General features: G+C 46.6%; 1 protein-coding gene across 2 annotated transcripts; it reads left to right on the top strand.

The window, feature by feature from the left end:
* The first annotated feature begins 25,498 nt into the window (after positions 1–25,498).
* On the top strand, positions 25,499–143,275 carry CAPSL (calcyphosine like). Of its 2 annotated transcripts, XM_069220931.1 has the most exons (6): positions 25,503–25,570; positions 67,963–68,099; positions 122,652–122,829; positions 128,642–128,851; positions 135,525–135,628; positions 137,606–143,275. In XM_069220931.1, exons 2-5 carry the CDS (start codon positions 67,963–67,965, stop codon positions 135,624–135,626), a joined length of 627 nt encoding a protein of 208 aa, XP_069077032.1. In that variant the 5' UTR covers positions 25,503–25,570; the 3' UTR covers positions 135,627–135,628; positions 137,606–143,275. The 2 variants fall into 2 exon arrangements, with proteins under 2 accessions (XP_069077041.1, XP_069077032.1); XM_069220940.1 differs by lacking the exon at positions 135,525–135,628 and having other exon boundaries at positions 25,499–25,570; positions 137,606–143,266.
* Positions 143,276–144,179: the final 904 nt, after the last annotated feature.

Raw genomic sequence — 144,179 nt, 5'->3', positions numbered from 1 at the left:
GAGGATGGTCCAGATGGCGGTGTTGTGGCAGCTGTGGAGCCTGTGGACAGTGATGAGGAGGAAGCTGAGGAAGAAGACATCGACAACAGGGAGTCAGTCATACAGCAATATTTCCAGTGACACACAGGTGAGAACATATTCATTTTAACCATTACATTAACTTTCACACGTCTACCTCTATCCTGTCTGTCATTTAATAGCTGTATTTGGTCTCTGAGTTGTACCTATCTATTACAGTTTCACAGGTGTGGTTACCAACGTGTGTCATCTGCTTGCATCCTTCAAGGACTTGTGATGTGTGACATTGGTATGTTGGTTTTACAATTGGAAACGCACTATGACACGGTCATTGATATTACATATTTTCAAAATCACAGACTGACTCCAGAATTTTTTGGTGGTTCAAGGGTGTTTATTGAAGGGCTCAAAAATGGAGGGGGGTTGTAATATGGTGATGGGGGAAGGTGGAGGAATGTCTATGGCAGAGTCCAGTCCATTGGTCACACAGGTGCACTGCCCATATGGGCATAGGAAGTGGAGCTGGGGCAGTTTAAGTATGGACAGGGTAACAAAGTGGGACAGTGGGAGGACAATCAGGGTGGTCTCATTTCCTGGCGGGGGCCTTGCCATCTTGCTCTGTCCTGTTCCTGAATCTCAGGGACCGCTTGCGGGGTGGTTGTCCGTCTGCAGGGGGTGGGGTGCTGGTGTGGTGGTCCTGTGGCGGGGCGTCCTCTCCACTAGCGCCGGTGGAGGTGGTGGGCAGTTCATCGTCCATGCTAGTGTCAGGGGCCCCTTGGAGTGCCACGGTGTCCCTCATGGTATGCTGTATGTCCTTCAGCACCCCTACGATGGTGCCCAGGGCGGAGCTGATGGTCCTGAGTTCCTCCCTGAACCCCAAATACTGCTCCTCCTGCAGGCGCTGGGTCTCCTGAAACTTGGCCAGGACCGTCACCATCGTCTCCTGGGAGTGGTGGTATGCTCCCATGATGGAGGATAGGGCCTAGTGGAGAGTGGGTTCCCTTGGCCTGTCCGCCCCCTGTTGCACAGCAGCCCTCCCAGTTCCCCTGTGTTTCTGTGCCTCCGTCCCCTGGACCGTGTGCCCACTACCAATGCCCCCAGGTCCCTGATTTTCTTGGGGTGGTGGGTTATCCTGGGTTCCCTGTAGTGGTGGACACACCGCTGATTGACGTGTCCTGGGTACGGCGGTATGGGCCAGCTGGGTGGGTGCTGTGCTGGTGTTACCAGAGGGTGGAAGGTCAGTGTTGGGCTGTGCCTGTGCAAGGGGAACCGACTGTCCCGAGGCCCACGATGGTCCGGGCTGGTCATCAGGATCCAGTAGGGCAGAGCTGCTATCGTCACTGTGGGCCTCTTCTGTGGGTGGAGTGGAGTTGTCTGGACCATCCGGTGTGGTGACGTTCCTTAGTGGTCCTGCAGGGACATAAGATCATGATTATTGCATGTGTGTGTGTAATGGCGTGCAATGGGTGGGTATGTGTGTACCCCAGTGCAGGCACTCCTGTGTGTGGGTTAGTTTGATGATGGTTGGAGATGTGTGTGTATTTTGAGCACGCGGTGTATACCGCCAATGTAATACCGCGGTTGAAAGACTGCCGCGTGGATTCGTAGGTCGTAATAGCATGGGCGTGTTTCTGTTGGCGTGGAGGTGGAGGTTTTGTTTTCGCCAGTTTTACACTGACCTTTGTTGTGGCGGACTTGTGTGGGTGTCTGAATTTCGGCGGATTCCGAGATGTGTGTCATATTAGCTGTGGCGGAATTCGGCAGCCGCGGCGGTGTATTGGCGGTCTTCTGCACGGCGGTAAGCGGCTTTTACCGCCGATGTTGTAATGACCCCCCATGTCTCTGGCTCGTCCTGCAAGTGGAGATCTGAGTTTGAGCTGATTAAGCAGGTGGATTACAGGCATAGCCAGATGAAAGGGATGGGGTAACTACCAAAAGGCACTGGGAGCCTGGGCAGAAATCCCGCACCCGGGGGGGGGTGATGAGTTGGAGGAGCCTGTGATTGGCTTTTCGGAGGAGCTACCTGCAGCAGTAGAGAGGCCACCCCTGAAATGATTCTGTCTATGAGGGCAGGGAGCAGTATCTCAAATCACAGCCTAACCGCAGAGAAAAGGAGAGAGGAGAGAGAACTTTAGCTGCAATTAGCAAGATTTAATATAGAGGCTGACAGGTAAGCCAAGCGAGCTGAAGCTGAAAGAGCTGAAAGGGAGGGTAAAACATCCTTGATAAAGAGGAAGTTACTTGTGGCTCATTAACTGAGTCTGAGGGAGCTGGAACGCAAGACTGGAACGGAAGGCCTGGCAGGCAGATACCAGCAGTGATAGTGGCAGCATAGCTACAGTACCGATGGAGACCATAAGTTTTGGGTACCCAAGGACTTGGTGCCCAGTTATGTGGTGGGAGATGACAATGAGTGGTTTTCTGCTTATGAAGTTGCACTGAGGGTACATAGGGATCCTGAAGAGGGATCCTGAAGAGCACTGGGGGTGGGCCTGTGGAAACACATGCCAACACTTGGGAGTGGCACACTTCTAACACTAGAGGTTGGGGACCAAACCAAGTACACTCCCATGAAAGCCATTTTGACTGCCAAATTTGGACCGACACCTGAGAAGTATCACCGAAGATTCAGGGACAGTAACAATCTCCCCAACCAGGTGCCAAAGATTCAGGGACAGTAGTAAGCTCCACAATCAATCCTGGGTAGATTTCTTTGATTACTCCAGTAAGGCACGCAATGGTTGGGTGCGGGCAACAAAGTCAGTGATTTTGTTGGGTTGTACAATTCAGTAATGAGAGAACACATGCTCAGTATTAATTTTACAGAGTTGCACCAGCACCTAGTTGTGAGTAAGCTGACTGATCCCAGGAAGCTTGCTGAGGAGGCGGACCTCTGGGCTAGAACCAGAGTGTCCAAACAGGTATCTGGGAGGGACACCCACAAAGGTGGTCAGGGTTCCGAATAGAAGAAAGGGGGGAAGAAAACTTAAAAAATAAGGAGCTCTCTAAAGATCCCCAAAATAATTCTCAGTGGAGTAGTAGTAACCAGTCCCAGTCTGATCCTAAAAAGAAAGGGTTTTATTATCGCCAAGACAGGGAGGTTAGTACCGCAATGTGCAGAGTGCTCCAAGTATGATCGCTAAGGTTGACTCCAAATGTTCCAAGAGGGCACAGCCCCCACTGGTGGGCGGACAAGTGGGTTGGCTAGTGATCAGGGAGGAGATAGTCCCAGATAGTTTTGGGGACCAGACAGAGGTAACCCTAGTGTCCCTAGGGGAAGCAGATATGGTACCAAAAGCCAACGTTCATGTCAATACTTCTAAGTAGAGGCAGTGGTTCAACATTAATGGGCTATGGGTGGAGGCTCTGCATGACACAGGAGTCAGCATGACAACTTACAAGTTTCAGATGGTGTCAGCAGAGCAGATTCTACCAAACACATTCCATTAAGTCATAGTCGCCAACAATTGTGAGAACCATTTACCAGTGGCTCTGTTTCCTTTTTAGTGGGGGCCTCGAGTACTCAGAAAGTAGCAGTGAATCCTGACATGCCTGTAGAATGTCTGTTAGGCAATGACCTGGAGCACACTATCTGGAGGGAGGTAGAGCTCATGTCTCACTTTGAGATGATGGGTTTGCCTGAGTGGGGCTGTATGACTACTCAATTCATGTCTACCCGGGAAGGGAGTCAAGGGCATCTGGAGCCCAGAACAATGTCCCAAGCAGCCCCTGGAAACTGGTCCCTGAAGTTCCTGCGGTAGAGGTTGATGGGTCCCTGAGGAGGAGGCCCCTGAGCCAACTGGAGAGAACATTGCCATCCTAGATGACCTAACTGAGCTTGCTGACTGGCAAATTGAGAGTGGGCCCACAAGGGAGGAATTCTGCAGAGCACAGAAAGAGTGTCCCACTCTTGAGGGCTTGAGGCAACAGGCCTCAGCCCGTGCAGCAGTTGAAGCCTCTGGGGATCACCTAACCTATTGGGAGAATGATAGCCTATAGAGCGAGCCCAAGGCTCAGGGTACTGGGGCTGCAAGTGTGCTGGTGGTCCCCCAGTGTTACTGGGCCTTCCTACTAGGTCTGGCTGATGCCATACCACTGGCAGGACATTTAGGGCAAGACAAGATATTTGCCAGTGCCAGGCTTGCCGCCCACTTCTATTGGCCACAAATTTAGACACCCTCCGATACATCCTGCAGGTCCCGTCCCACCTGCAAGGCTAGTGGGAAATCAGGGAAAAGCTGAAAGTTCTCCTGAGTGACCTCTGACCCGCTTTTAGGGCCTAGAGTTCGCTCCCCACACGCGCAGCTCCACCAAGCTGTGCCGTGTCCCACACCCCGCACACGCTACTGTTGCGTGTTCGAGGTCCTCCACCACCCGCAGGCACCCGCCTGCGCCTCATCCCTGTTGTCTAGTGGGCTGCTCTGGTAAACGTTTTTAGACTTGTGCTTATTTCTGTGTTTTTCTTTTTCATTTGTATTGTGACTTATTTTCCACTGTTTTTGACTTGTTCTGTGCCTTATTTTTGCCCCTTGTGTGGTCCGATGCCGACTCGCCTTGAGACGGTTCTGCCTTCTGTCTATCCGCCGCTGCGTCCCTGCGGCCCCCTCACGCCCCCATTCTCTCTTCCCTCCCACCTCCCAGCTGCTCCTCCCTCCCACCTCCCCTTCATAATGGAGGCCGCTGCACGGCCGTGACGGAGGTGCGCCAGAAGCAAGTCTGTCTGTGCCCGTCCGCGCCTGGACCGCGCCTAGCGCCAGTCCCCCTGGCCCACGGGGTCCCCGCACCACCAGACGCCGCTACACAGCCAGTGACCTTCAGGCCCTCGACCCAGGACGCTCCTCCGCCTGCTTCCAGTCCACGCCGAAGCACACCAAAGGACCCTTCTCCTGCAAAGATTGCAACTTCACCGGCACCCTAACCACCAAGCACCGACACAGACCAGCAGACAACTACCTCAGCTGCATCCTGCTCAACACCCACTCCGTCCACAAACACGCAATAGAACTCTGGGACCTACTGACCTCATCATCACCTGACGTCGCATTCCTCTCCGAAACCTGGATGAACACGGCCTCGGAACCAGACATAGCCATAGCCATACCTGAAGGCTACAAGATCACTAGAAGAGACTGCACCAACAAACCAGGAGGAGGTATCGCCATAATCCACAAAAGCACCATCAGAGTCTCCACCAGCTCCCACGACACCCTCAACTCCGCCGAGCACCTCCATTTCAAAATCCACATCAATGACAACACCACCCTCAGAGGAACACTGGCCTACAGACCCCCGGGCCCCCGACCTCACTTCTGCAACGCCATCGCCGACATCATCAGCGCCCAAGCCCTCGCCTCAACCAACTACATCCTCCTAGGCGACCTGAACTTCCATCTAGAAAACGAACAACGACATCAACATCACCAACCTACTCGCCAACCTCGCCCTTAAGCAACTCGTCACGTCGCCCACCCACACCGCAGGACACACACTCGATCCCATCTTCTCATCCAGCAACCATGTCTCCTTCAGCCACAACACCGAACTCCACTGGACCGACCACCGATGCATCCATTTCTCCTTCCAGAAGCCGGTCGCTCACCACCTCACCACTCAACTCCCCCGACGCTACTGGAACAGAATCTCAACAGAACAGCTGATCTCCACTCTCGCCCAGGCACCTCCTCCTAGGATCCGGGACCCCAAGGCAGCCACCACCAAACTACATCAATGGATAGACAACTGCGCCAACACCCTCGCGCCACTCAAACAACCCTCGGACTTCCACCACAGATCCAAGGCCATCTGGTTCCCCGACCTACAGGTCTCCAAACAGGAATGCCGAAGAATGGAGAAGACCTAGCGCCGTGAACCTACTGAATCCAACCCCACCGCCCTCAAGACTGCCACCCTGCAAACATGACCAGCTGATCCGTACCACCAAAAGAACCTACTACAAAAGCCACATAGACACCAACGCTCACAACAATAGAGAGCTCTTCGGCATCATTAAAGAACTTTCCAACCCCAGGCCCTGCTCCAACGAACCCACACCATCACATCACCAGGAACTCTGCAACTCCCTCGCCACCCATTTCCTGCGAAAGATCGAAGACATCCACAACAGCTTCAAACCCCAGACTCACCAGCCAACCATAGACAACCACGAACCTAACACACCAAGCAACACCAACATCCTATGCGCCTGGACCCACGTCAACAACAAAGACACCATCAACACCATGGCCTCCATCGACTCTGGCTCCCCCTCAGACTCCTGCCCGCACCAGATCTTCAACAAAGCCAGCAACATCATCGCCCCCCACCTCCGTGCTATCATCAACAGCTCCTTCAAAACAGCCACCTTCCCGGACAGCTGGAAACACGCCGAGGTCAACGTCCTGTTGAAGAGGCTCAAGCAGACCCAGATGACCCCAAGAACTACCGGCCCATCTCCCTCCTCCCCTTCCCAGCGAAGGTCACTGAGAAAATCGTGAACAGCCAACTATCCCGCTTCCTGGAAGACAGCAAAGCACTCGATACCTCCCAATCCGGATTTCGCAAGAACCGCAGCACTGAGACCATACTCATTGCTGCTACAGATAACATTAGGATCATGCTCGATGAAGGCGAAACCGCTGCACTCATTCACCTGGACCTCTCCGCAGCCTTCGACACCGTTTGTCACCACACCCTTTGAACACGCCTCCACAACACCAGGATCCGTGGCATGGGTCTCGACTGGATCTCCTCATTCCTCTCCGGCAGAACCAAGAGACTCCGCCTACCGCCGTACCTGTCAGAACCCTCCAAGACCATCTGTGGCGTCCCCCAGGGATCCTCCCTCAGCCCAACTCTTTTTAACATCTACATGGCTCCTCTCACCAACGTCGCACGATCCCACCACATCAACATAGTGTCCTATGCAGACGATACCCAGCTGATCATCTCCCTCACAAAAGACCCTACAACTGCAAGAAACAACCTCCACAATGGGCTTCGCGACATCGCCAACTGGATGGAATCAAGCTGCATCAAGTTAAACACAGACAAAACAGAGATCCTCATCTTCAGCAGCAAACCCCTCCGCTTGGAACGACTCCTGGTGGCCTACCTCCCTTGGAGCAGCACCCACACCCACCACTCAAGCACGGAACCTGGGAATCATCTTGGACTCAGCACTCAGCTTGACTCAGCAAGTCAACGCAGTCTCCTCTTCCTGCTACAACACCCTTTGCATGCCCCGCAAGATTTTCAAATGGATCCCTGTCAAAACCAGAAAGACAGTCACCCACGCCCTGGTCAGCAACCGACTGGACCACGTCAACACACTCTATGTAGGAACCACAGCCAAACTACAAACGAAAATGCAACGTATCCAAAACGCCTCCGCCCAACTCATCCTTGACATCCCACGCCACGACCACATCTCTGCCCACCTCACAGAACTACACTGGCTACCCGTATCGAAGAGGATTACCTTCAAACTCCTCACCCGTGCACACAAAGCCCTCCACAACACAGGTCCGAACTACCTCAACGACAGACTCACCTTCACACCCCCACCCGCCAGCTCTGCTCCGCCAGCCTTGACCTCGCCTCTGTCCCCCGCATTCGCCGCACCACCGCCGGAGGAAGATCCTTCTCTCACCTCGCCGCCAAGACCTGGAACTCCCTACCACTCCACCTACGCCAGACCCAGGACCTCCTGACTTTCAGGAAACGCCTCAAGACATGGCTATTCGACCAGTAGCTTCCCCCCAACCCCCCAGTGCCTTGAGACCCTGAAGGGTGAGTAGCGCGCTTTATAAATTACCTTGATTTATTGAATGATTGATTGATTGATCCCACTCCCCGTCTTTGGCACCCCCTTTGAAAGGGTGGGCATCGACGTCATTGGTCCATTGGACCTCAAGGCAGTCCTAGGCAACAGATTCATCCTGGTCTTGGTGGACCATGCCACACGCTACCCAGAAGCAATTCCTTTGAGGATGGTGACCTCACCTGTGGTAACCACAACTTTATTTGGGATCTTTACCCGTGTGGGGTTCCCCAAAGAGATAGTGTCTGACAAAACCACTAACTTCATGTCTGCATACATGAAGTGGATGTGGGATGCGTGTGGTGTAACTTATAAGTTCACCACACCCTATTACCCTCAATCCAATGGTCTAGTTGAAAGATTCAACAAGCCCTTGAAGGGCATGATTGCTAGCCTACCTGAGACAATGAGTTATAAGTAGGACGTTGTTGGACCTGGCCCTTTTTACAGGGTCATCCCCAAACTTTTTTCCTTTTTCCTCCTATTGTTTTTTTTCCCTTTTTGTTGACGTTAGGGCTCTGGGCACTTTACCACTGCTGATCGGTGCTAAAGTGCATGTGGTCTCCTTTCTAAACTTGGTAAGATTGTCTTCCACCTGATTGCCACATTTAATTTACCTGTAAGTCCCTTGTCCAGTGGTATCCCTATACCCAGGGCTTGTAAATTAAATGCTACTAGTATGCCTGCAGCGCAGCTTGCGCCAACCCACAGAAGTAGCCTTCAAACCTGTCTCAGGCCAGCTACCACAGGGCTTGCACTGCCATAGGGACCTGGCATCTAAATTTACTTGCCAGGCCTGGAACTCCGCTTTTACTATTCACCCATAAGGTAGTCTTAGATAGTCCTATGGGCAGGGTGCTATGGATGTAAAAGGTATGACATATGTCTTTATGTGCTATATGTCCTGGTAGTGACAAACAGCCTATCTAGTTTCTCACTACTATGAGTGCTGCCTCTCTCATAGGATTGCATTGGAAATGCCCTATCATATGTCTCAGTGGTATTGTCTGATCTAGAAGGGGTGGAATAGGCATGTTTGGTATAGTTGTATTGGTAGTGAGAAATGCTGCTTACTGGGGTAGGATGATTTTAATTCCCATATAGAAAAGCCACTTTCAGAAGTGAGCATTTCTCTGTGCTTATGACTGTGGTGTTTTTCAACTTGCCTCCAATCCACACCTTGGACAGAGTGACAACTAGGCTTTGTGCATACTTTTCAGGTAGCCTGTACACACGGAGGGTGGAGGTGTCACAAGTGTGCATCTGCATACTGAATGGTCTTCCAGGGCTGGGAGAAGGTGAGGCGGGGCACACCTGCATTTGTAAAAGCTGTGCCCTAGCCTCACACAAAGGGCTTGTTTATCCCCCACTGATGTCTGGAGCCAGTGCTGGAAGAGATAGGGGACATTCCTGGAACCAGTTAGTGCTGGTTGGAAGCCCCACTCCCCCTTTTGTAGAGGCTTGCAAAATGAGTATAAGTACAGAGTGCTGTCCCCCACATTTGGAGAGCACTTTTTGTACTGGGGACCAAACCTCTGACAAAGGAACTGCCTGACCACACAAAGGACTCATCTGGACTGCTTTTCTTTTGTTGGTCTGCTGCATGGTGTTTGCTCAGTAGCCTAAAGGACTCATCTGGATTGCTTTTCTGCATGATGCCCAGCTGCCAGCGTTTCCTCGGACACTGTACCACCAATATCCAGTGGAATTACCAGGAGGAACCACCACCTGAACCTCTTCTTGTGTACTGACCTGTCTGCCCGATTGGATCCCCTCCAGTGGCCCCAGGAGCCCAGCGCATGTGGAATGCTATGACCTGCTCCTGGGCCCTTTATGCGAACTAGCGAATGAAGAGCGCTTTATTTCCTTTTCCTGGCAGCACCTGGTGAGCGCTGCACGCTGGCTATGTTGTGCTTAGTACTTGGTGCCTTTTTGGCTTCCTAAACATAGTTCGGGATGAGCCTTTCCTTGCAACTTACGAGATCTGGCCAGTTTCCTTGCCTGAGCCATTTGAGAGCATAGGGGCCGCAGACCGGACACAGGAGGAACCAGCTGACCCAACTACAACTGCCTTTAACGGGAGGGAGTGGCTAACGCCGCACTCACTCCCCGGTATGATCTTCCCTGAAGACTGGCCTGCAACTGTGAGACTGGGTGCGTGGCTGCAGGAGAGTTCTGGTGCAGCTCGACAACAAGACGCCTTGAAGAAATTCCCCGCGAGGATTAACCCGCTTTCAAGGAAGCCGTCGTACTGTGCCACCTTGGGAGCGTCCGGGGGGGGAATACATTAAGGGCCAGATGTAGCAAGCATTTTGCATGGTGCAAACTGCGAAAATCGCAATTTGCGCCATGCAAAATGCCGATTGCGATGCTCATTCACAATTTGCAAGTCGGTAACGACTCGCAAATTGTGAATGCGACTCGCAAATAGGAGGGGGTGTCCCCTTCCTATTTGCGACTCACATCGATATGGTAAATTGCTTTGTGACCGCGAATGCGGTCGCAAAGCAATTCGCAGTTACCACCAGTGTCACACTGGTGGTAACCCATTCACAAAAGAGAAGGGGTCCCCATGTGAAGACGTTGACACAGGAAACAGTGGTTTAATCCAAGTTGATTAAATCGACAACCTATATAACAATATAACAGAAACTCTTTGACTCTCTCATGTAAGCCATACGCACAGCACCTGTGCTCAATGTAGGAGGCTGGCCTGGCTTATAGTGGGTACCTTGTGGTACTTACACCCTGTGGCAGGTCCAGTTATCCCTTATTAGTAGAATAGAGGTGTTTCTAGCAGCTTAGGCTGATAGAAGGTAGCTATGGCAAAGCAGCTTAGGCTGAACTAGGAGACATGCAAAGCTCCTACTATACCACTTATATCATATAGCACAATATCATAAGAAAACACAATACTCAGAGTTACTAAAAATAAAGGTACTTTATTTTTATGACAATATGCCAAAAAGTATCTCAGTGAGTACCCTCAGTTGGAAGGTAAGTAATATACACAAGTCATATGTACACAAACCCAAAACAGGTAAGTAATAGAAAGAACAGTAATGCAAACAGTGTAGAATTACAATAGGACGCAATAGGTGAACATAGGTCTAGGGGAAACACAAACCATATACTCCAAAAGTGGAATTCGAATCACGAATTGACCCCAGACCTATGGGAGCTTGTAGAGGGTCGCTGGGACTGTAAGAAAACAGTCAGGGTGTCCAAGATACCCCACCCCAAGACACTGAAAAGTAGGAGTAAAGTACTCCTACTACCCCAAAAGGACACAATAGTCGTGATAGGGGGATTCTGCAAGACCCACAAACACCAGCAAAGCACTGAAGATGGATTCCTGGACCTGAGGACCTGCAAGCCAAGGAGACCAAGTCCAAGAGTCGCAATAGTGTCTAGGGGAGGCAGGAGCCCAGGAAACCCCGGATGAAGGTAAAAGAAGGCTGCCTCAGGATGGAAGAAGCCTAGGATTCTGCAACAACGAAGAGGACTAGGAACTTCTCCTTTGGATGGAAGATGTCCCACGTCGTGCTGAAGGTTGCGCAAGTGTTCCCACGCTGAAATACCCCAAACAAGCCTTGCTAGCTGCAAAGGTCACGGTTGAGGTTTTTGAATGCTGCTGGGGACCAGGAAGGACCAGTATATTGCCCCTTAGAGGAGGAGACAGAATGGGCAGTCAGCAACTCAGAGAGCCCCCACAGAAGCAGGCAGCACCCGCAGAAGTACCAGAGCAGGCACATAGAAGATTTGTGAACCAGAGCTGGCTCAGAGTCACAAAGGAGGGTCCCATGACGTTGGAGTCCAACTCAGAGGGTTGAGCACTGTAGAATGGAGTGCTGGGGACCCAGGCTAGGCTGTGCACAAAGGAATCCTTGGAGAAGTGCACAGAAGCCGGAGCAGCTGCAAATCACACAGTACACAGGTTTGCAGTCTAGCGTAGGGAGGCAAGGACTTACCTCCACCAAACTTGGACTGAAGGATCACTGGACTGTGGGAGTCACTTGGATATAGTGCCTGTGCTCCAGGGATCACGCTCGTCAGGATGAGAGGGGACCCAGAGGACCGGTGATGCAGTCTTTTGATGCAGGGGGAAGATTCCATCGACCCACTGGAGATTTCTTCTTGGCTTCCAGTGCAGGGTGAAGGCAGGCAGACCCCAGATCATGCACCACCAGGAAACAGTTGAGAAAGCCGGCAGGATGACACGCTACAATGTTGCTAGTAGTCATCTTGCTACTTTGTTGCAGTTTTGCAGGTGTCCTGGAGCAGTCAGCGGTCGATCCTTGGCAGAAGTCGAAGAGGGAAGTGCAGAGGAAGTCTGGTGAACTCTTGCATTCGTTATCTGAAGAATACCCCAGAGGAGAGACCCTAAATAGCCAGAAAAGGAGGTTTGGCTGCCAAGAAAGGAGGATTGGCTACCAAGAAAGGTAAGAGCCTATCAGAGGGGGTCTCTGACGTCACCTGCTGACACTGGCCACTCAAACCAGTCCAGTGTGCCCCCAACACCTCTGAATCCAAGATGGCAGAGGTCTCGGACACACTGGAGGAGCTCTGGGCACCTCCCCGGGAGGTACTGGTCAGAGGAGTGGTCACTCCCCTTTCCTTTATCCAGTTTCACGCCAGAGCAGGGCTGGGGGATCCCTGAACTGGTATAGACTGGTTTATGCAGAGAAGGGCACCATCTGTGCCCATCAAAGCATTTCCAGAGGCTAGGGGAGGCTACTCCTCCCCAGTCCTTCACACCTATTTCTAAAGGAAGAGGGTGCAACACCCTCTCTCAGAAGAAATCCTTTGTTCTGCCTTCCTGGGCTAGGGCTGCCCAGACCCCAGGAGGGCAGAATCCTGTCTGAGGGGTTGGCAGCAGCAGCAGCAGCTGCACTGGAAACCCCAGAAAGGCAGTTTGGCAGCATCCGGGTCCTGTGCTATAGACCCGGGGGATCATGGCATTGTCCCCCCAATACCAGAATTCCATGATCTTAGACATGTTACATGGCCATGTTCGGAGTTACCATTGTGACGCTATACATAGGTAGTGACCTATGTATAGTGCACACGTGTAAAGATGTCCCCGTACTCACAAAGTTCGGGGAATTTGCCCTGAACGATGTGGGGGCACCTTGGCTAGTGCCAGGGTGCCCACACACTAAGTAACTTGGCACCCAACCTTCACTAAGTGAGAGTTAGACATATATGTGACTTATAAGTTACTTGTGTGAAGTGAAAAATGGCTGTGAAATAACGTGGACGTTATTTCACTCAGGCTGCAGTGGCAGGCCTGTGTAAGAATTGTCTGAGCTCCCTATGGGTGGCAAAAGAAATGCTGCATCCCATAGGGATCTCCTGGAACCCCAATACCCTGGTTACCTCAGTACCATATACAAGGGAATTATATGGGTGTACCAATGTGCCAATGAGAATTGGTCAATTTAGTCACTAGCCTGCAGTTACAAATTTAGAAAGCAGAGAGAGCATAAACACTGAGGTTCTGGTTAGCAGAGCCTCAGTGATGCAGTTAGGCACCACACAGGGAACACATACAGGGCACATACTATGAGCACTGGGGTCCTGCCTGGCAGGATCCCAGTGACACAGGGGCTAAAACAAACATACATACAGTGAAAATGGGGGTAACATGCCAGACGAGATGGTACTTTCCTACACAACCCCCCCCCCCAAACGAAGGACAATAAGACTAGCCTTGTCCTGATGAGTCGTCATTGTCTAAGTGGAAATATCTGGAGAGTCCATCTGCATTGGAGTGGGTACTCCCAGGTCTATATTCCACTGTATAGTCCATTCCCTGTAGAGATATGGACCACCTCAACAATTTAGGGTTTTAACCTTTCATTTGTTTTAGCCAAAGTAGAGGTTTGTGGTCTGTCTGAACAATAAAGTGAGTACCAAACAGGTATGGTCTCAACTTTTTCAGTGCCCAGACCACAGCAAAGGCCTCCCTCTCAATGGCAGACCAACGCTTTTCTCTAGGGGTCAACCTTCTGCTGATAAAAGCAACTGGTTGATCCTGGCCCTCAGAATTCAGTTGTGATAGTACAGCCCCTACCCCTAATTAAAATGCATCAGTTTGAACAATGAATTTCTTGGAGTAACATGGGCTTTTTAGGACAGGTGCAGAGCACATGGCCTGTTTGAGCTACTCAAAAGCTTTCTGACAGCTAGCTGTCCATAACACCTTCTTAGGCATTTTCTTGCTAGTGAGATCATTAAGAGGGGCTGTTATGGAGCCATAATTCTTGATGAATCTCCTATAGTACCCTGTGAGGCCTAAAAAGGCTCTCACCTGGGTCTGTGTTGTAGGGGGCACCCAATCCATGATAGTCTGGATTTTCCCCTGTAGTGGTGCAATCTGTTCTCCACCGACCAGGTGGCCCAGATAAACCACTTTCCCCTTCCCTATCTGGCACTTTGAGGCATTGATAGTGAGGCCTGCTTTTTGCAGGGCCTCCAAAACTTTCCAAAGGTGGACCAGGTGATCATCCCAGGTTGAGCTAAAGACAGCAATATCATCTAGATATGCTGCACTGAAAGCCTCCAACTCTTGCAGGACTGTATTCACCAACCTCTGAAAAGTGGCAGGTGCATTTTTCAAACCAAAGGGTATTAGAGTGAATTGGTAGTATCCTCCAATGGTAGAAAATGCAGTCTTGGGTTTAGCATCTTCTGCCAATCTAATCTGCCACTACCCTGCAGTTAGATCAAAAGTGCTAAGATACTTGGCAGAAGCCAGTATACCAATGAGCTCATCTGCCCTGGGTATAGGGTGAGCATCCGTTTTGGTTAGCTGATTGAGCCCTCTGTAATCTACACAAAACCTCATCTCTCTCTTTCCATCTTTGGTGTGAGGTTTAGGTACAAGCGCCACTGGGCTAGTCCATGGGCTTTCAGAAGGTTCAATCACCCCTAAATCCAACCTTTTCTGCACCCCTTGTTTAATGCAGTCTCTGACATGGTCAGGCTGCCTATAAATTTTACTTTTGACAGGCAGGCTGTCTCCAGTGTCAATTGTGTGTTCACACCAGGATGTTGTACCTGGTACAAGTGAAAAGAGGTCTGAAAATTAGCTTAGGAGATTGATGTAGTTGTCTTTGTGTTCTGCAGTTAGACAATCTGCTAAAACTACTCCCTCCACTAAGGCATCTGCTTCAGTGGTGGAGAAGAGATCAGGAAGAGGGTCACTCTCTTCTTCGTGTCCCTCCTCTGTTGCCATGAGCAGGGTGAGATCAGCCCTGTCATAGTAGGGTTTTAGGCCGTTGACACAAATCACCCTAAGGGGACTCCTGGCAGTGCCCAGGTCTACCAAATAGGTAACCTCACCCTTTTTCTCAACAATTAGATGGGGGTCCACTCCATTTGTCTTGGAGTGCTCTTGGGGCCACAGGCTCCAATACCCACACCTTCTGTCCTGGTTGGTACTGGATCAGGACAGCCTTCTGGTCATGCCATTGCTTTTGCAGCTCCTGGCTGGCCTGAAGGTTTTTACTGGCCTTTTTCATATGCTCAGCCATTCTGGATCTTAGGCCAAGTACATAGTCTACTATGTCCTGTTTAGGAGCTTTTAAAGGTTGTTCCTACCCTTCCTTCACAAGAGTAAGTGGACCTCTTACAGGGTGCCCAAAGAGGAGTTCAAAGGGGCTGAAGCCCACTCCTTTCTGGGGTACCTCCCTGTAAGCAAAAAGGAGGCAAGGTAACAGGACATCCCATCTCCTCCTAAGTTTTTCAGGGAGTCTCATTATCATACCTTTGAGAGTTTTATTAAACCTGTCAACCAGACCATTTGTTTGTGGATGGTAAGGGGTGGTGAACTTGAAGGTAACACCACACTCCTTCCACATTGCTTTTAGGTATGCAGACATGACGTTGCTACCTCTGTCTGACATCACCTCTTTAGTAAAACCCACCCTGGAAAAGATTCCCAGGAGGGCCTTTGCCACTGCAGGAGCTGTAGTGGTCCTTAAAGGTATGGCTTCAGGATATCTTGTGGCATGGTCCACTACCACCAAGATAAATCTATTGCTTGAAGCAGTAGGAGGGTCAAGGGGGCCAACTATGTCAACCCCTACCCTTTCAAAGGGCACCCCAACCACTGGAAGTGGAATTAGAAGGGCCTTTGGAGTGCCACCAGTCTTGCCACTGGCTTGGCAGGTCACACAAGACTTGCAAAAATCTTTGGTGTCCTCTGACATATGAGGCCAGTGAAACAAGGGGACAAGTCTTTCCCAAGTTTTCGTCTGGCCCAAATGCCTAGCCAAAGGAATGTCATGTGCTAGGGTGAGAAGAAACTCTCTGTACTGCAGGGGAATGACCAATCTCCTGGCTGCTCCAGGTTTTGGGTCCCTTGACTCTGTGTACAAGAGGTTATCTTCCCAGTATATCCTATGACTGTCACTGACATCCCCATTTTGCTGCTTGACAGCTTGCTGTCTGAGACCCTCTAATGTGGGACAGGTTTGCTGTGCCACACTCAGCTCTTCCCTGGCAGTCCCCCCTCCACCCAAAAGCTCAGCAGTGTCTGCTGCCAGCTCCTCTGGGGTAGGTTCTTCAAAGGGAGGAAATTCCTCTTCCTCAGAAGGGGAATCATCTGTAGAGGGAGGGATAGTGGGTAGAGATTTACCCTTCTTACCCCTAGCTTTAGGGAGCACTTGGTCCATTGTTCCAGGATCCAAGTTACCCTGTCATTTTTGCTTTTTGGCCTGAGCCCTTGTTAAAGCAAAAATATGCCCAGGAATGATATGCCCAGGAATGCCCAGCATTGCTGCATGGGCCTCCAACTCCACTTCTGCCCAAGCTGATGTCTCCAAATAATTTCCTAGTAGACAGTCTACAGGTAATTCTGTGGCTACCACAACTTTCTTTGGACCAGTAAACCCCTCCCCCCCAGTTGAGATTCACAACAGCCATGGGGTGGCTAAGAGTGTTGTTATGAGCGTCTGTCATTTTGTACTGCTGACCAAGTAGGTGTTGATCAGGGTGGACCAGTTTTTCTATCACCAAGTTACACTGGCTCCTGTGTCCCTGTAGGCCTCAACCTCAACACCATTGATTAGGGGAAGTTGCTTGTACTTACCCATATTAAGGGGACAAGCAACCAAGGTAGCAAAATTAATGCCACCATCAGAGACTAAAACAGCCTCTGTGTTCTACCTAACAAGACCAACCCCAACTACATTGCCAATAGTGAGCCCAGCTACACCCTTGGTTTGGCTATTAGTAGTAGATTTCCCACCACCACTGCTATTACTAAGGGCACTAGAATTCGCAGCAAGGGTTGTGGTGGTGGGAGGTTTGGTGTTTTTCTTTGGACAAGTGGAATCACTTTCCCAATGGCCTTTGACTTTACACAAATAACACCAAGGCTTTTTAGGTTGATTATTAGAAGTGGATTTGGACCCACCACCCCCAGAGCATTTTTGTGGGCCTGATGAAGACTCAGAATGTTTACTTTTGTCCCCGCCCTTCTCAGAAGACTTACCACCCTTCTTCTTGCCATCCTTGTCACCCCCTGTATGAACTTTTCTGTTCACCCTTGTTCTGATCCATTTGTCTGCCTTCTTTCCCAATTCTTGGGGAGAGGTCAGATCAGAGTCCACTAGGTATTGGTGCAACAAGTCAGACACACAATTGTTAAGAATATGCTCTCTCAGAATAAGATTGTATAGGTTTTCATAGTCAGATACCTTACTGCCATGCAACCACCCTTCCAAGGCCTTCACTGAACAGTCCACAAAATCTGTCTAGTCTTGAGAAGACTCTTTTCTGGTGTCTCTGAACTTAATCCTGTATTGTTCAGTGGTTAAGCCAAATCCATCCAAGAGTGCATCTTTCAAAACTTTGTAGTTATTGGCTTCACTTTCTCTAACAGTAAGGAGCCTATCCCTACCCTTTCCAGTGAAAGATAGCCACAAAATAGCAGCCCACTGCCTTTGAGGAACCAACTGTACCATACAGGCCCTCTCAAGTGCAGCAAACCACTTATTAATGTCATCCCCCTCCTTGTAAGGGGGGACTATCTTGTGCAGATTCCTGGAATCTTGCTCTCTAACAGGATTGCTATCAGAAATACTGCTGCTGCCACCATGGGGAACTAACCCCAACCTCTGTCTTTCCCTCTCTATGTCTAGGGATTCCCTATCTAAGGCCAGCTGCTGCTGTTTAAGCTTCAGTCTGGTCTCTTCAACCCTCAACCTTTTGAGTTCCCTTTCTAACATGTTATCCTCAGGGTTGGTGGGTTGGGAATGCTTTGACACAGATGAAATGTGGGAAGTTTCACAGGGGGACCTGCCCCTGACTGTCTGGACCCTAGTAACCTTGCCTCTAGGGATAAAGGATGCCCTACTGTTGTGGGAGCCTCTATCACTACCAGCTTCACTAGGTGTCCTGCTAGGGGGCAAGCCCTTGTAAGAATCCTCCCCAGCTTTCTCAAGGAACTCTCCTGAGTCAGACTGGGAAGCTTCCCCATTTTCTAACCTCTCATGTGATGGTCCAGACTGGTTCTGGTCATCTACAACAAGCATGTTAAAGAGAAACTCTTTTGTAGGATTCTTTCCTATACTCAAACCTCTATCCAGGCAGAGACCCCTTAAACTTTTGTAGTTTAAACTCCTATATGTTGCATTAACATTTTGGGAGTAGGCTCTACAACAGACATGATAGTATAGGTTTAAGGATAGTGAGAAAGAAAAAGTTTTGGAACTTTAGAAAGTACAGAGAAAAAACTTTTTCAAACTTTGGGAAAACTTTTAGAAGTTTTCAAAAACTTTTCAGAACTTTGTTAAACGTTTTAGAATAGAAAAGTAAACTTTTCTGGTTAAGTGCACATATACTGAACTATTTGGTATATGATTCTCTTATGAAAAGTACCAAATGACAAAGTGGTAAAGCAGTTGCAAGTACTTATCCCACCGCTGAACCACCAATGTAGGAGGCTGGCCTGGCTTATAGTAGGTACCTTGTAGTACTTACACCCTGTGCCAGGTCTAGTTATCCCTTATTAGTAGAATAGAGGTGTTTCTAGCAGCTTAGGCTTATAGAAGGTAGCTATAGCAAAGCAGCTTAGGCTGAACTAGGAAACATGCAAAACTCCTACTATACCACTTACACCATATAGCACAATATCATAAGAAAACACAATACTCAGAGTTACTAAAAATAAAGGTACTTTATTTTTATGACAATATGCCAAAAGTATCTCAGTGAGTACCCTCAGTTAGAAGGTAAGTAATATACACAAGTCATATGTGCACAAACCCAAAACAGGTAAGTAATAGTAAGAAAAGTAATGCAAACAGTGTAGAATTACAATAGGATGCAATAAGTGAACATAGGTCTAGGGGCAACACAAACCATATATTCCAGAAGTGGAATGCGAATCACGAATGGACCCCAGACCTATGGGAGCTTGTAGAGGGTCCCTGGGACTGTGAGAAAACAGTCAGAGTGTCCAGGAGACCCCACCCCAAGACCCTGAAAAGTAGGAGTAAAGTACCCCTACTACTCCAAAAGGACAAAATAGTCGTGATAGGGGGATTCTGCAAGAAGACGGATTCCTGGACATGAGGACCTGCAAGGCAAGGGAACCAAGTCCAAGAGTCACGATATGTCCAGGGGGGAAGGAGCCCAGGAAACCCCGGATGAAGGTACAAGAAGGCTGCCTCAGGATGGAAGAAGCCTAGGATTCTGCAACAAAAAAGAGGACTAGGAACTTCTCCTTTGGATGAAAGATGTCCCACGTCGTGCTGAAGGTTGCAGAAGTGTTCCCACACAGAAATACCACAAACAAGCCTTGCTAGCTGCAAGGGTCGCGGTTGAGGTTTTTGGGTGCTGCTGGGGACCAGGAAGGATCAGGATCTCGCCCCTTGGAGGAGGAGACAGAGGGGGCACTCAGCAACTCAGAGAGCCCACACAGAAGCAGGCAGCACTTGCAGAAGTACCAGAGCAGGCACTTAGAAGATTTGTGAACCAGAACTGGCTCAGAGTCACAAAGGAGGGTCCCACGACGTTGGAGTCCAACTCAGAGGGTTGAGCACTGCAAGACGGAGTGCTGGGGACCCAGGCTAGGCTGTGCACAAAGGAATCCTTGGAGAAGTGCACAGAAGCCAGAGCAGCAGCAAATCACGCAGTACACAGGTTTGCAGTCTAGCGTGGGGAGGCAAGGACTTACCTCCACCAAACTTGGACTGAAGGATCACTGGACTGTGGGAGTCACTTGGATATAGCACCTGTGTTCCAGGGACCACGCTCGTCAGGATGAGAGGGGACCCAGAGGACTGGTGATGCAGTCTTTTAGTGCCTGCGTTAGCAGGGGGAAGATTCCGTCGACCCACAGGAGATTTCTTCTTGGCTTCCAGTGCAGGGTGAAGGCAGACAGCCCCCAGAGCATGCACCACCAGGAAACAGTCGAGAAAGCTGGCAGGATGAGGCGCTACAATGTTGCTGGTAGTCGTCTTGCTACTTTGTTGCGTTTTGCAGACATCCTGGAGCAGTCAGCGGTTGGTCCTTGGCAGAAGTCGAACAGGGAAATGCAGAGGAACTCTGGTGAGCTCTTGCATTCGTTATCTGAAGAATACCCCAGAGGAGAGACCCTAAATAGCCAGAAAAGGAGGTTTGGCTACCAAGAAAGGAGCATTGGCTACCAAGAAAGGTAAGAGCCTATCATAAGAGGTCTCTGACGTCACCTGCTGGCACTGGCCACTCAGAGCAGTCCAGTGTGCCCCCAACATCTCTGAATCCAAGATGGCAGAGGTCTGGGACACACTGGAGGAGCTCTGGGCACCTCCCCTGGGAGGTACTGGTCAGGGGAGTGGTCACTCCCCTTTCATTTGTCCAGTTTCACACCAGAGCAGGGCTGGGGGATCCCTGAACCGGTGTAGTCTGGCTTATGCAGAGATGGGCACCATCTGTGCCCATCAAAGCATTTCCAGAGGCTGGGGGAGGCTACTCCTCCCTAGCCCTTCACACCTATTTCCAAAGGGAGAGGGTGTAACACCCTCTCTCAGAGGAAATATTTTGTTCTGCCTTCCTGGGCTGGGGCTGCCCAGACCGCAGGAGGGCAGAATCCTGTCTGAGGGGTTGGCAGCAGCTGCAGTGGAAACCCTGGTAAGGCAGTTTGACAGCACACGGGTTCTGTGCTACAGACCCGGGGGGTCATGGAATTGTCACCCCCAATACCAGTATGGTATTGGGGGTGACAATTCCATGATCTTAGACATGCTACATGGCCATGTTCGGAGTTACCATTGTGACACTATGCGTAGGTAGTGACCTATGTATAGTGCACGTGTGTAACGGTGTCCCCGCACTCACAAAGTTCGGGGAATTTGCCCTGAACGATGTGGGGGCACCTTGGCTAGGGCCAGGGTGCCCACACACTAAGTAACTTGGCACCCAACCTTCACTAAGTGAGGGTTTGACATATAGGTGACTTATAAGTTACTTATGTGCAGTGACAAATGGCTTTGAAATAACGTGGACATTATTTCACTCAGGCTGCAGTGGCAGGCCTGTGTAAGAATTGTCTGAGCTCCCTATGGATGGCAAAAAAAATGCTGCAACCCATAGGGATCTCCTGGAACCCCAATACCCTGGGTAGCTCAGTACCATATAAAAGGGAATTATATGGGTGTACCAGTATGCCAATGAGAATTGGTAAATTTAGTCACTAGCCTGCAGTGACAAATTTAGAAAGCAGAGAGAGCATAAACACTGAGGTTCTGGTTAGCAGAGCCTCAGTGATACAGTAAGGCACCACACAGGGAACACATACAGGGCACATACTATGAGCACTGGGGTCCTGCCTGCCAGGATCCCAGTGACACAGGGACTAAAACAAACAGACATACAGTGAAAATGGGGGGTAACATGCCAGGCAAGATGGTACTTTCCTACACTCAAGGCCCCTGATTACTCCAAGGAATTCATTGAGCAGACGGACGCTTCAGATTATGGCATAGTGGCAGTCAGCACAGCTCAATGAGAAGGACCTAGACTAACCGGAAGCCTTCATTAGCAGGAGGTTACTTCCAATGGACAGAGGTGGAGTGCTATTGGAAGAGAAGCCTTTGCTGTGGTCTGGGCACTGAAGAACCTGAGGCCATACCTGTTTAGGACTCACTTCTGGGTTCAGACAGATCACAGACCCCTTAGATGGCTCATGCAGATGAGGGGTGAAAATCCTAAACTCTTGAGGTGGTTCATCTCCCTACAGGGAATGGACATTTTACGGAGGAGCATTGCCCGGGGACTGACCATGCCATTGCTAATGGTATTTCCAGATTCTTCCACCTTAGTGAAAAGAACGCCAAAGGGGTTGGGTAGCTCTCCCCACATTCAGCTGTGGGGAGCACATGTTAGACCTGACAGCCTTAGGGTGGCATTCCCCCAACTTTTTGCCTGCCTCCCTCCATTTTTCTGACCTCCTTTTTGCTGGTTTTAGGACTCACCCTGAGGTAGGCCTTAGGTAACTCACAGGGCAGTGTGCTATGTAAGTAAAAGGCAGAACATATACTTATCTGTTTTACATGCCCTGGTAGTGAAAAACTCCCAAAGTTACTTTTCAGTACTGTGAAGCCTGCTCTTCTCATAGACATGCATTTGAGATTCCCTTATATGTGTTTACGTGGTTATTTTTGGTCTGAGAGGAATAGACTTGTCACATTTGGTATGGTTGGAATGATAGTAAGAAATCCTACTTACTGGTGAAGTTGGATTCTACATTAATAATTCAGAAATGCCACTTTTAAAAAGTAGGTATTTCTCTGCGCTTACTGCCATCTGTGCCTTACAGCCTGTTTCCAATCCATGCCTTGTCTGTGCTGGCTGACAGCTCCCCTTGTGCATTCTACCCAGACAGCCATAAAAACAGGACACCCAGCTGCATTTGCATTCATCTGCATACAGATGGATTTCCCTGGGCAGTAAGGGTGGAGGGTCTCTCTCTTACATTTAATATGCCAGTGCATGTCCTCACACAAAGGACTGATAAGCCCCTACATGGCTCCTGGAAGACAGGGCTGGTTTGAAAGCTGAACTTGTGCACTTCAAAACGACTCTTTGAAGTTTTCTCCACTTCAAATGCACTTTTGGGTATATATAATGGGTCTGTAATCCCACCAAATCAGACACTTCTGGATCTACAACTGGACTCTGTCAGAGGGACTGCCTACCTGCCCAAAGGACTCATCTGGACTGTTTTGCTTGTTGTCCTGCTGCCTGCTTACCCCTGATTCTGCTAGAAGGACTCTGCTTTCCTCCTCAAGTGTTCTCCAAGGGCTTGGATTGAGCTTGCCTCCTGTTCTGAGGCCTCAGGGCTATCAAAGACTTCATCAAAGAGAAGAAATTCCAGTGTGTCTGAAAATTGACACAATGCCTGAAAAATTAGACTCAACGTCTACAGGATCGATGCAGCGCCTGCCACGTGGCTGAAAAATCACTGTGGCACTTGCTGGATTGATGCAGTGCCTGTTGCTTCTGCTCAACGCATTCTGGGTTTTCCATGCATTGTCCCTGGGTGTCAAAATATCCCCGCATCACAGTGAGGAACCAAGGCTGCACTCCTGGAAACCGGCGCATAGCATTGCAGCGTGGGACGAAACAACACATCGCCTTTGCTACGATGGAAAAATAGACGCATCGTTTTTTTCTTTTTACGCTTCCCCTCACCTGCGCCCCTCTACATCGTTATTTGTGACGCATCCCAGGTACTGTGTGTTAAAAGGCTACAACCACCAATTCTTAAGGACGGAGACTCATTTAAACCTTAAAAAAGTGATATATTGACTTGTGCATATTGGATTTTTGTTATTCTGGTCTTATTTATTCAGATAAATATAAATTTTTTTAAACTGGTGTGGAGTACTTTTTGTGGTGCTTTCACTGTGTTACTGTATGGGTTATTGCACAAATACTTTACACAGTTAAGCCTGCCTGCTCTGTGCCAAGCTACCGGAGGGTGAGCAAAGGATAATTTAGGTTGTGTTGTGACTCCCCCTGACTAGGATTGGGGTCCCTACTTGGACAGGGTGCATACCTCTGCCAACTGGAGACCCAATTTCTAACATATATTATTTATATGATTCTCACTAACATTCTGTTTTTATCTTGTCTTGAATTATGGACTTTTGACTACTTAAATTTTGTAACTGATTGCGTGAATTAGAATTCTTAATAGACTAATGTTATTGCTCTAATTAAATCTTGATAATAAATCCTTTTTTTATTTATTTAAATTCTATTTGTCCTATTCTGTGGTGCCCAATGGTCCCACTGCTTTTAGATAAATATTTAAATGCTAGCACATCCTCTTCTCGTTGACAAACAAAGGTCCATATATTCGACCAGTGGTGGGGGTTGTATGACGATTATGTTTGTAGATTAGGATTCAGGTATCCCCGACCTCACTTGCCCACGTGAGATAGAATGTTTGCTGTAACACCACAAACAGAATGGAATACAACACCTACATTGCTATGTTGGCTAAAGCTTGATTACCATTTATTACAATGCATTTATTTGTTAAAAATAGATTTAGCACTCCTGTCCTCCAGCATTTCGCATCATCCTGTCATTAGCACACCAAGGAAGGCCAATTCGCTAATACTACAAATGCTGTTATTTTAAATGCCTTGCGTATTTGAAGATTACTATACAGTTGATTAGGAAATTCTTATTTGCATTAAAAGTATCAGTTTTAGAGGTTGCACTTTGAATGTAGCCTCACTTTTTAAGCAGTGTTTTATACACATGTATATATATATATATATATATATATATATATATATATATATATATATATACATGTGAATAAAACACTGCTTATATACATATCAAACACTGCTTAATTTGTAAACAAAAAGGTGCCAGTGCCCAAAGCCCTCCTCTTAAACATGGGGCTGCTGCAATTAAATGTGCGACCACGGAATACTGTGGCAGCATAATCCTGAAGCCATCTTGGGCCTCTCAATAGATTTAGAGCCGCTTCCTACCCCTTCAGCTCACTCTTACAGTTTTGTGCTTTCTCTTATTGTGACGCTTTTTCGTTTTTCCCATATGTGTCCTTTGCTCGCAGTAAATGCTTGAGGCAGAAAACTAAGCGCAGGCCCTCAAAAACTAAGTGCAGAGGGTAGCGCAAAGCATTTGTTGCACACACACCATTTACAATACACAAGGACACATTCATTTGTATTATTGTATTATCATTTTTTTTTAGATAATGTATGTTATTTGCTCATAATTAAATGATGTTTATCCCGAATGTATTAACGTTTTTTTGTACTTTTAATTATGCTATTCTTTGCAGAATCGAGACACTCAAAACCCAAACCGAAAGCAGCCGCCCGAATAAGCCCTCGTAAGCTATCATTACTGGTTGAATATTAATAAACGTCGTAAAACGTATGCAGAGGTGCCTTGGCTAGGCAGTCCACAATGTTTGCGCTCACCCTCCGCTACTGGCAACTTGGGCTTCCTTAGCAACGGAGGCTCTACCCTAGAAACGCCTGCACTGTGTTACAAACACACTGTGTGACTGGCAGTCCACTCTACTAATTATCTTCCGAGGTGTAGCCTCCCGGGCATGCTTAGTCCAATCAGAAAAGCGAAATGGCATTTCGAGGGCGGGGTCTCGGGCCCCACGCTAAATGTAGGAGAGTCCCTCGGAGCAGGTGGGAGCAGGTGGGAGCAGCGTGACATAGAGACGAGGCTTTGAAGGTAAAACGAACATTTCTATGGAGTAATTTTACAGAAATTCATGCAAACAGACTTCCTTCTAATGTTATCCGGTTATAATGAGGTTACTTTTTTAAACGCAAAAGCTATAACAAAACGAAGCAGCTTCCAGAAGTTCGTACAAACTAAAAGCCCATTGAGATATACAGTCTGAAGCAACCATGACTTTATAATACAATAACTGTTCCTTTATGCTACTGAGCTACTGTCGTAGATAGATGCGTTTTCTTCCTCAGTTAGGGTTTGTTTTTTATTAAATGAATAATTACTTGCGAACTGGGCAAATGTTTACTTTATTGTCTGAGTTTCATTCAACAGAGAGAAAATACATTTCGATTATTTTGCTTCCACAGCCTACCACAACGTCTGAAATATTTTAGCAGTGAAGTACCGCGGATATCTTCTCTATTTCTCTAGTCGACCAGCTACCATTTTTTGAGGGTTCAGTCGTCGTCAGCATTCAAGGCTGTAATGCAAGCCCATGCAGCCCCTGCGGTTCAGGGAGGGCTGGCAACCATTCATGGGACGCCAGTCCTTCAGGGCCCCCTATTCGGTCCAGAACTAACGACTATATTTAAGATATGTGAGATCCAGGGGCCCCACCTCAAATTTTGCAGGGGGAGCCACTATTTTCCATTACACCACTGTGACAGCATTTTACCCCAGGCCGTGTAGCAAACCCTTGAGGGCAGATTTATCAATCTTTCATTTAGTGCAATGGAGCAAGCCACTTCACTGCGCTTCATGAAAGGGCAGGAAAGCGCTGTATTTAGCATTATACAGTGCATTTCTGTCCTTTGCTAGCTAGCTAGCACACTTTTGGCTGCTCAGTGCCAACAAACGCACCCTTGTCTCGTGTTGCAGCAGTGACTGCGTTGTAGACAGGATTGATTTTTTTGCAGGAAGGGACACTTTACTCTGTGTGCTCTAGAACGCAGTACACGTAGAAAGAGGACAATCCGGGGAGAAATAAAGATATTTATCTTCATTACTCCAGATCTGGAAAGATGTAGCATTATGATGCATCATTCCCAGCCCTACCACTAATGGTAATTCTGTGAATGCGCCAAAATCCATGGGTGGATGTGTGGTAACACACACGCTCCACCCATGGAATGCCGCACACAAATACTCCACACTAGTTTAGAACAATAGATACTATTTATGTGAGTAAAATGACCAAAATTACAAAAATTCAATCAGTAGAAGTCAGGATATTGATTTTTAAAGATTAAGTGTGAAATAAAGCTTAGAATTCATTAGCATTCCAAAGGTTACTTAAGGTTGTGAGGGACCATTTTAAAGCCAAAGTTCAGGCCGACTGCGATGGAGGGTAGGCCGGCTACAGAACTCACGTAGGTTCTGCTGAAACAGTACTTTTGATGGAGCAAAGCATTGACGGGAGGGCATGATGTGGCAGTTCCAATCCTCGCAGTCTGGTCCTGCCCCGGCATCAAACTCCATTGAAGTAAGTATGATGCGTTGTTGTAGGAAGCTGGCTCTTTATATACTATATCAAGAGATATAGGGGGTTATTCCAACTTTGGAGGAAGTGGTAATCCGTCCCAAAAGTGACGGTAAAGTGACGGATATACCACCAGCCGTATTACGAGTCCATTATATCCTATGGAACTCGTAATACGGCTGGTGGTAAATCCGTCACATTTGGGACGGATTACCACCTCCTCCAAAGTTGGAATAACCCCCATAGTGTGCACAGAGTCCGGGGGTGCCCCAAAGGCTTAACAGAGGCTAAAGTAGATAATGCTAATGCTCTCTTCTGTGGTGGTGTGGTTGAGTAGTTAGGCTTATCAGAGGGTAGTGCAAAGCATTTGTTGTACACACACAGACAATAGAAGAAGCACACACTCAATGACTTAACTCCAGACCAATGATTTATATAGCAAAAATATATTTTCTTAATTTATTTTTAGAACCACAAGATTCAGGTTGCAGGTAAGTGCTTCAGTAGATTTGTATTTCACACATGTATCAACAGTACTTTGTTTAAAATTGATAAGTTATACAGTTTTTTCATTTTTGGCAATGTTTTAAAAAAGGACACACTGCAATTTTCAGAAAAGTTGCTTGAGGGAAGAAATGTTAGATCGTTTTACAGGTAAGTACAACACTTACTGTTTCAGTCTCCTGGTTTTTGAAAGTCCCCTGGTTAGGGTTCAAGTTAACCCCAAACACCCAGCACCAGCAACATGGGGCCGGCCGGGTGCAGAGGTCAAATATGAGCGATTTTAATGTGGGCTCCTATGGAGACAGGGGGTACTCTGCATCAGGTCGGCCTGCAGGTAAGTACTTGCAACTCAGAGTGCACACCAGGGGGGATTAGAAGAGCACTGAGGGGTCACAAGAAGGCACCAAACACACCCTCAGCGGCACAGGGGCGGCCAGGTGCAGGTTGCAAACTGGACATTGGGTTTCCAATGCTGATCTCTGAGGAGACCCTGGGTGGTCACTCAGAGGCTGCAGGTAAGGTCCATGGGGGTGTCTTAGGCACAACAATGCTCGGACAGGGAGGAGGGCTGCCTGCTGAACGTAGCTGCATCAGGTGTTGGCTTCTCCAAGGCCTGGGGACTGCGGGTGCAGTGTGTCTTTAGGTGTCGGATATCTGCGTGGGAGTCCTTGGTTGTAGGTTTTTCTTAGACAGGGCCGCTGTCCTCTGGAGTTCTTGGTCCTTTTGGGTGCAGGGCAGTCCTCTGGAGCTTGGCAGAGGTCGCTGGTCCTGCTGGATACATTGCTGTTTTTTTGCAGGTTCTTTGAAGCAGGAGACAGGCCGGTAGGGCTGGGGCTAAAGAAGTTGTCGTCTTCCTTCTTATCTGCTGGGGTTTCAGCTTAGCAGTCCTTCTTCTTCTTGTTAGGTCGCCATGAATCTGGTGAGCTGGTTTCAGGGAAGCCCTTAAATACAAGATTTAGGGGTGTTATAGCGGTCAGAGGGCAGTAGCTAATGGCTACTGTCCCTGAAGGTGGCTACGTCCTCCTTGTGTCCACTCCCTTGGGGAGGTGGGCACAGTCCTATCCCTATTGGTCCCCGCCCTCCAAACCAAGATGGAGAATTCTGCAGGAAGGGGGTCACTTCAGCTCTGGACACCTTAGGGGTGGTCCCAGCTCAAGTGGTCACTCCTCCTTGTTTTTCCACTAGCTGGAGTGCCCTGGGTCTCTGTAATTCGATGATTGAGCCTTTGAGGCTCACGGCCAGGTGTTACAGTTCCTGCAGTGGGGAGATTTGAAGCACCTTTACCCAGAACAGGCTTTGTTTCTGGCCTCAGAAAGCACAAAGGCCCTCACCCCAGGGGGTCAGAAACCAGTCTGCTAGTGGCAGGCCGGCACAGACCAGTCAGTCCTACATTAGAGGATTGGGTAAAATACAGGGGGCATCTCTAAGATGCCCTCTATGTGCATTTTTTTAAATCCCACACTGGCATCAGTGGGGGTTTATTGTGCTGAGAAGTTTGATACCAAACTTCCCAGTATTCAGTGAAGCCATTATGGATCTGTGGAGTTCGTAATGACAAACTCCAAGACTATATACTTAATATGGCCTCACTGTACTTACAGTGTCTAAGAATGGACTTAGACCCTGTAGGGGCATATTGCTCATGCAGCTATGCCCTCACCTGTGGTATAGTGCACCCTGCCATAGGGCTGTAAGGCCTGCTAAATGGGTGACTTACCTATGCCACAAGCTGTGTTTTGTGGGCACGGCACCCAGAGGGGGATGCCATGTCAACTTTGCCTTTTTCTCCCCACCAACACACAGTCTGCAATGGTAGTGTGCATGTGTTTTGTGAGGGGGCCCTGAGGGTGTCACAACATATGCTGCAGCCCTTAGGGACCATCCATGGCCACAGGGCCCTTGGCACCTTTTACAAGGGACTTATCTGTGTGTCAGTTGTGGAAACAATGGTACATTTTTAGGTAAAGAACACTGGTGCAGGGGCCTGGTTAGCAGGATCCCAGCACATTCTCAGTCAAGTCAGCATCAATATCAGGCAAAAAGTGGAGAGGGTGGGGTAACTGCAACAAGTGCCAATTTCCTAAAGTCGTTATCAAGCTGAGCAGGCTGTGGATCCAATTTCATTGAGTAGCCTCTGTTTCATCGTTGAAGGGATATGCAGCAATATTTTACACGTGCTCTGGGCAATGCGTCTGTTTTTGCAGGAATCAGGTGCGGAACTCACTTCTGAGGCCCAGGACTGGAGAGGGGCACCTCTAACAAGGTTTGGACTTGGACTTAGAGATGGCAGGAGCCAGCAGCACTAGGAGGGTTGCAAGCAGTCTTTGATATCCCTGAGACTGCAGAAGAACAGGGTACAAGCTAGCAGTCCCTTGGAGACACTCTGGGTCAGCAAGATGGGTACAGTTCTTGTCCTCAGTAGGCCAGAGAGCTGCAGGGCAGCTCAACAATGCAGAGAAGCAATTCCTCAGAACAGTCAATCCAGGCAGAGTGGCAGTCCTTACAGCACAGCAGTCTACTCCAACTGAGTTCTTCTTAAGTCCAGTAGTGATCCGGTTTTGGGGTATTAGAGCTCCATTACTTATGTCCAAAAATGCCTTGGGGTGAGCGTGACTTCAGAACAGCCCCTTCAAGTGCACAGGTCCCACTTTCATCCCAGCCCTAACTCCAGACTACCAGTAGGGGGAATCATCCCTTTGTGTGGGGACAGATACTTCCCTATTGAAGTTAAAGTGTGAGCTCTCCTTCACCCTTCCATTCCAGGAAGGCCTGCCAGAATGCAGATGAATCATTTGTCTTACCCACCTTTCCTGTGGTTGTGGCTGTCTGGGGGGGATGCGCAAAGTGCAGTTGTCATCTGGCCCAGACGTGTATTAGAGACAGGCTGCAAGGCACACAGAGCAGTAAGAGCAGAGAAATGCCCACTTTCTAAAAGTGGCATTTCTAAAATAGTAATGTTAAATCCGACTTTACCATTATATATGATTTATTATTACTACTCCAAAGTTATGAAACATGATCTAGCTACTCCTTTCTGCTCAAGAATTACAGCTTGAAAGTATGTTAAGGAATTTGCAATGCTGGCCTATGAGAGGAGTAGGCTTTACTGTAATGAAAACGACTTTCGGAGTTTTTTATTACAAGGACACATACAACTTAAAAGTAAATGTGCTGCCTTTTATTTACATAGCACCCTACCCTGTGGGCTACGTAGGGCCTGCCTTAGGGGTGACATATGTAATAAAAGGGGAGTTTAAGGCTTGGCAAGAGGTTTTAAATGCCAGGTCGAAGTGGCAGTGAAGCTGCACACACAGGCTTTGCAGTGGCAGGCCTGAAACATGTTTACAGGGCTACTTGAGTGGGAGGCACAATCAGTGATGCAGGCCCAATGGTAGCATTTAATTTACAGGCCCTGTTTTATAGTATACCACTTTACAAGGGACTTACAGGTAAATTAAATATTCCAATTGTGTATACACAAGTGTTACCATGTTTTAAGAGAGGAGCACATGCACTTTAGCACTGGTCAGCAGTAGTAAAGTGCTGTAAGAGTCCTAAGGCCAACATATAGATACAGCAAAAATGTGAGGCAAACAGGCAAAACAATTGGGGGGAAAACTACTGTAAGGCTGTCGGGTCTAACAGCACTAATTTACACATTGCATGTGAATGTATTTATTTCCATTATACAGTTCTCATATTCATTTTACCTACCAGCAACTCAGAGAACTCTTGCTCCAGAGGAAGCTAAAGACCATAGCCTCACCTAGAGGGCTATTCTTATTGGTGGATAGACCTCTGGATTTAAATACTAAGGGGGTTATTCTAACTTTGGAGGAGTGTTAATCCATCCCAAAAGTGACGGTAAAGTGACGGATATACCACCAGCCGTATTACGAGTTCCATAGGATATAATGGACTCGTAATACGGCTGGTGGTAAATCCGTCACTTTTCCGTCACTTTTGGGACGGATTAACACCTCCTCCAAAGTTAGAATAACCCCCTAAGTGCCTCCTCCAACAATTGGAGGTTTTTCTGCTACCATATTGATATTGACTGTGTATTCTAAGGAATAAAGTGTACCACATACTAAGGATCAAAAATATATGGTAATTGGCTTCTGAATTGCACATTGGCATTCTTTCAATGGAATGTAGAGTAGGTTGTAATTTGCCCTATATAGCTCATGATTTTAAGTGATATGAATAATGCATTGAAATAGACCTGTGTCCGACCAAAACTATAATCAGGCGCCCCAGCAATTTAATTGGTCTGCAGCTTGGAAGCACTGGTCCACCCTGCTTAATTGTGCACCTACTCTCATAATTCATAGTACTTGATAAAATGGTAGCCCCACATGTCCCTCCCTGTTTGCCAGCATCTTTCTGGCCTTAGAAGAAATGTTGAGAGCCCCATCATGCTTGTTACCGGCTCTGAAAGAGGCATTAATGTTCTGGTGCACATTCAGGCCTGGGTCTGTTCAATGGGACACACCTGCCTGCCTGCCTACGAAACCAGGGATTCATCACTGGGTGTAATCTGTGAATAAGCCCTCAAATTGCTCATCTTATAGTTCATGATGTACAATTCAGGTGAAACTGTTCTTGCCGGCATACGTTCTTTAATTTGACACACATGGAGGCATTTTGTCATTTAAGTTGGGGATATCCCTACGCAATTGAGGGTACCCCCTTGTGAAAGGACCAAGAGGATCCCTGGTGGCATATTCTTTGTTTAAAGTTTGATTTTATTAAGAACAAAAAAAACAACAATACAATAATTAGTATACGTTCTATTACCAAGAAATATAACAAGCATTGAGCATAAAATACAGTACATGAAACCAATTTTGCTAAAAATATATATAAGTATAGAAAGAAAGAAATTCTACATTGTAAGAAAATGCATAAGTATATAAGGAATATGAGAGGGAGCAGGGAAAATGGAGCTAAATATCTAACTACATTTTATAAGTGGAAAAATTATATAACATCAAAGAACTGTAGACATTATCAAGAGAAAGAACAAATAAATATCATATATAAGTTCATGAAATACTATACAGCTTCTTATTAGCATAAAAAGACAGAAGGGTGAAGTTCAAGGTGGCTTTCTAACATCACCTGACACTGTTATATTTTTATTATCAGGTGAGGCAGAATGAGATAAATAAGAAGTTGGTGGAAGCCATAAGAGATCCTTCTTTATGGCTAAAGATAGAGGAGAGGCATAGTTGGTGTCTAGTCTGTGATGAAAGCAAATGGCATTCCACCAGAATCCGAAAGTAACATCCTGAGCTTGTTTCCAATTTGAAGTTATTAAATGAAAAGCAGCACCCAGCAATAAATCAGTCAATCTATAATGTGGGGTGACTGAGGCGCCAAGCTACCTAGAATAATATTAGTTTAAGGAAAAGGGAACACCAATTAAAAAAATCGTATTAATTTGAGTCCAGATTACTTTTCAGACCTGATGGATAGAAGGACATTCAAATAATATATGCTTTATATCAGCATCAAATGAGCTTGAAGAAGACCAGCAAGCAGAGGTTGCATTTAGAGAAAAGGATTTTAGGGTCATGGGGGTAAATAACAAACATGAAAGACAAAGTAAATAGTTTATGTACTATTCACGGCTCTCATAGTTTTATGAAGCTTAAACCATAACTTATCCCATAAAGTTGTAGGCCAACATTCATTTAAATTCTTTTCACAAGCTATCTCATTCTTTGTCTATCTGACGTCATTTGTAACACTATATATATAGGAGATGCTGATAGATTATTGCTTATTAGTGGGACAAGTGTAGCAGATATGGAGTGAAGGACATAGATGGCAATGTGGAAATGCAATGATTGAGGGAGGTACGTAAAGGTTCCTATTATGTTTTGGATGTGGATGGCAGAGAGACTTTTGTTTGGAGATCAGAAAAGGATAACAGTTGACCATCAGTAGGAAGTAGCGATATCCAGCACAAACCCTTGGTTCGTCAAGCCTTCCAATATATAGAAACATTCCTAATTCGTAGTGATTTATTATGGTAAATAAATGGGTTGTTGTTGATAGGTAGCAATCAAGGGATATGTTGATGGTAGAAGAGATGATAGGAGTTTGCAGGATTAGGAAATAACTGTAGGGCGTGATTGTGAAATATTTGTTGTGAAGACAAGAATTTCTTTAAAATCGAAAGGTGTGATAAGGGATTTCTCCAACTGTATCCACAAAGGAAGGTGTACTGGGGTATCAGAAGCAAGCCATCGGACAACTTGTTTTGAAGAGGTGTAATGATATTTTTTTGAATCTGGAAACTTAAGCTCTCTGTTGGATTTATCCTTTCTTAACAAGGACAAAGCTATAGGGGGATTTACCTTTCCAAAGAACTAGTCTATTTTCCTAAAATGGTAATCAGGGATGTGAGTGGGAATCATAGCAATAGCATACAATATCAGGGAGTAAGCACCATGTTAATAGTCAGTTCTGCCCCACCAAGAAAGAAAGAGTGAGTACCATCGGGCATTATTATCATTTAGTGTTTTGGAAGTGTAATCAAAATTCAGTTTTAAAGTGTCTTCAGTCATCTGTGAAAACCACAGTCACAAATACTTTATTTTGGAGGGTTGCCAAACAACTCCTGTGTGATCAAAAAGTTGCTTATTACATAAACATTTAAAGGTAATACCTTGCGTTTATCAGTGATAAGATGATAACCTGATAAGTGGGAAAAAGTAGTGACTTGTTGAAGAAAAGGAGGAATGGAAGCTGTAGGGGTGGAACAATATAGAAGGATATCATCAGCATAAACTGACATTTTAATTTGGTGAGATCCATTTGAAAACATGAAATAAGTGCATCTTTTTACCTTTTTGGTTAAAAAGGGTCCGAGTGCAAAACAAAAGCGGTGATAGTGGAAAACCTTCACATACCCCTCTACTAAGGAAAATAGTCTAAGCGCATACTGTTAACAAAAAGTGCAGCTTTAGTGGGAAATAATTCTATTTTAATGCCTGAAGCATAAGATCCCAAATGATCCTATCAAAAAGCTTTTTCTACGTCCAAAGCAGTGGCTGCAATAGGATGATCTAATGTAGAGGCCTGGCTTAGGACATTGAAAAAGACTTGCACATTATTAGAGGCCAATCAACCCTTAACAAAACTGGACTGCTCTGGGCCTGTGAGATCAGGTAAAATTGGATCAATATGCAATTACAGAATTTTTGCAGAAGTTTTGTAATCAGTATTAACTAAAGAAATTGGACAGTAATTCTTGCACTGCACAGAGATCTCTATTATCTTTTGGAATTAAGCAAATCATAGCATCTTGGAAAGAGCCTTGAGAAGCACCTTTAGTGACAAGTGAGTTAAATAAAAATAAAAGGTTGGGAAGGAGAAGTTTTGCTAATTGGCTATAAAATTCAATAGTAAAGCCATCAGGCCCAGGAGCTTTCCCTCTGCATAGTGTAGATATTGCATAAGTGACTTCTCAAAGTGAAATATCTGTCCATAGTGAATCTAAATCATTATGGTGTGAGAGAGGGGAATGAATGGTTTGAAAGTATTTGATTAAGTCGGATTTCAATGGTGTTTTTTCTGTAGAATATAAATGTGCATAAAAGTTAACAAATTCATCCTTCATTTAAGATATCTTATCCTTATAGAGAGTAGTCCCACTACTGTTTTGTAAAGATTGTATTCTGAGTCTATCACTTCTGATTTTAAAATAGTTTGCAAGCAATTTTCCCGTTCTGTTTTGGCCCCCATAATAATGTGCACTGCTCTTCAATCGGTAAGAAGAGGTGGCGTTCATAGTTAACCTATTAAAGATGAGATTGGCATCAATAAGATGCTGTAGGAAAGATTAGTTTTTAAAGTGATAATGGGTATACTCCAATTTTATAACTTTATGGTTGTTTTGTCCTTCCATAGATCTTTTCGGAGACAACATTTATTATAAATCCTCCTGCCACTGCTTTAATGGAATCCCAAATCATTGCCAAAGTAGAGTCAGGAGTAGTGTTAATAACAAAAAATCAGAAACAAAGGCTTCAAATTGTGAAATAAATTTAGTACTTAACGGTAGTGAATTGTTAAAGTGCCATCTCCCTGCTTGTGGTGTAAAGGGTATAAGGGCATGGTCTGGGTATACTGGTGCCTGGTCTGATATAAAAATTGATCCTATAGCAGCCTTAAAAACATGTTGGGCCAATGATTTACTGAGAAAAAGATCAGCCTATGTGGGATTGTGAGTGATGTGGGGCCGAATAAAGGATATATTCCCGGAGATCCAGGTGGCTTAACCTCCAAATATCAACTAATGATTTACCCTGGATGGTGGATTTGAATTGTGAGTGCATTTTTGTGTGGACCACCTTTAGGACAGGATTATGAATTTGATTGCAGTCACCACCTAAAATAATAATATTGATCATCGCACAAAAACAATGTATCAGAAATGTTGGTCCAAAAAGTCTTATCAGCACAAACGGAGCTGTATGTATACTTTAAAAATAGTTAAAAGTATGTTAGCAACAAGAAGCTTAGCAATGATCCATCAACCTTCAGAATCAGACTCTTAGTTAACATCTGTAACATGTAACGTTTTGTGGCAAAAAATCAGTACTCCATTCTTCAAATATTACCTACCAAGCATCTTTTTTAACTTGGCAAACTCTAGTTCAGAAAGGTGCAATTCTTGGATTAATGCAATTTCTGTTTTTACTTTAACTAAACGGGACAACACACTCTGCCGCCTAATAGAGTTATTTATCCCTTTAACATTCCAAGTAGAAACACTAAATAAATGACTGGAACAATAGATCCACAATCAGTATGTCTACAGTAGCAAGATTACTAAAGAAATGCATCAAATATTGGGCAGAATAAGAGATTTGCTTAGTTATAAAAGGGAGGGAGAGAAGGGTGATGGGATGGAGGCAGAAGGAAGAAACAACAGGGTGAAACCATAGGAAGAAATATCAGTAAAAAATATTGAAAAAGAAAATAAAAAGACAGTATAAGGCGTACAAATGACAACTGCCATTGCCACATCACAGCCCACCTGAGAGACCTACACTGGCTCCCGTCAACAAGCGTATCACTTTTAAACTCCTCATCCTTGCTCACAACGCACTACACAACACCGGACCAGAATACCTCAACAGACGAATCTCCTTCTACACCCCAACCCAACAGCTTTTCTCCGCCAACCTTGCCCTCACCACCATCCCCTGCATCCGCAGAACAACCACTGGCGGCAGATCATTCTCCCACCTCGCCGCCAAAATGTGGAACACTCTTGCCACCTACCTGTGTCAGACTAAGGACCTACTTACCTTCAGGAGACATCTCAAGACATGGCTGTTCGAGCAGTAGCAGCCACACCTCCCTTACCCCCGCCTTCAGCTCCTTGAGACCCTCACGGGTAAGTAGTGCGCTTTACAAATTATCTCATTGATTTATTGATTGATTGCCAAGTTCATGGCTTGCTTCTTACATTGTCATGTACTGTTAAAATTAACCTTGATAATGTCTACTCCTTATATTATTTTGAACCATACTGCAGTTTTTATAAATGAAGTGCTGCGCTTCTTAAAAGTGCACACATATTGTGATGTGCACAACTCCCTGTGGTCTGCAAATTTACACACTCCTTAAATTCAATAAAACAGCAATCTACTATTACAATTTCTTTTTACAGAATAGTTAAGCAAATGGGTATGCAAGTAAAATTGAATTGCTGATGCACTGTCAGAATGTGCAGCACCTTTTTTTCCACAGCAGTGTAATCTGTTGTAGGAAATCTAAATGCCACCAGATGTCATGCTTTTTACCTCTCTGTCCCCAGTGTTCTCACTCTGACTCTGCTCTCTGCTGCGCCCGTTGACATAAGTCTGCAGTAGGGGTTCCTTGCAAAAACTGTTTTTACGCCCACTTATTAAGATAACGCTATAGCCTCAACTGATAACAAGCCAGTAGGTCTTGCCTATGCAAGTTCTCTTGGCTTTGTCAGTTTTGTTTTGACCCGTTGTATAGCAGCTTGGCTGAAAGCTTTATCTTAACTTTCAGCCAAGCTGCACAGCAGCAGTGCTGCTGTAGATCATGGCTTAAAAATAATGACAGATCTGGCATAAGCAAGACCTATTGACCTTGTCAATGTTTGTTACTTTGGCACCTGGAAGGGAGTCTGCCTACTCGCTCATGGAAAATCAGTTTAGCCCTTCATAATTGGTGTCCTTCACTTTTCCCTGTATGTGTGTAGAGCGGCTGTGCATATTTTGACTGTCTCTATGTTGAATGAATCATGCCCTCTTCTAGGACACAGGTAGAAAGCTCCTCTTCTCTTTACCTTTTCCCTTGTGGACATGACAATCAGCGTAGTGCAGTCTCTGGGAAAATACTTTTTTTTTTTTTTTTAAGAACCAAATTTTAATTGTTTTCAAAAAGTGAAAAGCAGTGCACTTATAATAGGCTCTAACATCACAATAAAATGAGTACAATACATAGGACGCAGTGTGTAGCTGGACACCCAGCTCTCGGCGGTACATTATAACAAAACACCATGATAGGCCCTCCATTTCCCCCATATTTTGTTGTGTTTTTCTGGACACTCTCGGGCCTCATAAATAGGCTTTTCTTGACGCACGCACCAATCCACCCCTGCTCTACACCCCGCCAATGAAGGAGCCCCAGGAAGCTTCCACCCACGAGCAATATGCCTCTTGGAAACCAGGCACGCAACCCCTATAGATATTCAATCCGCTCGTGGCCCCCCTAGTTCTTCCAAGAGCCCCAGAGCCCCAACAGTGCAACCCTTGAGCCCAAGTCAACAGGACGACCCAGGACATCTGCCAGTTCCTCACTCATGCCCTCTAAAAATGGTCATACTCGGGGACAGTTCCAGGTTACATGGAAAAAATCTTCCCCAGGGAGACCACACGTAGCACAAGCCGCCCCGCCCCACCCAAAAGCTTCGACATTATTGCATAAAGATAGTTGAACTCCACCATTTGCAGCCTAGCCGATATGGCTAACTCCCGGGGGGCCAACAATGCCTCCTACCAGTTGTCCTCATCCCATTCCCCTCCCCGTAGCGTCCATCGTTGGCACAGATGGTCTAACCCATCTGGGGCATTTGTGAGCAGTGATTTATACGTTTAAGACACTGCTTTCTTCCCAGGCTCCCAGCCAACAACTTGGCCTCGAGCGGGTTACAATCGAGGAGCTTGGTGTGTGTTGCAGTATTGGCCCCCAAGGCACAGCGCAACTGCAGGTATCGGAAGAACTGCACCTGGCAGGAGCACACATCACTGTATCCGGTGACTCCAGGTGGCCCTGTCCCGTGGCTCTTGCGCCGATAGGCCCCTGGCCCTTCTCCTCATAGATTTCTGTAAGGCATTTGATACAGTTTCATGGGAATTTATGGAGGTGGTCCTTGCACGCATGGGATTGGGACCCCTGCTTTGTCGGATGATCCATCTCCTGTATCAACACCCCACGGGCCAGGTACGGGTGAATGGGGTACTCTCCCAGACATTTCTGCTTTGTCGGGGGACGGGGCAGGGCTGCCCCCGCTCTCCTCTGCTCTTCGCTTTGGTGATTGAGCCGCTGTCATGTTTGCTGCAGAGTGATCCCCTGATGTAGGGCTAGAGGTCGGGGGAGGGGATGGAGGATAGAGTTGCGCTGTATGCTGACGATTTGCTGGTGTTTCCTAGAGACACAGAGCCAACACATTACCATATATCTTTATATCCGCGTTTATAAGGGAGATGTGCCGATATGATGCACATTGGTCTAGAGCTTGCCCCTCGGGACTACAATCGTGGTGCAGTCAAGTTCAGAGGGAAAGGCCCCACAGCCAGGTCCGCATCGTAAAGTTTCTGGAGATGAGGCACCAACAGTGAGCAGAATTTTTTATAGTATTGAATTGGGTAGCCATCAGGCCCGGCGGTTCTACCCCCATTAAGTGAGGAGATGGCAGCATCCACCTCCTGCACCGTCAGTGGGTGATCTAAGTCTTGAGCATGGGTACAGGGGACAGTTGGTACCGGTAGGTCCCAGACCATAGAATCCCTCTCAACCAAACGCGGGAGAGGATCTTTGGTATACAATTCCTGGTAATAATCTGCAGACCCGAGCAATCGCATCTAATTCCACATGGGTGTTCCCTTCTCCATCTCTTGTGGCAGGCACCACCCTGGCTACCGCCCAATGTGTTGCCAACCAGTAGAGCAGTTTTCCCGCCTTATCGCCCAGCTCATACACCCCCGCTTCCTCAAGAGTCCATTGGCGTAGCTCTGACCGTGCCAGGGCCAACTGACGTTGTATCATTAGCACGTCTGGGTGTCCAGCACGCCCTTCCAGCTCCCTTACCTAAGCCTCAAGTTGTTCACATCACGCCCTCTGGCGTTGCTCCTGTAAGCGAATGTAGCTTTTGATAATACCCCTCATTGTTTGTTTGCATGGCGCCCACACCGTCGCCCGAGAGGTTACAGAGCCCATATTGCGCTGAAAGAAAGCCTCAAGTTCCCCCTCGACGAAACTAGCACACTCCGGGGACTGCAGGTGCCAAGCATTGAGCCTCCAGATTGGCTTCTGTGACCGACACACAGCACCCGACTCAGCAAACAGGGGGGTGTGGTCAGATATATCCAGAGGAAGGATTTGAGTAGACCTCGGATTCAGTATGTCTGTCGTCCACATAGGGTCGATACGGGCCTGGTGTGGTGGCCGGCAGACCGATGGGTGTAGGTACGTTCATGTGGGTGCCACACCCTCCATACATCGCAGAGCCCCCAGGAATCTGTCCAGCTCCTAAGGGACGCGGATCTAGTGCAACGGGCAGAGCTGGGTTCCGCGGAGACATCCCAGCTTGGGTCTGGCACTGCATTAAAGTCACTGCCTACCAGCGTGAATCCGGCCGGCATTGATGCCAAAAGTGATCCAAGCGCCATGTGGGGGAACATAGCAAGACAACAGATTATATTGTTTGGCCTCCATCTGGCCCTCAATACCAATATACCTCCCCAGTGGATCCTTGTGAACCTTAGTAACGACCAGCGGCACCGACCTGTGAAGCAATAGGGCCACCCCCCCTCCCCCGGGACCCTCACATAAACCCCGAGTGGTAGGCCCTACCATATCCAAAACGCCCCAGGAAGGAGCAACGGGTACCCAGCAAGTGCGTCTCCTGCAACAGAACCACCCCCAGGGCGTGCCTTTTGATGTATCTGAGCACCGCGGTCCGTTTGATGTGGTCCAGGAGCCCATTAACGTTCCATGGGATGATTGAGATCATCCATCCCACAAGAATATTAGGTTCCGGCCAATAGGGCATCCCTCCAGACAAAGGACAGCATGTGGGGCGGCAGACCGTGCAATCAAAAGCCATCACTCCACCGCCAGGCCTCCAGCCGCGTCCGAGGCATAATTATGTGGAGGAATTATGGTGCACAAAGCCTGCTTATAAACATAAAAACAACATACAGTATGCAACTCTGTAACTACATAAACAGTGCCCATCCCCCCCAAACTCCCACCACCCCATACTTCCACCCCAGAAGCATCTGTCGCCCACACAAACATCCTAATCTACAATAACTCGTGGAGGTGCTAGGTGATCTACAGCTGGATATCCTCCCGCTTATGTACGGATAATCCGCCTGACAGCTGAAGTGTATTAGTACTAGGTATGTAATGAGAAGCAGTTCCCTGCTCGTGCAGCTTTGCCCCTGAACATAACCACACTCCCATTCCCCTGCCCCCCCATCCTGGATGGGCATGAGGTTATAGTGACTCAGAAAAAACATAGTACAGAACGGATTATAGTGCCATTTACACTTTTAGGTTCAAAGCCATGACCAAGCCGCAATCAAGGAGGACGCCCTGTACAGTCAAGAATGGCCGGAGTGTCAGACAGGGAGGAGTTGTGGGCATCCGCCCGCATCAGATCAGGTCCCGGGGCTGGGTTCGCCGAGGCATCTCCTCCGCCACCATGCCTGGTGCGCCTCTGCCTGGACCTCTGCCACCGCTCGCGGGCCTCCACACCAGGCCTCGGCGACCGTGCAACAGCCCCGTTCGTACACTACGCCATTTCTGGGGTGCAGCTCCCTTTGCTCCTTCGCCCATTCCCATGCTTGCTGCGGCGTTTCGAAGAACAAGGAAGAAGCACCATATATCACCTTCAAATTAGTAGGAAAGAGGAGCATCTAGCGTATGTTTAATGCCTGAAGTTTTTGCTTTACTTCCTTGTAGGAGCGCCTATGATGTTGTTGTACAGCGTGAATATAGTCTGGGAAAAGCAGGATTTTGGCGTTAGAATAGCGCAACTCCCTCTGGGCCCAGGCCTCCCACAGAATGGTGTCCCGGTCTCTGTAGTTCAGGAGTCAGATCACCACCGGCTGGGGAGGTGCCCCAGGCGGAGGTCGCCTGGCCAGTGCTCGATGCGCTCTCTACCACAAAGCAGCTTAATAACTTCCCTTCAGGCACCCATGAACGAAACCAGGTCTCCATAAGACCTTCTATTCTGCCTCCTGCGGTTTCTTCCAGCAATCCCACCAGGCGAAGATTGTTTCTCCACAACCTGCTTTCGGCATCCTCGGCCCTCTCCTCCAGGCCGCACACCTTTGAGGTGAGCTGGGTAATCTGAGCCTGAAGTGCAGACATTTCATCCTCCACTATAGAAATTCTGGTTTCAGTCTGTCAACCTCTCTACCACGTGCTGCAAGTCTTGACGCACCAGGGATAAGTCTACTCGGACCCCATCCACCTTAGATTCGACTGCCTCCCTGGAGTCCTGGATTGCTTTCAGGAGCATTGCCATGTCTGGAGGGGGTGTGGCCAGGGTTATGCCGACCTCCCTTAGTACACCAGACGCCTGGCCGGTAGAAAAGTCCCTGAGTGCGGTGTACTGATCCATTTTAGTTTGTGCTACTTTAGTCCGGGGGGGTTTGTCCCGCCCTATTGCTGTGATCCTTCACTCAACGCCCCCACTCCTGGAGAAGCAGAATTCCACCGGAGAGCAGCATCAGGATCAGGAGACCAGGGCCACAGCAACACACACTTCAGCTCCCCCTTCACATCCGGTCCAGGCGTGTCTCCCACACACTGTGAGGCACCACCCTACCAGAGGGCCCCAAACACAAGAGATGCACTCCAGGACCAGGGAGGATGCCAGTCGCAGCAAAGGAACTCTGGCAGAGGCACAGGTCAGGCGCCACTATCTCCAGTCATGAGAGGCCAAATTCAGGGCCCCTCAGTACTGCCCCATGAAAAGGGATGGCCCGACCCCGCCGACTGGGCCAGACCACCGCCCCAGCACCAGGGCCCCAGCGCTAGCAGACTGTCTGCACTACTTGCCTAGTCCAGCCGCTCCAGGCAGTCGGAGGGGGTCCACAGTCCTGCGGGGGGCGAGGGCTCGCAGGGTGCGAATCACAACATGTCCCTGAGCAGGTAAGTATCAGAGGGGACAGCTCCAACAGGTCCCCTCAGACCCAGCAGCTCCCTGAGGCGGCGTCCAGCCATGCCCTGCAACAGTGATATGCATGACGTTCTGCAGCAGGAGGATGCACACCAAGCAGCGGCCGTGACCTCAAGTGGCCCTCAAGAGGTGCCCTTCGGGCGGCGCGGCCTTCAGGCCTCACATTAGGCTGCAGCGCCGCATCCTCAGATCACGGTCTCTGGAGCCCCTGAACAGAAAGTCCAGACCCGGGCCCCCGTCGCTCGTGGGCCCAACAACCTCTGAGCCTCATCAACCAGCTCCCGGCCCCCTCTGAGTGCCGACTCCCCGGGCCGACCCCCGCTCCAGCCTCCGCAGCCACTCCAGCGGCTGCTGCGGCCCGCCCCGGGACTCGGTGATCCCCTGTCAGGTCTCACGGGTTGCCTCAACCCTCACCTCCGGATAAGGGGAAGCTCGCTGTCAGGCAGGATCTACAGAAGACTCCAGAGGAGCGGGAGCTCTTTTAGTTAGCGGCCGCCATGATGGCTCGCTTAGCCACGCCCCCGGAAAATACTATTTTTATTTTTAGTTCAGTCAGGAGATCCATACTCTCATCTTTCCAGATCGAGATATCTCTCTGGAATTGATTGGGAATGATTCAAATCATTTTGATTTCCGGTGCAGACTTTTTCCCCACACCAGTCTGACAATTTACTAGTCCTCCTTAGGATGTCTGACTTGTCATATATGGACACCCGTAGTTATGACCATTTTCTGTTTTCCCTCCCAGTAGTGTCGTAGTCCTGGGAATTAGCCTGCAAATATGCACGCTCCCTTTTCTGGTTAGCTATGGGTATGACTTTTGAAAGTGGCATACTTTATGGCACACTTCATGATTGCCCATAGTTTCTTGAAAGTTCCTCCATTTTGTGGCCATTTTATAGGGATACAGTCCCCTAAAATCTTGCGTCGTAGAAGTCTGTACAGCAGAGGCGAGGCATTGGTTCAGAGGGTGATGTGTAAAGCAGCAGAGACAATGCACCAGTACTGCAGAAGCCGGAGCCGTTATACTGGTTCTGCAGTAGAAAATACGCTTGTTCTGCTGGATCCAAAGATGAGCTGGTTGAGCCCTTTCAGGCCCAGTTCTAAGGGTCCAGGAATGGGGTGGCCTCCCTTGGCAGGGTACGACTCAGTTTGGTGGAGGCTGCACATTCTGGTTAGCTGAGGCAGGACCCTGCCCAGGCAGAACTCGCCACTCCTGTCAAAGGTGGGTGATAACACTTACGGTATAGCCTGTGCTTATCCTTGGGTAGCTTGGCACAGAGCAGTCAGGCTTGTCACAGAGGCAACGTGTAAAGCAAAGACACAGCACTTCCCCGCCACAACCAGGCTGTGTGGCACAATGGAGACTATCTGTGTATGTATGTATGTATGTATGTATGTATAAAAAGATTGTATTCAACACACACCATGTCAACACAGTACTGTTATAATGTAACTCTGGTACTATGCCCAATTTGCAGTGGAAGCCACTATGAGGCCCAACTGTGTTAAACACTACTACAGTATGTACACATGAGGAAAACAGTACATTTCCTCCTTGCACCCACATAAGGTGCCAAATGTTGTCAGCACAAGACCTAACCTGGAATTCCCCGCAGTCAGTATAACACATAAATTCAGGGTGCATCCCGGTTCCCAACATTAGCAGCAGCAATGTTAGCTGCAGCAAAATGTACAAACAAGGGTTACAACACTTTTGCGTAGCATTGCGTCCTTCGCCTTCCTAGTAAGACGTAATGCCAACTGTAAAGACTCCCTGACAGGATAAACATGACCAGCAGCACCATGGTACTGCCTTTTGCATTCACCCGCTCTCACTGCCGCACATCCAATCTGCCCTGCCGTGCGGTGCCTTGAGTATCAGTCATGTGCACACACTCACTCATAAGCACTCTAATGTGGTGTCCTGGTACCTGGATAGTGGAGGCCAGGGTGTTTGCGAGCACTCTGTGTCCCAAACTACTCCTAACCCATCAACCAGCTTCAACACCCCTCCATGAACCAAAGATTGCATCAATCTTTCCCTGGTTACTAGGCCGCTCACGACTGGTCACTAGTTTTGGAGTTCTGGGGTCAAGGTGGTGGAAAGGTGAAACAACAGCTGGTAAACAATTGAGGAGACGTTCGTGCTCCTCACAGGAGGTTCACTCAGAGGTTTGCAAAACACTTGTGGAGGGTCAGTGGTGCTGCCATTGGACACTGAGGTGCCCAGCCCAGCCAGACAGTCCAGTGTTACCAAATAGTTGCCAATTTCAGCACTTACAGAATGGAGAGAAGTTGTCGGGGCTTGTTGACACAAGTTGCCCTCAACACTTCCAGTTGCACACAAGTTAATAGACCAGCACCTCCTACACCAAGAGATGCTGTGTCTGGGGCAATAAGGCCCCAGTGATCCCAGATGGTTATGATTCCATGTGAAAAGTTCCCAGTCCTGTACCGCCGCAAAAAGGAGGCACAACGTCAGGGATCTGATGATCTGAGTCGCCCTGATCGTACATTCACTCACAAGCCGATTCCCAGTGTGGTACCTTCTCGGGAAGAGGCACTAGTCTGGTGCATGATGACTTGAACCATACAAGAAAATCCCAGACTCTCCCATGAAAGCTGTAAATCCTGCACCCCTCTGGAAGGCACAACGTTTAGCACGCGAAGACTAGAGTCACACTTAGTCCCTCCGGTCACACTCAAAACTAGGTTTCATTACCTCCCTGGAATAAAGCACACTGTCTAGAACTTGGGTACTCAAATATTTTCCCAGGGACCAAAAAATGTTGTCTGTGATGTGGCTGAGGGGCGCATTGGTGCCAGCAGTGTGGCAGTTGGTGTTTTTTTTATTTGGGAGGGTTGACTTTAACGTGGGTTTATCTGAAGCGAAGAATATACATCTAGTGGCTGAATTGCACAATGAGAAACCAGAAAACCTGGAAATAATCCCAGCTTCCCTACTTAACCAAATTGTGTTATCCTAGGCAATTGTTTTATTTCAGTTTCCCTCCTTTTTTTCATGATCACATATAAGAGGACCTCGAAATACATGACATTAGGGGATGTATGCTGCACGCAGACATCTCCTGCATTTGATTTAGTGAACTATAATATGGTTAATGTATTAAAGGAACCCAGGCCACCCAAAGATACCCAAATAGTGGGCATAGCTACTAACTTGCCTCTTGGTTCACTATTAGCATTGTTGTCAGGGTGGCGGGGAAGAATGATTGTTTCTAAAGTCATATTTGAAAACTCACTTTAAAAAAATATACTTCTTGATGCTCTGATGTACTAGGGTGAAACCTTTCTGCGTGTTAATTAAATACACTTTTTGAATATTGAAGAGACTTTATTATATTTTTACACTTTTGGTGTAAAATGTCTTTAAAAATGAAATGTCTAAAGTTAAGCGGTGCAGGACACTCTAGTCACTCCCTTTCTTGAACTCCAATTAACCTTGAAATAAATTCTTGCCTGTTTATTTACCATTTTTTGATGTTAGTACTAAGACAAATAAACAGTAGCCCAGTGCTGCTGTTGACCAGGGGGCCGCATGTAAAGGTCAGGAGGGCCGCATGCAGCCCCCGGGACGTATTTTGAGCATCCCTGCTTTGTGCACCAGACTCCCCGGTTATACACTTCGACGCAAGTTCAGCCATGCCATACAAGGCGAAGTACAGCACAACACATGTTGTACCCCTACCTCCAAGGGTTGCAACCAGTGAACAGGGCACCACACACAATGAGCATGCAGCCGAGGCTCACACAAGAGAAGTGCGACACACTCAACAATAGCGGGCCCTGTAGGGTTTTGCACCGGGTGATCCTGTTCGCACCAACAAGACGTTTCAGCATGCAGTGGTCCCCATGATGAAGGGACACTCACCTCAAGTGCCGGCAATCCTTGGCAAGCTCTGCACCAGGCAATCTCGGTCTCCAGACGCAATACTTAAGCCACGTTAATGCCATTGCTGCCAGGTGAAATCCAGCATATGATGTAGACGCAGCAGAGGGCACCACTCGCCAGGTATTTCCGGTCGTTGATGTAAGTCCCTCTCAGATGTCCCTGAGACCTCCTTCGAGAACAGGGGGCAAGCAAACTTGCCCTTAGAGAGTTACCCTTCGGGATGCTACAGAGCACCAGGCAATCAGCCCCAGACCAGTCTCTAAGCAGGAAGGGTAGTGCAGATCCCCTACTCGGACAGTTATCCTCCTGAGCACAACAGATTCCTCTGGCAATGGGTCCACGAGGTCCAGCAGCACCAGTTCCACGTCTCTGTAAAGGTTACTTTCCCTTGCAGATGTTGAGTACCCCTAGTTATACTAGATGGTTCCTTTACAGTTGGGGGTTGTTTAAAGTGTTCTCCTTTGAACCACAGATGTGTCCCCTAAAATTCCACCCTTTCTGCCCTGAGGTTCTGGAATGTAGATCTTTATCTTTAGTGGGCCCATGACCTGTCTTCGAGAGGCCAGATGTCAAAAACCTCTCTCCCAATCTATCTATCCAGGTCCCAAATGGCAGGGATCTCTCATTTTGGATGCCTAAGTTTTATAGCAGTCACTTGGGGAATGCACTGATGGGCCCTTACCCCGTGTCCTGTGAAATGAAGCCTAATTTACAGGACACCAGAATCATTTCAGAACATAGAAATACCCACCTCCTAGAAGTGGCATTTCTAGGGCATCGATGACAAAACCACTTTCACCATCTGAAGAGGTTTTCATTCTGCATCCAATGATACTAAACATCATGAGGCTGCTCTCCTGCAATTCATTGCAGCCAGACTTAATAAGACTCATTCTACCACGTTACCTTGTGTGCATAGCAGCTCTCAAGGGTAGTGTGAACACACATGGGTATTTGGTTCTTCCTGGGGCACGTATGCCTGCTGGGCATGTGGGACACTTTAGTTAAAGCCACCACAAAGATGCAAGTTCGCTAAGTTGCACACCCAGGCGAAAGTTACTAGTCGCCACTCACACGTAGCAACACCCGCGTGCAAATATACTCACACTGGAAAGTTGTACCAGTCTCCCTTAGGCTTATGTTGCCCTGGTGCAGGTAGGCACTGTAGGAAAGTACCATCTTGCCTGGCATGTTATCCCCATTTTTAGTGTATGTATGTTTGTTTTTGCCTATGTGTCACTGGGATCCTGCTAGTCAGGACCCCAGTGCTCATAATGTATGCCATGTATGTGTTCCTTGTGTGGTGCCTAACTGTATCACTGAGGCTCTGCTAACCAGAACCTCAGTTTTTATGCTTTCTCTGCTTTTAAAACTGTCACTACAGGCTAGTGACTAATTTTACCAATTTTCATTGGCACACTGGAACACCCTTATAATTCCCTTGTATATGGTACCTAGATACCCAGGGTATTGGGGTTCCAGGAGATCCCTATGGGCTGCAGCATTTCTTTTGCCACCCATAGGGAGCTCAGACAATTATTACACAGGACTGCCACTGCAGCCTGATTGAAATAACGTCCACGTTATTTCACAGCCATTTTACACTGCACTTAAGTAACTTATAAGTCACCTATATGTCTAACCCTCACTTGGTGAAGGTTAGGTGCAAAGTTACTTAGTGTGTGGGCACGCTGGCACTATCCAAGGTGCCACCACATTGTTCAGGGCAAATTCCCCGGACTTTGTGAGTGCAGGGACACCATTACATGCGTGCACTACATATAGGTCAATACTTATATGTAGCGTCACCATGGTAACTCCGAACATGACCATGTAACATGTCTAGGTCATGGAATTGTCACCCCAATACCATTCTTGGGGGGCAAATTCCTTGCATCCCGGGTCTCCAGCAGAGAGCCCGGGTACTGCCAAACTTGCTTTCCGAGGTCTCCACTGCAGCTACTGCTGTTGCCAACCCCTCAGACAGGTTTCTGCCCCCCTGGGGCCTGGGCAGCCTGGTCCCAGGAAGGCAGAACAAAGGATTTCCTCTGAGAGAGGGTGTTACACCCTCTCCCTTTGGAAATAGGTGTGACGGGCTGGGGAGGAGTAGCCTCCCCCAGCCTCTGGAAATGCTTTGATGGGCACAGATGGTGCCCTCTCTGCATAAGCCAGTCTACACTGGTTCAGGGATCCCCCAGCCCTGCTCTGGCGCGAAAATGGACAAAGGAAAGAGGAGTGACCACTCCCCTGACCAGTACCTCCCAGGGGAGGTGCCCAGAGCTCCTCCAGTGTGTCCCAGACCTCTGCCATCTTGGATGCAGAGGTGTGAGGGCGCAATGGACAGCTCTGAGGGGCCAGTGCCAGCAGGTGACGTCAGAGACAGAGACCCCTTCTGATAGGAGCTTACCTTTCTCAGTAGCCAATCCTCTTCTCTGGGCTATTTAGGGTCTCTCCTCTGGGCTATTCCTCAGATAACGAATGCAAGAGCTCACCAGAGTTCCTCTGCACTTCGACTTCTGCCAAAGATTGACCGCTGACTGCTCCAGGACACCTGCATAACCGTAACAAAGTAGCAAGAAGACTACCAGCAACATTGTAGCGCCTCATCCTGCCAGCTTTCTCGACTGTTTCCTGGTGGTGCATGCTCTGAGGGCTGTCTGCCTCCACCCTGCACTGGAAGCCAATAAGAAATCTCCCGTGGGTCGACGGAATCTTCCCTCTGTTAACGCAGGCACCAAACTTCTGCATCACCGGTCCTCTGGGTTCCCTCTCATCCTGACGAGCGTGGTCCCTGGAACACAGGAGCTGGGTCCAAGTGTCTCCCACAGTCCAGTGGCCCTACTGTCCAAATTTGGTGGAGGTAAGTCCTTGCCTCCCCACGCCAGACAGTAATCCTGTGTACTGCGGGAACAGCAGCTGCTCGGGCTTCTGTCCACTTTTGTAAGACTTCCTTCGTGCACAGCCTAGCCCAGGTCCCCAGCACTCCGTCCTGCATTGCCCAACTTGCTGAGTTAGACTCCAACATCGTGGGACCCTCCTTTGTGACTCTGAGTCGACCACTGTCGTCAGATCTTCTAAGTGCTTGTTCCGGTACTTCTGCGGGTGCTGCCTGCTTCTGCAGGGGCTCTCTCAGTTGCTGAGCGCCCCCTCTGTCTCCTCCTCCAAGGGGCGACCTCATGGTCCTTCCTGGGCCCCAGCAGCACCCAAAATCCTCAACTGCGACTCTTGCAGCTAGCAAGGCTTGTTTGCGGTCTTTCTGTGTGGAAACAACTCTGCATCCTCCAGCATGCCGTGGGACATCTTCTGACCAAAGGGGAAGTATCTGGCACCTTCCTTCGTTGCTGAATCTTTGGCTTCTTCCACCCGGAGGCAGCCCTTTTGCACCTTCATCCGGGGTTTATTGGGCTTCTTTGGTTTGTGTGCATATAATTTGTGTATGTTACTTACATCCTAAGGGAGTATATCCTCTGAGATACTTTTAGCATATTGTCAGTAAAATAAAGTACCTTTATTTTTAGTAACTCTGAGTATTGTGTTTTTTTATGATATAGTGCTATATGATATAAGTGGTATAGTAGGAGCTTTGCATGTCTCCTAGTTCAGCCTAAGCTGCTCTGCTATAGCTACCTCTATCAGCCTAAGCTTCTAGAACACCTTTATTCTACTAATAAGGGATAACTAGACTTGGCACAAGGTGTAAGTACCACAAGGTACCCACTATAAGCCAGGCCAGCCTCCTACAGGCACCTCAAGGCCAGCTACGCCTTTCTCCCTATACATATGAAATCCCACGTGCACATGGGCACGGAGAGGCCCCCTTGTCCTGGCTCACTCATTGATCCAGCACCCCTTAACAAGGGTGCTTCTATTGGCAAGCTCTGCCAGGCGTGACACATGAAATCCCCCATCCTGCGAGTGTGCACCCACTGGCCTGGTATGCCAGACTCAGTACCTCTGGAGTCCCTATGGCCTCTGCACACACCCTGGGCCCTGCCATGGAGTGACCCACACACATTGGTCAGCGCCACCTCCCCTCTAGGGAAGGACATGCGCATCCATTTCCCTCCTGTCCATACAGGAGGACAGTGCCCCTGGCCAGCGGCCACTGGTAGAGGACCATCCCACCTTATAGATGTGTCCCGCACACATCTGCCCAGCCCTCCACCTGTCAGCAGACCACTGTCGGGGCCCTCCGGGGAAGGCGTGAGGCAGCTCAGAGTTGGCCCCCATATCTGGACTGCCACCCTGAGCGCAGGCACCCTGGCGCCCCTGCAGGCCTCTTCCATAGGCCTAGGACATGGTTGGCGGGATCTTCTAGTGTGTGGCACACCCAGTGCACGTTCCCCTAGTAGCCCAGGCTATACCTGCCCCGGGTATGTGGTATACCTGTTTCACAGGGCCCTCCTGGTTACAGCACCTTAACCATGCTCCTACCCACTCCTTCCTACCATAGGTAGAACGGGCACACCCATTTAATCCACTGCCAGACAGTAGGGAAGTGCCCAGAGTCCTACAGGCACACACTGAGAGTCAGCAAAGACTGGGAGAAAAAGTAAAATGTTTCAGGAAAATTTAATCAGCAGAGCCATGTCCAATACAGTTGAGTCAAGGTGATGGTTGCAAATGACTAGCCCTCTGGTGCTTCTGGGTGCAGGTCCAGTCCTCCTCACCCAGGCAAGAAGGCAGCACAGCTGGGCAGCAGTCCAGAAGAGTGGCAGTCCTTTCAGCAGCATAGCAGTCCTTCTTACTGGCAAAGTCTTCCACTGGCCAAGAAGGGTAATGAAGATTTGGTGTATGAGGTCAAATATTTCTACCTGGTGCCTTCTTTGAAGTGGAAGAAGCTTCTAGAGGATTCCCTTTGAAGTGCTAAGGTTTCGTTCTTCTGTTGCGCTGGCGTCAGACTAAATACAGGTGAGATCCAGTCCTTTGTGTGTAGGGAGGACACAGCCTATTCAGGTGTAAGAGAGGCTGTGCCCAACTCCGCCTTCCCATCCTGCCAGTGAAGGGCTATTGAGGAACATCTAAGCCCTCTATTGTGTGTCGCTGTCTGAGAGGGGAGCGGTGGGGGAGGGCAGGGGGGGTTGTGGGAATACACAAAGGCACACTGCCAAGTACACCTAGCCAGGTAACCCAGAGACAGGCTGCGGGCACTAAATAGCTAAAGGAGGAAAATGCAAATTTTCTGAAAGAAGCATTTTCAAAATTATAATTCAAAATCCAACTTTACCATAAAAGAGAATTCTTCATTACAATTCCAAAGACATCAAACTGGAACTGGTTACCTGTTCCCATCTGGAAGATATCCTTATTAACCCTAATAAGGTAACCCCAATGTTATCCTATGGGAGAGGTCAGCCAAACAGTAGTGAAAAACAAATTTGTGAGCTTTTCACTACCAGGGCATGTAAAGCGTAAACGTACATGTACCACTTTTTAAATATACTGCACAGCTGTGCATGGCCTACCCTAGGGGGATGACCCATATATATTAAAAAGGAAGGGTTGGGCCTGGCAGTGGTTTATTTTGCCAGGTTGAACTGGCAGTTTTAAAACTGCATACACAGACTGCAGTGGCAGGGCTGAGATAAGATTTCAAGGCTACTTAAGTGGGTGGCACACCAAGTGGTGCAGGACCACTAGTAGCATTTAATTTACAGGCCCTGGGTACTGGTATTACCACTTTATTGTGAAATCAAAAGTTTATTAAATATGCCATTTTGGGACAAGCAAATGTTACCTTGTTTTAAGGAGTAATCACACACACTTTAGAACTGGTTAAAAATGGTAAAGTGCACAGAGTCCTAAGGCCAACAAATACAAGATCAGAAAAATATGATGGAGGAGTAAGAGAAAAAGTTTGGGGGAGAACCACCTGAATGCTGACTGGTCTAAAAGCCAGCCTCTGGAAGTACCTGCGCTACCATTTTCATTTCAGTGAAACAACATAAAATTGAAGAAGCATTAAGCTTTGTATCACCCAGTGGAGAGCAAATAAATCTATAAATAACTTAACATCCGGTACATTTTGCATATCCTCTTACTGTGCTTGTAATGACGAAACCTAAAACTGTGCCAAGAAAAATGTTAGCAAAATAGAATAGCTATCATAATAATAACTAAGCTTTTACAAACCACTTTACAATCTGAATCATCACAGGTATTAATATTACTCAAGTTTGAAGGTGTGTAGCTTAATTTCCTCCTAAGGATAAGAGACTGAGTAGATATAACTTGTAACCCATTTCAAAACAGGGGTTTTACAGATCGTCAGCTGAAGACCCTTCTTTTGCTTGCGAACTTCACCACCACTTTGTTGAACCTGGTCGATATCTGCTCTTCATATTTTTGGAAAATAGACTGGGGCAAAGATTTCTTCAGTAGTTTATATATGAAAAGGCAGTTAGTTCTTGCCAGAGCAACTAACTCAAAGTGTCTTTGTCAGGATTGGGTCATGACAGCATGTCAGATCTCTTTGGTAGAGGGCTGCCATGGCTCCCCCTAATTTACCCACATCCATGGCCTTATTTACTTTTAGCTCCAATCTAAGTGTATTGTTGTCTCTTTCAGTACAACACATAACTGAATAAGCAGTTACTACCATATGAAACGTATTGAGTAAAGTATTATGGGGGCTCTGTTCACAAATCAATAGCGGGGCAGTCCACTTTGAGTCTGCCATTCAATGCTGCCATTGCTAGGATAAGAAGAGCAGAGCTGATTAAGTAACGCTTCTGTCCTATAGTAATTTTACAGTGCCAATCCATCTATGTTTTTGGTAGGTGCAAACATGCAACCTTTATGAAGGGACTCTGGGCACACCTATAGCTACCATCACAATCTGTTGCTTCTAAAATACATAGAATGAGCTTTTGAAGACACCCCTTCAATAGTAAGCTGTTTGGGTCAGGCTTCTCAAGCTATTTTTAAGACTATCTAATTCACACCTTGGGTTATAGCACAGGAGTGTACATCTCTGACCTGATGCTGTTGGCCGTTTAGTTGCATTAAGCCCACTGGCTAGCAAGTGGTACCATTACAATACACGGGGGACTATTTTACATCTGAAAAGTACACTGAGTCGTCACAGTTATTCTCACATATTTTTAAATGTCATAAATATATGCGTGGTTTACAAAACACAATCCCTTTGGTTTTTTTTCACTGCAGGACACTTTGGTTAACTTTTCAACAAACCAAATGAGTTTCCAGGCAAACCACATGTTGTTTCCTCTAATGCTTTCAGAGAGAAAAACTATGGTTTAGCATGCCTAGCAGTCACATTCAGGCTGCATGATAAGATTCAGCTTGCCTGGCAGCTGGTCTCTGCTGAAATACAGCTACGCGTTCCTAGCAGCTTTGGCAACGGAATAGTTATGTCGTATTACTGAATACACACATCAGCCCTATTTTCTTTCTATAATCTGATAGATTGACTTTTAAACAGCATCTGTTTCATCTTTTTTACTTAGCTACTGAGGTATATTGGCAATTGAATACCATAAAATAACTTGGGTAACTTCACAATAAATATTGTACTGTGAGGTTCTCTATGTCACTGGCATTATAATTCCATTAGGTGTTTCTGTCACTAATCATGTAAAGTTGATACTTTGGAAGTGTTTAATATATATACATGGTGCACTGGACGCATACAGTTCACCCTTATTATTTCAAAGTAACAAATAATAATTTCCACGACTAATTGCAATACATACTGAACTTTAAAGCTTGGTGGCAATAAAACAGAAACTGTTACATCTGACATCAAAATAAAATAAAGAAATAGGAAATGCATTCAAGCTAACAGGAGAAAGTGATAATAAGAATAACTGGCCACACACCCTTGTAGATCACAGATTATGAGAAACGTTATGGGATTTTAAACTCTGTTAAATGTGCAGAAGGCCTGAGTGTTTTTTCTGGGACATAAACCGGTACACACAGCATACTTGAATAAATGGCGTATTTGAATATAATTAACTTTACATAACAGGGCTTTCTCACCATAGTAGCACCTTAAAATATGTCTCAGACATGCCCCTTCAGTCTGTAGTACAGTTTTAAACTGCTGTTTCTTCCTGGAAAAATAAACCTTTTTGCCAGGCCTAACCCTTCTGTTTTTAATACTTATAAGTCATACCTAACATAGGGGGGGGGTCATTATGACTTTGGCAGTCGTCCATGAATACCTCCAAAGCCACGGGTGCCTGAAGACCGCCAGTGCTGGCAGTCTTCCGCCCACCATATCACGGGTACTGTTGGATTTCCGCCACACTCTGGGTGGAAATCCAGCAGTAGTCGTGCTGGAGGGCGCAGGCACTGGGGCGGTTCCACCACCGGCCCTGCCCCACCAGCAATAATACGGCCTGGCGGTGTCCTGCTGGCGGAATGCTGCCCACGGTGGAAGCACCCCTTCCCATTTCCTGCCGGACGACCTCCTCCCCAGACCAGGTTAGTAGATCGTCCGACAGGGGAGGGTGTGGGAGGGTGGGGGATGTTGTGTGTGAGTGTCTGGTGTCTGCATGTGTGCATGAATGTGTAGATGTGTGGTTGTATACGTGTCTGAATGTAGAAGTGAGTATGAGTGTTGTGGTGAATGCGTGTTTGTTTGCGTGTGAGTTTGCATGTTTGGATGGGTGTGAGTATGCGTAGTTGAATGTGTGTATGAGTGCTGAGGTGAATGTGGTTATGGATGCATGTGAGTGAATGCATGTATGTAAATGTCGGTGAATGAGTGTATGCGTGTTGCGTGTGGGTGTCTGTGCATGTATGCAAGGAGAGGAAGTGGGGGCATTGTGTCTGGAGGGGGATTGTTCAGTGCTTGCTGGGGGGGGTCATCTACCGGTCACAGGGAAGAAATTCCCTGTCACCAGTATCCTTTCCACCAGGGTTTTCGTGGCAGCCTTCACCGCCCGCCAGGGTCATATAGGCCCTAAAAACTAATAGGACAAGGTGCATGGTACATTATGCCATGTTGGTTTAAGTTTTACAAGTCCTGGTAGTGAAAAACCTCTAAAATAAATGTTTCACTAATGTAAGGCCTATCTCTCCAATTGGCTAACCTTGGATTACCTCTTTACATTTCATAAGTGCTAGCTTTGGATTGGGAGCAAACAGATATGTGCTGTCCATACTCCAACTCGTTTCCATTTAAAATCCTCTTTAATGGTAAAGTCAGATAGTAAGTCACAATTCTGAAAATTCCACTTTCAGGAAGTTGGCATTTTTTTGTTCTAATCATCTGTGCCTTCTGCTTGTGTCCTTGGTCACATTATTGTAAATGGCTCTGCTGTTGGGGTTTGTGTTTTTCCTCAGTGACACAAAGGGAATTAGACATTGTGGGCCATTCTGCCTGTGGCTGGGGGCAGTGCATGGCCCCACTTACTCTTCAAAGGGATTGCCCCCCAACAAATGCAAAAGAACTTGAAACCATTCTTTTGTCACCCCAGACAGTTTGGAGCCTTGACAGTTGCAGCGAAGAGCTTTCTCGAACCACATGTGGGGGTAGGACAGGATGTTCCCACACACAAAGGCTGGTACCAAGAGCCACTCTTCAGAACACTCCTGGACCTGTGGAACTTACAGAAGGACTGCCCTGCTGCAAGATGACTGTCCTCTTGCTTGAAGGGATAAGCATTCCTTCTTTCCAGGATAACCAAAATGACTCCAGGGGTCAGTTGGCTGATCTCCTGTGTGAGTTATAGGAATACAACAAGGTTCAGAGGCCTCTCAGCAACTGCCAAGCTGACCTGCTGCACCTGGACCTGCCTAAACCCTGGTGCTGACCTTTGCTGGAGTGAGTACCTTATCCCTTGCACCTAATAGGTGCCTTCCAAGGTCCTGGAGCCTTGGCTGGTATCAGAGAGAACCTCCTTGCCTAGCTAAAAGTTCCATGAAATCTGGTGAAAAGCCTTGCTGCACTACTGAAAGCTTTATTGGAACGACAGCAGGCAACAAACAACCCCTCAAACCTCACACTAAGGACATAAAGTACATCTCCCAGTGGGCCTGTGCCTGGCCTGCACTCTGTAGGAGTCATCCAGAACTTGTAACTTTGTTCCGCTCCATCACAATTGGATACCCCCAGTTAGCACTTTCTGCCTGTAGGTGCTATTTCAATGAATATCTCTGGTTCTATTGATTTTGGTACTTCTGGTATCATTTTAAGTATCTAAATTTTACCCTATTTTTCTAAATTTGTTCGGGAATTTTCTTGTGTTGTGTTTCAGTATATTACTGGTTGTGTGCTGCATAAATACTTTACTCATTGCCTCTAAGTTAAGCGTGACTGCTCTGTGCCGAGCTACCAGGGTTAAGCACAGGTTAATGTAGTGACTTTTTGTGGTTTACCATTAAAAGGATTGCAGTTGTTGCCTGTGTGGGGCTAACCCAATTTCTTACAGACTTCTAAGTGGGCGAAGCAAATTTTGGTTGTCAGAGTTCGTTTAGACAATTGAAGGCTGAATTCAGTTATTATTTACAGATTTGTAACAGTCTAAACGTGCAGGGCGCAATAATTGGGTTTGGGTCATAAACTGTTCTCCCATATAGTTAGGTGAAAGTGGACATAATGCCTCCTGTATTAGACAGATAGGGGGTCATTCCTACCCCGGCGGGCGGCAGGCTCCGCCCGCCAGGCGGTGACCGCCAAAAGACCATACCGCGGTCAAATGACCGCGGCGGTCATTTTGACTTTCCTGCTGGGCTGGCGGGCGACCGCCAAAAGGCCGCCCGTCCGCCCAGCAGGAAAGCCCCAGCAAGGATGAAGCCGGCTACGAATGGAGTCGGCGGAGTTGCTGGTGTGCGACGGGTGCAGTTGCACCCGTCGCGATTTTCAGTGTCTGCTTTGCAGACACTGAAAATCTTAATGGGGCCCTGTTAGGGGGCCCCTGCAGTGCCCATGCCAGTGGCATGGGCACTGCAGGGGCCCCCAGAGGCCCCACGACACCCGTTACCGCCATCCTGTTTCTGGCGGTGAAAACCGCCAGAAACAGGATGGCGGGAAGGGGGTCGGAATCCCCATGGCGGTGCTGCTTGCAGCGCCGCTGTGGAGGATTCCCTGGGGCAGGGGAAAACCGGCGGGAAACCGCCGGTTTCCCTTTTCTGACCGCGGCTTTACCGCCGCGGTCAGAATGGCCCCTGAAGCACCGCCAGCCTGTTGGCGGTGCTTCCTCCGTCCCCTGCCCTGGCGGTCCATGACCGCCAGGGTAGGAATGACCCCCATTATGTTTTAAAAACCTCATAGGCAGTCTAGTCCCATACCCTTTCTAGAGCCTGAGGGAAAATGTCTGTTGAACACCTATCCTCCCCACACACGCGGATTTGGGTGTTGTCTGCATACATGTAGTGCATCAATTTATGTCAGTGTCAGAAATGTTTAGCACTGGTCTATTGGCCATTTTAGTATCATTAGACTTCGTCTCAGCTTGTACTTTTGATGTGTCAATTGTTTTCACTTGAGTGAGTTGCTATTTACTACCCTTTAATAATTCAGCTGGACGCTTAACATATCATAGTGATCAAATAATGGTCTGACAATGGAACTTGTATTTAAGGCATTCATATTTACAGCTTCATGCAGACGACGTGGTTAAGAGCATTAATTTATTTTAATATGAAAATAGCATGTCTGGGCGTTTGACAGCACTTTGCATTGAAACGTTTCAGGAAGAGTAAATGGGTCACATCGAGATGGGATGGGGTACAGCAGTGAAAAATACGTGAATTAAAGCTGTGAACATAAAAGCAGACTTGTACAAGTATTTCTGCGAAAGTGTGGTGCATTTTAAAAGGGACTCTCATTAATTATGTAAGAATGAATCAGGCGCGGACCGTCCTTCAGGGCAGAGGGTTCACACCCCCCCACCTTTTGCCCCTCATGAAGAGTGTCTGTCAGGCTGAACAAAGGTCAGCCTGACAGACACTCTTAATTTTCAGCTCAGACAGCTAGGAGTGAGACATGCGTGATTTGCTCAGACTCCTGGCTGCCTGAACTGAACTTTGCTGGGCTTAGGAGGTCACAGCTCCTTTGGGCGTGACCTCCTTGGCTCAGCAAACGTGCCTCGAGGCCCTCCCAAGGGTGACGAGGAAAGCGTTACCCATTGACTTTGACCTGGGCGCTTCAGGTTTCAGCCCTGAGGCGCCCAGGGCGAGTGTCAATCAGTGACACTTCGTCACAGAGTGGGGTGGGGTCAGCAGTCTCACTGACCCCATATCACTCCTTGACAAGGCTGGGACTGCTGCCTTGAGGGAAGGCAGTAGTCCCAACCCTCCTGGGACCTCGAGGCTGAAGGTAAGTGTGTTTGTGATGTTTTAAAATGAATGTTTGGTGCGTGCGTGCGTGTTTGAATGTTATGAGTGTTGTTAATGGATGTGTGTGTGTGTGTGAAAGAATGAGTGTGTGTGATCTTTTAAAATTATTGTTTGGTGCGTGCATGCATGTTTGAATTTTATGAATGTTAATGGATATGCATGCGCCCGTGTGTGAAAGAATGAGTGTGTGTGTGATGTTTTAAAATGAATTTTTGGTGCATGCGTGCATGTTTGAATGTTATGAGTGTTGTTAATGGATGTGCGTGCATGCGTGTCTGTGTGTGAAAGAATGAGTGTGTGTGTGTGTGTACTTCCCGCCCGCCCCCCTCCCTCCTAAAGCTGCCAGCCGCCTCTGGAATAAATTTGTTATATTTGAGATTAATGAGACAGAGCAGGAGTTTGACTGATGGAGTTAGTATAAATGAAAATCCTTCCAGCTTTATGATGTTCAGGAGTTCAGAAACAAATCTGCTTTCGATGGCAGTTGAGGAGAAGATAAATTCTGTTTTTCTCTGAGTTGAGGAGGAAATTCTGCTGCAAGTTTGTAATTGGGATAGACAGGTTTTTGAGGACAGTAATGGTAGTATAATTGACGTTTTTAGGTACATCTGAGTGTCATCGTGCTTAAATGTTTCATGTAGAAATAACATTATGTGGGCAATGATAAGAGTTATGGTGAAATGCTGCATGTGATGTCACAGTGGAGGAAGTAAAATCTAAATTCTTCACCGATTGAGACCTGCCAGTTAGGAATGGTTTGAACCAACATAATACTTTGTCCCTGAATACTGTGCAGTAATCAAGTAGCGGCAGAAGTTCTCTATGGTCAATTTTATGAACAACTGCTGAGAGCCCAAGAGCTGTCAGACCCTCCTCTAACAATACTGGAATATTTATTTGTTAATGGGCCTTCAATTGCGAAATCGCAGTGCAAGAGACAAGTATGAGTTTTTATGATCTAGTTGAGAAAATTGGACACAATGCGCTGTTTCCCTTAAAATGGGACAGAAAAGTAGCTCACATCAAAAAATGTGCTTTAATTCATGCTTCATTGTAGAGATCTGCCAAAACACAGAGGCCCAGGCGCCACACCAGGGAAACATCGCCGACTGTATCATGACCCATGATACAGCCCGGCGGTGTTCCGCTGGTGGAAGCTGCTGCTGGCAGCAGCACCGCGTCCTGTCTCCTGCCGGAGGACCCCCTGCAAGCAGGTAAGTCGGGTTCTCCAACAGGGGAGGGGGGGGTGTTGTGTGTTTGTGGGGAGGGTGTGTGTCCGTTTTTGTATGCGTGCATGCGGGTGTGAGTAGTGTGGAATGCGTGTATGAATGAATGTGAGTGTACGTGTATGTTGTGTGTTGTGAATGCGTGTATGCTTCAATGTATGTTAGTGTGTTTTGTGGTTTGTGTGTATGTCTGTATGCATGCATGGGTGGGTGGATATGGGTATGCGTGTGTGTCTGAGCGTGTATGTATGTGCATGTAGGTGTGTGTATGTCAGGGGGACAGAAGGGGGAGAGGGTGGGGGAGGACTCTGGGGATGGGGAGGGGGCAGAGAAGACCCCTATCAGTGTTAGGGAAGGAATTCCCTGGCACTGATAGTGCATACCGCCATGGTTTTCGTAGCGGTAAGATGGGCATGAAAACCATGGCTCTTAGGCAGGGTCATAATCCCGGGGTTGGGATTGTGCCGGCCGCCTGGCTGGAGACTGAAGTCTCCAGCCCGGTGGCTATTACCACCCTGGCGGACGGAGTGGTACATTGGCGGTTTAGCTTCAGCCAAACTGCCAATGTCATATTTTGGGGGAAAGGTACCGCCAGCCTGTTGGCAGTACCTTTCCCCAAAATATCGCCGTCCGCCAGGGTCATAATGACCCCCAGAGTGCCACCATGTGCCACATGATATCATCTCTGCTCACATTGTCCCAGGAGAGGAGCTGGTATCACACAGTAGGAGATAGTCAGCTGGAAACCCCTGCAGTGTGGAGTTTGAGTTTGGGTTTAGAGGGTGGGCACAACTGTTTTTAGTTAGAGGTGTTGTCAGCGCTCGGCATACAGGTCCCCGTCCCGTCTCCATGGCCTTCCCCCATTATGCCTCAAAAAAGTAATGTGCTTAAAAGTTTATTCTGTTTAAGTGGAGTAACTCTCATAGCAGTCTGATAGTGTCACCTTTACAAACTTGTACAGTGAGTTATTTTAATCTTTAACTCACTTTTGATTCAAAAGCAGTGATCGTTATAAATAGGTAAAGCATATGATTTTATTTTAAACAGAGCTTAAACTTAAGTAGCACAAAGTGCCACCTATAAGCACAAACAGCAGATTCTGATTCATAGAGGTTGGATCTGTTTATATTTATGCAGTCATGTTTAATTTACAACTTTGTGAAATCTTCAGCTATGGTGGATTCCTGTCTTTTGTCATAGGAGCAGAAGCATGCTGTTCAAGTGGAAAGGCAGGTGGTAGTTCTTTGGAATGGTGGTAACCCCCACAAAATGCTAACTTTGTTGATATTTACTGAATTCTTACCTTTATGCATACCTAGGAGAGCTCCTTAAAAGGTTGGAGTGAGCGTGTGAGTTAGATGTTGTAGCTGAATTTTCAGATATGCATACATAAAAGTTACATGAACGTATGCGCATTCTCACAATATTTGCCCTGAAGAAGTATGTATAAGGGAGTAGGAATTATTTGAAATCTATGATTTGAGTAGATTTGTTGACGTGGATTTTTTGTGTTCCTTCAATGGAGACATATTGTAGTCATAAGTCTATGATTTGTGGATTTCCACTTATTTTCAAGAATCTAGTACAAAATTGTTGACCTATATATAGATCCCTGTTTATATACAATTATCGTAACTAAAGACTGATCAAGCCCAGCTGTTTTGTTGCAGTCCACTATGTATATAATGCCAGAAATGAAAATTTCTATTAGTTTCATATATTCAGTATTTTGCCATAGCTACATTTCACTTCATAGTCTAAGCAGATCAGATACTGAGTTTGAATGTTTTTTTTTTAATAAATTGGGAATATGCTGTCACCGAATGGCCAACAGCCAATCTGATTAATCACTGCCATCAGAATAATGGCACTTGTAGAATGTAAGGGGTTGAGCTTAGGAATTGTGGAATGTGTAGACAACATACTTTGTTGGTTGTTGTGTCACAGTCAATGTGCGCTTGAATGTTAGGCCGCCAAGCTTATAACTTAAAAAACTGAGTCTTCTAATTGAACTGTCCACCAGTGTTCACTGATGTGTCTAAAATGTGAGTAACACGTTGTTGCGTGCTCTGGAGGCCCCCTTTTTTAATACATTGTTCTAATAAAGTTTTTGAAGAAAGTAAAGTAGCGTTTTCAACATTCACTGTCTTGTACAGAAATATTATATCAATGGAAATAATCAAACCCTCTGACAACTCCCTCCCTTCCCTCCACATTTGTCCCTCTGACTCTACCGGCATTGGGGGTCCCATGGTTGTTAATGTGAATGGGTCCTGCAGTGGCCAGTCCAAAATAGGAGTTCTGTATTCTGCATATCTTTTCCCATTTCTTCAGACGCCCCCTAATTTCCTTTGACACTTTTTCAGCTGTCATACACCTGTCCATGTAAAATTTCCAGGAGTCTAGATTTAGCGAGCTCTTGGCTGGCTCCTCAAGCCTTGGTGATGTTCCTTTTTGCCACTGACAGTCCTAGTGCGGTCCAGAATTTGGGGTAATTCAGGGCTGCTTCCTCTCCCCACACATTCAGCACATACCTTTTAGCTGATCCAGTCAGTCCCACCCCCGATCGCATCATGCAGTCCAAGTTTTCCGTCCAGAAGGTCTGTATTGTTGGGAAGGATCATAGGATAGGAAAGAAGTATTCCATCTGCCCACAGAACCTCAAACATAGATTTGAAGTCAACTACCCATTTTAAGTAGGGTTGTCCTGTAATAGTATGAGCAATGTAGAACACAGAGCTGTACCAAGCAGAACCTTGATTTTATATTGACCTCTTTCGAAGCTCCTAGGGCCTCCTCCCATTCCCCATCCTCAACGCCCACCATGTCGTCTTCCCACCGTTCCTTCAGTTCTTGCAGAGCTTCTGAAGTATGGTTTAGGATCTTTTTATGTGTCAATGATGTGCGTTTTATAGGTATTAGGTCGCCCAGCAGTCTTCCAGAGGGGAGGACTGCTCTAGGTCTGTACCCCTCACCATGACTGGCTGTAGGGCATGGCTGACCTGTAGATATTGGAAGGCCTTGGAGACTGTCAGCTGGTAGTCTTTCATTAACTCCGGAAGAGGGACTACATCACCATTCACCCATAAGTCACCTAACAATGCCTAGTAGGTACCATTTGTTGAATCCCTTTGTAGCTCCTAGTTTTGCCAGTGCCTCTCAGTCACAAATGAAGCTTGCTGTGTAGGGTTGTTCCTCCTACCTATGTAGACTGTTAACTTCCTCCATATTTTGATCATCGTACTGAAGGGAATAGGGAGTTCTGCCTGTGGTCACCAGCCATTTTGAGCGACGCAATATACTCGACCCATCACCCATCTGTCCATCCTCAGTGCCGATTCAGTCTGTGCCTTAAGTGCCAGTCTGTACCTTAAGGACCAGTCACTAACCAAAATCAGCTGGGATTACTAGTAGTATTTCTGTATGTCTGCAAGTGCAATCTCCCCCCTCGTAACAGCCTCTCTTGAGTTTAGACAGGGTGATGCTTGATGGTCTGCCATCCGACAGCAATAGTCGTATTCCCGCCCCGCCTCCATCACTCTAAAGTACATCTTTAGGACCTTGTATGGGGTATTCTGAATAGCATAAAGGAAACATGGTAAGGCCATCCTTTTAAACAATGCAGCTCTACCTAATAAGGAGAGCATCAGAGCCCACCAGTGTTGCACATCCTGCCTGAGTCTCTCCAGCAGCGGGGATAGATTTTGGGCCTAGAGGAGGCCAAAGTTGACAATTACATAAATGCTGAGGTATTGAAAGCCATTTATTGCATTCATCACGTCGCAGTCCAGTTAATAATGTATCCCAAGAATTTGCCAAAATTTGTGAGTATTTGCATTATGCTGGACACCACAAGTTCAGAGTCGATAATGTCAAGCAGGATATCTTCCTTGTAGAGGGATATTTTAACCTCCCAGTCACCCCTCCATTCAACTCCTCTCAGCAAGTGGTTTCGGGGCCAGAGCTAAGATCTTGGGCCCGAGGGAGATTCCTTGTTGGTTGCCCTGCTGTAGACTGAGAATCGATGAGAATGTTCCATTGTCCATGACTCTCGCTAATGGGCCACTTTAGAGCAAGCAGATCCATTTCTGAAATTGCGGGCCAAAGCCTAGTCTCTCTAAGACTGCAAATGTGTAGTCCCATTCTAGCTTATCAAATGCCTTTTTACTGTCCAGGGACATCACTAATGCTTTCTTGCACAGTGTCTCTCTCCGCCCCAGTACCCTTTGTAGTTGCCATAGATAAAGCCTTGCCCTTCTGTGAGGCGTAAAGCCGGATTCATCCAGATGAACTACTGATTGAAATACCTTTTTCAGGTGTGTCGCTGAGACCTTGGCCTATACTTTGACTTCTGTGTTCAGTAGCGAAGTAGGCATATAGGAGGTCCAGCTGTCTGGAGTCGTCAGTCTTGTTGGAGGATGCCCTGCACTGTGCCCTTGTGGGACATAATTAATAAGTATGTGCAAGTTTTAAGACCATGGCCTTGTATAGCTCCACTGGGAGCCCATTGGGGCCATTGGCTTAACTGACTGAAACTTTCATATTGAGGCGTCAATTTCTTCTGTTACTATCTTAGTCTCCAAGTAGTCTCTGTCGTCCTGTGTCAATCGTGGGAGGCAAATGTCTTTATGAAAGTCAGCTGTCTCTTCGGCTGCCTTGGTTACCACTGGTGAGTATAGACGGGTGTAGTGAATGGTAAAGGCTACGGCTGTATGTAACTCCCCCAACCAGCTCACCCACCCCATTTTTAACTTCTAATACCCAGTTTCAGCACTGATCCCTTTTATCCAGCCAGGCTAGAGGTTTCCAGTTGTGCTCCCGACATTATACATCCGCTTTGTGCTAGCGCTTTTTGTTGCAAGTGCTGCCCTGTCAGTGAGGTCTCTGTAATCTTGTTGTTTGAAGTTCAGTCTGTGTCTCGTGTCTACATTTGTCTTGTCTGCGAGGAGGTGCTCTAGTGTTAGTATGTCCATCTCCACTTCCTCTAGCTTAACCCACCTCTTTTCTTGATCCCCGAAAAAGATTGTCTGTTCTCTAACCACTGTTTTGTATGCTTTCCGCTGAGCAAGTGCTGAGTCTTCGTTCCCCCGTACTCAATGAAATAGTGGTTTGTACAATTCTTAAGCCCCTCCATGGCCTTCCGGTCTTTAAGTTAACACAGACTGATTCACAATAGTCTTGTGCAAGTATCCGGCTGCGAATGTATGACTGTCCATACTGGCGAGCAGTCTGAAATTCCGTGGCCAGATGTCAGACCTTTGCGTATAGGTGTGTTTGTGTATGTTGAGTCAGAAGGTAATCAGTACGAGAGAAGCTATTATGTGTGCTTGATTATTATGTAAATTGCCTGTCATGAGGTTGTGTGCTCCATAGGTCTACCAGTCCAATTGCAGCAAAGAAGTCCCGGAATGGAGTTGGTTTTTTCACAGTTTTTACACTGTGACCTGTCCCAGCCTTACTTTAATGCCATATAGATGTTCCCTCCAGATATCAATGTGCCCTTTGGTAGTTGGAGGAGCAGGAATCTCACGTCTGGTAATGCTAGTGTATGCAGTTTGGGTGGGATGTATATGCCGCATTTATTGCCAGTCAGGCCTTCCAGGTTACCAGAAAGTGCCAGTTATATCTGTGAAAGTTGGTCTGCCATCCATGAACCTGAGAAAGGCAGAAATGAATTCCAGTTCATCGTGCCTCCTCCCTTCAAAAACTATTTTAAGCCAAAAAGGTGTGCCGTTCCATAACAAGAGCGGGATTCCAGCTTGCACTATGGATCTGGACCCGTCTGGTTGCCAGAGGCAGCTCCTGTTAGGAGTACTAGTCATCCCTCACTTCATCATGTGCTTCTTGTTGGGCCGGCGCTGCAATGCCCAGCAGGCCCCTTGAGGGGTCAGTTTATATCACCTCTAGGCCAGCGATACTAGCCTTAATTAAAAGGGAATCTAAAGGAAATTTACACTATGTGTAGACTGGTAGGGAGCTGGTAAAATTAACTAGAGATCCTCTTCGTGCCAAGTTTATTCCTGGAGTCTCAGGTAAAGAATAAAAACAACAAATGGATCTCAGGAACACCTGTGATTCCTAGATCACTACAACTATGGTTGACAAGTTTCATGCTTAGTATTTCCCAAAGCGGATCAATGGCATTTAATCAGGGCCTGTATTAAGCCTAATCTACCCAAGTAGGAAACAAAATGGTCCGTGAGTGATATTGCCCTACCTAATGAACTCACTTATGTCTCAGAGGATAGTGCATAAGAACTTATACCCTGAATATGGATGTATTTCTTTTGTAGCATGTTGATGACCTGCAAATTAAAAAGACATACACGAACATTCATGAGACACAACAACATATAGCCATTTTGACGAGCCATTGTCGCTGGCAAAGTGAGACTAGGTCTACAAATCTGTTGGTCCTGCACTGTCCAGACCATGCAGAAAAGATGTGTGACCACGTTCACACTATCATTTAAATGATGCCCAAGTGACTGGCAAACTCAGTGACAGTATCAGATAGTCTCGCCCTAATCAGGAAGTTAAAGAGCTCTGTAGGAGCTGCGGGATTTCTGAGTACCTGCGTGCCATCTATAGAAATGCAACCACATCTAACTAGAACAACACATCAAACTGTACTCTACCTCATTTCCCCAAGTCCCTGACAAAGTCAGGAACACCTGCTTTACCTTGACTGGTAGACTGATGGCATAGACTACCAGAAGGTATCTGAGTGTTCTCGAGGATGGTTTCCCTCGCTGGCCTTCTTATATTTTTGTTTTGTGACAAGCAGGTTAGTAGTAAAACATATGTGTGACTATATGACTGCATTTTTGATTGGGGAACTTTAGTGGTAAGTTGTTGGGAACTGCCACATACCCATCTAGTATTTGGCCACATTGAAAGACAGCGGAAGAAGAGAAGTCCTTAATTTGCATTAGAATGAGCATTCAGGAGACAGAGGTTTTGTAGTACTAAGTTCCATTTTTATCTAAAACTGATTATGCAGGTTGTATGAAGTACAATTGTACTTTTGTCCTTAACTTATTCCAGGCCAAACAAATAAGATGGGCAAAACCTCACATTGAAAAAGCACAGACCACATTTATTAAGATGTTTGTTTATAAGTCTTTGCTTTAAGAATTTGATAGCTTTTTATTATTTTATCTTGAAAGATGTTAATGTCTTTGGTATTTAAATGGCAACAGTGCTCGTGTTAAAGGTAATAGAAGCCTTTTTTATGTGAGGTCTGTGCAGAGGATTTAATTTAGACGTGTAATCTACTAATCTACCCTAGCTTGTTTTGAGTGTCACTGAAATGTCTCCAGCATTCGCTACAGAAAGTTGTTAGGTCATCGTTAAACATGCTTCATATAAGATGTTTGCAATATTATATATTTATGTATTATAAAAATTTACATATTATGAAGCATTGAAATGTTTAATCAGTAACAAATTTGGTAACATGAATAATTTTTAACTTAGATGGCAGGAACAGCACGACATGATCGGGAAATGGCAATGGAAGCCAAAAAAAAACTATCAACTTCTACCGATCCCATTGAAAAACTTCGGCTTCAGTGTCTATCAAGGGGATCAGCAGGCATCAAAGGTCTTGGCAGGTAAAACAAGGATGTATCAATCAAATGTTCTTGGTGTAGAGACATTGAGGGTTATTTGTTTTTTAATATTTTATTTGTTTTTAAGATGAAGGCAGAAAAAGAAAAAACAATACAGGAACCTGACGCAGGGTTGGTGCAGAGGTCTAGATATATCTGCAGAGTTCAGAGGCAGTGTGATGCATGATATATAACAAATTAGAGAGTCTGATAACAATAGAAAAAATACAGCAGGCCAGTGGGTGAATGGATTAAATATTTATTTTTTACCACAGAACAAATAGTAGGATTCACGGGAAATGACTGTATGTCATACATACGTAAGTAAAATACAAACATCTGTCTACAGAACAACTTACCATTAACATTAGATACATCAACAGTCCTTCAAAATAAGCACCACTAAGCTGGAGGAAAAAGGATCAATCCTGCGAAGAGAAGAGGGGACAGAGATAGAGGAGAGAAAGAGGAAAAACACTTAAGCACACAACAGCCACATGGAACAAACAGAAGGGGGTTGCCAAATAAGAGTCTAACATTTCCAAATGTTCTGTAATATCATAGGGTTGCCTGTGAGTTGCATCTGAGAGCAGTGTGTATTCCTAAGTTAAGTCACCCAGGCACACCACGTATGGAATGAAACATGGTTGGCAGCTTTCCAATTAATGAGAACAACTTTGAGTTCTATCATCAGTAAACGTTCAAAGAGCGGTAAGTCTGGATCCGATAGAGGAGGTGGACTCTGGGCGGCATGTGAGCCAAGAATGATTGTAGGGAAATCTAGTACAATGTTAACAGGAACAGTTTTACTCAACTGGTTAGCAATCTGGTCCCAGTAAGTGTATAAGCACTTACAGCCAAAAAACATGTGCTTCTGGTCCCTGCATTCCATTGTGCAGGACCAATGGGTGTCTGAGTCAGCAAGTTTCAATTTGAATATATTATCCATCGTCCTATAGAGGAAATTCAATTCGAAAAGGTTTGGTTTGGGCTAACGAAGGAATGAGTTTGTTCTGTAAAGAGTACCTACAGATTTTCTTCAATGTATCAGATGAAAGAGGTTCCCTGTCTGTGTTAATGAAGTATTTAGACCTTTTAGTCTGACTAGGAAGAGTCGAAACGGTAGTAGAGGTACGACGTGAAGTGTATATTTTAGAAGCAGTGGTTCCCTTATGAAGGCACTTGTCAAAGGTCACAAGAGCAGGTTGATGGAGAGGACCTCATTTTGATATATTTCCTTGAAAATACAAAAAAATTATAAAAATCTACATTATACACAGAAATTTGGTCTGAAGAGACACAAAACGCAAGGGTCCCATATCCGAGTAACGGTCAGCAACCACATTACACCTCCAGCAGCTCAGTTAGACTGAATAGTGTTGGGGGCTTCCAAAGGAACATATGATTAGAGTTTTTGAAGTCATTAAAGAGGTGCTTATCCACAAATTTGAGAGTTTTCTTGGTATCCAGACTGATTTGACGAGAGTGAGCAAGATTCAAGTTTGACATGGTTAAGGAGGCAATAACAGAATAAGGGGAATAGAGCCATTGTTCAGTCTGCAACCAATGTGTTTGTTCATCAGTGTCCTGCGAAAACCAGTGAGCACCTCCATTTGACAAGAGAGCAATTTGAAACTCAAGACAGGAAATTTGCAATGACCTGCATTGTAATTTAGGTAGCTTATGTGTTTTTCTTTAGTTTATTTGCACTTTTTTGAGCTGCATTGTAACAAGGAAGGGCTAGATTGCATTTATCACTGTTGCGCATTCATGAGAACCTGCGGTCTGCCATGGCTTGCTGATTGTTGGGGAGGGAGTCTCTGTACTTGACCCATTTCCTGCTTGCCATTCCTCAGTGCCATTTTGAGCCAGGCAGCTGGCTAGGCTTTCTTTTATCAACCTAGAAGTAGCCTATTTAATCAGCATGAGTGTGCGAACACTAGGGGGCACACCAAAAGTGTGCCAAAGGCACGCCAGTCAGAGCCCTGAATGCGCCATGCGCCAGAACCCCTGAATGTTCTATCCCAACAATGGCTCCAAAAGTATGTTACTCATGAGAACAGCTCCAGAGGTCAAATAACTCTGGTAGATATCATTATTCCATTCACTCCTTCAGGTTTATTGATCTATATTACAACAAAGGCAGCATTTGTATGTCAGATGGGTGTAGGATTGGTAAACCTGCCCCTCCTCTATAATATCTTTTAAAATTCACAGTACACTAAAGAAAGGTTACCTAAAGAAGATAGTATCCCTGCAAGAACCGGAATACAGAAGGTTCCTTATTAATACCAGACACCCTAATCAAAAGCAAAACAGAATTTGCCAAATTTGTTATAACACAGGATCCGGATCCGGTTTTTGTAACTGAAACCTGGGCAAACAATGCGTCTGACCCTGATTGGTGGATGCTATCCCCTCGGGACACTCAATCCTTAGGCTGGATAGAACAAATAGACTCAATGGTCAGTGAATTATCCATGGGGCAGCATATTATTGCCAGTTGGAGCCTACTCATGCCCTTTGAGGCACTGCAGTTCTAAAAAAATGCACCCAACAAAGTCCTTTGCAGGGATCTAAGTATATAGACCACCAGTAGCGAGGGCCATCTTTATGGCAAAATTAGCCCATATGATTGAACCTCTTCTAGATAAAGATAACCTTGCCTTTCTGGGATACTTTAATTTCCATCTGGAGAATGAGATGTGTAAAGACTCCAGTGTTTTCCTGGATCTATTAGTGTGTTTTGGTCTTTCCCACTTGGTCAATGCCCCCACTCATAGCACAGGGCACACTTTGGATGATATTTTCTCAGTGACTCATGTTTTATATTTAGTGAAATCCTACTGCTTAGTTGGTCAGACCACTATGCATTGAGTTTCTCACTTTCCTTGCCAGACAGACAAGAAGACCTAAATAGTGAGAACAGGAGGTTATGTAGAAACTGGAAGGGATTATCAGGAGAAACATTATCAACTTCCTTTAGAACCAGGAACAGGACTTACCCCGAGGATGTGGAACTGGCTGTAGTGGAGTTGTCATCCTGGCTCAGTTCTGCACTGGATGTTGTTGCCCCTTATAAGGAAATCCAGACGAACAGAAAGCTGCCATCAGCTCCCTGGTTGCCTGAGCGGCTTAGACTACGTAGACAATCCTGCCGGAGTCAAGACCGAGCCTGGCGGAAATAGTATGAGAGCCAGGAAAAGACACATTTAAAGTTCTTATTAACAAGGCAGCTGTTAGGGAAGAGAAGGCGAATTTCTGCACTAATAAGACAAACTCTGCCATATCTATGAGAGAACTCTTTAAGGTTGTAAATCTCCTATCTGCACCCAAAAAGGGAGGATCCCAGAGGGATCCCAGGAGTTTTGTAATATACTGGTAGACTGTTTTCTAGCTGAAATCCTGACGATCTGCAGGGAATTTGATCGCCCTTTGAATGAAACTTATAAGCCTTCACAGGTGGAACTACTAGCCGAGTCTAATGATCCAGAGTTCAGTGATGAAATAGGGGAGCATTTAGCTAAGTCAACATCCTTTAAACCTATGACAATGTAACAAATGGAGCTACATCTCCATAGTATAAAGTCTGGGTCCCCATTTGAGCTGTGCCCTCCAAAATAATACAATTAGTAGCTAATACTAATGCTCCTCCCTTGACCTCTATTTTGAATACATTAATTGGCATAGGATGCTATCCGCATTTATGGAAAGAAGCTGCAGCAAAGCTTCTACTGAATAAGCTTAATCTGGATCCCGATGATCTAGTCTAAAACAATTACAGACCCCATTTTTTGCTCCCTGTACCAGTGAAATTCTTAGAAAAAACTCTAAATGTACTTCTTAGGCCCCAATGAGAAATAGGATCTGCTAGATGTATCTCATTTTGGGTTTAGGAGTAACTATGGCACAGAAACCCATCAGTTATAGCAGTGGACAGTATTAGATCAATGGTTTTCACAGGTCAGGCTGTGGCGGTGCTCCTTTGTCCCTAGCCTTTGATACCATCTCCCTAGCTCTCTTGGTAGGTGGTCTTCAGGATCTAGAAAACACAGGCTCAGCACTGGAACTAGTAAGATATTTTCTCATAGCTAGATCTCAGGTGGTGACCATCAATCAATTTAAGTCCCACTCCTGCCCCCTGCCATGTGGGGTTCCTCTGGGATCTTCCCTGAGTCCTACTTTATTCAATCTATATGTATCCCCACTAGCGAAGCTGATCTGGAGTTTAGACTACAGGCACTTTCATAGGCTGATGTCACCCAAATAATTTTCTCTATTACAAAAGACAACAAGACTTCAGCAACTGTATGAGGGCAGTGACTAAGTGGATGAGTGGTAACTGAATGGAGACAAGACGGAGGTACTCATTTATGGCAGTCATCCCTTTATATGGAATAACAGCTGGTGGCCAAAGATGCTAGGAACACTGTTAGTCCCTATGTATTTGGCAACAACTCTGGGTGTGGTTGTGGATAATAATCTTGCATTTGACTGACATGTCAATCACACAGCCTCCACTTTTTTCTTCATCATTAGGATCCTTTATAAACTCTTTTCATTCATTCCTTTATCAGCACGTAAACAAGTAGTATTGACCCTCATATCACCCATGCTTGATTACTGTAATGCGCTCTATCTTGGTATTAACAAATCAGCCTTAACCAAGCTGTAAAGGGTAGAAAATGCAACTGTAAGACTGATACTAGACATTCCAAAGTATCAATCAGTCTCAGCCGAACTCATCAAGCTGCACTGGTCACCAGTGAAAAAGCACATTATGTTTAAAGCCTTGTGCATTGCTCACAAGGCACTGCATAGATTAGGTCCAGGAGCAAGAAGACATATGTTCCTGTGGTGCGGTCCTGGCAGGTAACTTTGTTCGGCAAATCTAAATCGAGTGGTTGTCCCCAAATTTAGGGAGGCAAGATGGGGAGTAAGAGCATTCTGAGTGGCAACAGGCAAGTTATGGACCTCCCTTCCTCTTCATGTCTTTAGCATGGAGAACCACATATTCTTTAGAAAATCACAAAAATCTTGGCTCTTTACCTAGTAAAGTCTAAGGACATAGAATAAAAGAGTCACCATATTCTTATTCTTTTCTTTCATCTGACATATCAAGCCTTACTGCCTTGACACCTTTGGGTATTTGTGTGCTTTTATAAAGTTACAATTCATTCAGTCAAGTAAAGTTTACTAACGCCAATTTGGGTTTATTTTTATTCCCTAAGACAGTGGAGGTAATTTTGTCAATGGTGGAAAAAAAAAGGGAGAAAGGTGTGTAGGAAGCATAGATGATAAGAAATTAACCAAGGGAATAACCATATTTTTCAAGGTTTCCATTCGTCACCACAAAGATATGTATTTAGGTGACTATGCCATTAAAGGATACTTGATTTTATGTTTTTTTTGTTCATTATATGAAATAGAATCAATAAGATTGTGGCAAACAAATACCCAAATATTTCATGTATTTTGATTGCCTTAGTAAACCTGTGTTGCTAGCACAAGAAGGGTGGTAGTGTATATTAAGGGGTAGAAGTTCAGTTTTGTCTCAATTCAAAGAGTAGCCGAGACTTTGAGGGTTATTTAGAGTTTAGCGGACCAGGTACTCAGAGTTCCATGTCTGCTCTAAACTTTATTTAGAGTTGAGCGAACAATCATGTTTCAGCTTGCAGAGCCCCCACTGGTGGAAACCTTAGAATGACGCCCCCAGAAACATTGGACCATCAGTCTATGCACCACAAACTTCCCACTCTATTTAGAATGCTGTAATGTACTTTGTCCTGTCCGGGATTGCCGGGAAATGTCTGGTGGTCCTGAGCAGAAATAAAAAAAAGAAAAATGACCCCCCCCCTCCTCCCACTCTCATGCCCTTGATGGGTATGCTCTGTCTTTGAAATGAGTAGGTGGAGAGGGAGTAATCTTGGGTACAGAATTCGTAAATGGATGTGCAATGTGTCTAATACCGGTTAGTTGTTGAGTCCCAGATCGCAACCAATAATGTGCCAAGAAATATGGAGCAAAATACAAAGCTACTCAGAGCAGGCAGAAAGGTGAGTTTAAGAAGGGTGTAGTAGCAAGAATGTCCTTTAAGGTGGGCATGGAACTGGTTAGGAAGAGTAATATAGGAGACAGGTAACAACGGTAAGCAAGATAGAGACAATGAGCCTGATTAAAACATTATAAAAGAGAACATCACAGGACCTTTGATTAGCTAGCCATAAAGAGATTGTTGATTTCAGAGCACCCTGGTTTCCTAACTATCCTAAAGTAGACACATTATTAATAATTTCATAGACATCATTGTACACTGCCTAAGGCCAAAATAATAAGGACAAGAAAGCAATAAAAATGAACTTGTGGTCGTCCTTTAAACTCAAACAAAGATGCAGTAGATCAACCAATCAATCAATCAGTAAAGCGCAGATTTTCACCACAGGCGGTATCTAGGCGCTCTGGAAAGCTGTTGTGCACTGGTGGCTACTACTCAACTAGCTAAGTCTTGAACTTTTTCCTGAAATCAAAGAAGGTGAGAGTTATGTGCAGGTGGGAGTGGGGGGGTGGTTGTTCCAGGACTTTGTTGCAAGGTAGGAGAAGCATTGTCCCCATCTGCGGTTGCATTGGATTCACGGTACCTACGAGAGGGCGAGAGTTGTAGAGCAAAGCTCCCTTGTTGGCTGGTGGAAGGAGAGTCTGTGGTTGATAAGCTTGGGGCCGATGTTGTGGAAGGCTTTGTATGCAATGGTGAGAACCTTAAATTTGCACCTCTTGTGCACCGGCAGCCAGTGTAGCTCTCTCAGATGGGGCGGGAGGTGTGGGCCCTTCTGAGGAGGTCTGTGAGGAGTCTCGCAGCTGTGTTCTTGTTGGAAAGTAGCCTCTTTCTAGCCTGTCTACCCCCACTTTTGGCCTGTTTGCCAGTGTGTTTGACTGTGTCTACTGGGATCCTGCTAACCAGGACCCCAGTAGTTATGCTCTCTCCTTTACATTTGGTTGTTGGTAACTGTTATCACAGTATTTCACCCACAAATAGCACACTAGTGCTCCCTTATAAGTCCCTAGTATATGGTACCTAGGGCAATAGGGTTCCAGGGGATCTCTGTGGGCTGCAGCATATATTTTGCCACCCATAGGAAGCCCATATAAACGGTTCTGCAGGACTGCCATTGCAGCCTGCGTGAAAAGATGCAAGCACCCTTTCACTGCCATTTTCACTAAACCAGGTTACTTAAAAGTTACTCCTATGGTAGGCCTTCTAGCCCAGAAGGGACGGTGCAAAGTACCTGTGTGAGAGGGCACCCCTTCACTAGCAGAGGAGCCCCCACAAAGTCCAGGCCCATTATCCCGGACTTCGTGAGTGAGGGGACGCCATTTCACGCATGTACTGGACATAGGTCACTACCTATTTCCGGCTGCATAATGGTAACTCTGAATATAGGCATGTTTGGTATCAAACATGTTGGAATCATACCCCAAGGCTTTTGCAAGCATTGGTTGTATGATTCCATGCACTCTGAGAGCTCCTTGGAGGACCCCCAGTATTGCCATTACAGCCTTCTGAAGGTTTTCAGGCAGCCCAAGCTGCTGCCACCTCCCAGACAGGTTTCTGCCATCCTGTTGCTCTAGAAGCACAAGCCCAGGAAAGCAGAACAAAGTATTTCCTTTGGAAGAGGGGTGCTACACTCTCTCCCTTTGGAAATAGGTGTTCCAGGCTTGGGAGGGGTAGCCTCTCCAAGCCACTGGAAATGCTTTGAAGAGCACATTTGGTGCCCTCCTTGCATAAACCAGTCTACACCGGTTCAGGGATCCCCAGTTCCTGCTCTGGCGTGAAACTGGACAGTGGAAAGGGGAGTGACCACTCTACTGTCCGTCATCACCCCAGGGTTGGTGCTCAGAGCTTCTCCAGAGGGTCCCTGGGTTTTGACATCTTGGATTCAAGGTTGGCAGGGAACTCTGGGAGCATCTGAGTGGCCAGTGCCAGCAGGAGATGTCAGAGCCCCCTCCTGATAGGTGGTCACCCAGCTAAGTGACCAGTCCCCCTTTCAGGGCTATCTAGAGTCTCTCCTTTGGGTGGTTCCTCAGATTCGGATTGCAAGACTCCTCTGCATCCTCCACTTCGACTTCTGTCCGAAGAAACTGCATCTGTACTCTTCAGGACCCTACAAGCTGCAACAAAGAGGCAAGACGCCTTCTGCAACACTGTATCCCCAGCTCCTTCCAGCAACTGCAACATTTCCCCGGTCGTGCATCCTCTGAGGACAGCCCGTCTTCAGCCTGCATCAGAAGAAAGAAGGAATCTCACTTAGGATGAAGGAGTCACTCCCCTGCTTCTGCAGGCATCAACTGCGACGACGACCGGCTGCGTGGATCCCCTCTCCTGCCGAGCTGCGTGGCTCCTGAATCATGGGTGTTGGACTAACGTGGACCAAATGGTCCTCTCTTCCAAGTGTCCAACTTCGGTGGAGGTAAGACCTTGCCTTCCCACACAAGACAGTATCCCCATGCACCGCCTCCTTTGCAGCTGCCAAGGCTTGTTGGCATCCTTCCTCCAAGAACTTCGTGCATCTTAAAGCTCCAGCCCCCAGCCCTCTATCCTGCGACGCACAGCTTCCTGAGTGGTTCCCTGGCGGCATGGGAGCCTTTGTCGTAGTGCTCTGTGGGCCTCTTCTGCAATTTTCGTGTCCCCGTCCTGTCTGACTCCTATGTGCGCTGCCTGATCTTTGGTGGGCTCTCTGTGTCGCTGAGGGTCCCCTCTGACTCCCGCTCCTGGGTAGACTCCTCCTGGTTCCCGGCAGCGACATTCACCACTAACTGCAAGCTTTGTGTGGGCCAAGGCTTGTTAGCGACTCCGACGCAAACCCGACTGCAATCCTCCATCTAGCGTGGGACATCACTTGCACTCTCCAGGAACTTCGTCTTCTTGGGTGCAGTGCTGACTTTTCTTCTTCACCGGTGGTTCACCATTTGCACCTTCATCCGGGTTAGCAGGGGCTCCTGCTATTCCTGGACTCTTCTGTGCTTCATGGACTTGGTCCCCTTCTTCCACAGGTTTTCTCGTCCAGGAATCCATTATTGGTGTTTTGCATAGTTCTTCTTTTCTTCTCTGTGTGATCTGAGAAACTTACTGTGATTTACTCCTGTTTTCCTGGTTGCTGGGGTGGGTTGGGGTACTTACCTGTGGTCTTGTGTGGTATCAGCACATGCACAGTATAGGCACATCCACATAACAACTGGTGTTGGATGTGGATGTGCCTATACTGTGCATGTGCTGATACCACACATTGTCAAACAAAGCAATATGGAGAGGGTGATGGTCAGTATCATTATCAACAGTTCTACGCATGCGTGTAATAATTGATATAGGATCAAGGGCTAAAAGCAGCAATATCAGTGCAACGAGGAGGAAAAACAAACATAAAATACATAACTTAAAAGAAGAATTGTCTAAGATTGAGGCTTTAGAGGGAGGCTTTACTCCGGTTGCTTCTCCTGTTCTCCCCACTCTTTTTCCTGCTCGTTGTCCAAAGGGATGGATGGCACTGGGAAAGGTCCATTAAATTTGCAGTTCTTCCATTGTCTTGCAAAATTGCTAAAGTTCCCAAAGGTATTTTCACTAAACCAGGTTACTTAAAAGTTACTCCTATGGTAGGCCTTCTAGCCCAGAAGGGACGGTGCAAAGTACCTGTGTGAGAGGGCACCCCTTCACTAGCAGAGGAGCCCCCACAAAGTCCAGGCCCATTATCCCGGACTTCGTGAGTGAGGGGACGCCATTTCACGCATGTACTGGACATAGGTCACTACCTATTTCCGGCTGCATAATGGTAACTATGAATATAGGCATGTTTGGTATCAAACATGTTGGAATCATACCCCAAGGCTTTTGCAAGCATTGGTTGTATGATTCCATGCACTCTGAGAGCTCCTTGGAGGACCCCCAGTATTGCCATTACAGCCTTCTGAAGGTTTTCAGGCAGCCCAAGCTGCTGCCACCTCCCAGACAGGTTTCTGCCATCCTGTTGCTCTAGAAGCACAAGCCCAGGAAAGCAGAACAAAGTATTTCCTTTGGAAGAGGGGTGCTACACTCTCTCCCTTTGGAAATAGGTGTTCCAGGCTTGGGAGGGGTAGCCTCTCCAAGCCACTGGAAATGCTTTGAAGAGCACATTTGGTGCCCTCCTTGCATAAACCAGTCTACACCGGTTCAGGGATCCCCAGTTCCTGCTCTGGCGTGAAACTGGACAGTGGAAAGGGGAGTGACCACTCTACTGTCCGTCATCACCCCAGGGTTGGTGCTCAGAGCTTCTCCAGAGGGTCCCTGGGTTTTGACATCTTGGATTCAAGGTTGGCAGGGAACTCTGGGAGCATCTGAGTGGCCAGTGCCAGCAGGAGATGTCAGAGCCCCCTCCTGATAGGTGGTCACCCAGCTAAGTGACCAGTCCCCCTTGACGTCCAGGTAATGGTGTTTATTGATCCTTTACAGGAGATGCGTTGGCGCGCTTCTTGGCTGCACGTGTAACCTGTTTAGAGAAGAACTTTGCAACTTTGGTTAGCTCAGACATGTATTCATTCATTTCAGTTTGTACAACTTCAGGTGCACTCTCAGTCTCCAACTTATGTCTGGTTGGTGGCACAAATGTGCTCATTGTTCTACCTGTCACTATTTGATGAGGAGTCAAATAGTGCTCTGATCCTGGGGTATTTCTCAAAGCAAAGAGGGTTAACAGACTTGGCATTATGGTGAACACAAGGTCCTGCTTCAATCCACCTTGAGAATGGGCAGACTACAACTATAAGATAGCGATAATGATTGCATCTGTCAATCATATCAATGTAGTCAATGTGCAGTTCCTTAAAGGGACCTTGTGGGCGAGGTATTGTAGAAGCTATTACCTTAGAGGTGGGATTTGGTGAATACTGCTGGCACACTGTGCAGGTGTGTGTACATTATAATCATCTCATGTAAGTAAGGGACAAACCAATCCTGACGTATTTGGAGGGACATATTGTCTCTAGCAGTATGTGAAGGAAGATGTAGCTGGTTTAGAGCTATCAGTAGCAATGCTTAGGACATGACAGGCTTCCCTGTTGATATTTGTCTGTATATTAAATCTGTTCCTGTCTGTGTGCATCCTTTGGCTTCCCACAACTGTTTCTCATGCTCTGGTGCATTTTCTTGTATCTCTCTTATATGCAGATGAGCTGTCTCTGTGTAATGTCTGGATGCATTCAAAGGGTCTGAAGATGTCAATGTTTCACTAGCTAACAAAACTGTGGTATGTGTGTCACTAAGAGGGTGTGTTGCTGCATCTTTGGCTGCCCAATCAGCCAGGACATTTCCACGGGACACAAAATCTGAGCATTAGTGTGGACTGCGCATTTCACTACTGCAACTGCATGTGGCAGTGTTAAAGCTTGTATCAAGTCCTCTAAAAGGGTTCGGTGCATGACAGTGCTTCCATCAGACTTGAGAAATCCCCGTCTATTCCACCGCATAATGCTGGAATGCACTGTTGTAGTGACATAGGCTGAATCAGAGTATACTGTTATTGTTTCTCCTTGCCCTTGTTTGAGGGCTGCCCCTAAAGCTACTAATTCAGAAGCTTGGGCTGAATATTGAGATGGCAAAGTTATCTGTTCAGTTATCTGCAGTGTGTCTGAAGAGTTGTGCTGCATCGCTCTGACCACTGCAGCACTTGTATGTCTTACTCCTGTGTCCTGATCTATTGTGGAAGTTTCATCCACAAAATATACAACACTACCTGGAATGGGGTCTTCTGTTGCTTGGCTACACGCATCTGGAGTATATGTGGCACAATCATGGGCATCATCATCAGTGTCTGAAATGGGGTGTGCAAAGAAGGTTGCAGGATTGATTTGTGTGGCATTTAACCACCTTCAAGGATGTTAGTGATAATATTATCTCATAGCCTGATACTTTCCGTGTTGTTAATGTTGTTTTAGCTTTCTGAATTATTGCAAACACAGCAGGTTCAGCATACAGGATCAAGGGTGCACCTATGACAATGGGAGCACTTTTCTCTACTACAAAGGCTGCTGTGGCTAGTGCTTGTTCACAAGGGTAATTACTTTTCATGACAGAATCAAGTAGGCCACTAAAATATGCAACTGGTTTGTGGCCTAAAGGATACTTTTGGGTGAGGACAGCCGTCATCACCTGGCCATTACAGTGGCAATTCCTTCCTCTGTTTTCTTGGCTAGTTTCTGCTGGACCAATTTAGCTGCTGCTTTCTCTATTTTATCTTTCTCTCTCTTTTCCTTTTCTTGTCTCTTCTTACAAAAATGTATTATGTGTGCTTGTATCTCAGTCCATGGTTTGGCCTCCAAGGCAACTATATTATCTAATTGATCCTGCACTTCAGCTGGCAGATGCTTTTTCACTACAATGAAAAATAGTATTGCATTCTGTTCAGTGACATCCCAACTCTCCCCCACTTCCTGTGTCCATTTTTCCTTCATTCTGCTAAGGAATTGGGCTGGGTCCTCATTTGGCTGCATTGCTTGTGCCATAAGGGACCCAATGTCTGGCCTGTCTGGATACATTTTCCTCAGTTGTTTCCAAACAATTCCCCTTACTCTATTAAAGGGTGCCCCATCACATTTTGGGTTGGTCAATGTCACATCCTTTACTCCTGCCTTTGTGAACAGTGTGTCTGTGTCATCTCCTATAAGGGAACTTAGTAAACTCTTAATGTCCCCTATTGCAAGAGTAATCCCTGCAGTATGTTTCTTCAGAGATTCTATCCATTTCCCAGCACCCTCAGCAAGTTGTGGCAATTGTTTTAAAGATTTTCTTTGTTCATCTGGAGCCACGGTATATATTGAGGCACCCCTGGGCCCTTGAATATCAAGGGCAGTTGTGACAGGACTGTAGTCCTATTGCCAGTATCGTGACGAGAGTCATACTTATAAGCATATCTCTGCCACACTCTTAGGCTTTTCTGCATATAGGGATAATCCCAGTAAGGATCCACTGTGGCCTAAAAAATGCACATTTCTGCATTAGCCATGTCTCAGGGTTCAAAGGAAGTCTTTTGCGGCCATGGTGTCATCTGTGATGCCAATCCTTCTGTCCAACCTACTAGGTTGTCAGTAAAAGGGACAACATTATACCAACTATTTTCATACTCAGCTACTATTTAATTGGGCGTCAAATTATTGCCAGGGCATACAGGGAATGCATGTGCCATGTCTTTCCTCAGTGTCATTTTTCCTGCCTTATCAAATGTTCCCTTTCTCTCATATGGGCGTGCATGCGCCCCATCAAATACTAATCTCTGTAATTCTCTTGGCTTCTTTTGTAAAGTCTGTCCTGTCTTATTGTTTTCTTCTCCCTCACAGGCATATTGTGACTGTTCCTTGTTATGGTCCTCAAAAAGGGACATTCTTTTAACATGTTCAGTGATGTCATCTAATGCCCCCTCTGATCCTTTGTAAGATTTTTCTAAATCCAGATCTTTTTCACCTAAGCTGCTGTGTGTGGAGACTGTGTCATCTAGTCCTTCTTGTTCAATTATTTGTGGCCTAGTGAGGGCCCTTGACTGCCTCAGGGGCCCTTCCTCCTTTTCCCAAGTCGCTCTTTTGTCTACCCGTCCATCTTCCTGCTCTGTGATCTACTTGCCTACACTATTCTCTTCTGCTCCTGGGTGCATGAACCTCCAGCACTCTGTGGGAGAACTTTCTGGTGTGAAAGCTAACCTTCTTGTCTTATTTTTAATATTGGTACTCGTTTTTTTTTCAAAACACCTTCTTTTTTTCTAGCCCCATCCATTCTCTGTGCCTCTCTTGATCCCTCATTAGGTATACCTTCATTTTTCCTAGTGGGGGACATCTCGTCCTCTAAATGAAGTGTAAATGTGGCATCTAGTGTCCCTATGTATTTAGTACTGTCCCCACCTGACATTTCCAGTGGTGTACTGGCCATTTGAGGACATGGAGATGGGTGAACATATTCTCTATGTTTAGAAAAAGATTCTAATGGTGGGCTATACTCTGGGTCTGTATATCCCACAGCAGGGGGATGTGAAGAGGTGGGTAATGAGTGTGGGGCACCAGGTTGCAACGTATACATGCCCTGTACCTTTGCACTGCCTAACCTTAATGGCACATCTTGATAGGGGGGTGGAGGAGCCGGAGGGAGGGTCTGAGGCTTTGTATTTGACTCATTCATATTTGTTTCACAAAAGACCCTCCATATGTCTAGTGTGATCTTCCTTTTCTCTAGTTTATTTCCCTTTAATTTACTCTGTAGGAAGGTGGCCATGTGTTCTATTATTGTATTATAAAATGTGCCCACTTTGGGCCATACATGTGCAAATTTTAATGTTGCTTTGTGCCATTCCTTACAGTATTTTCCTATCTTGTCCCTGTCTCAAGAGAACACTTTAACCATGTGTTCTAAAGGAGACCCCATGTCTGTTTAGTGAACTTAGGGGGTTATTCCAACTTTGGAGGAAGTGGTAATCCGTCCCAAAAGTGACGGTAAAGTGACGGATATACCACCAGCCGTATTACGAGTCCATTATATCCTATGGAACTCGTAATACGGCTGGTGGTAAATCCGTCACATTTGGGACGGATTACCACCTCCTCCAAAGTTGGAATAACCCCCTTAATCTTTTGTACTATATGTTTTACACTCTAAATGGGCTTCTATTTACTTCCTATGATATTTCCAGACTTCACATAAACTATTATTAGGCTATGAAGGTGAACATCAGATATATATATATATATCCCTAATCTCTGAAAGACTTTGTTCATTTATATATAGATATATATGGTAGGTGCATTTATGTGTGGCCTAAGTGGTTTGTTTGCCTGACACAACAAACAATGTTATTGTGATCTATATACATGTTTATAAATTACTCATATCCTAAATTCCACACTGGGAGGTCCCTAATAAATGCATACAGTAGGAGGTCTAATACTAAATATGAGTCTGTTATTATTGCAGGGAATTCATGTGACTGTTGCCCATGGTTCCACTGAAAAATTGCAGTAACTTCAATATATTCACTTTCTGGCCACAATGTGGCTCCAGTGTCACACATGAAAAAATTAAAACAAAATGTATTTATTTTTAGAGGCCTTCAAATGAGTGCCTTTCTCTTGGAAAGACAACTGCAACAGGTTTTGTACATTTCAAAATAAACTCTTTTATTCTAATTATGTGAAGATCCTGTTCACATCTATATGAAAGGTAGTTAAATATATTTGTATGTATAGTAGCTGATTATTCTCCTTCTATTTGTATACCTTCAATATATATGTGTATGTCCCAGTCTATACTATTTGATAATTCATCTAGCCTCCAATCTTAAGGCTCTATAGTTTCATAATGGGGATAATAGTAGTGTCAATATTTGGTATGGGGTTCATGAGGCTACTACACTACTTTTAACTTGGAAAATAATGTCCTTGTATTAGTTCTTTGAATAATTATTTATAATTGTCTAACAGGCATTTCTCTTATGTCAATGTAGGTTGTTTTTAGGCCTAGAGGTGATATACTATAAATACCTAGGCATTCATAAACTTCTGACTTAAAAAATGATTCTATGGTATTGATATTGCTGATCTACTAAGGTCAGTTCTGTTGCAGAGGGCGACAGCCTGACTGTTATAAACATTTATAATTAATTCAGGGATGTGGAATTAATTAGTTGACTTTTTGGGACCTGCCCAATCCAGTCAATTACTTTACTTTTGAGTATACTATTATAACTTAACCTTCATAAGAATAGGAGGTCTGATACTTATTCCTAAATTATACACTAAATAACAAACTTATATATTGACATTATTATGTGGCCACATTTCTGTCTATACATGCATATACATACACAGTAAATTTTAGTATACATACACAGTAATTCTTAATTTCATACTAGGGCAAACAAAATACTACTGGCCACTTCCCTCTGGATTCATAGAGGGGACAACTTTTCACTATTTTCAACAAAAAAAGTGACTTCCAGATTTAATATCTGGGTTAGGTTGACATGAGTGTTCTTTAAAACATACACTGATTGCTCAGCCCCCAAGTCCAACACTACTCCTGACCACTTTTGACTTACTTAGTCAAGCTCCCTGTATCTTCCGGATTTACCACCGGGATCCCTTAATATTATCTCAATTCATACACAATCTTGCATGCAAACACAAAAATTACATATATTACAGTGTCAAAATTGTAAATGTCTTTATAAAATAAAAGGAACAGACCTCGTACTTTGTCCACCTCACTACCTTCCACTGAGACCCATCTGTCCCCACGAAATCAGAGATTTTTACATAAATGTTGGCATCTCCCTTACCTCTTTAAAATGTGCACAAATCACCTCGTGGAGACAGGCAGGGCCCCCAGTTCAGCAGTTGGTGAGATCAAAGTAGAGCTCCTGGCTTAGCTCGCCAATATGTTAGAGGGAAATCTGTTAATAAAATAAAACAAATCATTTTGACACAATAATATAAGTTTAATCGATTTTCAGCTGGGAACAACAGGCAGTCTCACATAGAGGCCATGACTGAAGTTCAAAGTTCTGGTTCAAACACCAGTAGCATTTTGTAAGGAAATGCCTCCTTGGCATGGTTGCCTCCTGACTTTTTGCCTTTGCTGATGCTATGTTTACAATTGAAAGTGTGCTGAGGCCTGCTAACCAGGCCCCAGCACCAGTGTTCTTTCCCTAACCTGTACTTTTGTATCCACAATTGGCAGACCCTGGCATCCAGATAAGTCCCTTGTAACTGGTACTTCTAGTACCAAGGGCCCTGATGCCAAGGAAGGTCTCTAAGGGCTGCAGCATGTCTTATGCCACCCTGGAGACCTCTCACTCAGCACAGACACACTGCTTGCCAGCTTGTGTGTGCTAGTGAGGACAAAACGAGTAAGTCGACATGGCACTCCCCTCAGGGTGCCATGCCAGCCTCTCACTGCCTATGCAGTATAGGTAAGACACCCCTCTAGCAGGCCTTACAGCCCTAAGGCAGGGTGCACTATACCATAGGTGAGGGTACCAGTGCATGAGCATGGTACCCCTACAGTGTCTAAACAAAACCTTAGACATTGTAAGTGCAGGGTAGCCATAAGAGTATATGGTCTGGGAGTCTGTCAAACACGAACTCCACAGCACCATAATGGCTACACTGAAAACTGGGAAGTTTGGTATCAAACTTCTCAGCACAATAAATGCACACTGATGCCAGTGTACATTTTATTGTAAAATACACCACAGAGGGCACCTTAGAGGTGCCCCCTGAAACTTAACCGACTGTCTGTGTAGGCTGACTAGTTCCAGCAGCCTGCCACACCAGAGACATGTTGCTGGCCCCATGGGGAGAGTGCCTTTGTCACTCTGAGGCCAGTAACAAAGCCTGCACTGGGTGGAGATGCTAACACCTCCCCCAGGCAGGAGCTGTGACACCTGGCGGTGAGCCTCAAAGGCTCACCCCTTTGTCACAGCCCAGCAGGGCACTCCAGCTTAGTGGAGTTGCCCGCCCCCTCCGGCCACGGCCCCCACTTTTGGCGGCAAGGCTGGAGGGAACAACGAAAGCAACAAGGAGGAGTCACTGGCCAGTCAGGACAGCCCCTAAGGTGTCCTGAGCTGAAGTGACTCTAACTTTTAGAAATCCTCCATCTTGCAGATGGAGGATTCCCCCAATAGGGTTAGGATTGTGACCCCCTCCCCTTGGGAGGAGGCACAAAGAGGGTGTACCCACTCTCAGGGCTAGTAGCCATTGGCTACTAACCCCCCAGACCTAAACACGCCCTTAAATTTAGTATTTAAGGGCTACCCTGAACCCTAGAAAATCAGATTCCTGCAACTACAAGAAGAAGGACTGCCTAGCTGAAAAACCCCTGCAGAGGAAGACCAGAAGACGACAACTGCCTTGGCTCCAGAAACTCACCGGCCTGTCTCCTGCCTTCCAAAGATCCTGCTCCAGCGACGCCTTCCAAAGGGACCAGCGACCTCGACATCCTCTGAGGACTGCCCCTGCTTCGAAAAGACAAGAAACTCCCGAGGACAGCGGACCTGCTCCAAGAAAAGCTGCAACTTTGTTTCCAGCAGCTTTAAAGAACCCTGCAAGCTCCCCGCAAGAAGCGTGAGACTTGCAACACTGCACCCGGCGACCCCGACTCGGCTGGTGGCGATCCAACACCTCAGGAGGGACCCCAGGACTACTCTAAGACTGTGAGTACAAAAACCTGTCCCCCCTGAGCCCCCACAGCGCCGCCTGCAGAGGGAATCCCGAGGCTTCCCCTGACCGCGACTCTTTGAATCCTAAGTCCCGACACCTGGGAGAGACCCTGCACCCGCAGCCCCCAGGACCTGAAGGACCGGACTTTCACTGGAGGAGTGACCCCCAGGAGTCCCTCTCCCTTGACCAAGTGGAGGTTTCCCCGAGGAACCCCCCCCTTGCCTGCCTGCAGCGCTGAAGAGATCCCTAGATCTCCCATTGACTTCCATTACAAACCCGACGCTTGTTTCTACACTGCACCCGGCCGCCCCGCGCTGCTGAGGGTGAAATTTCTGTGTGGGCTTGTGTCCCCCCCGGTGCCCTACAAAACCCCCCTGGTCTGCCCTCCGAAGACGCGGGTACTTACCTGCAAGCAGACCGGAACCGGGGCACCCCCTTCTCTCCATTCTAGCCTATGTGTTTTGGGCACCACTTTGAACTCTGCACCTGACCGGCCCTGAGCTGCTGGTGTGGTGACTTTGGGGTTGCTCTGAACCCCCAACGGTGGGCTACCTTGGACCAAGAACTAAGCCCTGTAAGTGTCTTACTTACCTGGTTAACCTAACAAATACTTACCTCCCCTAGGAACTGTGAAAATTGCACTAAGTGTCCACTTTTAAAACAGCTATTTGTGAATAACTTGAAAAGTATACATGCAATTTTGATGATTTGAAGTTCCTAAAGTACTTACCTGCAATACCTTTCGAATGAGATATTACATGTAGAATTTGAACCTGTGGTTCTTAAAATAAACTAAGAAAAGATATTTTTCTATATAAAAACCTATTGGCTGGATTTGTCTCTGAGTGTGTGTACCTCATTTATTGTCTATGTGTATGTACAACAAATGCTTAACACTACTCCTTGGATAAGCCTACTGCTCGACCACACTACCACAAAATAGAGCATTAGTATTATCTCTTTTTACCACTATTTTACCTCTAAGGGGAACCCTTGGATTCTGTGCATGCTATTCCTTACTTTGAAATAGCACATACAGAGCCAACTTCCTACATTGGTGGATCAGCGGTGGGGTACAAGACTTTGCATTTGCTGGACTACTCAGCCAATACCTGATCACACGACAAATTCCAAAATTGTCATTAGAAATTCATTTTTGCAATTTGAAATTTTTCTAAATTCTTAAAAGTCCTGCTAGGGCCTTGTGTGTTAAGTCCCTGTTTAGCATTGTCTTTTAGAGTTTAAAAGTTTGTTAAAAGTTTGAAATTAGATTCTAGAAACAGTTTTAGATTCTTTAAAAAGTCTTCCAACTCTTAGCAAAATAATGTCTGATACAGAGATGAATGTGGTGGAACTCGACACCACACCTTACCTCCATCTTAAGATGAGGGAGCTAAGGTCTCTCTGTAATATCAAAAAAATAACCATTGGCTCCAGACCTACCAAAATTCAGCTCCAGGAGCTGTTGGCAGAGTTTGAAAAAGCCAACCCCTCTGATGATGACCTCACAGAGGAAGAAATTAGTGACTTGGAGGCCAATGTCCCTCCTCCAGTCCTAAATAGGGAGAACAGGACCCCTCAAGTCCTGTCTCCAACTGTGTTAGTCAGAAATAGTGAGTCCCTCACAGGAGGGTCCCACATTTCTGAAATCACTGAGGATGCTCTCAGTGAAGATGACCTCCTGTTAGCCAGGATGGCCAAAAGATTGGCTTTAGAGAGACAGCTCCTAGCCATAGAAAGGGAAAGACAAGAGATGGGCCTAGGACCCATCAATGGTGGCAGCAATATAAATAGGGTCAGAGATTCTCCTGACATGTTAAAAATCCCCAAAGGGATTGTGACAAAATATGAAGATGGTGATGACATCACCAAATGGTTCACAGCTTTTGAGAGGGCTTGTGTAACCAGAAAAGTGAACAGGTCTCACTGGGGTGCTCTCCTTTGGGAAATGTTCACTGGAAAGTGTAGGGATAGACTCCTCACACTCTCTGGAAAAGATGCAGAATCTTATGACCTCATGAAGGGTACCCTGATTGAGGGCTTTGGATTCTCCACTGAGGAGTACAGGATTAGGTTCAGGGGGGCTCAAAAATCCTCGAGCCAGACCTGGGTTGACTTTGTTGACTACTCAGTGAAAACACTAGATGGTTGGATTCAAGGCAGTGGTGTAAGTAATTATGATGGGCTGTACAATTTATTTGTGAAAGAACACCTATTGAGTAATTGTTTCAATGATAAACTGCATCAGCATCTGGTAGACCTAGGACCAATTTCTCCCCAAGAATTGGGAAAGAAGGCGGACCATTGGGTCAAGACAAGGGTGTCCAAGACTTCAACAGGGGGTGACCAAAAGAAAGGGGTCACAAAGACTCCCCAGGGGAAGGGTGATGAGACAACCAAAACTAAAAATAGTAAAGAGTCTTCTACAGGCCCCCAAAAACCTGCACAGGAGGGTGGGCCCAGAGCCTCTTCACAAAACAATGGGTACAAGGGTAAAAACTTTGATCCCAAAAAGGCCTGGTGTCATAGCTGTAAACAGCATGGACACCAAACTGGAGACAAGGCCTGTCCCAAGAAAGGTTCCACTCCAAACTCCCATCCAGGTAACACTGGTATGGCTAGTCTCCAAGTGGGATCAACAGTGTGCCCAGAGCAAATCAGGGTCCACACTGAAGCTACTCTAGTTTCTGAGGGTGGGGTGGATTTAGCCACACTAGCTGTCTGGCCGCCTAACATGCAAAAATACAGACAGCAACTCTTAATCAATGGGACTAGAATAGAGGGCCTGAGGGATACATGTGCCAGTGTCACCATGGTGACAGAGAAACTGGTTTCCCCTGGCCAATACCTGACTGGAAAAACTTACACAGTCACCAACGCTGACAATCAGAAAAAAGTACATCCCATGGCAATGGTTACTTTAGAATGGGGAGGGGTCAATGGCCTGAAACAGGTGGTGGTCTCCTCAAATATCCCAGTGGACTGTCTGCTTGGAAATGACCTGGAGTCCTCAGCATGGGCTGAGGTAGAACTAAAAACCCATGCAGCAATGCTGGGTATCCCTGAACTGGTGTGTGTGAAAACCAGAGCACAATGCAAGGCACAGGGTGAACAAGTAGAGCTGGAGTCTGGAAGAATGGCCCAGCCTACCAAGAGGAAAGGAAAGTCAGTTGGGAAACCAACTGCAACACAGCAAAAGAAAGGGAACCTCTCTTCTCAGGAAGAAGTTCTGCCCTCTGAGGGAACTGAGCCTTTGGAGCTTGAACCTTATCAGGTTGAGCTCTTAGGCCCAGGGGGACCCTCAAGGGAGGAGCTGTGTAAGGGACAAGAAACCTGTCCCTCTCTTGAAGGCCTTAGGCAGCAAGCTGCTGAAGAGTCCAAAGGCAAGAAAAATGGAACACATAGGGTCTATTGGGAAGATGGACTCCTGTACACTGAGGCCAGAGACCCCAAACCTGGTGCCACTAGGAGAGTGGTAGTGCCTCAGCTGTTCAGGAAGTTCATCCTAACATTGGCCCATGACATTCCCCTTGCTGGACATTTGGGACAAACCAAGACGTGGGAGAGGTTAGTCAACCACTTCTACTGGCCCAATATGTCCAACATGGTTAAGGAGTTTTGCCTCTCCTGCCCCACCTGTCAAGCCAGTGGTAAGACAGGTGGGCATCCAAAGGCCCCCCTCATTCCACTTCCAGTGGTGGGGGTTCCCTTTGAAAGAGTGGGTGTGGACATAGTTGGTCCACTAGAACCTCCCACAGCCTCAGGAAATATGTATATCCTGGTAGTAGTGGATCATGCTACCAGGTATCCTGAAGCTATTCCCCTTAGGTCGACTACTGCCCCTGCAGTAGCCAAGGCCCTCATTGGTATCTTTACCAGAGTGGGTTTCCCTAAGGAGGTGGTGTCTGACAGAGGTACCAACTTCATGTCAGCATACCTAAAGCACATGTGGAATGAGTGTGGAGTGACTTATAAATTCACTACACCATACCATCCACAAACTAATGGCTTGGTTGAGAGATTCAACAAGACATTAAAAGGCATGATCATGGGGCTCCCAGAAAAACTCAAAAGGAGATGGGATGTCCTCTTGCCATGTCTGCTTTTCGCTTACAGAGAAGTGCCACAGAAGGGAGTAGGATTCTCACCCTTTGAACTTCTGTTTGGTCATCCTGTAAGGGGACCACTTGCCCTTGTTAAAGAAGGCTGGGAGAGACCTCTCCATGAGCCTAAACAGGACATAGTGGACTATGTACTTGGCCTTCGCTCTAGAATGGCAGAGTACATGGAAAAGGCAACCAAAAACCTTGAGGCCAGCCAACAGCTCCAGAAGTTTTGGTATGACCAAAAGGCTGCACTGGTTGAGTTCCAACCAGGGCAGAAAGTCTGGGTTCTGGAGCCTGTGGCTCCCAGGGCACTCCAGGACAAATGGAGTGGCCCTTACCCAGTGCTAGAAAGGAAGAGTCAGGTCACCTACCTGGTGGACCTGGGCACAAGCAGGAGCCCCAAGAGGGTGATCCATGTGAACCGCCTTAAGCTCTTCCATGACAGGGCTGATGTGAATCTGTTGATGGTAACAGATGAGGATCAGGAGGCAGAGAGTGAACCTCTCCCTGATCTTCTGTCATCAGACCCAAAAGATGGCACAGTAGATGGAGTGATCTACTCAGACACCCTCTCTGGCCAACAGCAAGCTGATTGTAGGAGAGTCCTACAACAGTTTCCTGAACTCTTCTCCTTAACCCCTGGTCAGACACACCTGTGTACCCATGATGTGGACACAGGAGACAGCATGCCTGTCAAAAACAAAATCTTTAGACAGTCTGACCATGTTAAGGAAAGCATCAAGGTGGAAGTCCACAAGATGCTGGAATTGGGAGTAATTGAGCGCTCTGACAGCCCCTGGGCTAGCCCAGTGGTCTTAGTCCCCAAACCTCACACCAAAGATGGAAAGAAAGAGATGAGGTTTTGTGTGGACTACAGAGGGCTCAATTCTGTCACCAAGACAGATGCTCATCCAATTCCTAGAGCTGATGAGCTCATAGACAAATTAGGTGCTGCCAAATTCCTAAGTACCTTTGACTTGACAGCAGGGTACTGGCAAATAAAAATGGCACCTGGAGCAAAAGAGAAAACAGCATTCTCCACACCTGATGGGCATTATCAGTTTACTGTTATGCCCTTTGGTTTAAAGAATGCCCCTGCCACCTTCCAAAGGTTGGTGAATCAAGTCCTTGCTGGCTTGGAGTCCTTTAGCACAGCTTATCTTGATGATATTGCTGTCTTTAGCTCCACCTGGCAGGATCACCTGGTCCACCTGAAGAAGGTTTTGAAGGCTCTGCAATCTGCAGGCCTCTCTATCAAGGCATCCAAATGCCAGATAGGGCAGGGAACTGTGGTTTACCTGGGCCACCTTGTAGGTGGAGGCCAAGTTCAGCCACTCCAACCCAAGATCCAGACTATTCTGGACTGGGTAGCTCCAAAAACCCAGACTCAAGTCAGGGCATTCCTTGGCTTGACTGGGTATTACAGGAGGTTTGTGAAGGGATATGGATCCATTGTGACAGCCCTCACTGAACTCACCTCCAAGAAAATGCCCAAGAAAGTGAACTGGACTGTGGAATGCCAACAGGCCTTTGACACCCTGAAACAAGCAATGTGCTCAGCACCAGTTCTAAAAGCTCCAGATTATTCTAAGCAGTTCATTGTGCAGACTGATGCCTCTGAACATGGGATAGGGGCAGTTTTGTCCCAAACAAATGATGATGGCCTTGACCAGCCTGTTGCTTTCATTAGCAGGAGGTTACTCCCCAGGGAGCAGCGTTGGAGTGCCATTGAGAGGGAGGCCTTTGCTGTGGTTTGGTCCCTGAAGAAGCTGAGACCATACCTCTTTGGGACTCACTTCCTAGTTCAAACTGACCACAGACCTCTCAAATGGCTGATGCAAATGAAAGGTGAAAATCCTAAACTGTTGAGGTGGTCCATCTCCCTACAGGGAATGGACTTTATAGTGGAACACAGACCTGGGACTGCCCATGCCAATGCAGATGGCCTTTCCAGGTTCTTCCACTTAGAAAATGAAGACTCTCTTGGGAAAGGTTAGTCTCATCCTCTTTCGTTTGGGGGGGGGTTGTGTAAGGAAATGCCTCCTTGGCATGGTTGCCCCCTGACTTTTTGCCTTTGCTGATGCTATGTTTACAATTGAAAGTGTGCTGAGGCCTGCTAACCAGGCCCCAGCACCAGTGTTCTTTCCCTAACCTGTACTTTTGTATCCACAATTGGCAGACCCTGGCATCCAGATAAGTCCCTTGTAACTGGTACTTCTAGTACCAAGGGCCCTGATGCCAAGGAAGGTCTCTAAGGGCTGCAGCATGTCTTATGCCACCCTGGAGACCTCTCACTCAGCACAGACACACTGCTTGCCAGCTTGTGTGTGCTAGTGAGGACAAAACGAGTAAGTCGACATGGCACTCCCCTCAGGGTGCCATGCCAGCCTCTCACTGCCTATGCAGTATAGGTAAGACACCCCTCTAGCAGGCCTTACAGCCCTAAGGCAGGGTGCACTATACCATAGGTGAGGGTACCAGTGCATGAGCATGGTACCCCTACAGTGTCTAAACAAAACCTTAGACATTGTAAGTGCAGGGTAGCCATAAGAGTATATGGTCTGGGAGTCTGTCAAACACGAACTCCACAGCACCATAATGGCTACACTGAAAACTGGGAAGTTTGGTATCAAACTTCTCAGCACAATAAATGCACACTGATGCCAGTGTACATTTTATTGTAAAATACACCACAGAGGGCACCTTAGAGGTGCCCCCTGAAACTTAACCGACTGTCTGTGTAGGCTGACTAGTTCCAGCAGCCTGCCACACCAGAGACATGTTGCTGGCCCCATGGGGAGAGTGCCTTTGTCACTCTGAGGCCAGTAACAAAGCCTGCACTGGGTGGAGATGCTAACACCTCCCCCAGGCAGGAGCTGTGACACCTGGCGGTGAGCCTCAAAGGCTCACCCCTTTGTCACAGCCCAGCAGGGCACTCCAGCTTAGTGGAGTTGCCCGCCCCCTCCGGCCACGGCCCCCACTTTTGGCGGCAAGGCTGGAGGGAACAACGAAAGCAACAAGGAGGAGTCACTGGCCAGTCAGGACAGCCCCTAAGGTGTCCTGAGCTGAAGTGACTCTAACTTTTAGAAATCCTCCATCTTGCAGATGGAGGATTCCCCCAATAGGGTTAGGATTGTGACCCCCTCCCCTTGGGAGGAGGCACAAAGAGGGTGTACCCACTCTCAGGGCTAGTAGCCATTGGCTACTAACCCCCCAGACCTAAACACGCCCTTAAATTTAGTATTTAAGGGCTACCCTGAACCCTAGAAAATCAGATTCCTGCAACTACAAGAAGAAGGACTGCCTAGCTGAAAAACCCCTGCAGAGGAAGACCAGAAGACGACAACTGCCTTGGCTCCAGAAACTCACCGGCCTGTCTCCTGCCTTCCAAAGATCCTGCTCCAGCGACGCCTTCCAAAGGGACCAGCGACCTCGACATCCTCTGAGGACTGCCCCTGCTTCGAAAAGACAAGAAACTCCTGAGGACAGCGGACCTGCTCCAAGAAAAGCTGCAACTTTGTTTCCAGCAGCTTTAAAGAACCCTGCAAGCTCCCCGCAAGAAGCGTGAGACTTGCAACACTGCACCCGGCGACCCCGACTCGGCTGGTGGCGATCCAACACCTCAGGAGGGACCCCAGGACTACTCTAAGACTGTGAGTACAAAAACCTGTCCCCCCTGAGCCCCCACAGCGCCGCCTGCAGAGGGAATCCCGAGGCTTCCCCTGACCGCGACTCTTTGAATCCTAAGTCCCGACACCTGGGAGAGACCCTGCACCCGCAGCCCCCAGGACCTGAAGGACCGGACTTTCACTGGAGGAGTGACCCCCAGGAGTCCCTCTCCCTTGACCAAGTGGAGGTTTCCCCGAGGAACCCCCCCCTTGCCTGCCTGCAGCGCTGAAGAGATCCCTAGATCTCCCATTGACTTCCATTACAAACCCGACGCTTGTTTCTACACTGCACCCGGCCGCCCCCGCGCTGCTGAGGGTGAAATTTCTGTGTGGGCTTGTGTCCCCCCCGGTGCCCTACAAAACCCCCCTGGTCTGCCCTCCGAAGACGCGGGTACTTACCTGCAAGCAGACCGGAACCGGGGCACCCCCTTCTCTCCATTCTAGCCTAAGTGTTTTGGGCACCACTTTGAACTCTGCACCTGACCGGCCCTGAGCTGCTGGTGTGGTGACTTTGGGGTTGCTCTGAACCCCCAACGGTGGGCTACCTTGGACCAAGAACTAAGCCCTGTAAGTGTCTTACTTACCTGGTTAACCTAACAAATACTTACCTCCCCTAGGAACTGTGAAAATTGCACTAAGTGTCCACTTTTAAAACAGCTATTTGTGAATAACTTGAAAAGTATACATGCAATTTTGATGATTTGAAGTTCCTAAAGTACTTACCTGCAAAACCTTTCGAATGGGATATTACATGTAGAATTTGAACCTGTGGTTCTTAAAATAAACTAAGAAAAGATATTTTTCTATATAAAAACCTATTGGCTGGATTTGTCTCTGAGTGTGTGTACCTCATTTATTGTCTATGTGTATGTACAACAAATGCTTAACACTACTCCTTGGATAAGCCTACTGCTCGACCACACTACCACAAAATAGAGCATTAGTATTATCTCTTTTTACCACTATTTTACCTCTAAGGGGAACCCTTGGACTCTGTGCATGCTATTCCTTACTTTGAAATAGCACATACAGAGCCAACTTCCTACACATTTATACTGTAAAAACCACAAAAAACTGTGGTCAAGAGTTCAGCATTTACGTAAGCAACTACAAGCAGTACAGATAAGGTAATGAGGTGCCTCTGGAAAGAAGCACATGCACTTGTTGACCTCATGGGTGGGTAAGTTACACTGACGTCATTCACCATATCTATCTTTCTGCACAACAAGAGATTATGGCCCTCATTCTGACACTAGCGGTCGGTGATAAAGCGGCGGCCAACCCGCCAACAGGTCGGCGGTCCAAAATATGCAATTCTGACCCTGTCGGGAACCGCCAACACAGCCCGCCGCATTAACACTCCGCCCGCCACGGCGGAACAAACAAACAGCGCGGCGGTCCCCGCCAACAGCCAGGCGGCAGACAATGTACCGCCCACCCTATCACGACCCACCAATCCGCCACCTTTTCCGGGGCGGGAGCACCGCCGATAAAAACACGGCGGAAACAGACTACGAACGGGAAAACGCTCACCTCCACATACTCCACGCGAGATTCCGGCAGTATGGAACCCGAGTTGCAGGTCATCTCCGCACTCCTATACATGCTCCTGTACCAGGAGCACGCCCGGCGGCGCGGAAGACATCGGTGAGTACTGCACCTACGACACAGGGGAGGGAAAAGATTACCGGCACACACCCACCCACCCACACCCACTACAACACACACATCAATGCATTCCCACAGATCACTGTCACAACCCACAAACCCCCCCCTCCGAAATAATGCAAAGACCAAAAGAAGAGATCTTAAACGGGCAGATATATTGAAAAATGGACAGCAGTAATCCCAATAAATAAATAAACTATGTACAAAATATAGACATCTACTAAATGTAGTCCAACCACTGTCCGTGGACCACAGGGGTCCTGAGCAAAGGGGCAAGGCCCAGTCCCACGACAAGAACTCCACGGAGAGAACACTGCAGGGGCATCAGAAAGAAAAAAGGACAGGCACCTCAGGGGGAAGGGAAGGGGGGGCACCTCAGCCACTTGAGTACACGACGCCAGATCCACGAGGGGACTCCATGACCACTGGCCCATCCTGGGGAGAGCAAAGCCACAGTCCATACAGTCCATACAGTGGGTGGCCTGCCCACTGGGCCATCCTGGGGAGAGCAAAGCCACAGTCCATACAGTCCATACAGTGGGTGGCCTGCCCACTGAGCCATCCTGGGGAGAGCAAAGACACAGTCCATACAGTCCATACAGTGGGTGGCCTGCCCACTGGGCCATCCTGGGGAGAGCAAAGCCACAGTCCATACAGTCCATACAGTGGGTGGCCTGCCCACTGGGCCATCCTGGGGAGACCAAAGCCACAGTCCATACAGTCCATACAGTGGGTGGCCTGCCCACTGGGCCATCCTGGGGAGAGCAAAGCCACAGTCCATACAGTCCATACAGTGGGTGGCCTGCCCACTGGGCCATCCTGGGGAGAGCAAAGCCACAGTCCATAACAGACTCCACTGCCACTGGAGGAGGCATGTTGGCCAGAGGACATCCTGCAGCCCTGCCCGAGACAGATCCTGCCCTGCCACGTCTGCCAAAGGGCCAGCGGTTCCTGCCTGGAAGGGACCAGTTCAGCGGTCCTTGCCTTGAAGGGCCCAGTTCAGCGGTTCTTGCCTTGAAGGGCCCAGTTCAGCGGTTCTTGAGACGGCGGTCCTCAGCGGAGCGGTGCTGGAGACGGCGGGGCCCAGTTCAGCGGTTCTTGCCTTGAAGGGCCCAGTTCAGCGGTTCTTGAGACGGCGGTCCCCAGCGGAGCGGTGCTGGAGACGGCGGGGCCCAGTTCAGCGGTTCTTGAGACGGCGGTCCCCAGCGGAGCGGTGCTGGAGACGGCGGGGCCCAGTTCAGCGGTTCTTGCCTTGAAGGGCCCAGTTCAGCGGTTCTTGAGACGGCGGTCCCCAGTGGAGCGGTGCTGGAGACGGCGGGGCCCAGTTCAGCGGTTCTTGAGACGGCGGTCCCCAGCGGAGCAGTGCTGGAGACGGCGGGGCCCAGTTCAGCAGTTCTTGCCTTGAAGGGCCCAGTTCAGCGGTTCTTGAGACGGCAGTCCCCAGCGGAGCGGGGCTGGAGACGGCGGGGCCCAGTTCAGCGGTTCTTGCCTTGAAGGGCCCAGTTCAGCGGTTCTTGAGACGGCGGTCCCCAGCGGAGCGGTGCTGGAGACGGCGGGGCCCAGTTCAGCGGTTCTTGCCTTGAAGGGCCCAGTTCAGCTGTTCTTGAGACGGCGGTCCCCAGCGGAGCGGTGCTGGAGACGGCGGTGCCCAGTTCAGCGGTTCTTGAGACGGCGGTCCCCAGCGGAGCGGTGCTGGAGACGGCGGGGCCCAGTTCAGCGGTTCTTGCCTTGAAGGGCCCAGTTCAGCGGTTCTTGAGACGGCGGTCCCCAGCGGAGCGGTGCTGGAGACGGCGGGCCCAGTTCAGCGGTTCTTGAGACGGCGGTCCCCAGCGGAGCGGTGCTGGAGACGGCGGGGCCCAGTTCAGCGGTTCTTGCCTTGAAGGGCCCAGTTCAGCGGTTCTTGAGATGGCGGTCCCCAGCGGAGCGGTGCTGGAGACGGCGGGGCCCAGTTCAGCGGTTCTTGCCTTGAAGGGCCCAGTTCAGCGGTTCTTGAGACGGCGGTCCCCAGCGGAGCGGTGCTGGAAACGGCGGACATTCTATGGCCAACTGCTCATTGCCTGGTGGTGCCCTCCTGGGCAGCGGGGATGGTGCTCCTTCAATGCCCACCTGGGCTGTGGGTGGTGGGGCCCTCCTGGCCAGCTGGGATGGGTCCTCCCTGGGCAGCGGCTATGGGGGTGGTGGGCTCTCCCGGGGCAGCTGTGCCGGTTCCTCCCGGGGCAGCGGCTATGGGGGTTGCGGGCTCCTCCTGGGCAGCTGTGACGGGTCCTCCATGGGCAGCAGGCCTGCTGCCTGACTTCTCCGCCTTGCTGCCCTTGCCCTCCTTAGTCGGGAGTCTGTGGCCCTTTCCTCCCTTTGGAGCTGTGGCTGTTGACGGTGGCTGGCTAGTGTCCTGGGGGGATATCGAATCCGGGCTCCGGCGGCGGCCCTTCCACCTTCTGCTCCTCTTCCCAGGGGGTGGGCTGGCTGTCCCCTTGCTGCTGGGCGAAGATCCGGACCTGCGGGCTGGTGGGCTCCAATACCCCTGCACCCTTGTCAAGGGGGCTGCAGGGCTGGTGGTGGCTGAGGTGCTCTTTTTACCCCGACGAGAAGGAGGGGGGGGCTCAGGGTCAGGAAAGAAGGTAGCAGTAGAGAGATAGATTTTCTTGGGACAATGGATAGTGGTAGGTACAGTGGGTATGGGAGTGGAGGGAGAGGATGTGGTTGTAGGCGAGACAAGTTTGCTGTCTTTGGGTGCAGGTGCAGGAGCGGGAGGCTGTCGTGAGGTGGATGGCTGTTGGGTGGGTGGGTGGCTGCGTTTGTGTGGTGTGGAAGAGGGGGTGACAGACACAGTGGGAGAGGACACAGGGGACGTATAAATGGCAGTGGGGGTGGTGACTGCACATGTGCGGACTGTACTGGAGGGTGTGCTGGTGATGGAAACACTGGCTGATGGTGAGGTGAATGAAGGTGTGAGTGTAGACGTCACAGGGAGGGAGGAGGGAGACAAGGAGGTGGGGGTCACAGAGGTGGAAGTGACTGTTGGCATGTCTGCATCGGAATGTTGCTTGTGTGAATGTCTGCGTGATCTGTGGTGCTTATGTTTGGATGAGCTGCTCTTGGGTGTTGAGGTGTGTGCAGGCTGGTCTGATGGTGTGGGTGGGACAGGCAGAGGAACAGGAGACTGGGAGGAGGGAGTCAGTAGAGGGAGGCAGGAGACAGGGACAATGGCTGCCGTCAGTGCTGAGGCCAGAGCCTGGAACGATCGCTGATGGGCAGCCTGACCCGAATGAATGCCCTCCAGGTACGCATTGCTGCGATGAACCTCCCTCTCCACCCCCTGGATGGCATTCAAAAGGGTAGTCTGCCCAACAATGAGCGTTCGGAGGAGGTCAATGACCTCCTCACTGAGGGCAGCGGGGGTAACAGGGGCAGGGCCTGAGGTGCCTGGGGCGAAGGAGATGCCCGGCTTCCTGGCAGAGCGGGCACGGGGCGAACGCTGAGGGCCTGCTGGGAGGGCGGAGATGGTGCGCTGGGTGGCGGCTGTACCTGTAATGGCGGGGGGCACGGATGGTGCCACCCCCGCAAGGGAGCTCCCTTCCGAGGACGTGTCCGTGTCGCTGCAGGGTCCAGTCGTCCCCGTTGTGGAGCTCCCCTCGCCCTCCGTCTCACTGGTCCAGTCAGACTCTGTGGCATGGCCCTCCTGGGCCATGTGAGATGCAGCTCCCTCCTGCCCCGATGCCACTTCTCCTCCGCCTGATGATGCTGATGCACACAAGCACAGAAAGACAAACAAAAAGGGGGGGGGGAGAGAGAAATAAAGAGATTTTGAGTACATGGATCACCGGTACAGTTAGCGGACATGACAGACACAGATGCCCCCTGCACTAAGTTGCGCACTTGGGGTCCGCTACGCATTCCGTGGAACATGCCCTACACGCCTAGAGTTGACAACTGCACCCATGGATGACACGGCCCAGGGATGGCTGTACTGACACACTACTGAGGGTGGTGGCTGGGGACACAGGGGCTTACGGGGGTGCCCAGCCTACAGATATCGCCCTGGCCTAGGGGGACCCACAGCCCTCCTCCCCCACCCAGACACCTCCACTGCGCGACAACAGAGTAGATAATGCTTGTACTCACCCCCTTGTGTCTGCTGTGCTGCCCTCACGCGCCCATCCAAATCAGGGTAGGCCACCGCCAGGATCCGGAACATCAGGGGGGTCAGTTGACGTCAGGCACCCCGCCTACGTTGGGAGGCCATCCCCAGCAGAGACTCGGCGGTCTTCTTGGTCCCGCGGCGGATGTCCTCCCACCTCTTGCGGCAGTGGGTGCCCCGTCGATGGTGGACCCCCAGGGTCCGGACTTCCTTGGCGATGGCACGCCAAATCCCGATCTTCTCATGGGCGCGGACCTATGTGACACGTACAGGGAGGGAGAAATACCACGTTCAAGTTTGTCTGCATTTTCGTTGCCAGTGGCCCAACGCCCACCATCCCCGCCAGGCCCCCCGCCATGCCCCCCGCCAGGCCCAACATGCCCCCCATCCCCGCCAGGCCCCCCGCCATGCCCCCGCCAGGCCCAACATGCCCCCCATCCCCGCCAGGCCCCCCGCCAGGCCCAACATGCCCCCCATGCCCGCCAGGCCCCCGCCATGCCCCCGCCAGGCCCAACATGCCCCCCATCCCCGCCAGGCCCCCCGCCAGGCCCAACATGCCCCCCATCCCCGCCATGCCCCCCGCCAGGCCCAACATGCCCCCCATCCCCGCCAGGCCCCCCGCCATGCCCCCCGCCAGGCCCAACATGCCCCCCATCCCCGCCAGGCCCCCCGCCAGGCCCAACATGCCCCCCATCCCCGCCAGGTCCCCCGCCAGGCCCAACATGCCCCCCATCCCCGCCAGGCCCCCCGCCAGGCCCAACATGCCCCCCATCCCCGCCAGGCCCCCGCCATGCCCCCCGCCAGGCCCAACATGCCCCCCATCCCCACCAGGCCCCCCGCCATGCCCTCCGCCAGGCCCAACATGCCCCCCATCCCCGCCAGGCCCCCCGCCATGCCCCCGCCAGGCCCAACATGCCCCCCATCCCCGCCAGGCCCCCCGCCATGCCCCCGCCAGGCCCAACATGCCCCCCATCCCCGCCAGGCCCCCCGCCATGCCCCCAAGCCAGCCAGTGGCCCCAAATCCATATTGAATTAAACTCACTTGTTGGTCTGGAGGACCGTAGAGTAGCGCATACTGGGGGAGGACCCCATCCACAAGTTTCTCCAACTCCTCTCCAGTGAAGGCAGGGGCCCTTTCCCCAGTCGCAGCAGCCATTGTCCCTTCCAGACCGAGGTCACAGCAACACTTGCAGTATAGGTCCTCTCCTGTGAAAGTTCAAGTCGCAAGTGGATAAGTAGATAGAAAATGGCGGTCACGTCCGCTGCGGTGCGTACCGCGGCGGTGCGTACCGCCACCGCCGGCGCCCTTCGCCATTGGCTCCTGAAACCCATAGGCTTCAATGTTAACCAATGCGGCTTCGCGGCGCGGTCTTCGACCGCCGACCGCCGCGGTGTGCCACGCCAGCGCATTGACCTCACATCCCATTGTCACACTTCACAGGTCAGGCAGCCGCCATTTCGAGGGTCCACATGGCTCAATTTCAACTGCGTCACACAGGCCTAGGCCTTGCATAGCCACTCAGACACGCCATTCACTGCATAGAGAATCTTTTACTGTGCAAGCTGTGAGTACGTACCTGTGGGTTGCTTGACTGTGTGCTCCATGTTGTCCTTCCTAGGCACCGTCCGCTGGGTTTGGCGAGGAGACGGATGAATCCTCCCGTGTACAGGCCGCTGGTGGACCTGTCGACAATGGAAGCACGCCACATTATCCTGACCTACCGGCTTGACCGTGCCACTATACATGAACTGTGTGCCCAGCTGGAGCCCGACCTGATGTCCCCCATCCGCCAACCCACAGGGATTCCCCCTCTGGTGCAGGTCCTGTCAGTACTCCATTTCTTGGCAAGTGGGTCATTTCAGACAACAGTGGGAATTGCTTCTGGGATGTCTCAGCCCATGTTTTCGAAGGTGTTATCCAGAGTGTTGTCTGCCCTGATGAAATACGTGAGGAGCTACATCATTTTCCCTGAGGTGGGCGAATTGGCTACAGTGAAGGGTGATTTCTACGCCCTTGGACATATTCCCAACGTCATTGGTGCCATTGATGGGACCCATGTGGCTTTGGTTCCCCCAAGAGACAGGGAGCAGGTGTACAGGAACAGAAAAAGTTACCATTCCATGAACATCCAGGTGGTGTGTTTGGCTGACCAGTACATCTCGCATGTAAATGCCAAATTCCCTGGGTCAGTGCATGACGCCTACATCCTGAGGAATAGCAGCATCCCTTACGTGATGGAAGAGCTAGAGAGACACCGTGTATGGCTATTGGGGGACTCTGGGTACCCCAACTTGTCGTGGCTACTGACCCCAGTAAGGAATCCCCGGACCAGGGCAGAGGAACGGTACAATGAGGCCCATGGGCGTACTAGGAGGGTGATCGAACGCACCTTTGGCCTCCTAAAGGCCAGGTTTAGGTGCCTGCATATGACAGGTGGATCCCTAATGTACTCACCTAAGAAGGTGTGTCACATCATCGTGGCCTGCTGCATGCTTCACAACCTGGCTTTGCGCCGCCAGGTGCCTTTCCTGCAGGAGGATGGTCGAGACGGTGGTGTAGTGGCAGCTGTGGAACCTGTGGAGAGTGACGAGGAGGAAGACGACGGGGCTGAAACAGACAACAGGGACAGAATCATTGAACAGTACTTCCAATAGGACACAGGTAACAATTCAAACATAATTTAGTAAATGTGAACTACTCTCCTGCATCTCTGCTGCCTGTCTATTTGCCCCAGTGTATGATGACTGAGTTGTGGCTTTTCCCTCCCTATTTCAGATCTGGGGTCCCCACTACGAGTCCTGTGCTTCGTTTCCCCATGGACTACAGCTTTGTGGCAGCTGTTTGTTGACTTCACTATGTACAAGGACATATTTGCACTGTCATGTCAATTACAATATTTAATATATTTACTATACAACAGATAGTTTTGTGCAAAATAGGTGTTTATTTCAGTGCTCAAAATGGGATGGGTGGTTTCAAGTGGGTGGGGGCTATGGTGAAGGAATGTCCATGGCAGAGTCCAGAGTAACATTCACACAGGTGCATTGTCCAGAGGCCTGTGGAGAGATGGAGCATGGGCAGTTCAAGGATGGACAGGGTGACAATGTGGGACAGTGGGATGACATCAGGTGGTATCCTTTGCTGGCGGGGGTCTTGACATCCTACTCTGTCTTCTTGCGAGATCTCAGGGCCCTCTTGCGGGGTGGTTCTTCTCCTGCAGGAGGTGGGGGTCTGGTGGGCTGCTGTTGTGCGGGGGCCTCCTGTCCACTAGCGCCGGCGGAGGTGGTTGGCTGTTCTTGGTCCAGGCTAGTGGCAGGGGCCCTTTGTTGTTGTTGAGTGTCCGTCCTGGTGTTGATGAGGTCCTGCAGCAGCCCTACCATGGTAACCAGGGTGGAGGTGAGGGCTCTGATGTCCTCCCTGTACCCCCGATAGTGTTCCTCCTGCAGTACCTGGATCTCCTGGAACCGGGCCAGTACCGTCGCCATCGTCTCCTGGGAGCGGTTGTATGCTCCCATGATGGTGGTGAGGGCCTCGTGGAGAGTGGGTTCCCTGGGCCCGTCCCCCCCCTGTCGCACAGCTGCCCTCCGAGTTGCCCTGTTTTCCTGGGCCTCTGCCCCCTGGCCGGTGTGCCCACTACCACTGCCCCCAGGTCCCTGTTGTTGTTGGGGTGGTGGGTTATCCTGGGTGCCCTGTAGTGGTAGACACACCGCAGATTGACGCGCCCTGGAGACAGAGGCATGGGCCCGCTGGGTGGGAGCTGTGCTGGTGTTCCCAGAGGGGTTTGGGTCTGTAGTGGCCTGTGCCTGTGTGAGGGGAACCGACTGTCCAGAGGTCCCCGATGGTCCGGGCTGGTCATCAGTGTCCAGGTCGACAGAGCTGCTGTCATCGCTGACGGCCTCTTGGGTGGGGGGGTGTGGAGAATTCTGGGCCCTCCGTGGCGGTGTGTTGACGGTCGGGTCCTGCAGGGGTATAGAGGTATGGTTATAGTTTCAATGTGTGGCATATGGGTGTATCTGTGGGTTCCCGTGTCCCCAAGTGCTGGCATTCGTGTGTGGGGGCTTTGGTGAGGGTGGCTTGTGGGGGGGATGTGTATATGCATTGGGCATGCTTTGGTGTTGGGTGTCCATGCTTAGTGGACGCATGCAGGCCTAGGTTTTGGGATGTGTGGGTTGTGATGGTGAGACATTGGCAGGGAATAGGTGTGCTGGGGGTGGGGGTGAGGATGGTGGTGGGGGTGAGGATGGTGGTGGGGGTGAGGATGGTGGTGGGGGTGAGGGTGGGGGTGAGGGTGGGGTTCGAGGATGGGGGTGAGGGTTGGGGTATGATTTGGCATGCAGGTGGGGGGGAAGCAGTATTGAAGCTTCAACTTACCAGAATCCATTCCTCCGCCGACTCCTGCGAGGCCGTCAGGATGCAGGATGTTCAAGACTTCCTCCTCCCATGTTGTAAATTGTGGGGGTTGAGGTGGGGGTCCTCCGCCAGTCTTCTGCACGGCGATGTTGTGCCTGGATACCATGGAACGCACCTTCCCCCGTAGGTCGTTCCATCGCTTCCTGATGTCTTCCCGATTTCTGGGGTGCTGTCCCACAGCGTTGACCCTGTCGACAATCCTCTGCCATAGCTCCGTCCTCCGGGCAATGCTGGTGTATTGGACCTGTGTGCCGAAGAGCTGGGGCTCTACCCGAACGATTTCCTCCACCATGACCCTGAGTTCTTCGTCTGAGAAGCGGGGGTGTCTTTGGGGTGCCATGGAGTGGTGTGTATGATGTGTGGGGTGGAGTATGTGTAGTTAAGTGTGTTGAGTGTGGTGGTGTGTGTTGTTTTGTGTGTGGATATTGTGTGGGTGATGGTGTAGTGTGCCTCTGTGTGATGGTATTCTGTGATCGCTGATGTGTCTCTCAGTGCTTCTTTCTGAATTTTTGGTCGTAGGGGTTTGTGGGTGATGTGGGTGTGTGTTTTATATTGTATTGTGTGTGTGGGAGTGGTGTGTGTATGTGTATCAGGTGTGTGGAATTCAAATCGTCCAATGTGGCTGAGTTTTGTTCGTTTGTGTGTATTCTGACCGCGGCGGTGTGTACCGCCAATGGAAAACCGCGTTTGAAAGACCGCCGCGTGGATTCGTGGGTCGTAATGGCATGGGCGTATTTCTGTTGGCGTGACGGTGGAGGTTTGGTCACCTCCACTTTTCCGCCGACCGCTGGTCTGGCGGTCTGTTGTGGCTGTCGGATTTTCGGAGGTTTGGCTGCTGCGGGTCAGAATGACCGTGGCGGGTTACCGCGACCGCGGCGGAATTATGGAGGATTTCTGACCGGCGGTAGGCGCCTTTTACCGCCGAGGTCAGAATGACCACCTATATGTTGCGTGCTGCTCATGGTAGCCCTTCCTTGCAAATACTTATCTGACCTTTACACAGTTCCCCTTAACACAATATGAATGACTTGTGGTTTTTAGGACACCTGTGCTAAGGAAGGATACACCCTTCTGTTCCACCCTGTTCATGCTAAGTGAACATTTTGAAAGCAACAGTTGGTGCAGCTTTAAAGAAAAACTCTCATTCTAATGTGGCTTGGGCCTCTTGTGTGTTTCAGCACAGCTAACTTAACAATGCAGCATGTGTATAAGTTTCCTAAGTAATAAGTGTTTGTTTGTCCTAAATATGACCTGCCTTTTCTATTGATCCCACAGTCTGTCTTTTTTTAACATGTCATGTATTAAGCCTTTCACTACTTACATTGGTTTACAACTATCTAGCCTAAAATGTTTGTATTGGGATTTGGGAACTTTTGTTTGTTTGTATGTGATGTATTCCTATTCTTCCTACATCACTAGCACTCCCAGCTCCCCTGTACACACTACACTTGCCTAGGTGGGGGACCACCCTTTGCATTCCACTTTCTTAGTATATGGTTTGTGCTCCCCCTAGGCCCATTTCTAACTATTGTGATTTTCACTATTTGCACTGTTTTCTCACAGTTTTTAAGCCTATTTTGCATACAAGTGTATATAATATGTGTATTACTTACATCCTAAGGGAGTAGAGTCTCTATGGTATTTTTGGTATTTGTGTCACCAAAATAAATTACCTTTATTTTTCTAACACCGAGCGTTCTCTTTCATGTGTATAAGTACTAAGTGTGACTACAGTGGTATTGCATGAGGTTTGCATGTCTCCTAGATAAGCCTTGGTTGCTCATCCACAGCTACCTCTAGAGAGCCTGGCTTCTAGGCACTGCCTACACTACACTAATAAGGGATAACTGGACCTGGTATAAGGTGTTATTACCATAGGTACCCACTACACACCAGGCTAGCCTCTTACAGTTCTGAATGGTCTTGAGGCGGTGCAGGAGCTGGGTGGGAAATCCGCATTTCCGTAATGTGGTTTGCTGCTGATGATGGCTTGGATAACTGTCTTTCTAGTTTCGTTGGAGATCCATTTGAAGATCTTATATAGCATGCAGAAGTTATGGAAGCTTGAGTAGAACACTGTGTTTATCTGCTTTTTGAAGGTAAGTTTGCTGTCAATGATGATGCCAAGGTTGCGTGCGTGGTTTGTAGGGGTTGGGAGTTGTCTGAGCATAGATGGCCACCAGGAGTCTTACCAGGGGGAGGGGTTGCTTCTGAAGATGATCACCTCCGCTTTGTCTGTGTTCAGTTTCAAATAGTTAGATCTCATCCATTCGGCAACCTGAGTCATGGTATTGCTGATGTTGACTGGGGTGGCGTGGTCTTCAGAGAGGGAGAGTATTAGTTGCGTGTTGTTGGCGTAGGATATGATGTTGAGTCCATTGATGTGGACGAGCTCGGCTAACTTCATCACGTAGGCATTGAAGAGGGTGGGGCTAAGGGAGGCTGCTTGAGGGACGCCGCAAATGTACTTCGGTTCTGACATGGAGGGTTGGAGGCGTACCTTCTGGGTGCAGCCTATGATAAAGGCATGCATCCATTTGAGGGCATTGCTTCGGATCTCGATGTTGTGAAGTCTGGAGTTGAGGGTGAAGTGGGAGAAGTGTTCAACACAGTGGAGAGGTCTAGGAGGATCAGGGCCGCTTTCTCTCTGTGGTCCAGGAGGGTCTTGATGTCTGTTGCGGTGAGGAGGGCTGTCTCTGTGCTGTGGTTGGGAGGAGTCTAGCAGTTTGTGTCTTTCAAAGTGTTTGGAGAGTTGCTTGTTTATGGCTTTTTCCAGGACCTTCGCTGGGAAGGGGAGCAGAGACAGGGCAGTCATTTTTCAGCTTGCTTCTGTTGGCAAAAGGTTTTTTCAGGAGCAGTTTGACCTCTGCTTGTTTCCATGCTTCTGGGATGGTGGCAGTCTCCAGATGTGAGTGCGGAAGCTGCTGATCTTCTTCTGACCCTGTTTGAAGATGTAATGTGGGCAGGGTTCATTGAGTGTGCCGGAGTGGGTTGAGGTCATGAGGGCACCTGTTTCCTGTATCAATAGTGGCATCCAGTTTGTGTTGAGGTAGCTGGGGAAGTCCTCAGATGGAATCAGAAGGTGATCTATGTTGGTGGGTTGTGGAGGAAACGTGCTGTGGATGGCTATGATCTTGTCATGGAAGTAGTGGGCAAGAGAGTTGCGGAGGTTCTGGGAAGGTTAGATTGTGTTTTTGGCAGCTGCTGGGTGGGAGAACTCTTTGACAATCTTCAAGAGTTCCTTTTGGTGTTTGGTGCTTTCCTCAGTGTTGCTGAGTAGATAGAAATGTTTAAGTGAAATCTTTTTACTATTGCCTAAAAGCCAACTAAAGATGCAAGATAAGAGAAACTAAATTGATCCTTATGGTTTGCAGAAAAAATGCATTCTCTTGCCATAGTCTAGTTATGAGGCATCAGAAGCTTTGTCTCAGCAGGCTTTTATCACCCAGCAATAAAGGACAGATACACAATTTTGTGGATTGCCTGCAATCAGTAGGAAGCACCAGTATGTGCCTTCACAGATCTTGATGATCTTCCCAGATGGTTGATTTCTGATGCCTCAGAACTCCTAGCACAGCTTTGATGGTCAGCCCAAAATTGACTGGTGGGGTCACAACATTCTCTAGGGCATAGATCAAGCTCCTCATCTAAACTTAAAGTGCAGCTGCTTGATCACACAGTGCAGGAGAGCAGCGATGGGCTCCACTGTTTCTAGAAATGACACACAGCTTCCTCCCTGGTGCTCACTAGAGTAATAGCAAGAGCTGAACAGTACACTTCTGCTCATCATAAGTCCTTTTTGAAAAGCAGGACTGTCACCACACTTAGCTTGCAGAACTTTCTGGCTAATGCAATTTGAACAATGATTGTGCACACAGTAGGACTAGGCCAGCATAAAGCACAGAAACATTAAATACAAAGGGCCTTATTCTGGTTACCAGACATACCTCTTCTGCTCTCTAATTATGCCATGAAATTGCCACCATTTACACCACAGTGAGTGCATCCATACTTTTTGCTATTTCTTCTCCTGTCTAGGCCCTAAGGTAACCATTTGTAGTACTCAAGAATCCAAACATTGTTTCTGGCTGCCTTGATCATCTGGTTCAGTGGGTTTAGGAGCATGTGAGACAAAGTGACTCTACATAGCTATAGGCAAACCTGCCATGAGCTATGTTAATTTAAACAAATACTAAATATAATAGATGAGCTCCTGGCAGCTGATGAGGCATCATGGGACACGCAAGATCTGAATGCAAAAGAAGAGAAGCAGTGGTTCACACAGGACAGCAGCATTTAGGCTGCCTAATCTCGAAAAAAGAACAACAAATGCTGATTTACATAGGTCCAGCCACAGTGAGACTGCCAAGTGCTGAATGCAGCAGGAACAAGCAGCTGCTTATGCATTGTTGTTTTTTCAGTCACCTCTTTATCACCTGGATTCAGTGTGTGTCCAGCACTACCTCTGGTAGCATGACTCCCATCAGCATGAAGACAAAGGAAAGATTACATGTGGGAGACCTGTATTTGTAGTTGCAAGAAAAGATGCAACTTCCTGCTTTCGTCTTTTCTGATACAGGGTGTAGCCTTCATGTTTATTCTGTTTACTCCCTAGTTAACTAACAAGGAAAGTTTTTCACAACATTAGAGTAGGCTGCAAGATTACTAAATAGCATTTTTACATCAGTGTTTTAATAATCAGGATGTGGTAAGCTCAAGTGTGTTTTTTTTCAGTCCGTTTTGAATAGTTAAAGGGCCTTGTCTTAATTTCATAGGGATGTGAGTCCATATTTCTGTAGCAAAATCTGGAAACGAAGGAATATTATTGAGGGGACAGATTCACAAACTGCATTTGTAGTACGAAAAATAGTACTTTATTAATACTATTTACTACAAAATGGATTCACAAACCTTCAAGTAGAAATCTCCTACACCACCTCTCCTGTCTTTTCTGTAGACAGATCCTGAAACATTTAAGCTTACTTGTGAATGGCCAGTGGGAGTGGCTGGGAAAAGGGTAATATTTACTACTAAGTGAGATGTGTTTCGGAGGAGTAAGGAGGGGCTTAAGGAGAGATAAGGATGGGTTCAGGGAGGGACAGACACCCTCCAATAAAAGAGTAAAGACTTTATTAAGATCTCAGCGGCAACTGTCCCGCTGCCGGTTTTCTGATAGAAAACCCGTCTGCCAGGTTGGCGGCCCGGCCACCCGATTTAGATGTTGGTGGTACCATAAGCAATAGAGTGCCCGAGTCCTGCCATCTCAGGCAGGAAACACCATCCTCGTCAACAGCGCCATTGGAAATGGTGACTGCCAGTGGGACTCCAGCCACCCTTACCGCCAAGCGGATTTGGATGTGCCTTCCCGCCAAGTCAACTGTGATGGTGCTACCTCCACACCTGAGTTGGCATATTTGAGGGGAAATGCTGCCACTGGACCATGGAGAAAACATTATTGCTCCATCTCCAGACTTGAAGATAGGGAATCCGTATTGCCAGTGTACGTTGTGTGGGCACTGCACATGAGCTTGGGACCACTTCAGTCATATACATGTCACAGTGATATTTTTTAATTACTGTGACATGCATATGTCAGGAATACAATTGTGTCAGACATGGATGGGGACACACTGTTACAAGATACATGTCACAGGCATACACAAAGGTAATTTTGGTGTCAGTATTCATTGCCAAATGAATGCTGGCACAACAATGATGCTAACTTGTCAACTATGTCCATGTGTGCAAATTGCAAAGGGGCCCTGTCTGTACCTGTGATATTGTGCTTCCAGTTGTGTATGTGAGTCAGTATGGTTATATGTGTGTGTGCGATTATATTGGCTGGTTGAGATGAGGGGACAGGAGTGGATGAAATGGTTGTGTCAGAATGTGTGCCACTTTCATATGGGTCTGATGTTGTTGAGTATGTTTGGTTGTGTTACCGTGTGGAACATTGAGGAGTATTGTTATGTGGTGGTTGTTGTCGTAATGTGTGTGTTGGTGTAGATGAGTATATAGTTTTGTTTGTTGTAATTGTGTGTGGATGTAGTGTCAGTGTGTGTATGCTGTGACATAGATGTATGGCAATGTTTGTTTTCGGCAAGTATGTGGTGTGTTGTGGAATGCAAATGGATAATAGTGTGTATGTAGTCAGTTGTGGAGTGTGTTGTATAGGGGGAGACATATGGCTAAGGTACAGTACGTGTGTGTGACTTAGATCTATTCCATAGCCACTGCCATTGTACAATGTCAATTGGGTCCCACTGCAGCCTCTTTCCGTCAGCAGTCCCCCACCAGTACACCCCTGCAGAGCTGTAACATATAAATATGGCTATTGGTAAACTGCCAGCCTGATGTCTAGGAAGAACTCTGCGTTGTGGCGGTCAGCAGCCCAGCTGCAATACATCTAAAACTGCGGTTGAAACATCGTCTTCTTGGTGGAGTGCTCGGGTCCACCGCAGATGTGGATGGACAGTCTTACCTTTAAGATCTAAATCAGGCCATAAGTCCATTGCTATTTATAAACTGTACCTCTAAAGGTACTTCAACCAAATATACCCAAAACAGTAGTAAATAGTAAATATATATCTATATATAGATATACATTTTTTTCCTAGTTTAAAGGAAAAAAAACAAAGGTTAAAGTAACATTATAGTTAGGTGAACATTTCAGTGACAGTGTAATGTTTTAAACAAAAAATCACAAGGTTACCAGTTACGGTTATCTCAAGTAATTACAACTCATGTCCTAAAGTAACAATAATTTGTGCCCCCGCCATGCACAGTGTAGTCATCAATGATGTCAGCTCGGTTGTCATCAGTAATGCTGTCAAAAATGTCACTGAACATGTTGTGAGTGTTATAATATGACAGGTCAAAAGCAGTGTATGACAAAGGCGTAACATCACTTTAACCTTTGTTTTTTTCCAGTTAGTTTATACATTTTTTAATGTAAAGTAAGATATAATTACAGTTCCTAACTATATCGTCATTTTAACCTTTGTTTTTTCTGTGAATTTTCTTTTTAACATAGTGTATTATTTTATTAACATACGTAAAGCCAGCCCCATGTCACACACAACCTTCACCGGTGTGTAGTATTGGGTTGGCTGCAAAGCTTGGCCAGGCCCTGTATCTAACCCCTCACAGGCAAGGAACCAAAGCCGTACACAGCCTTCAGCCATGCGTGGCGTGAGACTGGGCACAGGGCCTGCGGACCTGGATTTGAGCCCAAACCTCTGCGAGCACCCAGCTCCTGCTGCATACAGCCTTCTGGCATGCGCAGTGTGCGGCTGGTTTACCCCGTCCTGTCAGCACTCTGGCAGACGTACTGACTTTGTCAAAGAGTCACAACACCAGAATGTTAAAAGTGGAACTATTGACTTAATCAAGCGGTGAGTATATAAACATATCTTAAGCACATCTGTCATCTTTGTCCAAAAATCATCAATAATTTTAACCAAATGTATATTTTAGTTATACACACAATGCAATAATTACAAAAAATAAAATCAACAAATCTGTGAGTTGTTCTTTTACATATTATGATTGCATTTTTTGCGCTGAAAGTCTAAAGAAAAGCTCAGATATGGGCGGGCTTGCCATCGGAAATGGCGGACATGTAATCACAAGGCTCAGCTCTGGCTGGGATACTTATCCTAACTGATTGCTGATTTGGGGACCCGCCTGAGGCAGCAAGTGCTCTTCGAGTGATGGAGCAGGGCTGCGCTATTTGGCAAGGCGTTGCTGTGCAGCCTTGAGGAGAGAAGCAGAGAGTGGTGGCAACTTTGCTCTTCGGCAGTGACCGGAGGCCAGGCCCGCCTTATGGGGGCCAAACATCTCTCTGGTGGCTGGTTGAGGCTACAGACGCCTGGCTGAGATGCTCCCAGCAACGAAGCAAAGTCTGGACCTGAGAAGACACTGGGAATCGGACCTGCTAGTGGGGGAGTGTGCCGGACTGAGACAGCAAATACACATTCGGCCAGAGCCACATGCAGTAGCTGAGGCCTGAGTGAGCGGGCTGCCTCCTGGCAGGGCCTGGTGCGTGCAGACCTCCTAGGGGCATGCAAAGGACAGACAGAGGCACTCTGGGAGGTGCTACTAGCAGACAGTATTGGCGGTCCAGGCGAGGGCAGAGTGCCCGGCTGTGCTGACCTGGGCTGCATAGATAAAGATTACGGGCTGACCAAATGCGGGGAGAGTGGCGCCATTTGGCATACTGTGCGGGGGCAAGAAGATCCCCTTAGGTTTGGCGAGGCCAACCTGGCACCTGGGTATGCTGGGGGTACAGGCTGGCCCAGAGTGCGGCTTCACAAGATTACATTAGAGACAACTGCTTCCAATCTGGCTTTGGAGGGGGCCCATAGGGGACCCTGATGGCGGAGTAGACATGCCTGTTCGCTGGGACGAGCTCTTGCCTGGCTGTTCCCCGTGCGGGGGGAAACAGGTGGGGGCAGCCTTGTACTGACCAGCAGTGGGGAGTTGGACTAGCGGGTCCCCGAGGCCTGCTCTCTGGACAAAATGGGCGAGCGGAGATCCAGTTGAAAAGGTTGGGATGTGCTAGACCTGCGACAGCTAAGATACATCACGGGAAACCAGGTGGAGGGGCGCTACCACATGCCCTGTGAGGAGTGACTGTGGAGACAGCGCCCCATTGGCTGCTGAGAGGCCTCTGAACTGCAGAACTGAGGACTGAGAAGGGGACCTGTGACCAACGAGGGGTTTCAGAGCCCAGATTTCAGAGTCTGTCTGCGGCACAGATGCTGTTCTACTTGACACACTGGTAAGGAGCCAAAACATTATCCTTCATTTGGAGCCTACTGGGGCCGAATGGCGGCAACGTTCTTGTCACAAACCTGAGTGCTATGGTACTATATCTGATAGACATTGCTAGGCCCACCCCTCTGTCTCCAGTAACCGGGCTGTACTGCTGCAATGTGCGTCACTGGCCTGTCATCCCGCTGGCCAGAATATGGGGAAACCCAAGACTTGACAAATGGGTGCCTCGGGGTCGGAGTCGGGGACAGGATCACCAACTCAGTGAGAGGAGGAAGGCCCTAAGGGAGCAGCTTCCTCATTACAAATGCAATTTGATAGGATGCTGCCCACCATTGCAGACACAAAGGTGGCACTCCAGCAAGACTTTAGAGCAGTTTCGGTGGGATTGGACCTCCTGAGGCCAGAACATTCCAAACTTGCAGATAGGGTGAAGGATGTAGAGTTGGAACCTGAGGAGTTCAGGCCAGCTCATGGGGTTGACACAGCAAGTTGCAGCAATAACAGACAGAGCATGTGTGTTGAAACACAGGGCAGAGGATGCCGAAAGCCGCAGTCGGCAGAATAATATCCGCATAGTGCGGCTTCAAGAGGACACTGAAGGCAGAGATATGGTGGCCCATTTTATCAGTGGCTTCAGACAGAAGTCACTCTGGAACACCTGACACCATTCCTGCCTGGCTGCAGGCTCCTGGCACTGCAGGGATAGAGACACCCTCCTACAGAGATCTAGAGAAAATGGCCCATACAGCATTAATAACAGCAAAGATTACAGAGCCTCTGTTCAAGCTAAACAGGCCTCGTACATGGAAGTGAAAAGAGCGCTTAGAGACAAGGGGATCCGGTATTACCTGATGTTCCAGGTGAAACAAAAGCTAAAGCTAGATGGCAAAACCCACTCGTGTGAGGACCCTAAGATGGCGTGGGACTGGCTAGACCTGTACAAAGCTGGATCGGCCCCTTCTGGATCCCATGGGGAGGTGGGAAGGAAGAATCGTGGATCCAGGAAAAGGCAGCGGAAGACCCGGAGCAGTCATATGTCTAACAAACCGACACAGATGGAAACGGAAAGTGACAGGGCAGTGGCCCTGCAGGCAGTAGCAGACATCAAGACTAGGACAGGATCTGAGTCTGAGCTGTATTGTGTGTCAGAAAATCAGTCAGACTCGGATCGTTGCTGGCACAGAAAGATTTACTGGTGGTGACCCCCCCTAATCAATGGGAGAACTAATTTGGCACCGCGATACACCAGACCCATGACACATGAGGCTAAGGTTGGTTGCGCCTCTGCTGTGGAAAAGAACAGTTCATGCACAATGGGATGCCCATTTTCTGAGGCTGCTCTATGTAACTACTGAGGCGACTGAGAAGACCCAATCTTGGGACAATCCTGTTGTCACTGATCAACAATCTGCTCGAATGACAGTCCAGACTGGCCTCTGACAAACGGCCGCATCTCAGCTGTAGCGGATCTCCACACCCTGCTTTTCTTCCCTCCGGCACCCCCCAATCACTTGACTCCTAAAAGGAGGCTAGTGGAGTTGGACTAATGACACTGGTTTCTGGTTATCGTGGGTTTGGGCAGCTGGCCATTGCCAAGCGAACCCTGGGAAAGGGGAATTAATTTTTGGGATGTGTTTTGTTTTTTGTCTCTGACAGCCGTGAAGGGGAGGATGGACTCCCAGATGGACTAGCTGTAAGTGGTCATGATACAAGTATCCCAATGGCTAACTAACACAGGGTTAGTATGCATGTCCTGGAATGTGCAAGGCTTGGCATCTGCAGCAAAACACCATAACATAAACAGGTATATGAAACGCAGGGGGATACACATTGCCATTCTGCAGGAGACCCACCTCGTAGGGGGTGGAGGTAAAAAGACTGCTCCGTAGATGGCGTAGCTGACTATATGGCACCACCTATTCAGCATATGCACGATGTGTGCTGGTGTGGGTGAGAGCTGGCACCCCGTTTGAGCCCTTTCAAACATTGATTGATGTGGAGGGGTGATGCATACTGTGAAGGGGAGATTACTGGGGAAAGCAATAACTTTGGGGAGTATATACACACCCAAACAGGACCAGTTGCCTTTCTTCTACTCTGTCGGCCCTATTGGTGCAACTTGTAGGCAGAGACCTATAGGTAGGTGTGGAATTTAACTGTGTTACTGATGTAATTGGACCGTTCTACACCCCTTCTACCTGGGGTACCAGCCCAGAAGATGGCATCAGGCTTCTGAGAATGGCTCCAGCTTTGAGAGCTGACTGACATCTGGTGGACCCATCATGACGCGGAACAAGTCTAATTTTTCTACTCCCATATTTATTCCTTACACACACCCCTGGACAGATATTATTTGCTTTAGACCTATGAGTCAATAAACCACCTTCACAGAATGCTTAGGGCACACATTGTCAGATTACATCCCTTGTTAGTAGGGCTTAGACTGCTGGATGCTAGGGCTTTGATCCTGATGTGACCCTTCCAGCCGGTGGGATTGGAGGATCCATGTTAGCGGGAGACACTACACATGGCCATAGTGGAGTATTTTGATACAAATCAGGGAAATGCTTCATCAACCTCGCTGGAGTGGGAGGCTTTTAAAGCCGTAGTTTGTGGCCATTGCATGGGGCACTCTGTGGGTATTAGTAAAGAACTTAATGCAGAACTCTGTACTTTGGATACCTCACTTCACACACTTGAGAACACCTTGGGTCCAGATATTGCGACATGCCAGCCTTCTACTTGACACAAAGGAATGCTATAATACTATATTAGAAAAACTGAGATGTCATGATTACAAATCTTTTATAGCGAGAAGTCATGTCACAGGTCCTCGTTATCCATGCAAGTCAACGCCATCTCCTCCTCCTGCTTCAACACTTTCTGCATGCTCTGAAAGATCTACAAATGGATACTCTCCGAAACCAGAAGAACAGTCACCCAAGCCCAAACTCCAGAAGAAGCTGCAACGCATCCAGAACACCTCCACATGCCTCATCCTGGACATCCCCGCCACTGCCACATCACAGACCACCTGAGAAACCAGCACTGGCTCCCAGTCAACAAGAGAATCACCTTCAAACTTCTCACCCACGCTCACAAAGCACTGCACAACACCAGACCAGAATACCTCAACAGACTGCTCTTCTTCTACACCTGACCCAGCATCTCCGCTCCGCCGCCTTCGCCCTTGCAACCGTCCCACACGTCCGCAGAACTACAACTGGCGGTAGATCATTCTCGCACCTCGCCACCAAAATGTGGAACACTCTTCCCACCCACCTGCGCCAGACCAAAGACCTCCTTACTTTCAGGAAACTTCTCAAGACCTGGCTGTTCGAGCAGTTACAGCACCTCTTCCCTTATCCCTCCCCCTCCTCAGCACCCTGAGAACCTCACGAGTGAGTAGTACGCTTTACAAATTCCTGATTGATTGATGGATTGATTGATTGAATAGGTGTAAGAGGGTGTATCTGGTGGTGAGAGAGGCTGGGAGAGTGTCTGTCTGGGTGTGAGAGTGCTTACATCAGTGTTTTAATAGGTACATCAGTTTGTGCGTGGGTCTGTGAGTGGGTGTATGAGACTGTCAGTGTGTCTGTCACTGGGTGTGTGACAGTTTGAGGGTGTGTGTAACCGAGTGGTTTTGTGGATGGGTGCGTGAGGATCTGACTGGTGCTGTGAGTGAGTGCATGAGTGTCTGAGTGGGTGTGTGATTGGGAGAAATATTGAAATAGAGAGAGAGAAATTGAGAGGGAGAGTTTTTTTAGGCATTGATGTACGATATACTTAGAATGAGATATTTCTGCACAATTCGAAAAGCAAAATATATTTGTTATTTAAAAAAGTAAGATCAGACCTTTCAGTATGATCCTTAAATAAATCTTTTTACTTAAAAAACAATAAATAGGGAAATTAGTCTGGCTGTACTCGAACCCTGAAAGCTCAGTGTGGTCACAGACCTTCACACTGAGCTACTGAATTTATTTTCTTTTTTGTAGCCCTTTATGGGCTAACTAGCATCGCAGGGGAACCAAGATGGCTGTCAACACTCAGATCTCAGCACAAGATCGGGAGGGGTCACAAATCCTTTGCGTCCCTAGATATAAATATTTTGAATTTCTCCAAACTACTGAACGGACTTACACCAAATAACTGAAAAGGCTCTTTCTGGACCAAGAGCTCCCTTTCTGCCAAATTTGGTGTAATTCCGTCCAGTGGTTTTTGCACTGTTCAATTTTTCCTAAGGGAAATAACATTCGAAACACTCTAAATTTCAACTCCCCCTTTATCTCGGCCTTGCTTGACAGATCATATTGAAACATTCCAGACAGCAGGTCACGTGACTGTCAGATTGTTTGGGAAAATTTTGTTAAGATTTGTCAAGCGGCGCGAAAGAAATAGGCAAGCAAAAAACAGCTTTTTCTTAGAAACTAGGTTCTAGCTATAACTACCTAGTGGCGTCCACCACTAGGTGATCTATATATTAAATGAAAAAAACAATGCTTACAGGGATGTTATAGATAGGAAATAAAATGAAAAGAAACATAGAAATTCACTTAAAAAACCAAAGGTGGTTACAGGGACATTATAGTTAGGCTCACATTTTAATGTACCAAACCATAGAAATTCCCCTCTTATAGTTAGTTATCGCAAGTAACTGTAACTCGTGCCCTAAGGTTACTATAACTTGCGCCCCTGCCGCGCAGTTTTTCAGTTAAAAATTGACTGTAAATATTACATTGATATTTACAGTGATGTTATCAAAGATGTTATGAGTGCTGTAATTTGAGGGGTAATTAGCAGTGCATGGCGAGGACTCCTTTTTTTTTTTCTGGGACTCTGCTGGAGCACTTCCTTATTGCCAATCAGATCTCACCATGAGATCGGGAGCATTCGTGGAGCATTTGCTTTCCTATATATATATATATATTATATATATATATATATATATATATATATATATATTATATATATATATATATATATAATTTACACCAAATAACAAAAAGGTCCCTTTCTGGACCAAGAGCTACTTTTCTGCCAAATTTGGTTTAATTCCGTCCAGTGGTTCAGGTGCCATCGCTGTTCAAAATCCCTATGGAAAAATAAATGGGGAAAACGCATTTTGGAACCCCCCCCCCTCCCTTTTATTATTGGCCCCCGCTTAACAAATCAACCTGAAACTTTTCAGACAGCAGCTGAAGTGAGCGTCATATTTTCATGGTAAAACAAAAAACGCTTTTTCTATAGAATTTGGGTCCTAACTAAAACTGTCTATATATGTATATAGATAGATATATTCACTTAAAAAAGTTTCTGAATTTACTCGCAAAAAGCCATCGAATTTCAGCAGTTATAGTTAGTTATTTCAAGTAACTATAACTCTCACCCTAGCGTACCTGTAACTTTTGGTTTCTTAAGTGAATTTCAGTTGTTTTATTAACATAAAGTCATTTGAATCATTATAAGTTAATCTAATCACCACTGCGCTCATCGGGGGTTGGCCACAGGGCCTAGTCTGCAAACAAGCCCCTATAACTTCCCAACCACACACAGCCAAAGGCTGTGCGCCGTGGTTGTTGGATTAACATATAGTAATTGACCCTGCGGCCAAGCCCCTATAACCGCCCAACCCCCACACTGTGTGCGTCAGGGGTTGGCCGAACCTTGTGCCACATGCCTTTCAGCTGTACACAGTTGCCAGCCCTGTATAACCACCCTTTATGGGATGGGATGGAAGAGAGAGAGAAAAAGTGAGAGCTTGAGAGACAGAAAGAGAATTTGAGAAATAAATTGAGAGAGGCCATCTATAGCACCACGAGGCGGGTTGCATGGCCCCCTCCATCAATTAATTTCACCCCTGGAAGGTAGAGGGCCCCCGGGCCAGGGGTCTGAGACAATCCTACTTCACATTATTAAGTGCCTTGGGGAGGTATAAGTCCTCAGGATGTGAGGAGCTGCATGCCATCCCCCCTGGCATTAAATTTATGTTTATCCCTGGGGAGGCGGAGGTCCCTGGTGCGGGCCAGGCGGGCCTCCCTGCATCACTTTAACAAATTTGTCACGATGAAGTGCCAGTCCTTGGGGCTGTGGGGGTGGGAGGGGCACCCAGCACCACTTTAACAACTTTGCCACAGTGAACTGGGAGCCCCTGGGGCTGCGGGGTGGTGGGGTGGGGGTAGGAGGGTTGGGGCACCCCCGCATCACTTTAACAACGCTACCCTAGGGAGGTTGCGATCATCGGGGAATCAGTGGATCACCCCAAATCTTTCCATGCACAGCAAGAAGTACCGGCACACTTTTTTTTATGGGGGAGAAGGAGCGGGTTTTTTTTTTGAAGATCTGTCAAACTGCGCCAAATATATAGGCAAGTCAAAAAACATTTTTCTTATGGAAATATGGTCTTAACTTTGCCTACTGGAGACCACCAGTATGTAAAATAACTACCTAATGGCAACCACCAGTAGGTAATATATCTCCCAGTGCAGGATAAAAGTTGAGTTCCCTGCCCGGGAGAGAGTGGGCAAAGAGCCACAGTGTTTCAAAGGTGAGTTCCTCGGAGCGCTGCACTATATCGTGCCCTGGGGGATGGGGTCCATGTGGCCAATACCTGCATAGGGAGGAGGGTGCGTGCCTCTACTTTTCAAATGACGTTGGATCTAGGGGATGGGGTCCCTGGGCCTGAGAAGGCTCGGGGTGGGGCTGCATGTTCCAGACCTCTTTATTTCTTATTCAACTGCGAGGGATGTGGGTCTGGAGCCATAGTGCAACTCCAGGAAGGCAACTGCATACCCCCTTCCCTTTAGTTCTTGTTCAACTACTTAAGGGTGTTTCTAAGGGTGAGGTATCAACAGGCGTGGGGGGGGGGGGGGTTTCAGTGCCATTGTAGTGAATGGCACAATAGATACCATTCACCTATTGTTCAGTTGCATTCACTGCAGTTCAGCGGCATTTACCTTTCCATTTATAACTTTCCATGGATGAATTTCTGCACCATATAGGTAAATTAAATGTGCCAGTCTGGTTTTACACCAATTTCAACATGTTTTAGGGATCAGAGAACATACACTGGGTACTGGATAACAGTTTTTCAGTGCTACAGTTAAAGCAGCAGGCGAGTCCCCAACAAAAAATAATGAAACACAGGGGTGACCACCCAAAATTGGGTCTCTTGCAACAGTAGGACTTTTGTCAATTTTGTGAAAATCTCATAACTTTCTGTCAGAGAAAGATTGAAAATCAGTTGGAAAAATATTGATACTTCCACGTTTTATTTTGGGTATTTTCTTATTACGGGTGATAGACCCACCCACACACATGGGGTGTTGTTTATATTGAAATAAGTGTGAGAACCCTGAGTGGTAGAACTTTTGGCAGTTTCTGCAACTTCCTGAAGTTTCTCTTACAGAAACCTGAAAACAAGCTGTGTTTTTAGTCTCAGTTTGACATTTTCAAGGACTGCCCCGGTTGTTTAATTCTCAGAAATGGCTGGAGTTGTTAGGTTTCCTTGGTTGTTGACTAATCTGGTCCCAAATACAAGAGCTACATACATCCCTGGAAAATTGAAAATCAATAGAAAACCACGATGTTTCATTGTTGGGTTTTGGGGCCTTTTCTGTTGCAGATGAGAGAGCCTCCCACTCAAGATAAGTAGCGCATGTATTAAGAGAAGTGTAGTAGAAACACAGAATAGTAATTTGTTATCTATTGAAGTTCCCTCTATGTCAATACAGACAACACAATTTGGAAAATGCCCTCTGTATCACATAATATGGGTAACCTCAAGTTCAGAGTTATACAGATATGCACTATTCCTGAACTCAGACTCCTTGGCACATTTCAGAACTGCATAACCATTATTCATACCCGATTAGTACATGGTCGGTTCACATTGAAAAATCATTGTAAACTGGAGCTCTGTTGATGTCTCTGGATATCATGTTTATGGCACTGTCAAACACGATAGTGACTATAGAGTTACTGAAACAGTATATCATTGAGGCAGAACAATACAGATGAAAACATTTCCTCCCATTTCTGTTTTCCTTCTTATTAGTTTGATTGCAGCGACTATTTTGTTTGAGAAAACCATGCTTTACGTACAACGATTCCTTCCTGAGTTCTGAATTGCAGTTATGATACAATTCCATGTAAACATTGCTAAGTCGCTGAGCAATGGGGCTTGCGTATTTATAAAACACTGTGCACATTCTGTTGGGTACAAGAAGAATACTAGTTCTGAACCACTTTCATATCAATTCAAGCAATAGTGCATCACTGAGTCTAATCAGAGCGCTGCCTGGAGTATGACTGTTTGAAGGCCTGTGTGAGATGAAGAAGCGAATGTGACAATCAATGTGGTGATTGAGTGTTTCTTTCAGATGTAAAATAACTCATCGTTCATTGCAGTGGAACCACTTCTTAGGAAGTGGAATGATACATCAAACAGCTAACAGTATTAGATGAGCCGTATGCTTCTCTGGGTTGATCTTCGTATGATTGACAAAGTCTCAAAGCAGCAGCTGAAGGATGTAGACTCAAAGAAGCCACTGACTTAAAAGCGCTGACCTAAAGCCCACTGTTTGTATTTTATAAAAAAAAAAAAAAGTTTAGTAAACGCTTTGTAAAGCAGGACCGAAAGTGAGGATTTTTTATTTTTTATATGTCTGCTATATGTGACCTGCCTAATATCTTACAGCATGATAAGCTTGTGGGCTATTTGTCTATTGTGTCTACATTACCCTGTAGGCCTGTTCCTTCTACTGTGCCAGAAAAGGGGAGCGCGAGAGAGAGACAGAGAGAGAGAGAGAGAGAGTGAGAGTGAGTGTAGAAACTCCTATGGAACTTCTGGGTCATGATAAATTCGAACAAGTGCCTTTTTTCCTTTTCAAGGTTGCCTTATAACACTGAGATGTTACTAACATTTTTGGTGCAAAAGGGAGTGGCTTATGCACAAATTGGAAAGCTGCAACCAGATTTCAAAGACTTCCTGAAGACATTGTTTGATGGTGGAGAAAAACGAGGTTCAGAAGCTATTCTCACGAGTGCAGCTAGAGAAGGAAATGTGAATATTAATGTCGACAGAACTGTGACTTTGTGCATGTTCACCACTTTTGCAGTGGGCACTCACTTTCAATCCCCATTTTCCTAGTTTCCCCGAACCACACTTGCACTTATGGAATATGATGCTACCCAGAGATTTTTCTCCAGTGGTGAGACTTACCTGAGCTCATAAATATCAAACGGTTTGCCATTTGCCGATGCAGTTTAAACCCCGCATAAGTAGGAGAAACAGATGTTGTGTTTTTGATAGTTCAATGCCAGGTGTATTTTTTTTAAATTACGGATATTAATTTTCCTAAAAAGCTCCTCAGTCTATGTAAGCTGCTTATGGTGCAGTTTTCCCACGCACCAGCATTTTGGTACACTTCAAGGAGGAATGCAAAGCAGCAAATGTTTTCTTTAATGTTATACGTGGAAAAACTACTAACCAGTTTCTTTGTCGAATGGAGTACCATACTTTTCTGTCTGTTCTGTCATATGTAATATTCTGTACGTTTGTTGCAGAGTATTTCGAATCATGGATGATGACAACAGCAGGACCCTGGATTTCAAAGAGTTCAACAAAGGCCTGAATGATTATGGTGTGATGATGGAGAAAGACGAGGTTCAGAAGGTGTTCTCGCAATTTGATAAAGATCGTAACGGGACAATAGATTTTGATGAATTTCTCGTAACATTAAGGGTAAGTAAGGTGGATGTGATGATAAGTACATTAACCCCTTCGCTGCCAGGCCTTTTCCCCCTCAGGTGACAGGCCTTTTTTTGGCTATTTGGGGCAGTTTGCGCTTAGGCTCTCGTAACTTTTTGTCCACGTAAGCTACCTATGGCAAATTTGCATCCTTTTTTGTGGCATTGTAGAGTTTATGGGTTCCCCTGAAGGAGACCAAGGAATTAGCCAAAATACAGTGATATATATATATATATATATATATATTTTAATGGGAAAAATAGGATGCAGAAGAAAGCTTGTGGTTTTTCCCCCTAAAAATGGCATCAACAAAGCGTTTGCGGTGCTAAAATCACCATCTTCCCAGCTTTCAGGAACAGGCCGACTTGAATCAGAAAACCACATTTTTCAACACAGTTTTGGCATTTTACTGGGACATACCCCAATTGTACTATTTTATGTGCTTTAAGCCTCCTTCCAGTTAGTGATAGAAATGGGTGTGAAACCAATGCTGGATCCCGGAAAGCTAAACATTTCTGAACAGTAGACAACATTTTGAATTCAGCAAAGGGTCATTTGTGTAGATCCTACAAGGTTTTCCTACAAAAAATAACAGCTGAAATAAAAGAATATTAAAATTGAGGTGAAAAAAACAGCCATTTTTCTCCATGTTTTATTCTGTAACGTTTTCTTGGTATGTCAGATTTTTTAAAGCGATATACCATTATGTCTGCTGGACCCTTCTGGTTGTGGGGATATATAAGGCTGAAATATAAAGAGTGATAATAGGTATCAAGGAAACCTTTGTAATTCCGAAATGGTCACAAGATAAGGTGTTGAGAAGCAGTGGTTATTTGCACATCTCTGAATTCCAGGGTGCCCATACTAGCATGTGAATTACAGGGCATTTCTCAAATAGGTGTCTTTTTTTTTTACACACAGTCTTACATTTGGAAGGAAAAAATGTAGAGAAAGACAAGGGGCAATAACACTTGTTTTGCTATTCTGTGTTCCCCCAAGTCTCCTGATAAAAATGGTACCTTACTTGCGTCGGTAGGCCTAAGGCCCGCGACGGGAAACGCAACATGGACACATCACATTTTTACATTGAAAACTGGTGTGTTTTTTTAAATATGCCTAGCTGTGGATTTTGATCTCTAGCATAGCCGGCCCCTGGGAAAACCTACCAAACCTGTGCGTTTTTTAAAACTAGACACCTAGGGGAATCCAGGATGGGGTGACTTGTGGGTCTCTCACCAGGTTCTGTTACCCAGAATCCTTTTTAAACCTCAAAATGTGGCCAAATAAACACTTTTTCCTCACATTTCGGTGACAGAAAGTTCTGGAATCTGAGAGGAGCCACAAATTTCCTTCCTCCCAGTGTTCCCCCAAGTCTCCTGATAGAAATGGTACCTCACTTGTGTGGGTAGGCATAGTACCTGTGACAGGAAATGCCCCAAAACACAACGTGGACACTATACATTTTCCCAAAGAAAGCAGAGCTGTTTTTGCAAAGTGCCTAGCTGTGGATTTTGGCCTCTAGCTCAGCCAGCACCTAGGGAAACCTACCAAACCTGTGCATTTTTAAAAACTAGACACCTAGGGGAATCCAAGATGGGGTGACTTATGGGGCTCTCACAAGATTCTGTTACCCAGAATCCTTTGCAAACCTCAAAATTTGGCCAAAAAAACGCTTTTTCCTCACATTTCGGCGATAGAAAGTTCTGGAATCTGAGAGGAGCCACAAATTATCATCTACCCAGAGCTCCCCCAAGTCTTCCGATAAAAATGGTACCTCACTTGTGTGGGTAGGCCTAGTGTCCGTGAAAGGAAATGCCCCCAAAACATTATCTGGACACATCAAAATGATCAAATACAAAACTACCTTTTTTTGCGGGGGCACCTGCGTTTTTGGTCCTGGGACCAGCAGCCAGATAGGGAAACCTACCAAACCCGAACTTTCCGAAAACTAGACACCCGAGGGAGTCCAGGGAGGTGTGACTTGCGTGAATCCCCCAAAACACTATCTGGAAACATCAAAATTACCAAATACAAAACTACCTGTTTTTGCGGGGGGCACCTGCTTTTTTGGTCCTGGGCCCAGCAGCCATATAGGGAAACCTACCAAACCCACCATATCTGAAAACTAGACACCCGATGGAGTCCAGGGAGGTGTGACTTGCGTGAATCCCCCAGTATTTTCTTACCCAGAGTCCTCAGCAAAGCTAACATTTAGCAAAAATATCAAATTTTTCCCACATTTCTGTGTGGAATCACCGCACCGGGACACATTTCTTACCACCCAACGTTCCCCTCAGTCTCCCGGTAAAAATGATACGTCACTTGTCTACGTGGGCCAAGTGCCTGTGACAGGGAAGAGCCAAAAACATGTAGAAATTGAGGGGGAGCCAAAGCGGATCCAAAAGGGCAGTTTGAAAAAATAAAAAATGTTTAGGCTGACAAGTAGGGCAGAATTCTTATTGGTATAGATGCGACAATGCTGAGTGGTAGGAATTTTGTGGATTCCTGCAGATTCCAGAAGGTTCCATCAGAAAAATATGTGATTTTCAGCAAAATTGGAGGTTTGCAGGGCATTGTGGGTAAGAAAATGGTGCGGGGTGCATGTGAAGCACACAGATGTGTCTAGGTCTTGTGGATTTTTCTACATGGCAGCGTCCCAAAGTCCAAAAAGTGCAGCCCTCACCATTCCAAGTGGGACGATTTTGAGACTTAGGTAAGCTCTCATGGCCCAAATGTAAAACCAAACCCAAAAATAATTAAATGTCCTCTTGCTTGCAGTGGGATCACATGTTTTAGTGTGCAGGGGAGAACTGAAAGACTGTTACCCCCTTCAGTTGGGGTGGGGTCATAACCATGCCCACACTGGTCCCTGGCATCTAGTAGGCTTTCTGCACCCCCCCACCCGGGGACTGGATCAGGGGTAATTGCCTCATCTGCCTACCGGTGGGCAGAACTACTTTGTCCCCATTTATTTGGGGGTATGGCATACCCCCACCCTCCTTTAAAAAAAAAAAAAAAAATCTTCCCTGGTCTCTGGTGGGGTTTCTGTCCCCCTGGGGGACAGATGAGCCTTACAAAAATGGCCTAAAATAAATTGCCCCCCAGGGGAGCGACCCTTGCCTAAGGGGTCGCTCCCCGTGCGTGAAATTGGCGCAAAAAAAAGTCCCTGGTGTCTAGTGGTTTCTGCCCCCCCTTGGGTGCAGATTAGCCTAGGTAAAATATGCAGATCTGCCCCCAAGGTGGGCAGAAATGGCCTAAAATAAATTTGCCCCCCCCAGGGGAACGACCCCTGCCTAAGGGGTTGCTCCCCATCTGTAAAAACAAAAAAACAAAAAAAAATCCCTGGTGCCTAGTGGTTTCTGCCCTCCTTGGGGGCAGATCGGCCTAATTAAAATAGGCCGATCTGCCCCCAAGGGGTGGGGGAGACAGAAATGGCCTAAAATAAATTTGCAACCCCCCCCGCAGCCCACTCCCCCCCACCCCCCCCATTGAGCAACACTTGCCTAAGGGGTCACTCCCCTTGCGTGAAACTTACCTAAAACAAATCCCTGGTGTCTAGTGGATTCTGCCCCCCCCCCAGGGGCAGATCGGCCTAATCAGTATAGAGAAGAGGCTTAAAAATGATTTGCCTCCCTGGGGAATGGCTCTTGCACAACGGGCCGCTCCCCTTATACACAAAAAAAAATCCCTGGTGCCTAGGGGGCATTTCTGCAGAAATGCTCAGAATGACATCTAAAGAAAGCAAAAGCCCTTCCTTTCTTTTGAATTCTCTGCCTGCCCCCTCCTCCCGAGCATAAGTGAAATGCTTAGCATTTCTCTTCCGCATTGCGCTGGAAGCATGCTTGCAGCGCGATGGGAGGAGACCTCCGATGAGTTTAAGTAAGAGGACAGATGGGAGACAAGTACAGCATTTGTGTGCATTCCCTGTAGTTCCTCGGACGTCTTCTGGTCTGGTTTCTCCTGGGCACCAATTGTTGGGTTTTGGAGTTTGAGGACCTGATAATTCTATCTATTCTTCGAGACACCAGAATGATTGTTTTTGGCCAGTGCCATATACCTCATGGGGATATTACCCCAAGCATTTTGTAATGAGGGCCAGTCTTGCTTGAGCTTGTCATGATATATTTGGTTGCTCTTGTTTCAGGTAGAAATGACATATTTGCCACTCACTAAACAGTAAAATGTTAGTGACACAATACACTTAAAAAATATTTGAAGTAAAAGCAAAGATGTACATATACAAGGAAAACAGTGTAATTTTGTATTACACAAATGGGGTGAAACTAACCCAGGTGAGTTGCAAAGAATATTTTTTAAGTCTGCCATTAAGACTGTAGGTACTGGATGAAGTGTTAAATTCCATCATGCTGAATGGTTGACTTGTGGAAGTAATCAGCACAGCACAATTGGATAATGCAGAGGACAAAGGGTTCAGTGAAAAGTAAAAAGACTGAGTTGTGTATTTGAAATGCTAGGATGTAACTTTATTGTGACCACTAAAAAGGTATGCTATGTTTTCAGTGAGGCTCTTGAACTTAAATGGCAGTAAGGCTTTTAACCTTGGCACAACAGCACTAAGTCCCAGATTTACTAAGATTTGGCACAGCACAACACAGCCGGACAACTTGCTGCATCAAAAGGAGAGAGCAGGAATGTGCTATATCTACTAAGATATGACACATTCCTGCTCACTCTCTGCACTGGTGCACTTGTGGCTGCCAAGTGCTAGTGCAGTTCCCGTTAAGGCCATGAAGCAAGGGTGCCTGCATTACAGCCATGACTGTCTTTTTTTGCAGGAAGGGACGCATTACTGCACAAAAACATCCCCCAGTGGCATTTTCCTCTTTCTGTGTGTGCTGTAGAATGCAGCACACGTAGAAAGAGGAAAATAGGTTGTAGGTAGGATTGTTTTTTGTGCAGGAAGAGGCACCGTTCTGCAGAACTACAGTCCTCAGGGCAATTTCCCCCCTAAGTGTGCTGCAGAATGCAGCACACTTAGAAAGAGGAAACAACGAGGAGAGATAAAGATATTTCTCTCGTTACCCCTCTGGTGGGGAGGCTTACAGTTCTGCTGCATTCCCAGGTCTCCTAGTTTTGGTAAACCTGTGAATGTGTAAAAATGCATTGGTGGATGCATAGGAGCATTCATGCTTTACCTGTGACACACCTCCCTGCCACAGTGTAACTACCTTACTCTGGTCTTCTCAAGCCATGCAGGGCCACTCAGTTGACCTTGCATGGCTTGCTCAGTCTCTTTTGCGTCACCTTTACGCCCCCTTGCGTGGTGGAAGGGCAATGCAAACCCTTGATAAATATGGGCCCTGTATCTAAAGCCACCTCTGAGAAGATCTTTGCTTCTAAAATATATCTTATTACTGCTAACAGGATAGTACCATGCCAGAGTGAGAGGAAAGTATTACCTATTGATAGGACAGCAGTATCCAGTGATAGGTCGCTTTTTATTTTTCCACAAAGGATTATAATAATAATTTAAAAGAGGAATCTCTAACAAGGTATCTCATTAAGATACATTATGTGCGGTTTTGACCCTTCTTTTCATATTTTCTTTTTCTTTGCTATATATTATTTTATTGTCTTTCTTCATAAAATATTTTTCAAAGGTTTAGAAGTTGATGTTCTTAATATAAAATGTTAACGATGTTTAGGCACTTTTTGATGTGTGAACTATTTCCCCTGCAAATGTTTTTCAGAAATGTCTTTTATGTATGGATGCTATATATCTGTTTTTGGTTAAGCATTAACTGAAAAATTGATGATTTGTTTTTTCCAAAACATTCTTTTTCAGCCACCAATGTCCAATGCTAGAAAAGAGATTATTGCGCAGGCTTTTAGGAAGCTGGACAGGACTGGTGATGGTATTGTCACAGTCGAAGACCTTAGGGGAGTATATAATGCTAAGCACCATCCAAAATACCAGAATGGAGAATGGACAGAAGACCAAGTTTTTAGGACATTTTTAGATAACTTTGATTCACCCTATGATAAAGATGGAAAGGTGAGTTTTACAATGTGGGACTAAAGGAACAGTGATTAAATGATGTTGATATTTCTCCAGAAACCTATAACCAATATAAGGACTGACAAGGCAAATATTTTGCCTAATTGTGTCACAATATGTTGACTACTGCAGTTAACAAAAAGTCTTTCACTTCATATTCTAGCTATTACAATGACTTTCAGTTATAGACAGCCCCATAGTCGTTAAAGAGTAAAATACTCTTCCACTCCTTAATGCCATGGCCAAAGGCATTTCATCAATGTGCAATTATGATTTGGGTTGCATTTCAAAGGAGTGAAGCAACATGATCTCAATGGCTGCGTTATAACACACTTGATTTTTGATTTTATATAGGGAAAACATATGGCAAAAAAGTTTTAACTATCCACAGATTGGCTTGGATGCATAGTTTTGGCAGGAATCCCTCATTCTTGATTTGCACAAGTTCTTCAGCCAATTTAGCAAAAAAGAATGATCATCCTATTTATTTACAAAGTTTTCCAAAATGTGAACCAGGCCTTGAGCGCTTCAGAGAGCCATACAGATAAATATAAATGAACTTATTAGTGCGTAATATTACAAGTGATTGACAACACAGTGTAAAAATAAACATGTAGCCCAATCAAGAAGATGAAGGATACACAAGATGACCGACAGCAGGATTGTTGGGAAAACAGGCCATGAGTCATGAGCTTCTACCGAAGGTTCTGGGTTTAGGTCACAAGTTGCAGCATACTAAGACTATCTCCTAAAGTGTGGGGTGTTGAAAGAGGGCAGCCATATACCACTTTGATTGCCAAATGAAAAGTTTTATGTAATAAGATAGCTACCCCCCCCCCCCCGCCCCGCCAAGGTTGGAGTGAACCCTCCATGGAATATTCTGGAAGAGCCATGTTTTACCAGGTAGGAGCAGTTGGAACTAACTAGATGTGTTTCCTGCAGCAAGATGGAGGATAGAACTCTAATCCGATGTTTTGAAGGACTGCCCCTTTTAAATTTATTATTGAGTCCATTTATATTCCAGGTAATGAGCTTACTGCCCAGTATTCTGTGTTGTAGTGTCTTTACACAGCATTGGATGCTTAGCATTGTGGCAAAAGATAGTCTAAACAAACAAAAATACCTCAGTACATCCCTGAGCTCCCCCACCATACACTTCGCAACAGGAAGCATCTGTCACCCAAACAGTCAACTAGGTGAAAATACTCTGGATGTAGGACCACAGCTTCAGTCCCCTTTTGTGACCCCATGTACTCCACAGTGACATCATCCTCCTCAAGTAACGCCCCTTCCCACCCTTCTGCTTCTGAACTGACAATCAGGCGTAGGGGTCCAGACCCCTCCAAGCAGTGAAAATCAAGCAGTCAAATAAGTGGTCAGGGCTTGTGTGGTATCATTTTTACTGGCACTTGAGGAAGTCACCTTCTCATTTCTGATTGTACCTCTATTTTGTATTTAATGTGGTGATGTGTGCTGTGACTCAGAACAGGGGATCGCGTTGCTGGCCAGCTCTTGACTGCCTGAGCTGATGTGCTTTCTCTGCCCTGTCCTCGGCTCCCTTCCTGGCACCTGACAATTTAAGTTCCTCCACCCACTCCCAGACTCTGTCAAAGGTCTTGGAAAAGGGGGATTTCCCGGTATGCAGGACTTTCAGTATAGCTGTGAATAGTAGCATTTATTTAAGCCGCAAGGTCCATGGTTTTTGCTTGACCATATCTAAGGACTTGTGCATTTGTTGTACCTGCACCGTGTAGTCCTGGAAAATTGAGGAGCGAAACCTCTGTGCCCACTCCTTCTATTCAGAGATCCAGCACCTCCCTGGACTCTCAGATAGCTTGCAGGATCATTGCCAGTGACACCCATTTGAGGCATCGTCATTTCTAGTCACTGGTCTGGCTGGCTGATGGTTGCCCTGGTGTATTTTTCACTCTTCCCCCGCACCCGGCTCCTATGTCCCTTGTTGTTCTCATTAGAATGGGAATGTAGTTACCAAGTCCTGAGACCGACCTTGTCCCCTGCTTCTACGGCACCACAAGTGCTGGAAAAGACTTGCAATTCAGCCAACGTGGCGTGGCTCCTTCGGCATCTGGTCACCTCTGTGCCCAGCAAGCTGGCTGCCCCAAGGGCCCCAGAGAGTGGTCCCTTACCCTATGGCAGGCAACCAGGCATAGTGGATCCCAGGTAGAAGCAAGCCAGAGGCCTGTCGAGCCACGCAGTGAGAGAAGGCTCTCCGATCCTCCTAGTCTGTGTTCTCCATCAGGTGCTCTCCAAATAGGCACAGTCTTATCCCTGCAAGCTCATCCCTTGCAGCCCTCATGGACAGACCTGCCAGCATAGTCTCGTAAGACAGGCGGACCCTGTAGAGTGTGCTGGTTGCAGCACGATCTCGCTTGACACAGCAGAGCCGAGCGGACAGCTCTGGATGGTGCCCACAGTTTCGCCAGCAGTGCAACATCACCTCGGGCTCTGGGTTTTCAAGCTACTCAGCCCCAAGATGCCAACATCAGGCAGAACAGACAGTCCCAGCCTCTCCTCTAGCAGGCCGCTACACTGAATGTCAGACCACCTCCTACAGGAGCCTCATAGCAGCCATAGGGTCCACTCTTGCACCGACTTTGGCAGCCCAGCTTGTCTTCAGGACCCTCCCGTCAGGCTGCCTGCCTAGGATGCAACTGCTCATGGATCAGAGCATACGTCACACGGATGCCAGTCACACCTGGGCAGACCTATGTTTTCAGGGTGCCTCAGCGCCTCTCTGGTTCAGCAGCTGCGGGACTCGAGAATGGCAGAGATCGGTGGCACTGTCCGCATATTCGCCATTTCTGCGAGAGAGTGTTGGAATTATTAGAGGGGGCAGTGGGGACCTATATAGTGCTGACACCAAACCTCGCCCTAGTGGACATTTGGCTGTTCACTGACCTCCTCAGAGACCAAAAAACACTTGCAAACATGTACCTCCTAGTGGCCAAGAGAGACATCGCTCAACAGTGGGGGAGTGAGGAGACACCTACTTTCCGACAATGAGAGGAAGGAATGAACTACTGTAAAATTATGCAACGAGAAGTCTACAGGGGTGGGGTGCAAAAAGTCATTCACGAAAATTGGGGCTCATGGGGCCTACAGACGTGGATAAAGATATCAGTGGGTTAGAAGCTGTGTGATGGATGACACTATTGCTGAAGACAGGGGTGGGTGGGGGAGGGTAGCTGTGGTGTATTAATGCCGACAATCAAACTGGGTGGAATATAGTGATAGAATTCGTGCACTATTTATTGTTGTCACAGTTTATAACTGTAATAAAGTACAATAAAAATTATATAAAAAATAAAGAATGACAGAGGTCGCCCAGAAGGAGGTACACCAAGTATCAGGATTGCGAAGAAGCCACTATGAAAGGATTATGCAGAATTATAGCGGGGTCCGACTTGTAGTTCTACAAAAGTGGAGCTGCCTCGTTGGCCTGAAAGCCACACTCACCGCCACCCCTCCCACCCCTTGAAACCTGCCTTTTGTCTGTTATTTGAAAGCAAGCTGTTTCTCGTAGCTTAATGGATCAAAACTCAAGCTACTTGCCCCTTGTGCACTTAAAATTAACATCTGTCTGAAATAACAATCTTAATCCTGTCGCTTACCTCTGTCGAGAAGGGTAAAGGCTGGAGAATCACCTTTGACTCAGAAATCATCCTTGACCCCTACATCTGATCAGTTAGCCCACTGCATCGCTGCCTCGTTCATTTCTTCCTTCTCTCCTATAAGGATGGCACAACACATTGTAGTGTGGCTTCTTAGAATATTAAACCTCCAATATACATGAGGTCCATAATGCCACAATAAGACTAGTTTCAGGAAATAATGGTGGGGTTTATCTGCTTGACTCTGAAAATACAAATCTGCTTTCTACTCATCACAAATGCCTCCATAGTACAGCTGAAAAATACTGCAGACATACGTCCTAAACTAAATGTTGGATACAGTTTCTTCTCATAAGACCAACATGTATTCCAGCTTGCCTGAACCTTCTGTGGTATGTAAAGAGGTAGTTGTTTCTAGCTCAACAAAACCAGTTGATGAACAGGCTACTCATGCTCTACATTACTCAAATGTATATATAGATTCTCAGCAGGCAAAACCAATCACAAGCCCTCGAAACGTGCCTGCTGTCAAATTGTTGAAAGCAAGATGTTTCTTGGAGCTAAACGGATCAAAAATCGAAATATTTATCATTTGTAACAACCTACTGTGTCATGTTAGTAGGTAGAACTATCACAGTTCTACAAAACAAATTAGGATCCATGCTACCTATGATCATCGGCAACATTGCTAATCAGCTTGCATTCAGAAAAAAAGCTACAAACCCATATTTTCTCAGAGCGTCCATCCAGCCGTGCACCCACCTACCCAGCCAAACATCCACCAACCCATGCACCCATCCGTCTTTCGTGCAGAAGTGATGTCAGTGGTCCCACCAAAAGCTAGGTAGACAACTTTTCTTTTCAGGCATACCAATTTCTTTGATCAACACATCAAACATATGTCATATTTGTTTGATTTTGCTTAGCAAACAGATGTGCTGGGTGGGGTGGCTGATTATTTGATAAAAGCTTCAACCATTATCCCTTAGCCTTTAAGTTGCTGATTAATACCTGGCCAGGCGTGGAAGTGAACAGAATCAAAATGTTGTCTGCCATCTGTTAAAGGTGTTTTGGTCAACATTTTGCTCCCAGTAAAAAGAAACTGATTATTGAGTTTGAATTGGTTTGAATGAGAATGGCGTTGGCCTTTTTTTACAATCATGAGCTTTAGAACAGAATAAGTTCAGCTGCATAAGATTTGTTGTAGGCCATACATTCGGCATGCTTCACTTGCAGTCTGTGACATTTGAAGCAAACTTATCTTTAAATAGACTTCATTTTCCCTCCTCTAATCTGTTTCAAAATCAAACTTTATTTTAAGGTACTTGAAAAACACTGTCAAAACATAATTGAGCACAATAAAGTATAATGTTACTTAATTAAAACCAGGAAATTTGCACTTTAAGTAAGTCGAGAATCTACACAGTTAATAGTTTAAATTTATCAATATGATTTTGTAATTTTCTCTTTGAGAGGGTCTCTTCAAATTAGTCTGCTTTCTGGTTAGGGAATAAAAGTGAGGGTTATCCTAGGAGCTTTTTTACTTTATTACTAGGCACATGCTGTCTTAAGGCCCTGCTCATGAATGGCAAACTCCACAACAGATTCTGCTATTGAGGCTTATTCTCCGATTGCCTCCATAACTTCCCTTCCCTTCTTTCTTTTAGGATGATTTTATGTCAGACCATCCTCATGTTTGACTCTTGATAACGTAGGAGTAAGATGTCAACAAGGTGGCCCCTGACATAGCAGTGCATCCTCCCTCCCAAGCCAGGGAAATGTACCAGGTACATGCATCTCCTGAAAAATTACATAAGGATAGTCTGAGAGATATATACTCCTATAAACCAGATACTGCTCTTTAGGTAACCCTTACACTCTCATTAAAATTGTAGCTTTGCAAAATAAACTCACTACATTTTAAGCACAGTTAATGATATAGTATCTACAAAGTCATATTCAGGACAATTAGTAAAGCACTTAAACTGATAAGCTGCCAAACATGTTTTTTCACACATTAATATATTTTAGGTTTAGGTTAAAGTAGATCACACTTTGATTATTTGCGAAAAATAGAACTGGTGGCTAGATTAAGCCATCTAACTCAGATTACCCTCCAAGTGTATACCCTGACTGCTTGACTTTGCTATCCCCTGAGAGGCAAAGCCTAAAAAACAGGCACTTGATAATTTATTGAGGTTGCCGTATTGCCTACATTCTGTGGTTCAAGAACAGTGGCAGTGCTTATCACAAGGACTGGTTTTGTTGCCCCTGAGTTTCACAAAGAACCTACCAGATCTCCAGTATCTTTTATGTTAATTTCTTCTATGGATATTGGTGTGTGTGTTGTCTGCACATCCATGTTTGCACTTTAGCATAGAAGGTCTGTGTCTGTCCATCAATATTCATCAGGGTGCACTTTCTTCTTTGGTGAACAATAAACCTGGTTGCTGTGTAAAGACCCCACTCAAAAGGTGATGGGAGGCATGCTTGCAAATAGTCCAAACCATGGGCTATCAGTCTGGGTAGCAGTCCAACACACAGTTTTTCATCCACTGTGTCACTTTAGACAGAAGCCTGCATTATGCAGATGAGTACTGACTCTGCTCCTTGTGGGAACAGTCTATACCAAAGTGCCAGGTTAGGCCCCCTCTATACTGAAACACAATCAACCCATAAGTGGGGTCTCTGTCTAGAGTGGCACAGTGGGCGCACAACAAAGAATTGAGATGGAATGCTACTCAAAGTGATTGCCATACCAATGCTTCCTTGTCTTCTTCTGTACTTTTCAAATGTTTCAACTACCACTAGTACTATTGTGCTGTATTTGCTTTCTCCATCTCCTATTTACACGCCCAAATAGTTATATCATACACTATTCTTTTTGGTTTACTTAATCTGCTTCTAAACAAGCACCTAAAGATCTTACGAACAATTCCAGACCACCTTTTTCTGTTGTGGGTATTTGTAGAGCTGACATTTTTATTTTAGAGCGTAACAAATTAAGATTTTTTTCTGTTTTAATCTTTGCATTTTAGGTTACACCAGAAGAATTTACTAACTACTATGCAGGGGTCAGCGCCTCAATAGATACTGATGTCTACTTCATCACCATGATGAAGAACGCCTGGAAACTATAACTGTATGACTCAGGGAACACACTTTTAATTTAAACTTATTTAATAAGTGGCAACAACAAATTGCCGGGAGTTGCATTGATTTCTTTCACGCTGTAGAGGTGATATTAACAACTACTAACAACTGTGCTGCAGTGCTTTTAAGGCCTACCAGTGATATTGTTTTATGTGTGATGTTAAACAATTCTTAGTCACTCTTTGCAACAAGTGAGTGATCGTTAAACTTGACTAACATGTCTTAACAACTAACCTTCTACACCCCACAAAGCCAGGGTAGGTCTGCTCAGATATTGTCTATGTGTATCTTGTAGAAAAGAGGTTCCATTCTCTAAGATAAGCCCAAAGGAAATATGGATTCACAGTGTTCTTTCCGCATTTGCTTGAAGACGATTGGTGACTTTCATCATTTGATTGATAAAATGATTATTTCCAGCCATGATAACTGACCTTTATAATCACTTGCATCTCATAATGAATAAAATAGTGGTGCGGGTCTTCGCAACTATACTAAATATTAGGCTTCTGGCATATTTTCATTTACCAAAGAAAAGAGAGGTGCTGATGTGAAATGTGTCCCTAAACGTATCATAGCCATAAGGCATATGTTAAATGTTTCTTCAAAAATCATTGTGAAATGCATGAAACTAACCCTTTTAAAAACGCACTTCTTGTCTCATTTCTTTTTTCACTTTAAGCCCTGGTGTTGGTGAGTTTCTTATCTGCTTTCAATATATGTTAGAAATAGGCAAAACATGTTTTCATCTTTTCAACTTTTCAACTTTTACTTGCTTTTGTGGTGAGCTTTCTGTTCTTTCGTGCTGGTATGAAATGAAAATTGTACTGTAGAAAAGGTAATTGTCATATATTGTGTTCAAGGACTATAGATCATGTTTTGAGTATCTAAAAGGGAATTAGTACTGGGAAAATATTCTATTGTCTGTTCTCACCACACAGTTGGTTAAGAAGAGGAATGTAGGCAATTTAAAATTTATCTACAAAGAGCTGATTTGTAGATTTTTCTATAAAGTTAAAGCATACCTAAAAATTGAATTTAAATCCAGATTTAGGGTAAGATTATAGTCCAGTCCTAAGGTGAAATTTACCATACATTTGAGTCCAAACCTATATTCCAGTCTTAAGAGCAAGATTGTAAACCAGTCAAAATTGAGATATTGTATATCCCTCGGTATGAGATTAGATTCACTAGAAGACATGAAAATGTAATTCAGACCAAACATACACATTGTATATAGCCTTAGCAGTTCTAATTCTATTGTGTGATATTGTAGCCCAGTCCTGTGAGTAGTAATGTTGTCCAGTCCTGCGATTCAGTTGGTAATTAATTTCTAAAACTGGAATTACATTCCCTGACCGCTGTTATATTCCTTTTGTAACTATGCAATTGAAATTAAAGCCTAACTATGAGAATGTAATTATAATGCAATCCTGTCCTAAAATGAGATTTGAGTCCCATATTAAGTGAGATTGTGATCTACTGGTATGAATAAAATTGTGACACAGCCCTAAAGCTGAGATTACAGTCTAATCCTAAATATTGTTTGTAATACAGTACTAGAGGGGTTTTGGTATCCAGTTTTAGGTTTAGGAATAATATTGTAATACATATTTAAAACATCACTTGCAATCATGTCCTACACAAACCTTTGAAATGAAGTCCTAGGAGTCCATTGATTCCCAAGTTTTAGATCTCACAACCCAGTTGGCAATTCCATAATATTGGAATTTAAAGAACAGGAATTGGTTATCGTCCACATTTGGGGAACATAGACAATTATTTCTTCACACTTCTGTTTTAAAAATGGCTAGGTGTTGCGTTTTCCCACCTCCTCAGATTTTTAGCGTGAACAAGTCTACTATATAAATGTGCAGAAGTGGTACACCCATTTTATGTCCAGCACGATCGGTTTTAATTATTGAGTGTTTTTCACAAATGTGTAACCAAAGTTTTTCTCTTGTTTTAGGTTACGAAAGATGAATTTCTAAATTACTACTCTGGAGTGAGTGCGTCAATCGATAGTGATGCCTATTTCATTCTGATGATGCAAAGTGCCTGGAAAATGTGATCTTGCTTTGTTGCAGAACGTTTGCCTTTTTGCCCACTATTACAGTTGCTTTGCCTTTTTGTGGATTGTCAAGATCTAGAGGAAAATGGTGTGCTCTCAGAACCACATCTGTACGTGATTTTTTAACAACTATACAAATGGAAAAACATTTTTTTTTTTTACTTGAATTGTTTTCCCACTAAAACTTTTAGAGAGTCTGTTTTCAAAAATGATTTCAAGAAATTCACATATTTTATCTCTGATGGCTTCTTGCAGGAATGTAATTTACTTGATTCTTTACTACCATTCATGGCAAATTTTTAACATTGTAAGAAACACAATCTGTAGAACATGTTCACTTCTCTTTTCATTTTACTTTTTGTTCAGTTTCACTTGGTAATGCCTCTAATACCTTTTGACCTAAATAAATATATATTTTTGTAAGAATGAGTTGGACAGGGAATAGTTTAACATCCAAGCTTATTCAGTCCAGCAAGTCATCGCTATCTCCTCTTTTCTTCTTCTGCTGTTACCCCTCGCTCTTACATCATATGAACACATTGCTTTCCTACATTCTAAGTGCTCTACTACATAGTTAACATTCTAAGTCAGCCCTATATATGTCTCCCTTTTATACACATATATTGAATAAACAGGAAAAGAAACACTATACTAAGATATATTTTTAGCAACAACGAAATAAGACTAAAGCAGAGATAATTACATACATATACTTTGGAGGCATGCATTAAATATTGTTACAAATCCCCTCAGTTTATTTTCCTAGAAATTTTAAATCAGGCATAGTACTGCTTTGACAGCATTTCTGTCCACCCACACACAATCTTTACTCTTTAACCATGCTGGAATTCCCGTCCTTCCTGTTTCCCTTCCCTTTATAGTTTTATAAATTTATCTTTACACAACAATCTACTGGCCCATGACAGCGGAATGTTCTCCATAATTAGGCAGTTGACCCTTTTGACTAATCCAAAGATACTCTTAAATGTGTTACCTTAATTTTTGTCAAGAATTAGTTCATATTTCTAGAAGTAAATTGCACCACATTATCAGCTGCCAGTGTCTTGGGGATTCCCTAGCCCATGAATACCATTTCCAAGAACGTGATTACATTTCCTGTATCAATACAATCAACAGTCTTTTTTATTAACCATTTGGTGGGATGAAAGAACCCAAAAGAGGCTGCCTTATAATCTTGATTTTATTGCTGTTGGCACTTGCATAGCATTACTTAACTATGCTTTCGTTAACCTTATCCATCTTTGGCCACCAGAAAGATTGACGCACAGGGCTCTTTTTCATGTTGCTCCCCTGAATGCCCTTCATGTGCAATTTGAAATATTTTCTTTCTAAGTGTCTCAGGCGGGATGATTTGACTCCTCTGCATCAGTTTCCCTTCATGCACACTCAATTTATCTCTTACATTATGCTATGCATTCAATTCATTATTACAATTGTCACCATTATCCCAACCTGCAACTGTGCATCTCTCCAGGTCTCTCAATAAATTATCCTTTTCCATTGCAACTTTCCATTCATCCTTTCCTAGAGAAGCAGCTTCTTCTTGCCCACACATCACTACATCTAGGCCTACTTCAGTATTCTGATCAGATTCTGCTGTAGGCAATCTGGATAACCAGTCTGCCACTACTTTTTATGGACCTTTCACACACACTTCTTCAAAATTCTATTCTAGCACAGATAACATCCACCTTGATGTTCTGGGAGCTATGTTTCCTTCCAAACCCTTTCCTCCTTTGGACAGGTGTATTAAGGGTTTGTGATCCATTTTAACTTTAATGTGTAGTCCCCACACAAAATAACTGAAATGTTTGATGCCACAGGAGAACACCAAGGCTTCTCCCTCAATGACAGAATATGAGGTCTTCAATTTTTGAAGACACCCTAATGTAAACACCACTATCTTCTCCTGACCATATTTCACCTGTGTTAACATCACTCCAATGCCCACATTGCTCACATCGGTTGTTATATAGGTTTTGGAAGAGATATAAAAATGCCCTAGTGTTGGAGTTCGTAATATTTCCTCTTTCACTTTGTTGCGGGCTCCATCACAATCTTTGTCCCATCTAAAAGTTGCACTCTTTTTCCTTGGCATTCTCAGAGGTTCAACAATCTCAGCAAAGTGGCCGCATATATGGAGCAGTATTCTGCCAGCCCTAAAAACAATTTAAATTGGTCTTTGCTCACTGCCATCCCAATGCTTTTCTTTAGCCTGATACCCTTGTTAGAAATGTCATGCCCTAAGTACGTAAACTTGAGTCTTTTTCAGTTGGCATTTTTCCTTTTTTATCACCAAACCATACTTTTTCATTCATTCCAGCACCTTATCAATCAACTGATCATGTTTACTTTCACACTTGCCCACAATCAGGATATCATCCTGGAAGTATAGGGCATCTTCTAGGCCATGGGTCTTCAACCTTTTTATGTGGTAAAAGCTACTTATGTTCAATGAAAATCATCCAAAGCTACGAATATTATTAGAAGTTTAATACTGACCACATCAGACAAGTTTACATGTTTGTTTCAAATAGATACTTTTCAATTTTTGTAGGCTAGGCTGCACACAGGAGAGCTACATATGGGTATCTCAAAATATTCTAGTAGCTCATGAGCTACTCTTTGGAGACATCTGTTCTAGGCCATCAAATATGTGTTGCATCATCCTTTGCAACACTGATGAGGCTGAAGCAAGACCAAAAGGCATTCTTCGATAACGGTAGTGCCCTGGTGGTGTAACAAGTGTAATCAGATGTTTGGAATTCTAATGCAGGTCGATTTCATGACATGCATAAGACATGTCTATTACACTGAAGATCACTACTCCTCCCATTGCCGTTAACATTTCAGAAATATTTGGAAGAGGTTGCCTTTCCACCCATATATTTTTGTTTAGATCACGTAGGTCAATACATAGCCACATGTTTCCTCCCTCCTCTGGTTCCACCACCAATGGTGCCAACCAACCTGAGGATTCAATAGGCGCTATATTTCCTTGTTCCAGCATTTTGTTTAATTCTTCCTGTAAAGGCTCTCTTATCACATGTGGACATTCCTTATTCTGTGGACAACAGGAAATTCACCTCAGTAGTTATTACTGGTTTCTCACCATTGGGGTTTAGAATCATTTTCAGATCCTTTTGATGCCGCCAACCCAGTAGGTCCAAACATTGATTTGTTAGATACACAAAGCCTAAAACTGCTCTCCCCTCACATTCATTTACCATCCATTTCATCCCATGATGTTGATTCTTTTTCCTCCATACCCCATAGCCTTGATGTCAGACTCACTCCATTTAGTATCTGCCTTTTCCCAATTTTTATAATAGGTGTCTTTGGACAGTAATGTGTATAAACTCATGGAATCAGCTAGCATTCTTACCTCTTAGTTATCAAGAGTCATGTTGCAATGAGGTTTCTTTAATTTGTCTGTACCTTCTTTTTCTAATTCCTTCCCTTGGGAGATTAACCCACAGACTTCATCTTATCAGTTCCTTTGCAGTAAGCACTAGTTTTTATATAATTTACTTGCCTCATCTATTTCCTTCACTTTCGTTATCCGATTCTTTGTCCTTCATATTTTAGCTGTGTACCCTCTGCCACAATTAAGGCATATGGCATTCTTTTCTGCACACACAGCCCTGGATCCTATATGACCAAATGCACCACAGCAGTAGCATTTTATTGTTCTAGTACTTATTCTTTGAGATTGAGGTTGAACTTGTACCCTCTCGTTGGACTTTCCTTGAGGCTGAATTTTCTCATTAAGTTTGGCTTTCCCAATCTCTTCCATTGGCAAATTCACTTCCAGTACCTTGTTCCCTTGATGCTCCTTTGCTAATTCACTTACACTGTTTCTGTGCATTTCTTTGATGCACATTTCTGTGTGTTTTAAACCCTGACCAAATTGTATGGCCTCTTCAAGCATAGGCTCTCCGATTAGTGCTTTCTCTTTCACTCTCTTGGTATTTGATCATCTCACAATTTGATCCCTTATGAGAGAATCACACAAGTTATCAAACTGGCATGTTAAAGATAGACCTCTCAGTGCTGCCACATACGATGCAATATCTTCATCTAACTTCTGCACTTAGGAAAAAGCATTTGTCGCTCCACCACTACATTCACTTTTGCAATGAAATGTTCACCTAAAATTTGTAATGACATTTCATAAACATTGCTAGGTTGTCCATCTCCCATGCCTAAAGAAATCTCTGGTAAGTCCTGATGTAACCTACACCCTTCATCACCTAAGTGGTGGAGTAAAATTGTTAGTTCTACAGTACCATATTTATCTACTCCTGTTGCGAGCATGTAGGTAACTCACAATTTTTTCCATTGCTTCCTCTGTATTGGTGGGTCGCCCAAAGTGGCAAGAGACGTGGGAGGTGAAGCTAAACCTTGATCAGCCATATTTTCTGCATGTGCATACAAAATATATATGCACAATATCCTTTTGTTTTCCTTTCCCTCTACTTGTAAAGAAATGTGGAAGATTCTTGAAATTAATGAACTAACATAACTGACTAAAATAAAGAATTACTATAACAAACAAACACAACAAATTACAGTAATTTCTTTTTCTAGAAAGATTTCTTCATCAATAATTCTGGATACTGTTGCTGAGGTACTTTCCTCAAGATTTGCAGAGCACTGTGCAGAGACACTTCCTCCGTTTCTAACCATAGAGTACTTTATTTTTGCCACGGTGTTCCTCACAGAAGCACAATAACTATAAAGACACTCCTTTTGTCTCCCAAATGGTGTTTGGATCCTTGGATAGAATGCAATATTTAAGTTTCCTTTGATGTCACACTCAATTCACAGGATGCTGTTTTCAGGTGAGAGGTGAGGAATTTTCCAATTCCTTGCTCTTCTTCCTTTCTTTCTTTTTGCTCCTTTTTTCCAGGGGTGGAGGTACTTCAGAGTTTTACCCCTGCACAGCATTCAGCTCGTCACCAGTTATGTAAGGATGAGTTGGACAGGGAATAGTTTAACAACCAAATTTATTCCGTTTAACAAGTCACCTCCAGCTTCTCTTTCCTTCTACTGTTGCCTCTCCTGCTTCATATGAACACAGTCCTTTCCTACCTTCTAAGTTCTCTACTACATAGTTAACGTTCTAACTCAACTCTACAGTTTTCCATGTAGGTATTTGCTCAAAATAGATTCTCATGAACCTGCAGAGGACTATTCCTAGATGAGTGTTTATTTTAAAAACTACTCCAGAAAAATTACTTAAAACATATTGCTGCATTTCAGTTCCAATGCTGAAATCCTTATCTATGCTTTCGGTTATGAGAGTTACAGATCATTAAGATTTGTCAAATTTGAATAATAATTCTGCAGTAAATTTACATTTGAAATGTATCTCTTATTCTAACACAGACTACACTAAAAAAATACAGACTTAATCGTGAAGTGCTGAATGGTGGGATATAGACCTCGTTGTATGTAGCCTTGTCCATCTTTGTTCATGTGGCAGAAACATTCATGTGAAAGTGCTCTTCTACTGTAAAAATAAATTATTTTTATAATGAAACTTGTATACAATAATGTGTTTATAATATGTTTAGAAATATATGACTAAGGTGAATGAATATAGACTGTGTGGAGTAAAAGAGAGACTCCTTATCATGAGTTAATTTTCTCCTGTGTGTGCCAAAGTGTAGTGTGAGTGAGAAAGGGACACTTTCCAGGTGGTACTTTAAAAGCCTCTTTTCTGGGTTCTTGGTCTGTTGGTGATAAACAGGTTGACCTTCCCAGCTGTGGAGTACACTATATAACTACCTCAAGGTTTTTGTAAAGCATCAATGGCTCTTCTGAGGTGTTATTATACAAAGTTATATCTCACTCACTGTTTTACAATGTGCTGCTCCAAAGCAACATGTTTCGTGTAGAGTACAGATTTGTTTCTCCAAAGCACCGTTGAAGGGTCTGGTTACAGACAGCAAGTGTTCCAGAAAAAATGCATAGACAGCGAAGTGATTTTGGTCAGCCACTTCAAGTCATTGTAGGTTAGCATTTGAATGGGCAGTAGTTGTATAGGTTTGTGTGTAGGGAAAACTGGACTCTTTTTTTTCATGCCTTTGTATTTGTAACATTTTTTGCCATTGTTTCTTTTAATATTCCTAGGAGGTATGACGTGTGAGAGTGCAACAAAGTAACAGCACTGTGCTGAGGGCTGGGCTGGGGATGGCCAGTGACAGGAAATGGTGCTTGCAGCTGAGTTTGTTGGAAGCTAGACTGCTAAAGACCATTCCCTTGCTAGGAAAGGGATATTCCCAAAATGGTAATTTGTTTGCACGTGGGTGACACACCTGCAATGCAGATCGGGCCCGCAGTGCTTCACTATATTGACAGGAGCATACATTTATTACTGAATAATCATTTCCCCTCAGAGACCCTGTAGTGAATGTTATCTGAAGAAGATTAATGTTTAAAAACT

Source organism: Pleurodeles waltl, chromosome 1_1, assembly GCF_031143425.1.
Source record: "Pleurodeles waltl isolate 20211129_DDA chromosome 1_1, aPleWal1.hap1.20221129, whole genome shotgun sequence".
NCBI lineage: Eukaryota > Metazoa > Chordata > Amphibia > Caudata > Salamandridae > Pleurodeles > Pleurodeles waltl.
Note: the sequence above shows the minus strand (reverse complement) of the source record. Positions and strands in the feature narration are given on the sequence as shown.

Excerpts from the sequence above, each read along its gene's own strand:
- CAPSL (XM_069220931.1), top strand. The coding sequence starts at position 67,963 with ATGGCAGGAACAGCACGACATGATCGGGAAATGGCAATGGAAGCCAAA. Across the intron at positions 68,100-122,651 it reads GGCATCAAAGGTCTTGGCAG|AGTATTTCGAATCATGGATG; the intron begins GTAAAACAAGGA and ends CGTTTGTTGCAG. Across the intron at positions 128,852-135,524 it reads CCTATGATAAAGATGGAAAG|GTTACACCAGAAGAATTTAC; the intron begins GTGAGTTTTACA and ends TTTGCATTTTAG.